Raw genomic sequence first — 144,123 nt, forward strand, 5'->3', positions numbered from 1 at the left:
TGGACACCACATTTCAGAAGCAATGTGGATAAAAGTCTACCAAACATGATCTATGAGGGAAGATTGAAAAAATGGGGTATGTTTACTTTGGAGAAGAGAAGACGGAGAGGGGACATGATAACATAACTGTGTAGAGAAGACCTAACCCTGAATCATCTAATCCTAAACCTGTTTCATCTTAGAAAGGGCGTCAGTCCACCTGATGTGTTTATCTGGCATCCAGATTCAGGTTCAATAAAATGCAAAACTTTCATTTCTTTAAAAAAGTTTTTACCCTTTATTGCAAAGACAGCCACCTGTGAATTAGTGTAGTGCTGTTCTAAACAACAGATAGGTACAAACTGTCCCATTCATCTCCAAGTATTAATTATGAAGCTAATAATGGCTATTTAGGAATCAGATTTGAAAATAACGTAGGTGTGCAATTTACATACACAGTTAACAACTCTACATGCACACTAGTTCACTGCAGGCAGAAACTACCAAAGGGCAGAAGTAGTAGTGATCCAGAAAGGACCATGCATCACTGAAACCATATTCTATCCTTTATCTCTGTTCAATGGATTACCTGGACTGGGAGTAGTATACATCTCTAACTTGAAAGCCCTAGCCCTGGGCCACATTTTAACATGTAATTGGTCCATCTCCCCGGACCGTTATTTAGTGGTTTTAGCTAAACATGTCTCAGTGAACTGTGGTTTGCCACTGAAGTGCTGGCACACTTCACTATGATGGATCTATTAGCACCAACAGTGCACATTTATGATACTTTGTAGTAACTTACTACTATAAAACTATATTCTGTAGATAAATGCTTGCATTGTTGGATCCTTAAAAATGCTTCAGATTGAGATACCAGACAAATTGAAAGCTTTTTCAGGCAGAGACAAGATTTAACACACAAAATCCAATTGCATTATGTTTATTAAGAAAAAATACTTCATATTTATATTGAAAATAGTCATTTTCTTGAACATACATAATATATAAAACCATACATATAAGTCTCAACTGCCTTCCAACTGGATTTTTTCAGTTTAAGGAAATCTTATCAAAGTATTGTAGAGGTGATTTGTGAATTTTCATGCTGTTCCATCAAGAAAAAAATAAATCAGTGCCAGGTTAATGTCAAATTTTAATTTACAGGCATAGATTAATCTCAAATACTAATTCACATACAAGAATTGAGGCACAACAAATATTCAACTATTTAAAACAAAGTGTAATATAAGTTGCTTACAATGGAAAAACACGATGTGCCCTCATTTCATTTCTATTAATATCTTACTCTGCTTAGCTTGCCTCCTTCCCTTTCATCACCTGACCTTTTACTCTCATCTATTTTCCCTGTGCCCATCCAGACATCTTCTGATGATCAAGTGACAACATTACATCAGCTTCTTTCTGGTCACAGAAACTGCTCTTAGTTCATGTAAACCAGTGCATATCACTAAGTCACATACAGGTTCCTTAAATTTATCCTCCTCTTCTCATAAGGGCTATCCTTTCTGCACAGCTACTGTGTAAAATAAAATAAATCAAAGGCAACATTATCTGCACTACTATGTTCTGTTCAATTTAATAGTATCTTGTCCAGTGTAATGGTATCCTATCCAGAGCTAATATTTTTTAATAGAGCTAATGTGACAGAAGAAGAGGAGAAGATCATTCTTTAAATACGATTCTGTTCACTAGAGATTTAATGGTGAGAAATTCAAAAGCACTCAATATTGGCCCAATTCTGCTCTCACTGACACAGGCACGCCAATACTCAGCACTTTTGAAAATCCTACCCTTGCTTGCTAGGTGCAAAATTGCTTGCTAAAACTTATTAATTCACATGTTAACAGCAATCAAGGCATTTCATACTGCTATGCAAAGTCTTTTAAAAGCTTCCTTAGTCCCTGAAAAAATACTTTGAATTCCTGCAAAATAATATAGCAGATAAAAATATTTAAATTAAAAGCTAAACCATTTCTGTGTTTATATGTTTTCACTCTATTACAGAACTCACTATCATCTCCTTTTTTTCTTTCTAAGTGCCTTCCTCTAATGTCTAATAACATTAACAAAATCAAAAATGTGTTTCCACAAAATCCTAACCGTACGATAAAGAAAAACAGATTTATTTACAGTTACATTAAAATATAATTAATTCAGGGCATGTATGCCTTTCATGTTAGTTCTTTTCAACAAGAACATTAAGATGCAGTGGTCACACTTAGTTTATTCTGTTTTGAAAGATTCTGCCAAGTCTCCTATACTTAAAACTGCAAATAGCACTGGAACTGGTAATTGCTCTCAGACTGGAAGAAACTTTTATTGGTGAAGACACTATGGGTCACTGCCTGCAAATGGATCCAGGTGGATGATTTCTGTATGGCCACAATGATCCATGCATGCGACCCAGTTGCAGGATCCGATCACAATATAATAAATACTAAACTGTTAACTAAAACGTTTTAGCCTGTCATTTAATGACAAAAGTGAAAACCTCGTTTTATCAACAATAAAGGTCCCAACACCTTAACATCTCCAGTGAGTGGTAATTCGTAAAGAAAAAAGTAGTATTACTGAGAAAGAACATGAAGATCATCACTTAGTGAATGTGCTACTATTAAACTTAGATTATCAAAGAGTAATTCCACAGTTACAGAGCAAGTTATATCTTTTCTAAACATTTGATTTTGAATTCAAACATGTAATCTTTACTTTTCAATATCAATAATTTAATCTGATAAGTCCTTATGATACTGCTTGTATAAGTTTTATATTCCTACTTAATAAAAAGCAAGGAAGACTTTCAGAACAAAGGACAACAAACTGCTTTGCTTATTGGAAAAAGGTTAGTTTTGATTATAAATTTAGTCATATGTCTGAGACATTATGTTATAACATCACTTTTTCTTACCCATCATCAAAAGCATAGAAAAAATACAACATGGAATAGGCAACCCTTATTAAAGTACAATTTTTAAAGGCTTCAGTGCACCTCTATAAAACCTAGAATATGTAACAGACAATGGGAAATGTATACTAAACCAGAATTCAGTGATTTCATTGATACTACTATGGTCTACATTATAGAAAATATATAGTACATTGTGTGTGGCTTGGTGATCAGTGTTAATGTTAGTTGTATGGCAGATCCAGGTTAGATTTCTAGTTCCAGTCTCTCATCTCCCCTTCTGCCAGGGGCTGGAAATGATTTGAAGAGCAAGCATTCAGCTATGAAAGGGAAAATGAAGTGCTTCATGTTACTATGTAGCAATCTGTGTCCAATTAAGGAGTAGCACTGACAAGTTATTAACTGACTCATCTGGTCCTCTCTGCCCAGAAAGATGGTGGCTGCCCCATCAAACTTACAGCCTAAGGAAGTTAAGATGGTGAATCCTGACTTCTGGCTCTGAAAAGAATGAAGAGGACTCCCTCCAAACAAGGTAAAAACAGTGTTTTGGGGAGAAACCTTTGAATATATTAATTCAAACATATAATCTTTACTTTTAGATATCAATAATTTAACCTGATAAGAAGTACCTCAGATATAGTATTTGAACTAGGTATAGAAAGACTTAAGAAGTTTCACCCTCTTGGCCAGAAACACCATGCCACACCAGGAAGTAACAAAGCAATGACTACAGAAGAAAAAAGATTCACTGCATTGTTGTCCAGTATAGGTTTTCCAGATATGTGCTTTGAGTCTTTTGTTTGGTGGTTGACAACCATGCCAATACGCTTGTCAAAACCTGGAAAAAGAAGCAAATAAAAGATAAATTTACAGTACTATCGTAGTTGAGAGGAAACCCACTGCCAAGACCTCAAATGTCCATGATTGCCTACAAATGTTTAGTATATGGCTGTGGAGTCAAACATATATAAAAAAGGACAATAACTAGCTAATTAGTGGTAAACTATTATTCTAAACTCACACTAATAACCTCAAAGAATGGAATCTGAATACTATACTTTTAATTACTGTGAGAAGCTTTTTTAAAAAGTAGTTACTATTTCTATTAAATCTACATATGCAGTTCTATAATAAGAAGCTAAATAATAGTGGTAATCAAGAACAATAAAACTATTCCAAGAACTGTTCTGATATGAATGATACTGTTGAACAAACAAATGGTTAGAAACAAGTACATGTATGTCAAAAAGAATTTGTTTTCAATGATAAATGATGTAAATAAAATGGTTACTCTGTCTAATGGTAAGTCTACTCCTTTTAGATGCTGAAATAGCACTCGCTAACATCTCCACTTCCAAAACAACAGTATTTACTAGCTAGCCGTATGGCTTTCCCTCCACCAGCCTAGCTGCTCTTTGTTCTACCACTATATTAGAAGTTTTAGAATTTTTTCCATTGGCTATTTCAGTGCTCTCCCTGCCACTCCACTATTTTGTGTTTCAGGAGAAGTGTACATTTCTAGAAAACTGATGTATTAAGTATTTGTGTAGGGAAGGATGAAGAAGTACCTCAAAGCAGGCCAGTACAATGTATGCCAGTATTTCTCTTTGTAGCTTTTGAAGACCTTATAATACCTCGCATGTTAAAAGTAGTGATACAAATATTCATCTTGAACTTCTGTTTTATTTTAAAGAGATGCCTGCAAACGCTCACCACAGAATTTTTTTTTAAAAAGCCTGTTTGGAAAGCAAATAGTTGGCAGTGTTGCTACCTCCCAATCTCTTACTAAACTTTGGCCAAAACCAGAATTCAGTGGTCAGAGAATGGGGGCTACAGCAGGACTTGACAAACCCTGGGCGCCAGGTTGCCATGGCACCTAGGAATTTAATTCTGGAGCCTAGTATTTCTCCCAGTGAAAAACTGGGTCCCGGGCAGGGGGAGCGGCTGCCACGCTCTGGCCAGGGCACCACTGTGTCCATGTGGCAGCAGGGCCGGGAGGAGGGAGAGCTGCAGCTGCCACGCTCCATCCACAGTGCTCTGCCGCTGGGCCCATATTGTGGGAGAGGGGTGGGGGAAAGGGTGCGGCCGGGGGGAGCACTGCAGCTGCCGTGCTCTGACCAGGGCACCCTGCCGCTGGGCCCACGTTGTAGGAGAGAGGTGGGGGGGAAGAGGCGGGGCCAGGAGGGGAGAGTGGCTGCTGTGCTCCAGCCAGGGCACCCTGCTGCTGGGTCCACTTTGTCTGGCTCCTTAATTTTTGGGTTGGCTCCTAGCTACGATGCAAATTTATCAAGCCCTGGGCTACAGAGGCACTAACTCCAAGCTGAGGTAGCTTAACTTTTACTTAACGCTTGCTACGAAAAGCCAAACCTCATGTTTATTTTCTAGATAAATTTGCCAAACCCATACCGAAGTTTCCCTGAGAAAGAGGAACAGAGAAAAAGTCACGCCACTCCCCATATAAACTTCTTTAATGAAAGCCACAATCAAAAACTAAATGAATTGCACAAAGGCCAGATTCTGCCACCATTGATCACCACAAGTAGCACCTGGCTCTACAACGAATTCCATTCAAATCAACGTGACTATTTGCAAAGTAAGGTATTACTCCTGTGGGTAAGGTGGGACAATCTGGCCCTAATTTTTACTAAGTTTGTGATAGGATAATATAAAGTAAAAGGTGAGGAAAGTATCATCATACAATATTACACGCACTTTGGTTTGACAGCAATTTAGTAGAACAAGGAAGAAAAAAGTACACAAAGCCAGTGTGCAATGCTAGAATCTGACATATTGAAGGAAGACCTGATGAGAAAATACCACCATTTTTTCCTCTATCAAAACATCTCACAACCATTTTAATAACTCTAAGAGGATAACAACCTCAGAAGATTTTTAAATAAAATTAAAAAGTGAGGAGAAGAAAGAAGAGGATAAGGATGAAGATAAATTGCCTTTCCTCCTACCTTCTTTCTGATCTCCATCTTTCTATTAACCTCCATTTGACGGTTGTAATAATCCCTCCATTCTTTCCCCATTTTCAAAAACCATCACCCCTGCCTCTCAGAGTTAAAAGAGAGCTTTTAAGTTAATCAGAAAAACAAGCAGAAAATTTCTTACCAGTGTATTGCATGGTAGCTCCCAAATATGAATCAATAATTGATCCCAGGAAACCAGCCATTGCGCCAAACACAACAAGAGGCCACTGTGGAGCAGATATGTCCAGATCACTCACAAAAACAAGTTGAGTAATGAAGTAAGCCACACCTACTAGCATACCACCAATGAGACTTGAGATTAGGCCCACTAATGTAATACCTCCATTAGTACCTAAATTAAAGCAAAACAGAGAAGAGTTATAAAACTTTTCAGAAGATGTATTAATTGGCTTTAACGGTTACCTGAGAGTGAAAGCAGAACTACCTTCTCACTCCCAGAGACTGTTATACTAGCCTTTGTTTCCCTAAAATTCCCAACAGTGGCCAACACTTTGTCTACACTGATGCTCCTACTGTTGTTACCACTGATGGAGCTACACCAGTGGAGGAGTGGTGGGAAATTTTAGAGAAAAAAGGCAAAAACAAAGCAAGTGCTGATCCTTCCAGACAGATGTAATGATCCTTCCAGACAGATGTAATGAAACTTAGCATGCAATGTTGCTGCCTCTGAAGTACCACTTTAGTAATCAGGTAACTTCAGTCTCCAAAGCTATTAATCCAAAAACTTTCACAAACAGTAAGTTAAATTAATATTAAGCAAAACTGGAAAGAAAAACAGTTTCAGTCTTACTTAGACGCTTTCACTTTAGGGGTAGAGAGGGAGGAAGATGAAGATATCCACCCAACTTGTACACCTAACTCCATTCAGCCAGAGCATTTACCATTCAAACTTGCAGAAGTAGTTCACCAAGACATATTTTGCCAAAAATATATTTAAAAGAAATTATCTAAATAAGCAACATGTTTGACACCTTACATAAAAGGAACTTAGTAAGCACGTAGGGTGAAAAAAATAATCTGAGGCAAACTATTGTCCTCCAAACGTTTAGAAGTCAATTTACAATATTAAATCACCAAGTCTCAAATGTAGGATTCTACATTTCTTTGCTTCAAGGAAACTCAATACTATGCAGTGATTTAAAAGTTAGCAATGTCATCAATTACAGGAGACAAGAAATATGAATTCCAGTCTTGTTAAGATAGCAAAGCAGGAAATGAATTGACTATTTGATTTAAAAATGCATTTTTGTAATCTCTACATTTAAAACACACATTCTGCTACTGATTAGAAATCTTATCTAGCTTGATTTTAAAAAGTTTTTCACTTCTCCTTTGTTAAAGCAAGTCAGATGACAGTTACCATCCTTTAAATTACACCTACTGTAATATGGGCACACTAATGGTAGTAAAAACAAGCAGTCCCAGAATTCTTTAAGGAGTTTATCTCACAGGGTGCTATCTAACCACAGCTATGTGAAGTTTTTTCAGAGTAATAAATTTGCCAAAAAACTCATTTTTCAGGTCACAGAAACTATTCATAAAACTATTCAAAACTATTCATAACTATTCAAAACTATTCATAACTATTCATAAATTCATAAAATCAGGTCAAATTTGGCAAACAGTTTTGAGTGAAAAAAAACTGGAATTTTTTTTAAAGATCAAAACAGTTTATTTCAAACATTTCAAAACAAAATGTTTCAACACAGTTTGTTTTGACCCTTGGTTTTGTAATTCAGCTTTTTTTAAAAACAAACAAACCAATAAATGGGTGAAAAACACCTGAGAATGAAAAACCCAAAAAGTGTTTTAGGTCAAACAAAAAGTTCAGTTTGAACCAAACCAAAAATACTTTTTCAGCCCAGGGTGGAACTGGGTGGGGGGGGGAGGAGATATATCAATTATTTGCTCAGTTCTCTCTCCTCCCACCCCCCCTCATATATTATATATAAATAAATAAAAGCTATTTTTTTTATTTACATCCCATGACAAACAAAATGTGGTAAATTCTATGTCAAAGTACTTATTGTTTCCACACAAAGCTTCATAATGCTAGCAGAATTAGATTTATCCTTTTTATGGATATTATGTTAAGGGTCCCAGAAACAAATGACAGTATTACAGACAAGAATGTGTAAATCAATAAGGTCTCACCTACTGGAACCTTTTCCCAGGTTGTTATTAACCTAGGCTCACTTTTACTCCAGACACTGCCAATTTCTGAAGCCCATGTATCACCAGCAGAGCAGGCCAAAGCTCCTAAAAGGGATAAACACATCCATGACGCAGTGTACTGCTTGGAAAAGTCTATTGGAATTTCGCCTGGTCCATTTTCTATCATATATAACAAAGCCAGCTCCGTAGGGACACCACCATTACAGAATACTTGCACCCAATTCCTCTGCCCACCTGGAGTAAAAGAATAAATAAATAAATACATTGAATATTTTTATCTGTAGCAGAGAAACTCGACATGCAGTCGCTTCACACAAGCAGCAAAAGCAAATAAAAAAATCCCCCAAACCAAAAAACCCACACAACCCAAAAACCAACATGAAAGTCTCTCAAGCCACAACCACTACTTTTAGTTTATTACTATTAAATGAACTATTAGCAAGCACCTTGCTTCTAGTCCAGGATGGGGATAGAGAGGATAAGAACACTTTACATAATGTTCTCTATTCTGTGCACTACATAACATCTTTAACTTTCAAAAGTATCAGGCAAGACACAGTATCTACTCTTTAGAAGCTGTCTGATAGAATAATTCTTAGTTTACCTTCTTTGAATTCTGAATCTAAACGCTTCTTTACATCTTCTTTCCATTTAGTAAGTTTTGAAGAAGTAACAAAAAACGTGAGCAAGGCAGTGAAGAAGCTGTAATTTGCAACAGTTAGGATAAACCCAACCACTAATCCTGAAAGGGGGGGAAAGAAGTGGGGGTGGGGGAAAAAAAAATCGAGCAAGTTACTTCACGCAATCATCTTTTCAAAACAATTAACAGGAAATTATTTTGGAGTTTCAAAAATCATCAATTACTCCTTCATGATAAGGCTACACTAAAATGACAGTGTAATTACCTAGATCATTACTGTAGTACCTGAAAACCAATTTTAAAAGAGCCAACCATTTTGACTGAAAAAAATTTGGTCGTCTTTGTTTTGATGTTTTGCTTTAACATTCATTAATATTCCACTAAGAATTTGGACAGTATACAGTTTCTGAAAGAGCCACCTGATATTACCAGGAAACAGTAACACTCATCTATGCAAGAACTAAAGAAAATTAAACACTAAGATGAGACCAAATGACATCTAAGTAAAAATCCCTGGATATACTCTGCCTGGAGTATTTTATTGTTTCTGGCAGGAAGCACACTAAGAGCTATTGTTAGGTCTCCAGCAACCACTATTTAAATACGGACCTTAAACACATCTTCTATAGCTTAGGTCTTTATTTAAAAAAAAAAAAAAAAAAAAAAAAAAAACCCTCTTTGGATCATCTAGCAAGTTGGGCATTCCCACCCATCCATTCATATCATGTCATAATAGTTGCTGCCATCTCTCCTTTCTTCTGTTCATTTTCTCTCTTGCTTTTTCTTTTTTGTCTGTTCTTATTTACTTTATGCCATTCTTCTTTTTGTCCATTTTCTTTGCTGTTTTCAAGTTGGTTTTTTTACTTTTCTTCTACTCGCTGTGTACCTCTGATTCCCACGGCCCACTCAACTGCTCTTCAGAAGCCACATTCTGCTAGTAAAAGAAGACAACTGGTGCTACCTGAGGCTCAGCTAGATGTCACTGGAGTAGAGAAGCTTGCCCTGATGGCCTGTTTCTCTGTACATGTGAGCTGCTCCTGCAGCTGGTTACATTAGGGGCTACAAAGGGAGAAGAAAATAAAGTTGATGGCTTTCAAACTGTTGCCTGCATTTTACCTGCACATGAAGTACCATATCTGCAGTGTGTGATAAGAGAGGGGGAGATTTGGGTTCCTGCTCTTTTACTCTTCTCCCTAACACTGATCCTCATTTTTGTCCCACGTCCCAGGAAGTGGTTTAGCACCTCAGCTACAAGGCTTGCATCGTAGTTTGGTAACACTGCTCTACTGTATCTGGGTGTTTCTCCATCTAGTCAAGAAAAGCCCTCTTTAAACAGGTCATTTATTTAATGTAAAGAGGAAACTCAATTTCCTTATATTTCTGGGAGGCATGGTAGGAGCACTACCCATCCTTCAGCAAAGGAAACCACAGAGAACAGTCTGGGTCTGCACCAGATAAACTGAAGAATCAAGCAGATAAGCTCCCTCCACCTCTCAGATTGGGGAATTACTTTCCAGCAGTCTCCTTCTTCATACTCCTTTTATTCTTCTGCCTATGCATGGATGGAAAGAGACTGCAATCATCAGTCTCTCCACAAAGACTCCAGAGTAAGATGGTATATGTTACCTCATGTCTCATTGCCATTATTGTGTTGGATTTTACATCTAAAACAGATTAATACATATACTGTACTGAAGCTTAAAATAATACTATATATTTAAATAAGTCTTACTGGCAATATTAACAGTGAGTTGTAGTTACACTAGCATAGATAAAACTTCTTGCATAAACAAGTAGAAATGGCACGTAACATTAAACCAACATGAAGTCATGACAGATACTGTATGCTTACATTTAGATGTTTACATTATAACAGGATTTAGAATAGGAAGTCCTTAAAAGCACACAGAAAAAGCAAAAATTATGAAAGACATTAGTTTATACATAAAATAGCTCACTTAATGTTCCCAGAAAATACATACCTCCTAAAGCTCCACTATGATCCAGGCTCTTTTTCTTAAAACCTTGTGAAGCAATCATTAATGGAACCAAAACTGAAAAAAGCCAGCGCCATGGAGAAATAGGCCGCAAAGTACCTGGGGAGTTAAAATAAGTATTAAATAAAATGTTATGGACTGGCCTTCTGAAGGACAGAAAATGGCCTACATGTCAGAACATGCTAATATGCACTTAGATTCTGAACACACAAATCAGACCTACTTTATTTTCCTCATTCCTTTTACAATTCAAAAGAGAAATATTGTTCTCTCTTTTAGAGCAGATTACTGAAATGGACCATCATAAAGTTCTTTTTCCCTTTTGTTCAGCATTCACATAAATTAATCCACATAATGAGAAAATATTCAGATTAATAAAATAAAAACTTTACTAATAAGAAAAAGAACCAAACTGCAGGGAAATGACATGATTTTTAAACTCCAAAAAGGAATTACAAACAGTGAAAATTAAAATGCAAAATGCAAAACTAACTGAAGCCTGATAATTATATCATCCATTCTACCAAAATTAATCATGATTTTACAGCAAATACATAATTGACAATAATGGATGACTGACATAACTTCAAGGAAAGACCAAATATAAAGCCTATAAAACAATTTACAAAATAATATTACTTTTATGCATAGACAACAGGACTACTTTTGAATAAATAAACTAATGCAAGGAAATCTTTCCAGTATCTTACATTCTGATAGGTTACCTAGAACTATGTGAAGAAGGTTTAACAATATATTTTAGGGTACATTATGCAATAAATACAAATGATTCTGAAAAACATTTCACCTTTAAATAAAAATTGCTTTGACAAACAATCTTGGCAATAGGGATTTACTCAAGTATCATGAAGATTGGTTAAAACAATTAAAATTAGAATTATAAATACCTAGAAGATGAACATGATGTGATAGAAATAAACCCACACGGCTCAGGTAAAAGAAATTTGTCTCTCTAAACTACTAAAATTCTGTGTGTGTGTCAACACAACAGTAGATAAAAAAGAATACATAGAAAAAACATAGTTAGGCCTTCCAAGAGTTTTTGACATAATCATGTACAAAAAGACTATTAAGGAAATGAAATATTCATGGAGTGGGAAGTAAAGTACGGTCATGGTCGTGGATTACAAATGGTCTAGAGACAAAACATGCAGTAGGAATAAATGGTCAGTTTAAACTTTTTTCATTTAACATATATGAACTTTTTATATAAGTATTAAATCTCATTCATAGCTTATATTTATCTTCAAAAAATTCATTTGTATTTGATCAACCTCTTATCATATATGTATTTATTTTGTTCAAATCCAAGAATGGTAACCCTACATTATAAAATCTACTTGATCTTAATATAATGTAATTTTTTCCACTGAAACGATCAATCATACTTTTATTTGTCCATGTCAGTAATGTTGAGGATCGGTCTTTTTTCAAAAAAGAGCTATCACACAAGTGACTGCTAAAACTAATTGTGTTACCAAGTTTCCCCACTTGAAATGCCTTTCCAACTTGACTTGAACCACTGATAACTACTCTCTGGGAACGTTTTTCCAACCAGTTATGCACCCACCTTATAGTAGCTCCATCTAGGTTGTATTTCCCTAGTTTGTTTATAAGCTCATAAAAGACAGAACCAATAACCTTACTAAAGTCAAGATATATCACATCTAACGCCTCCCCCTCATCCGCAAAGCTTGTTACCCTGTCAAAGAAAGCTATGAGGTCAGTTTGACACAATTTGTTCTGGACAAATGCATGCTGACTGTTACTTATCACCTTCTTATGTTCTAGGTGTCTGAAAACTGATTGCTTAATTATTTGCTCCATTATTTTTCTCGGTACTTGAAGTTAAGCTGATTGGTCTGTAATTCCCCTTTCAAAGTCTCCTATCAAATTTAGCACATTACATTACTACTACTCGAACTTTTGAACATAGGTTTGTTTGTGCCCCAACACAAACACTACTACAGAATATTCCATTGCTTAATTTTGCTGTTTCTTTGTTTGGGCATCAAAGTATTAATTCCAGATAACAAAAGCTATAAAGAAATTTCAAAAGTCCACTCTTCTCTTGGACAGAAGAGAAGGAAAGAAATTACTTCTAATCTAACAGATCCATTACTGTGTAACATTGTCTGATAGTACTATTACCCCATATCGTATTTTTCCTTTATGATCACTAAGATAATCTATCACTAACCAGCATCTCTCAATATGAAAAACATAAATATAATGCATTTAAGTAAATTTTTCAAAATAGTCAAATCATTGCCCATGGCAGACTAATGTTGACAAGTTAACTACCAAAATGAATCAACTTTTACCCATTCAGCTAAACATGTTTTTCTACAATGACTAGAAATACTTTATTGAAACTGAATCCATTAACAGTATGTAGTTACAGAACCCAGGATTTTCAGTCAGGATAGAACCTCTGATAAGGCTACTAGCCTACCAGCAATACACATGCAGCCTTCATATTCTCTTATTACAGTCATGTTTTGATATTAAATTGGAAGTCACAAATTCAATTTTAAAAACTGTTTAAAACAACATACATTTACAGAATATAAAAATTGAAGTATGATAGGGAATAATGTTACTAGTACAGTGTGATACTATGAAGTCATCAGTTGCAATTTCATCGTTTAGGATCAAGAGATTTGGTTTGAAAAATATTCACTGTAACCAAAATTACACAACTTCCTCTTATACGGGCAATGAATTCATTTCCAGAAAAATAAGTAAATCTGTTGACAGGGTCAGCAATTTGAAAGGACTCCTTTTCTACAAAGTTAGGCCTCTCAGTCCTCTCAAACTTGCAGTGACTCAGTACTACAAATGTTAGGCTAATGTACATCTAAGCAAAATTTCATACTTTATTTTTATAAGGCAATGCTAGTAGCTCATTTGTCATAATTTTCTCTTTATATCTCAGAAGCCAATGGATAAAATGTTTTTTTTTCAAATGCAACGTTAAAAATTATACACAGCAAAACTTGGCATTTAAGGTTTTGGGTTTCATCCCTGCAAGAACTACTGCATGGACACAGGGGTTTGCCTGAGTGACCCTCTTTGCAAGATCACAACCTTTAACATCAGTTCTTAACATGAGAAAAAAGCAATGGCTGGCCAACAGAGCTCAAAGCTCTGCAGATGCAAGGGTTCTTGCTCCCAAAGGGCTCAGGGATATTACAGAGCAGGCATATTCTGCAATGATGTAGCTAAGGCCTAGCCTGACATGAGTAATTAACACATGGAGAAAGGCCTTATTTCTTGGAGCATAAACTTAGAGAGGTAAACAGATTATTAGGCTGAAGAAAACAGGTCAGTAGGCTAAAAAGACAGAATGTCTGAGACAGCTATAGTAGAGGGAGAACACCCACGGACCCATTTTCTAACAATGGATGAGATATATTAAGAATATAAAGAGGTTGAGAGTGGACAATGCAGAGATATTATCTTGCACAGGGACTAATTCCTGCAAAGTAACCAAGCCACGTTAAAAATAGGTGATGCATTGCATAGTAAATGCAATGTAATGTGTAAATGTATATAAAAAAAGATTTTCTGTGCAACTTTAGATGTGTGGTATACCCCATACCCACCACCTAGACTTGAGTCTGATCAACTCAGCTTTGTTTTGCTGTATGCCAAGTAAAGGAAGCTAAGCAATGAAATCTGCAGTCAAACTGAGGTTTTTCTATCCCAGAGACCTGAATGAAGTTTTCTCCCAGAACTGGGCAAACTGTTCTGGATAAGCCAAGTGGAAAAGGTCTCAAAGGGAATCCCAACAAATGATGCATCTCTTACAGTATGCAAAAAGCTCCACAAGAAAGAAGTACCCCTTCTTCTCCTCTATATCAGAGAGCAATGCAAGTACTTTGGGAGACGACAGGAAGGGAGCCTTGCTGCCATGGACCTCCTATAGTACAGAGGAAAAAAGCTCCACTTGGGCATACCTAAGATGTGTAAGAAAAAGCCTAGTACTTTCCAGCATCACCCAACATGAAACTTTCTGTACAAACTTGTATGGGTACCAGGCATGCCAACTGGTTTTAAATTTACCAAGCTTCTTATATTTCTTTTGAAAAAATAAGAAAATTCCCATGTAAAAACTGTTCAGTTAAATTTGCCACAGTAAATACACTATTACTTGTAGACTTCATAAATTTTGTTAAGGACAATATAAATGCGTGGCAGTTCACTTTATACATTGCAGCCACCTTAACTCAGATTAAAAAAAAATACTTATGAATTCTTGCAACAGTATTGAAAGTCTTTGTAATTAAGCACATAATTATTGATGCATATCTTGGAAGAATCTGCATGTTGTGATTCAGCTTCAGGGTTGCAGATGGAATGTGTACAGAGACCAGACAATCACTGAAAGGGTAATAGAATATTTAGATAAAATATTCTTTAATTCTCTCCCATTACACCCATCCTGACATGCATTTTGCCTACAAGTAATAATATTGACTGAAGAAATCTTAACTGCAAATTAACAAAATATTAAGATACATTTCACTAGAGGACAGCACACCTCATTGCTTCTGGAGACTGAGCTCATTGCACACACTCCTTACCTTTCTCAATTCCACCACCACCACAAGCTCCCAGTGCCACCTTTCCATCTCCCTCCATTTTAGGAACTCCTTGCAACCCCTCCCCTTTCATGCCAGGGGCTCTGTGTTCCGCTCTCTGCCCCCTTATTAGGGTCCCTCATTCTCATTCTCTCCCTCTTCCCACAGCTCTTCTCTGTGTATTTCATCTACCACTTGTCTCTCTGCCTCCTATCTGCCACATGTGTTCTGTGCCCCTCACCCCCCATTTCTCCTACAATTATTCCTTTTCTTTTTGTCTGGGACATGAGTCATTCAAGATAACCACATTTTAAACTCTAGTGAATCAATGGGCAGAGCTGAGACGGGGGTACGACACTGGAAAGTGTTATTGGTTGACATCATCTGGTTCTTTGCTCTATAGACCATTATAGACCTCAATGAAGCTGATGGGTTGTCATCATTTACAGAGACAGGCCATCAAGTTGAGCACAGGGCTTAGCTTTACTCAGCCAAGTAGGCTGGCCATGGACTTACCATAGTACGTACTTGCTGTCATGGACACAATCCAGAAAGATAAGGAAATACAAATAAGCAGGCTCAAAATGACAATATTTGTCATCATTTTGATATATTCTTTGTAGAAGTCCTCTTGTTGGTATGACATGGGAGTTCAGAGGGCAATCACCTATGGGAGGGAAAGAGCAAAAAGTATCAGACGCACACTGCAATTAAAGAACCATTTTTGTTCAAAGCCAAGTTTGATGCAGGGGCTGTGGCTTGGGCCCCAGCACTGGCGACCATTCCTCATGTCACTCCTGAGCTAAAGGCAATTACACCCCCACCACCACATTCCTCTCCCGCCGGGAGCATCTGGAAACCAAGCCGGGAAGAGGGAGCCTCTCCCAGCGCACACACGAGGGGGGCCAAGCCCATGACACCCCCCAAAAGAGGGAGAGTCCAAAAGGGCTAAGCAGGTTTGCGACGCGACACGTCTCCCTCCCATGAGGGTGGGGGCGGTGGGTCTGCGGGCCCTTCCCCCCCCACAGGGGGTATCGAAAACAAGGGGGGTCGGCGGGTCCTTCCTCCCCCCCATGAGGGTGCTTTGGGGGCTGTAGGGCCTGCGGGCGGGCCCTTTCCACACCGGGCGGCGGCCCTGCTGCGGGGCGGGGGCGCCTCCAGGCCCGAGTCTGCGCACGGGCCACTCAGCCTCACCCTCTACAAGGCACGGCGGCGGGCTCGCTGTCTTGCCCCCGGCGGGGCCCTTGGCTGAGCCGCATGCTCCTCCCCCGCGCAATCGGACGCTCAGCACCACCAGGACACCCCCGGCTTCACGGAGACGGACGGGACGGGACGGGACGGGAGGGGGGAAGGGAAGGGAAGGGCCGCTCCGCTCCGGAGGGCCGCCGCCCAGCCGCGCATGCTCAGCCAACGGCGTTGACTGTGCTTCCTAGCCGTGCTGCGAGGGAAACACCCTCCCCCCACAGCACCGTGACAGCGGGGACTGGCCTTCCCCACTGACCCCGTGGGCCCCGGCCCCATGACAACGCGCTCTGCTCCCGCCCACCAAGTCCGTGTCCCCCCATCTCTGTGACAGCAGAGACTAATCCCCCCTCAGAGCCCGGGCCCCTGCGTGACAGTGGGGACTGACCCCCTCCCCCACCGAGCCTGTGCCCCCATGACAGCGGGACTGGACCCCCCCCCCCCCCAAACACACCAACCCCACTCCTTCCCACCCACCCCATGCCTTCCACAGCCATCAGTGACAGGCCACTGCCCCCATGAGTCTGTGCCCCCTCCACCGCTGTGACAGCAGCACTAATCTCCCCCCCAGAGCCCATACCACCCCCCTACCCATGGCAGGGACTGTTCACAGCTGGAGCTGACACCCCCGCCCCACTGAACCCATGGCCCCCACTCTCTTTGTACACCCCCCCGTCACTACTGTTCCTCTCCAATCTCCTCACTGAGGTGGTGCTTCTCCCCACTTCCACACCAAGCCAGTAGCCTCTTCCCATTTGTTACAGCTCGGGCTCTGGCTCCATCCCTTCATTGAGACTAAGACCTGGGGCTGTTTCATCCCACTCCAGCATAGAACCCCTGACCTCCTCTCCTCAGTGACAAGTAGGGCTTGTGTACCCCCCCCCCCCCCAACTAAGCATTGAGTCTGTGCCTCTATCTGTCTCTTCAGTGAGAGCTAAGATTGTGCTCCTTCACCTCTCTTGCACTGAATATATGCTCTCCCACCTCCTCAGTGAAAACTGGGGCTGGGCCCCCACAACCCCTCAACAAAAGGGGATACCTGGGGCTGTCTCCCACCCCCACACTGAGGATTGAGTCTTTGCCTCCTCCAATAACTTCCCTCAGTGAGAGCCAGTACTGTGCACCCCCCTCCTTGCAATTAATCTGTACTCTCTACTACTCCTCCATGAGATCTCCCTGCACCCTCAGATCTAGACTGTGTGCCCCCATCCTATGCAGTGACTATTGATTCTGTGCCCAACTCCTGCTCCACTTACTAAGCATCAAGTCCATGACACCACCTGCTTCATGCACTCCCACTCGGTCAGTTCTGGGGCTAGTCAGGACTGACTGAACAATTTGAAGCCAAGGATCTCTAGAATTCCTTACATGATTTATATTATGGAACAATCAATTATTAATAGGTAACAATCTCTGATTCTTAGAACAATGACAGGGTGATGGTATCAACATAAGGATTACCGCATTAAATTACAGGGGTAGTAGTGATAGCTCCAAATATCATGAGTTAGATTTTAAACTTGTTGAAACACATCAAAATTCTTCAGCACCAGAGAGAAAAAACTTTAACACTGCCTTAAAATTAGCTCCAGATGAATGCAGACCAAGCCAGTCTGGCAACTTTTCTGAGTACATGCCAGAATTGTTTAGAGGGTGCCAGACCACACAGTGAGGAAGCCAATAAAAGTTATTAAGAGGTGTGCTCTGTGACCACACATATTACATGGACTGGGATCTGGCTATGAGTGCATCCCACTCCAAGTATCAGAAACTTTGTATGTCCACAAAGCAAAGAAAGGTATGGAATTCCACAACCTTCTGTATATTCTCATTTCCCTTGGGAGATCATTCCACATAATTCTGAAGTATCATCCACAGATTCTACATTGTTATATTCATAGCACATATAATAATAGACCTCTATCCCACAAATACTGTACTTATACAGCCGAGTAACTATAAGCAAACGTGCATCAAAACCAGCTTACATAAACAGACCTAATAAGATCACAGTCCATGTCAGCAGGATACGGTTTTGTTGTATTTAATAAAGGACTGAGAAATTAGGTAAAAGCAGGAATCAAAGGTCTCCTATATACAACACTGCAAAGCAGATGTGCTAGAATAAAATTTTAAAAGTATATAATGTTATAGTCCATTTGATTTTTAGGTTACATTTTTGTTACATTCTGGTGTGGAAATTGTTTACAAATCTTATTTTTGTAATTAAAATTAGCAAGTTTTACATAATAGCTTATAATTTCCCTGAGGAGCTACATCATTTAAAACATTTTTAGCTTGAAAAAGCTGGCAGGTATCATCTATTGAATCTTCAATGCAAGTTACATCAAGTTTCATTCAGCATCTGGTGCAGTTTTTAAACAACAGTACTTACATATGCAGCTAAGATTGGGGATCCTCTTGCAATAGTTGCAGGAGCTCAGCAGTCCTTTTGTCATGGAGATTGCCAAATAATTCAGTGGCCACTTGCAGGTCTTTTATGCTTTGTCTACACTAGGGGTTTAATCCTGCAAATATTTACATGCATGCTAAATTTAATTAAAATGGATAGGACTACTCTTGTACTTAAAGTTAAGTACCAGCATAAGTGTTTACAGCACAGAAATTCTGGTATTTTTAGGGAAAATATTACCACTGACACCAGGTCAAGTGTTTCAGACAAGGCTCTGGTGGCTTTCAGCCTATTTACCACCTTATTTGGTGGTTATAAAAGCCAAGAGCCACGGGAGACTTCTCTGCACTAGAACTCACACCAATGATTGATAACACTGGTGTAGCTGAACTGGTTGTTGCGTTGGTGCCTCCTTCCCCCCCAAAAAAACTGTTGTGTAAACATAGCCTTACTTGCAAGCTGTCTGAAATAATTAGCAAACAGCTAAGATAAGATGATTGTTTTGTTTTTATCAGTTTAATTCTACAAAGAAGGCAATTGTTTAAGGGCTAGAGTCCACCCATACAAGTACTTAAAAGAACCTAAACTAGCTAATTTTAAAATAAGGCAAGATCAAGCTTATTCAGACCAGTAGCCTAATAAGCCATTGCCTAGTAGTTAGTGGCAACCAACTCACATAATTTATTCATTCCCATATGCACTTATATATTTGCAGTACTATTTGATTTTGTCTGTAAAATATTAAAGTTAGTGGTAAACTGTTCTAAGAGTAGAACACCAAAAAGCTAAGGAGAATTACTCTTAGAGCAAAATGGTATTTATTGAGCTGTGCTCACCCTGAGCATTAGAACCATGCTCTGTAAAGTCTGGATCAGCTAGCGAGAAAGGTTTCAAGGTGTAATTCTCCCTGATTATAAAGAAGGTTGGAATCACTGATTCTGTAATGATGATTGCACATATAGTCATCTTCTCTTTCTTTCAGTTTGTGAGGTGTTGGTCCACAATCTGTGGAAACCTGGTCTGCTTTACCCCAAGTGTCTTCAGCAACACAAAGTCAAAATATATGCCTGTTGGGTCCAAGATCAAGAGGTAACTTACATAAATATACATTAAACATTATGATTAAGGGTTTAAGAAAAAAGGAACCTAAAGCTAGAATCCTTTAATCATCTAAATAAGCAGCCAGATTTTCAAAAGTGCACCTTGCAGCTCCTAGTGAAGCCAACCCAAATGCTAACTTTAGGCTCCTGTTTTTTTAAATCTTGGCCTGTATTTTTATTAGCACCTGCAAAAATTATACATGAGTTTTGGATCCTGAATTTGGTACTATGTTTAGGGAAACGGGAATGTTTTAATTAAGGATTATAAGACAGTACAACAGCAGATAATATCAAGCAAACCAACAGCATTAAATAGTTGAGAACAAATGGAAACTCGTTCCTGTAGTTCCTGAACAAATAAGAGATACACCTTTACCTCTTCTATACTGTTTTGTACTATCTTGTCTTTAGACTTTCCCACTCCATAATTATTGTTCTTATTCAATACAAATTTACATGATCTTTGTTATGGGCAAAGGTTTAAATAAAATATATTAAAATGTCCACATCATCCAGATTTAAGAATATTGTTCTTCAATATCTGCTTAAATCAGTAAGAAAAATAAAGCGCCTTCCATGCTTAATACACAATGTTTAAACACTTATAACTAAATTTCTATACATTTAAGTAGCACCCATTACTCATTCAGGCTTATATGTATAATAAATTTTACATTTTAAAATAAACCACGAGCCATCTAGTGCCAAAGAAGCAACTAAACTATTTTCTTAATGGTTTGGAAAAAAAATAACGGACCTGAAAGCCTTTTCTTTCAACTTTCCTAAACAAGTGCCCCTCTGGTCTCAGCAAAATCTTGAGAAGTTTCAGCCTAAAAACTCCTCTTTTAAAAGAAGTTATATGCAGCTGAAAGCAAGAGTTTAGAACTGAAGGGCTTATCTTCAGCTACAGCACTCCAATCACAGCACTATAAAACAAAACCGGTTTTGAGTCTAGAATTTCCTACCCTGCAGTTAAATGCAATACCATAATAAGAAAAAGGAATGTGTAATGGGTAAAGGAAGTATGACGTTTGGAAATATTAGCATACTACTATACATAGTATATTAATCACAATGCATTCATTTACATTTTGGTATTTTTTTCAGACAATTTTAGAAATATTTCAGGATTTGGCTTTTCTAATGTAGGCTTCTAATATCAGAACATAAAATGTTCCCTGTCCCAGAGAGCTCTTGCAGATAGGTTTGGTTTTCTGCTTTTTCCTCCTTCCTTATGCATCTCTTTTTCTTTGCTACTTCTCAAAGTACATTCATATCCATGATATCTCTGTTTCTGAAAAGACATAGTTTGTCTCACTTTTCAGGCTCTTTCCTTAAAGCTGTAACATCATTATAAATTAGTCAGTTTTTATCTGTTTGTGGGTGTTTATACATAACAGGAGCTATATTTGTTTAATCAAGGAATAATAGGAAGAGTAGGGGGAACTGAAGACTAGTTTTTTTTAAAGTTAACAGTACACATGAATCACTGTGAAACACACCTCATTCTCACTGTCTCCCTGTGCAGAGTACAGCTCCTTGATCAGCCTGAGAATGGTGAGTTGGGGGGGGGGGGGGCAGACTATCCAAGTAGGTCTAGATTCTGGGTTCTGTGCCACCATTCTCCACAGGCAGGGGCCATGGAAGCAGATATCTTGCTCCTTAGAGTCAGCAAGGATGCTAGGATGCATCTCCTCCACACAAGCAGCTTCAAACCGGGTCCCTATGCTGCACAACTGTGTGCTGCTTTGGTCTCTGCTCACGTGATTGCCAATTGGCGTAGGAAAGTGACCTACAATGGGGGCAGAAACACAGCTGCTCTGTCCAGGAATCTGAGGCAGAGAATTGGGGAGTGCTTCCAAGGAAGTTTCCTACAGGTCACACCGGAAGATACTCGTGAAATCTCAGCATGTATTAACGTGCTTCTCAGCCCCACTGCCTAGATGCGCAAGGGAACGGGAAAGCACATGCAAACTCAGCTATTGCTGTGCATTTCTATTCCTTCAACTACCTGTATGTTTTAGCCAAGCTAAGGATCCCTGTGTCTCCAGTACGCAAGCAGAATCAGCTTTCAAACACTTACCAGAGCTCCCCTCTCCTGCATCCTGATTGTCTGAGCTGAAGGGCTGGGGCTGGCTGTAGCCTTCTGGGGTTGAGAAAAGCTCCTGACTCCCAATCTCAGCAACCGAACTGTTCCCTGGCTCTGGGTCATCCTCCATCTCCACTTCCTCATCGATGACTTCTTCGTCGGTTCAGTCCAGTATCTGGTGATCCTGCAGAGGTGTCTATGGGCGTCTTGGGGGTGGATGTGGGGTTGCCGATGACGATGGATTCCAGCTCTTTGTAGAAGTGACAGCTGATTGGCGCCGCACCAGAGCGATGGTTTGCCTCCCTGGCCTTGTAGTAACTCTGCTGCAGTTCCTTGATTTTAGCTCGGCACTGCAGCGTGTCTGGCTCATAGCCCTTCTCCACCATGGCACGAGAAATCTGGCCATAGGTATCAAAGTTCCTTTGGCTAGAGCGGAGCTGGGAGTGCACGGCAGGCTCTCCCCAAATGCTGATCATGTCCAGCAGTTCCTGTGTGCTCCAAGCGGGAGAGCGTTTGCTGCGTGAAGCTGCCATGGTCAGCTGGGAAGATGAGATGCAAGCTCTCCATGCTGACCAAGCAGGAAGTGGAATAAAAATCTCAAAACTTCCCACGAATTTCCGGAGGGAGGGATGGGTGGCTGCAGAGCAGCGGAATGCAAACAGATGTCCAGAATGGCCAGGATTGGCATTGTGGGACATTTCTGGAGGCCATTTACCGCAACAAAAACATACAGCAATGTCTGCCGCTTTGTTGCTAAAACGTTGCAAAAAGCTCTACACCTCTCATCAAGGTGGTTTTATTTTGTCACAAAACAGGGCACTTTTATTGACAGAAGGGTCATTGCAGTGTGTACACCAGGATTGTTTTGTCAACAAAAGGTGATTTTTGTCAACAAAACTCTCTAGTGTAGACCAGGCCTAAAAGTCATAAAGTGAGACTATCACATCCTCCACTGGCTGTTTTACATGGAAGTAGGCAAGCACTTAACTCAGTGTCACAAGAAATGACCTAAGCTGCCTGACTCCAAGAACGGGTACTAGTTGTCGTTCACATGCAGTGATAAATGCCTCCTGGCAGCCCAGATTTCACTGCCTAATTCAGTGAGAGGGGCATGGCTTAGGACACACCCCTCTCATTGGCATCTCCCACTGGTTAGCTGAGGCAGCTCTCTCCCTAGTATGCTGGCTTTTTGTGGATTGCATTCTAAGGCACTTTTCTCTCCCCCTTCATTGTATGGGGAGCTGAGTTGCCAAGGTCTTCCAATGATTTTCTAGGCACCTAAAAGTTAGGTGTTGCAACGTCTAAGTCCCTTTGTGGATCTGGGCCTTAAAGCTTATGACCCTAATTCAGTCCAATATCTAAGCATATTCCTGATTTCAGTACAAGCAAATAGAATTACTCACATGCTTAGTCTCTCTTCTTAACTTGATCACTGACTCACTGTAGCCTGGGGCAAAACACAGTCTCTCTATACTTTACCTACATACGTGCACAATGAGTATAATTATTCCCAACCTTTCAGTGATGTGAGATTTTTTTTTAATGTTTGTAAAGTGGTATGATATCAGTGGATGAAAGGTGAAGTAATATTTATTTTCAGGTCTTTTACTGGAATGAAACTAGTACATGCTAGTATGTAAAAAAGCAAATTTGTGTTTCCTGCTCAAAGTAGCTGTGCAGCTTGGTGTTGGATGCCTTTTAGAGATGTAGCCTTTCCTTTCATTCTCAGGGTGCTAACGTCTTTCCTCAGTTGGATGTATTTTTGGGGTTAAAATAGATGTGCTACATCTAGAAATAGTTTTCTAAATTCCAGGATAGCTTTCTGAATGCAGCTGATACCGCAAACTATCTAATTCTAATGATAGGAATCATTATTGAACATGATGTGCTTGTATCATGATGCCTACAGACAATGACTATGCAGAGGCCTGTGACTGCTGATTTGTATTTAGATGTAAACAAAAACCTTTAAAGGATTCATAACCATTAAGTTATATACATCACTAGTTTATGTGAACGCATGTTCTTATTATTACTTCCCCCTTCCTATCTTGACACAAGTGAGTGTAGCTTGTAAATTAGCCACCCGCACCCACCTAATCACCTATCTGATTTGCACAGGCAGACCCTTGCACAGAACCATGGGCCTTTGTGTAGGCACAAGGATTTATCTGCACAGGTCTTTAATAGCAGGTCTGGGGCATTAGCTTTTCATTGCAGGGACCACGTTATCTATTTCGTTATACATCATGGGGGGGCACTCCTGACTGGGGACTTTGGGGGTATAACAATATTAATAATGTTCCAGATGTAGAGTGCATGTATTTTAAATTGTTTGCTAGAGATATCATATTTGAAATAAAGGCTATATTTTCAGCTATAACGTAGCAAAGTATGCTGGACCCTTTAAGGCAGTGGTCCCCAAACTTTTTAGGGTCCACATCCCCCTCAGGAGGCAGGGTTGGGAACAGGACCGTGGGGCTGCGGTTGGAGCTGGCGGCCAAGGCTGAGGCTGGGGCCGGTACTGCGGCTGAGACCGAGCCAGGGCTGGGGCCATGGTTGGAGGTGGGCCAGGGGCCGGGAGCAGGGCCGGAAGATACACCACAGTGGGCCATGGGCAGGGCCGAGGTTGGGAGTGGGGCTGAGGGCTACAGCTGGGGGTGGTGTTGGGGTGGAGGATGTGGCTGGGGGCGGGCTGGGGTGAGGCAGGTGCGGAGTTGTTGCCGGCCAGGAGCTGAGCCAGAATCGGAGCATAGTTGGGGGCAGAGCAGGGCCAGGTGGCGCTACCTCCCTGCCCCCCCTTAGGGGCTGGCCTGGCCCCTGCTGTGCCCCTCTCCCCAGAGTTCCTCCACGCCCCACAGTTTGGAGACCTCTGCTTTAACGGAAAGTGCTGCTGCCAAGGTCATTAGAGCTCAGCCCTTTAAGGAGAGAACATGGGCAAACACAGTCCTAAGGAAGTACTAATGGGAGTCATGTAACTGTGGTAGGATTGTACACAAGACAAACCGGTGGCTCAATCTAAGGAATGATGCCTGGGAAGGACCTAGAGGCAGAACAGAGCAAAAGGCAGAAAATCCCCAAGGAGTAATGCAAGAAGGAAGTGGCATGGAAATGAGAATGGAGCATGAGGTTGAGGTGTGAGTAGACACCTGCACTCACTTAAAGGCCCAACATGGGATTTCCTATGAAAGTGGGAAAAAGTTACTCTTCTGGGGCCCTGTGCCAACTAGGCAAATGAACTGCGTCTGGGGATGGGATAAACAAGAGTTGTATCATGGGGAAGCTGAAGATATTATCATATTATCATGGGGAGGCTGAAGATTACCCCTGGGAGCAAAAGAACATAAGAGCTGCCATACTGGCTCAGACCATGGTCCATCTTGTCCAATAATCTGTCTCTGACAGTGGCCCATATTAGAGCTTCAGTGGAAGGTACATAGCAGAACAATCAAGGCGTGATCTACCTCTGTCTTCCACTCTTGGCTTCTGGCAGTCAGAGGTTTAGGATCACCCTGAGCATGGAGTTGCATCCCTGATCACCTAGTTAACAGCCATTGGTGGACCTATCCTCCATGAACTTATCCAGTTCTTTTTTGAATTCAGTTATATTTTTGGCCATCATAACATCCATGGCCTTGAGTTCCACAGGTTAGTTGTGCATTGTGTGAAAAAGTACCTCGTATTTGTATTTAAACCTGCTGCTTATTAATTTCAACATATTCAGCCAGTAAATTGGACTGAAAATGAACCACAATAAGACAGATATCGTGACTTTTAATATTGCTTCATCATCAACAGTATGGATAGAGGATTATGTTCTCACTAATGTAGAAACATTCACATACCTGGGCAGTACCATCAGCCAGCATAGTGGAACAAGTCAGGACATTTGGAACAGAATCAATAAAACCAGGACCACTTTTAGGAGCTTAAATGCAATCTGGAATTCATCAAAATATAACATCAAAACTAAACTTAAGATTTATCAGAGTTGTGTACTTTCAATACTACTTTATAGTGCAGAATGCTGGGGATGTATGATATGGCAAAGTCCACACTGTTTTTATTTCATACAACTTGCCTTAGAAAAATCCTCCGTATCTTTTGGCCAGAACAATCTCAAATCAAGATCTATTCATGCAGTGTAGCCAAGAAGATATGAGCACCATCATTACCAGAAGGCATTGTAAGTGGATTGGCCATGTGTTTTAGATGGAAGTTGATTCCATCATCAGAACAGCAATAAGATGGACACCTGAAAGCAAGTGAAAATGAGGCTGCCTGACAACAATATAGCAAAGAGCTGTGGAAGCTGAGCTGAAAAATCTGGGGCACAGCTGGAGAGCCATTGAAAGATTTGCCATAAACAGACAGGAATGGAGGAGCTTCGTTGCTGTCCTAAACGCTGCAGGCATAATGGGGGACTAACTAACTATGAATTTCTTTGGGTGATCCCTGGTTTTTGTATTGTGGGAAAGGGTAAAGAACACTTCTCTATTTACTTTTTCCACACCATTCATGATTTCATAGATTTCTATTTATAGCCCTCCTAAACTGTCTCTCTTCTAAGCTGAACAGCTCTAATCTTTTTAGTATCTCATATGAAAGCCATTCCATACCCTTGCTCATCTTTATTGCTCTTATCTCAACCTTTTCTAGTTCCACTATATTCGTTTTGAGATGAGGCAATCAGAACTTGGCACAATATTCAAAGTATGGGCACAACACAGATTTATATAGTGGCATGCTGATATTTTCTGTCTTATTTTCTATCCTTTTCCTATTAGTTCCTAACATACTGTTAGCCATTTTGACTGCTGCTGCGCATTGAGTGGAAGTTTTCAGAGAACTATCCACTGTGACTCCAACTTCTTTTTTGGATGGTAATAGTTAATTTAGAATCCATCACTGTATATGTACAGTTGGGATTTTTCTCCAATGTGCATTACTTTGCACTTATCAAGGCTGAATTTCATTTGCCATTTTGTTGCCAGTCACCCGGTTTTGTGAGATCCCTCTGTAACTTCTTGCAGTTTGCTTTGCACTTACCTATCTTGAGTAATTTTGTATCAGCTTCATACTTTGCCACTTCACTGTTCACCCACTTTTCCAGTTCATTAATGAATATATTGAACAGCACAAGTCCCGTACTCCACTGTGAAAACTGACCATTTATTCCTGCCCTTTGTTTCCTATCTTTCAACCAATTACTGCTCCATGAAAGACCCTCCCTCTTATCTCATGGCTACTTGATTTCCTTAAGAGCCTTTGTTGAGGGACCTTTCCAAAGGCTTTCTGAAAACCCAAGTACAATATATAAACTAGATCACCATTGTGCACATGGTTGTTGATTCCCTCAAAGAATTCTAATAGATTGGTGAGGCATGACTTCCCTTTACAAAAGCCATATTGACTCTTCCTCAACAAATCTTTTTTATTTATGTGCCTGATAATTCTGTTCTTTACTATAGTTTCCACCAATTTCCCTGTTTTTGAAGTTATGTTCACCTGCCTGTAATTGCCAGGATCTCCTCTGGAGCCCTTTAAAAAAATGGAATTACATTAGCTATCTTCAAGTCATCTGCTATAGAGGCTGATTTCAGTGATAGGTTATATACTACCATATGCAGTTCTGCAATTTTATATATGAGTTTCTTAAGAACTCTTGGGTGAATACCATCCGGTCCTGATAACTTACTACTGTTTAGTTTATCAGTTTGTTCTAACACCTCTTCTATTGACACATCAATATGGCAGTACGTCAGAATTGTCACCAAAAAGAATAACTGCAATGTGAATATCTCCCCCACATCCTACACAATGAAGATCGATGCAAAAATTCATTTAGCTTCTCTGCAATGGCTTTGTCTTTCTTGAGTGCTCTCTTAACACCTTTGCCATCTAGTATTCCCACTGCCTGTTGGGCAGGTTTTTTGCCTCTGATATACTAAAAAAAAAAAATTACTGTTTGTTTTTGCATTTTTAGCAAGTTGCTTCTCAAATTCATTCCTACCCTACCTCAAGAGGGGTGCTGAATTATTGAGTCCAAGAACTACTTTTTGTGTTGCACTTTTGTTTCCCGCGGAAGGAGCAGACCTGAGAGTCAAAAAGCACTACTACAGCCTATAAGCCAGTGGAAGACTTATGTGTAAGCGGGGGAATGGGCCCACCCTTGTGGGGAACTTTCCTTGCTCAGACACTACCCCGGTAGAGTTGGCTAGCAAAAGGATCTGAGTCCCTGCTTCCACTCCTTTTACCCAGAGGCCCACCTGACCTCAAGGGCTCCCCTCCCACTCTCCTGTGTGGTGGGGTCCCTGTAACTCTGACAAGGCTGAGCCCAGGATTCCTGGGGCTCAACCCCCAATCTTGCCGTGGTCACTTAGGGCAGGGGCTAGGGTGTCCCCACTCCGGGGTACTAGCTCTGCACTGGGCACTTCCCTGACCCACTGGACATTGCATACAGTGCAAAGCAATACAATTTATTACACAAATAGCAATCAAAAAATAAAATAAAAAAATAAGAGGAGAAAGGTTAAAGGAAAACACCCAACACTGCCCCCTGACACGGGGGCACCACAAACAGTGTTTCCGGGTGTAGGGAAGGTTCACAGTCTGTGGCACACATCGCAGGCCCACTGTCCAGGCCCTGGCTATGCTGCAGAGATACAGGGAGTCAGACACTTTCTCTGGCAGTAGCTACACACTCCCAGGGTCCCCCTGGTTCTCCCCAGCTGCTCACCGCCCCCAGCTCCTGCTTCACTCTGCTCAGTGCAACCGCTCTTGGCTCGGCTCCCTGGGATGTCCCTCTGGTTCTGCTGCTGTGGGTCGGGTCAGCTCAGCCCAGCTTTCTGTGTTCCCTTTCCTGCTGCCGGCTCCTTTTTCCTTGGCTCTGGTCAGCTGTGCCCAGGCATGCAGCTCCAGCTCACAGGGAGGGCTGGGCTCCTTCAGGCTCCTTCATTGGCCTGTCTGCCCTGTCAATCAGGCTGACCTGAGTTGGCCTCTTTCCACTGGCCCAGAGCTGTGTCTGTTTCAAGGTCCTGTTTCCCCCAGAGATGGTGAACCAAAAAGACCCACTAAGTTTCTGTAAGGGGCTAACAGACCCCTTACACTTACAACAGTGGGGAAACACACAGAGCTGACACTGCAGAAGCTCCTTGATTACATTCTGCTTAACTCTAGCCTTAAGGAAATAGGTTTGAGGTATTCTTCAACTGGGACTCGGTGTGATAGGGTGTGTCTCTATTGTATCAAGTATACATAGTGTGTCTAATGAGTAATTGAATCATACTGTATAAACTTGGGGGAACTGCCACCTTCCTTCTCATTGAATGGAAGGAGAATTTAGGCTTATTCCTCATTGTCGAAACAAAGTCTTTAAAAATATATGTGTGTGTGAGATTCATAGTAAAAGGTTGAGAATACAGAATGTCCTGGAGAGTGTATTCATTTAATTAGGCTTACTTTTATTCCACACACTAGCTTTGCTATTTGCTACTTGCTCCCCATCTTCCCAAATCTAGTTTCTATATTTTTTTGTCTTTGTATATATCATTAACTAAGACCACATATTTGTGATTTTCCAGGACATGTGAATTATTAACAGTCAAAACTTGATATAAAACAAACTCTCAACACTGTTAAGTCATATGATTTCCCCAATTTTATTTTGAAATTTACATTACAATCTAAATCTTTACATACTCAGTATTTCTGGGGAAGCTTTTATTCTGGCTGTTCAAGTAGTAATATTGTCTAGGTCTCAATGTCCAATCCTGTCAAGTAACCCCACAATTTGCCTTTTTGTCAAGTGGCTGTATAAATCCGTTTGTCAGAGAATCCTAGGTTTTAAGGCCAGAGGGACCACCCGATAATCTAGTCTGACCCCTGTAAATCACAGGCCACCACAACCACCACCCAGCACCTACCCCCTAAATCCAACAACTGAAATTAGACCAAGGTATTACAGCCCACAAGTGACTATTGTGTGCCACAGACAGAATAAGAGGGACTGAGGTGCACCAGTGCCCAAGGTCCCCACAGTGGCTGGGAATTGATTAAGTGAGATATAGTCAGATAATCCTGGCAAGTGACCTCACTCCATATTGCAGAGGAAGGTGAAACTTGTCCCCAAGGTCACTGACTATCTGTTCTGGTTGGAAGTTGCTGCCTAACCCCAATCAGTTAAACCCTGAGCATAGAAGCAAGAACCAGCCAGCCAAACACATAAGACAGGGAATGCTCAGTGCCACCTCAGAGCACTGTCCAACCACATCCAGTGTCCTGTCTCTAGCTGTGTCCATCTCTAATGTTTCAGTGGAAAGATACAAGAAGAATGCAATAGGGGGCAAAATCCCTTCCTGACCCCTGCAGGTGACTAGCTGAAGCCCTGAAGCCTGAGATTTTAGGAACATCCAACATGAACCAGATGGGATTGCCAGGGCTGCTGAACCCTGCCAGCCAGCATCACATGCAACCGTCATACAATTCTTCTCATAACATTTGTCCAACTCTCTGTTAAAACTAATTAAGTTACTTACCTCTACAACTCCAAGGGGGAGGCTATTTCAGAGCCTCTCTCCTCTGATGGTTAGAAACCTTCTAATTTCCAGCCTGAATTTATTCATAGTCAGTTTATAAGTATTTGTTCTTGTGCCAACATTGTCCATTATCTTAAACAGTTCTTTACCCTCCTTGGTGTTTATCCCTGATGTATTTATGGAGAACAATCATATCACCTTTCAGCCTTCAAACAGGCCAAGCAATCTCCTCTTGTAAAACAGACCCTCCATTCCCCTGATCACCCCAGTAGCTCTTCTCTGTACCTGTTGTATTTTGAATTCATCATTCTTGAGCATGGGTGACCAGACTTGTACACAGTTTTCCAAATGTGGTCTTACCTGTGCCTTGTACAATGGCATTAATACTTCTCTATCTCTACTGGAAATACCTTGCTTAATACATCCTAGGATTACATTTGCCTTTTTCACAGCTATATCACAAAGGTGGCTCCTGGTTATCTTGTGATTAACCTACATACACAGGTCCCTGTCCTCTCACTTCCATCATCCAACTGATGAGCCCCCAGCTAGTAGCAGAAATTCTTATTAGATCTTAAATGCATGACCTTGCACTTTGTACTATTACATTTCATCCCATTTCTGTTATTCCAGTCTTAAAGGACATCTAGTTCCTCTGTAATGGCCATGCTTTCCAACTTTGTATCATTAGCACACTCTTACCTTTTGTGCCAAAGTTATTAATATAAATATTAATGAAGATCTGTCTTAAAACCAATCCCTGAGGAACTCCATGAGGAACTCCCTCCAATCGGACAGTTCACCTTGTGCATCCATAATCTATAAATGCTACCACATTCTTCTCTGGAGCTCTTTTGCCTGCCATTTTGCACTCTCCCTAGCATATTATTCTTCATTTGTTCTAGATCTTCTTCAAATAGCAGGGAAATTGCCTCCTGTCCTTTGCCTGCTGCCCTTTAAAAGCACAGGCAGCAAGACTATGCTTGCAGATGAAAAGTAGCAAAAACGGAGCAATAACCACCCCCAGGGACTGTTGCTCACAGGTGATGATCTCAATCTAGTTTTACCATTCAGGCTGAGGTCAAAAGAAACAGACAGTGGCTTCTAAACTGCTCCTCTCTATAGGACTTAAAAGCCCCTTTGGGAGAGGAGAACTGGCAGCAAGCACTGCTGTATTGGGAGTCTTGGGGAGGCTTCCAGCAAAGGTAGCTGCCTTGCAGAGCTCAAACTCTGATGGCTGTGTTTACTTCCTGCTCCTACAACCTTGCAAGCCAGGAAACTTCCCCACAGAATAACCCAGCATGTGTGAAGTTACCCTCCCCCACACTTTCTGTATTCATCTGACATGTGAACTTCTGAAGCTAAGATGAAGTAAATTCAAGACTATTAAATGTTTCATAATCAATTAACATTGCCACAAAATGCAGTGCAGATGTCCTGAATACATCTGTGCAACATGTACTTTCCTGCATAATTTTGGGTTCTCTCTTCGAGTGATTGCTCATATGCATTCCAATTTAGATGTGTGCGCGCCCCGTGCACAGATTCCCGGAACCTTTTTCCCTTAGCCTGCCCGCAGGGCCAGCACAGGCGCCCCCTGGAGTGCCGCGCTCATGTCGCGGTATAAAGGGCACTGCTGGCCCCGCGGGTCCCCAGTTCCTTCTTTCCGCCTCTGACGGTTGCTGGAACTTCTGCCCTTGCTATTGCAAGCAGCAGTCCTTAGCCTTATTATTATAGTTCAAGCTTTTAGCTCTCAGTTAGTTCGTTGTTATTCAAATTCACTTGATCACCGACAGTTCAATACTGTCAATTGACCATTAGCGGTTCCTCGCTAGAGAACCATGCCGGGCTCGGCTGGTTTCAAGAGCTGTTCCATCTGCTCCAAGCAATTTGCGGTGAGTGACCCTCATGACCGCTGCCTCCGGTGCCTCGGAGAGCAGCACCGCAAAGAGAAATGTAGAATCTGCAAGTCCTTCAAGCCCCGCACCCAAAAGGAAAGGGACACCAGGCTGAAGGTCTTGCTCATGGAGTCTGCGCTCCGTCTGGCCTCAGAGCCGTCAAGATCACCGGCACTGAGCGGATGCTCGGTGCAGAGCGCACCGCCGGCACCGACAGCGGCACTGAAGCCTTCGGTGCCGAAGAAATCAAAGCGGTCCGGCACCGCCTCCATGGACTCCTCCCTGCGACCAGCGAAGCAGGGAGAAGCTCAGGAGACACCCCAGCCACGTGCTGTAGAGGTTCCTCCAGCACCGGTGTCTCCTCGCAGGGAGCCTCCTCCGACTCCTGGAAGTGGGGGAACGCCCTTGCAAGGGCCGTCGACGCCGGAGGCGTTCGTCGCGGCAAAGGCCCTCTCAGCCTTGCCTACGCCTCCGTCCCCCCCTCGGCCGAGGGGCGCAGGACTAGCGTCTCGGGGCAAACCCGCGCTGGGTAGCCCCGGTGGGTGGAGGAAACATCGCTCCCCATCCTCACCCAGACGGCCACGGAGGGTGGAGAGCGCATCCCCTCCAAGCTCCGACTCCAAGTCGTCGAGCGCCTCGGCACCGTGGCACCGGGGGCGGTCAGGAGGCACCAAGGACCGGCGCAGAAGTGTCAGCGACAACTCTGATACTACCCATAGCTCGGGCTCGAGCTCCCCGGTGCGGGGCAGGTCACGGCATCGCTCTCCGAGCAACACCTGGGCAGCACCGAGTAATGTTGACCCCGAGGCCCCTTCAGCCCCCTCAGCCCCAGCTGCAGCGGCACCGTCTCTTCCGGCACCGACTGCGGCACAGACGATGTCGGTACCGGTTACGACGCCGGCCTTGTCAGCGGCATCTCACATCCCCTTGGCGTGGTCCGCCTTAATGGGCCAGTCCACGATACCTCCAGGGCTACCGGCACTGGGGGGTGCGGTACCGCCGGCACCGATGTATCCACTGGCATCGATGTATGCAGCTCAGCCATCGGCATATGCACCATCGATGGCACCGGGGCTCCCGGCACCGCTGACTTCGGCACCGGGAAAACCAGTGCGCTCCCATTCCGCTTCAACGGCACGCAGCAGAAGGAGCCGTCACTCCTGGTCCCGTAGTGGGAAGCGACGATACAAACGGTCGGGTCGCAGACGCAGGAGGTCCACCAGTTCCTCCAGCCGATCCTCCTCAAGGAGACACCGTAGGCATCGGCACCGGTCCTACTCTTCTTCCCAGAGCCGTTCCCCACCGAAAGGTCGCAAGAGATGGTCTGGAGGCTCAAGCCACAAGAAACAATATGGGGACACCAACAGCCATCTATGTCAGGGTCAGGGTGGCAGTGGCCATATTGGGGACCTTGGACCGCTCAGCCTGGTCAGGTTGCTGAGTCGCTCCACTCTGGGGTGGTACAGCCCCTACCTCTCCTGACACAGCTGCCCCCTCAACTCCCTTCGGACAGGGAGTCAGACCCGGAGGAAGGTCCCTCCACAGGGCCTGTTCCCCCATCCTCCTCTTCATCCCCGGATGAAGGGACGTCCAGGGACCATAAGGCGCCCCTTTTTGATTTCGGGCGCACCAAGACCTCCTTAAGCGGGTAGCCTCCAATTTGGGGCTGCCGCTTAAGGAGATGTCAGAGGAAGATGACCCCCTCTTTGGCCCTTCGGGCTCCTCAGGCCCCTCTCAAGTGGCCCTCCCAGTCCATGAAAGGGTAATGAAAATTGTGAAGGCCCTGCGGCAAACACCTTCCTCTGTTCCCCCAACGTCAAAGGGAACAGAAAGGAAATACTATGTGCCGAAGGAAAACTTTGAGTTCCTGTACAATCATCCCCTCCCAGGGACTCTAGTTGTGGATGCGGCAAACCAAAGGGATCGCCAGGGGGGTCAGGGTAGTACTCCCAAGGATAAGAAGGGGAAGAAGTTAGATCTCTTCGGCCGCAAGGTTTATTCCACGGCTGCTTTACAACTAAGAGTGGCGAACCATCAGGCCCTCTTGGGAAAATATAATCAGAACCTGTGGGTATCAATGCAGCGTCTGATCTCAGTGCTTCCTGCTGATCAAGCTGCAGACCTGGCCACACTGGCACAGGAGGGGGAGACGGTGGCCCAAGCAGCCCTGCAATCCGCCAGCGATGCGGCAGACACCGCAGGCAGGGCAATGGCCTCCGCCATAGTAATGCGCCGATGTTCCTGGCTGCAGGCTTCAGGGTTGTCGGTAGAGGTCCAGCAAGCCATCCAGGATCTCCCGTTTGAGGGTTCCGCCCTTTTCTCAGAAAGGACGGATGATAAATTACATGCCCTTAAAGATTCGAGGGCTACCCTGAGGTCTTTAGGGTTATACACCCCTCAGGCATCGAGACGCCAGTCTTGTCCCCAGCCACAAAGGCAACCACCTCCCCCGCCCAGACAAGCCCCCAGGGCCGCTCAGCAGAGACGGGGGCGGGAGCGCTTCAGAGGCCCTAACTGCCGTGGTTGGCAGGGCTCAGCGGCGCGGGCGCCGCATGGCGCAAAAACCGGGAGTGGCAACGGTAACAAACGCTTTTGACAGCGATTTTCAGGGTGGCGCTCTTCCTTTTCCTCGGGAGCTTGACCCACCCTTTCAAAATAGGCTTCGGCCTTACTATCAGACTTGGGAATCAATTACTATGGACCATTGGGTCCTTGGGGTGGTCTTTAGGGGTTACGCCCTTCAGCTTACATCCCTTCCCCCGGACTCCCCTCCCATTCTATTCCCTATCGGGGATCCCGCGCATAAACAGCTGCTCATTCAGGAAGTCCATTCGCTCCTGAGCCTTGGTGTGATTGAAGAGGTCCCAGGAAGGGAAAAGGGAAAGGGATTTTATTCCAGATACTTCCTGATCCCCAAGGCCAAGGGCGGCCTAAGACCGATCCTGGACCTCCGCCGTCTGAATAGATATATCAGACATATCAAGTTCCGTATGGTATCCCTAGCCTCCATAATTCCGGCATTAGATCCAGGGGATTGGTACGCGCCCCTTAATCTAAAGGATGCCTATTTTCACATCTCCATTTTGCCGGGGCATAGGAGATTCTTGAGATTCACGATAGAAGGAGGTCACTATCAATTTGCGGCCCTCCCATTTGGCCTGTCGTCAGCCCCGAGAGTTTTCACTAAGTGTATGGCTGTAGTGGCGGCCTACTTACGCCGTAGGGGGGTTCAGATCTTCCCGTACCTGGACGACTGGCTCATTAAGGGCAGATCCAGGTCTCAAGTGCAAAACAGCCTGGAGTTGGTCTGCGCCACATGCACCAGACTGGGGCTTCTCATCAATGAGCAAAAGTCCACACTTACCCCGGTGTAGCGCATTGACTTTATTGGGGCTACGCTTGATGCTGTTCAGGCCAGAGCCTTCCTGCCATGACCGCGTTTCGAGGCAATGGGTTCCATTATCGCAGAGTTGCATAGGTCCCCCATGACGACAGCTAGGCGCTGCCTACAGCTATTGGGACATATGGCAGCCTCCACCTATGTAGTAAGGCTAGCTCGCCTCAAGCTAAGACCCTTGCAGGCCTGGTTAGCTTCGGTCTATGTTCCCTCCACACATGTACTGACAAAGGTGGTCACGATTCCCCCACAGGTGCTGTCCTCCCTTCGTTGGTGGATGAACCCGAGGGAGGTGCTCAAAGGAGTCCCATTCAGAGATCTGGCTCCGTCCGTAACCCTTATCGCGGATGCCTCGGATGTGGGATGGGGAGCCCACATCAGCGGCAATCTGGGCACCCAAGGGTTATGGTCACCGATGGAGAGATCCCTACACATCAACGTCCGCGAGCTCAGGGCAGTCCATTTGGCCTGCAAAACCTTCCTCAGATTCCTGAAGGGCAGGGCGGTACGGGTCCTCACGGACAATACGGCAGCCATGTTCTATATGAACAGGCAAGGGGGAGGGCGTTCCTCGGCCCTATGCCAGGAAGCCACGCGTCTCTGGGAATTCGCAGTGAGGCACGACTTTCATTTGTTTGCCTATCACCTCCCGGGGAACAGGAACAACGAGGCGGATCGCCTCAGTCACTCGTTCTCTCCCAGGCACGAGTGGTCGCTGCACCAGGAGGTGGCAGCTTTAATCTTCCAAGAGTGGGGAGTTCCCCAACTGGATCTGTTCGCGTCATCTTGGAACAGGAAGTGCCCCATTTACTGCTCGCTTCGAGGTCGTGAGCCGGGCTCCCTTTCCGACGCGTTCCTAGTGGAATGGGGAGGGGCCCTGATGTATGCATTTCCCCCATTCCGCTCCTCCCTCAGGTCCTTCTCAAGATCAAGAGGGACAAAGCGAATGTCATATTGATTGCCCCAGCGTGGCCGAGACAGTACTGGTACAGTACACTACTCCACCTATCTATCGCCACACCGATTACACTCCCCAGGCGAAACGACCTACTCTCCCAGGACCAGGGGCGCCTTCTGCACCCGGACCTGGACTCCCTCCATCTAATAGCCTGGAGACTCTCTGGCTGACGGAAAGTGAAAGGGCCTGTTCCTTCCAGGTCCAGCAGATTCTGCTAGGTAGCAGAAAACCCTCCACACAGGTTACATACCGAGCAAAGTGGAGGAGCTTTAAGGGTTGGGCGGAAGCCAGGGGTATCACACCAATCTGCTCGCCTATACAGGCGATTCTAGAGTACCTTCTACACCTTAAAACCCAGGGTTTAGCCTTGGCATCCCTGAAGGTACACTTGGCGGCTATTTCAGCTTTTCACCAGCCGCTGCAAGGGCGGTCGCTGTTTTCCCACCCCTGTCAGTTAGATTTTTGAAAGGGGTGGAGAGGGTGTTTCCCCAGGTTCGAGATCCAATCCCCCCCTGGGATTTAAACCTGGTCCTCACCATGTTGACAGGACCCCCCTTTGAACCCATGGCCACATGCTTCCTGCTACTCCTCTCCTGGAAGGTAACGTTCCTGATGGCCATCACTTCGGCCAGGAGGGTCTCTGAGATAAGAGCCTTAACTTCGGAGCCCCCCTGTATGGTCTTTTATAAGGATAAGGTCAGGTTGAGACCCAACCCAGCCTTCCTTCCCAAGGTGGTGTCCCAATTCCACTGTAACCAAGACATTTTCCTCCCTGTATTTTTCCCAAAACCCCATGGGTCGGAAGATGAACGAAAATGTCATTTGCTGGATGTCAGGAGGGCCCTGGCACACTACGTGGAGAGGACCAGACCCTTCCGTAAATCGTCACAGCTGTTCGTAGCAGTGGCAGACAGGATGAAGGGTTCTCCCGTCTCCACCCAGCAGATCTCTTCTTGGATCACGTCTTGCATTAAGGTGTGTTACGAGCAGGCGAAAGTGCCCTTACCAGGAACGGTGATGGCACATTCGACTAGGGCTCAAGCCTATTTGGCAGCCTTCCTAGAGAACGTGCCACTGCAGGACATTTGCAGGGCAGCCACCTGGTCATCAGTTCACACTTTCACGACCCATTATGCCATTGTCCAACAGGCTAGAGACGACGCAGCGGTTGGCAGAGCCGTATTGAGTAGAGCTGCTCGTCAGTGACTCCTACCCGCCTCCATGGGTATGGCTACTCAATCACCTAAATTGGAATGCATATGAGCAATCACTTGAAGAGAGAAAACAAGGTTACTTACCAGTAACTGTTGTTCTTCGAGATGTGTTGCTCATATCCATTCCAAACCCTCCTCCTATCCCCGCTGTCGGAGTCGGCAGAAAGAAGGGACTGGGGACCCGCGGGGCCAGCAGTGCCCTTTATACCGCGACATGAGCGCGGCACTCCAGGGGGCGCCTGTGCTGGCCCTGCAGGCAGGCTAAGGGAAAAAAGTTCCGGGAATCTGTGCATGGGGCGCGCACACACCTAAATTGGAATGGATATGAGCAACACATCTCGAAGAACAACAGTTACTGCTAAGTAACCTTGTTTTGCCCTACATAAGAGTATGTCTACATGCAATTGGAGGTGCCTGAGCACATAGCCGTACCTGAGCTAGGTTTAATCGAGCTGGCTTGGGTCCCAAAGTGGCAAAGTTTGCCCTTGATACATATTTGGCGGCTAACCAATGCTGCTGCCGATTCCCTATTATTAGTACCTAGCCTATTAAAGCTTGCACAGGTATATCTACACATACTGCAGTCACATCTCCAATTGCACTTTGGATCTATGCTTCGAATGCAGACATCAAAATTATGCACCAGAGCAGGACATTGCACAGATTTATGCAGCACATGGGATTTTTATGATTTAATTTTCTTCAGTATAAAATACTATCAGAAAAATAACTAATTTATTGCTTAGGTTAATTATATTCTAAAACATTAACTGCATTTTGCATATCTATGACACATATTAAAATGGCAAGTTCTCTGGGGCCAACAACTATAAATTAGTTTTGTTTCTTAAATGATTACAAGTTTTTGTATTTTTAAGAAGTGTAAAAATTCACAAAGAGGATGATTATTTATATGTTAAAAAAAGGTTTGGGCAGACCTTATTAGGAACAGTCAGCTGCAATCCAACCTGGGGCAGTGGTAACCCTGGAAACATTTTTCACTGTAGCAGCTGGCTAGTCTTACCTTAGGTGTTGGAGGAACATCTGCAAGCCTTGTACTATAGCTTTACCAGATTCTAGACAGCAAGGAAGCCAAGGTATGCAGAAGGGAGGGGCTGATATGCGTACTGAGATGTCCAAGATGCAGGATGATTCCTTACCTCCACCTGAGGCTTCTGAAAAGTCAAAACAGACTCAGGAGAACTTGCGGGAAGTCCAGGTGAAGTATATATCCTGAAAGCAGGATGGGCTGAAATCCTGAGAACAGGCAATGCAAAGAAGCTCACTGCTATCAGTCTAAAATGCCTGACCAGTTTGAACATTCAATTCTTTTCTGTTTCTCAGCTATGATAAATTAATTTTATTCACATTCTTTCAGTCATATGAAGTAGAACCATGCTACTGTGACTCATTGTGTTATGTGGCAGAGCAAGACGGGGGAAAGTAAGAAGCTGACAAACAGGGTGGAAGCCAACCCACTGCACTCATACCAAAATGGTGTTGATGTAATTGGTGCTTGCTGAAATGAACTTTAGGACCCTTTGCCTTCTGGTGCTGTTAAGACATTCTGTTCAGGGGCTTCCTGACCTTGTTTGAGGACACTGACTCTTTGTTTTCAAATGGAGCCTTTCAGTCTATAAGTCCCTCCTGCAAGTGAGAAACAGGCTCAAGAGAATGTAGAGTGGACTCTTCTTTTACCTTCTGCAAAGAAGCTAGTACCTGCTTCACAAATTCTGAATTGATATGAGAGGTTCTAAAACTTCCTTGAACTTGAATGCCCACAGCAAGAGCACCTAGGGCCCTACATGCACGCTTGAGGCAGCTGCCCTCATTAGTCACACTTGCATTAAAGTACCTGATGCTAGGGAAGGCCCATGCTTCCAGGAGCTAGGTTTTTAAGCTACTAACATGTCATTAGAGAGAATCACCCAGGGTAGAGCTATAGGAGAATCTCTACAAGACCTTTTGCCATGAAGGCTTGTTATTCCACAGCCATGAGCTGATAAACCTTTCATACAAAGAAATTCTGGCTTCACTGTTCAAGATTCTAGGTGAAGTACTCTAAATTCAGTCAGCCATTTTCCTTCCCTCTAGCTACAAGTACCTCCACCAAACTCTTATGGGGAACATGGGAGATGTAGCTATGGTCATTCTTAAGGACAAAAGATCTTCCAAACCTTCAGTTGGTCCAAAATGTGATGCAAAAGTAAGCCTATGTCCCTAGCACCAATACCTCTCAGTCACTGATTTAGTTAGTTCCTGGATTAGGTTTAACTGAGGTCTGTTGTGTTGAAGTGCTTCTGTGAAAATCAGGGAGAGGTAGGAGTCTCCCTGTGGAGTCATTTCTTGGTGCTCCTCCGTAGTAGATACTTATACTTGGCACTGGAGGAATTCTTCATCTTATTGAACCCCAAATAGCAGTCCGCAATGCCCTGATCCTCAGCCCGCATCTACATAAACAACTTTAATTGTCTCTAGGTAATGGGGAGCCCATGAACATTAAAAATGCTGTGGGAAGCACAGTCACTGGCTGTATTTGAACATCTAGCACAAGGAGGAGCATGTGCCACAAGTACACATTCCTTCAGCAGGAGTGCTGGCTTTTTGCACCAAGGCCGATGCTCAAGAACCAAAATGTTCTCCAGCTTTGGTGAAAGATACTGAATCCCCCAATGCAGGACCCACAAAGCTGGTAGTATGTGCTTCATGGCAGCAGCACAAAAGACCAGGAGTGATTGGATATGGATACCTGGAACCATCGTCTCCAATGCCAACTCCAGCACATAAGTTCAGGAAAGGAAAAATCACAAGCCCTCTATACAGAGCTGCGTCAAGGGGTTGCTTGCCTTCTCTTCGTCACTTGCGGAGAGACTACATCATTTGATGAGCTGAAGTCCAGTACCACCAGACATCAAGCACCCAAGTGATAGCAATTGATATCCTATATGGGTCAAGATGTTATCAACATTAATTATAAATGCCAAAAATGTGTTAATGAGCTGTGATCCTGCAGCCTGAACTGCAGGTATTTCCTTACCTCTAGAACTGGTCCCTCCAGATCAGCACTGAAGTATGCTAGTAAAGTGACACACACACTGTTGTTCCTGCTTATGCTGTATCTATTCTGTGTACAGGATTGAGTTCTCCAAGACTATCAATCTGACACTTTTCACACGTAAAGATTTTAATGTATTTCATGAGTTAAGCATGGTTTAAATTTTTATAACTTGTTTACTTTTGAAAGTTTGTTCCCTTTGTTCATAGAGTAGTATTAAAAATAAATTTATTAATACTTCACGGGTAGCCAGTTGTATAAACGTACAATTTTTCCTTCATTTGATATATACAATTCCAGCAGGAGATTCATAGTAATTCAGTTTAGCACATACACATGTCATCTCATGTTTGCTATATGACTATTTATAAGACAAGCAGAAACTACATTTCTTCAGATGAAAATTTCACATACCAGTTGAAAAGTGACATTTTTATTTGAAACTAACACAATAGTTATGAAAAACATAAGCACTTTGTCAAAATGATCATATGAGACTTAACGGTACTTTGTTACATAACGTGTTTGTGAAATGATTAATTATGCAATAAACTGAATTTCAAATAATACCTATAGTCTGCTCAAAAACAAACAAAATAAACATTTGTTTTACAAGTCTCCATGACATTTTTGGAAAAAAGATGAATAACTATTGCTTTTATTATAATATAATCTGCACCAGAACCCATCAATAAATTGAGGTGAAGACCAAGAACTTCTTTGGTAGAAGTGACTGGAGAAGATAGAGACCTATAATAAAAAGGAGATATGAACAAACATGTTTTTATTGTATCCAAAGCATACATTAGGCAATTATCACAACAAAATTAACACTTATAATTCAGTACAAAGCTCAAGTGTGTCAAAACTCTAGAAAGGTCAGGTGAACTAGCTCAGTTTCCTATTTTTATACTTTTCTTGGAGTAATATTTAGTTTCAGGGCTTATTTGTGGCAGAAGTTAAAAACTATCCCATCAAAAGGAAAAGAACCAACTTCAAGAGAGCTAGATCTAAAGCTCTGCAGATCTCAGTGGTGTCCCTTTATATGGATTTGTGCAAACCTTTGCATTATACCTTCAAGCATAATTTGTGAGTTAACTCACTTTCACCTACAGGTTTCACTTAAAGACAAGCATACTCCAGCTTCATTCAAACCCTTGACAAACCTATAGTTTCAGTTTTGTAAGAAAACAGATATCCAACAAGTGTTGCATAGTTTTGAATTTGTGTGCGAACATTTTGCACACCTCTAACCTGAATCCTCCAAGTTATGCTCCTATGAATACCAGTAAAGCAGCACACTTCAGAATTAGTTGTCAAACATTAGCAGTGCGTAATAGCCTAAAATTCTGATTTCAGTAACTGAACAATATCTGAAATTCAGGAGAACAAACCCTAATAAAATAGTAAAAAATGGAGAAAAAATGGTGCTGCTTGGGGAGCCTCAACTTAATTACTATATTTTCCATAAATGGGGAGTAAGGACAGAAAGAACAGAGATAGAAACAAACTGGTAATCAATATCAGATAAATAGGACAGAAAAGCCTGCAACACATTACATTTAATTCTGAAGTATTATTCAAGTCCCATGAATTCTGGGCCTAACTTAGATCACATCTTCCCATTTCATATGAATCCCCAGTATGATGAGGTGATCATCTCTCTGCTCAGGAAAGCAAACTTGCCACCACAACCTGCTGAAGCTGGCTTAAAGGAGTCAAAAAAGTCCTGGTTTACCATGTATAGGTTACTACATTTTCAAAATTCTAATAAATCTTATTCTAGGTATTTATAGTCAGTCACTATACTACTTGTGCTATGTCTCCCATTGGAAGTTACTATCTACACATATTTAGACTGGATAAAGGATGTGTTATAAGTGATAAAAACACATTATATTTCAAAACAAATCTAGATATGAAAAATACTTTCATTAAGTCTATGTTTAGATTTAGAGCATAAAAACACTGCTACTGGGGATCTTTGACATGCAACTAAGGCCAGCTATAACTCTCCAGAAACTCCACCCCCAAAGAAACCAAATTAAAAGCTTTCCCACCAAAATTTCAATCCTCTATAAACATTAGCCATCATCAAGTCCCATCTTCTTCAAAAAACCCATGCAAAGAGACTGAACTCCAGGGAATAGTGCAAAAAACCCAAAACAAACAACTTAAGCAGTTGGCATGCCAAGACCACAGCCTATCATTGTTTCCTTGTGCTCTTTTATCGGTCTGTATCCACCTGTGGCCTCTTCTCTTATATTTAGATTGTAAACTCATGGGGTGTGAACAGTTTTTCTGTGTATGTTTATATAAATATCTAGCACAATGGGGCCCTGGCCCATGACTGGGGCCCTTGGAGGTCTCTCAAGTTAAAAACGTATTTAATGATAAACAGCTATGTATATTCATTATATTTGTCTCCTTTTTTGACGTTACTATTAATCTGTTACTATTAATTTATCCAACTTGACAAAAGTCGTCTTTATTGGAAACTGACACCCACACATTATCTAGACTGAGATGTTATTCTACTGCTCACCAGTGACAAAGAGAAACCTTATTAAGATCTGTAAAATACTAAATTTGCCATGATTTACATATCCAGCATTTAAAATTGTGATTTGAACAAGAATTGTACCATTATTTTTAAAGTATCAATCTACCTCAAAAAGTAGGTTGAGGCCTATTTTTTTAAAATCAATTATTTTTGTGACTCAGTGTTTGAAGGAAAGAATGATACCAAGCAGAATTAAAAACAAAACTCTGCTTCCAAGCAGTACAAGTGGTTATGTGCCAAAAAAGAAAAAAGCGTAAGCACAATTACCATAGGATATTTTGAAGAGAATAAATTCCCTTCTCTGCATGTGACAACTGCCATCTTCTAATTAGTGAAAAAAGGAAAAAGGGGGGAAAACAACAAACATGCTCCCCCTCATAAAAAGCAAGATATAAATGTATTTGTATTTTGAACAAACTTAAAAAGTGAAAAAAGCTGAAGAGTAAAGGTAGGGTATACTGCTTAGCCACTTCTGAAGTACTATTTGTTATATCCTTTACTTAAAAAGTCACGTACCTTAAAAGAGGTACAGCAAAATGCCCGTAATATATACTTGTATGAAACATCTCTGAGATGGACAATACCTAAACATAAAAGAAAAAAAGTACAAGAATTCATTAAGTATACTTTAAGAGAAACTATTTCTTTTAATGCTTTATTACTTATTCGATGTACTCTCATCTAAAAACCTATGAATGATAAAAAATAATCACTTTGGGAGGAAATGGTGACTATCCCATTATAACAAACTATACATTTAGTTTTCATGACAAATCTCAAAGGGAGTTGCCTCCTTACAAATTAAGCACAAATTAAATCAATCTCTGACAAGATGCTTAAGGCAATCTGGTTGTATTTTCAGTTGATGTCCATCACTGGCAATCTTATTGCACAACCAAAGCTTTTGATACCCATGTACAAGCTCACCGGTTATATAGCGGTATTCCTTGGTACATGCACTTTGAAATTTGTTCATTTTCCCTTCTAACAATACCTCCATATCAAGAAAGCTTCTGAAATCAAACCAGTGCTGATTGAGTTGGCTGCTGGATTTGGCTTCGAATATCCAAGTCCCCCCGGTTGATATAGAGCAGCTGACAAAGACTATGAGAATTGAAAAGGTCAATCTGGTGTTCTTAAGGCTTCCTCAGCATCCACTATTCATTTCTGTGTAAGAGAGTTACTCTAACTGTGGTTCTATAGATCAACAGCTTCGTGGCAAGCCTGATGTCACAACATCCTCACAGAGGGTCCAAAACATGGCAGCAGCTGCTGCTATGGAAGTGTCCACATTATTCGAACATCCTCCAGCCCAGTTTAGGACACTGCCCAAATATTTGAAAATTGTCATCTGCTTGATGTCCCCCCTGGACAGGTTAATACTGAACTAATTGTAATCTGGAGCTGGAGACTGTGGTCAGGGATTTAATTTTATCCAGATTAACAACTAGACCAAAGTGTGCTACTTTTTGCCAAACCAGATCGGCCATCAGTTTCAGTGATTCACCAAACTGAGCCAACAAGACAATATCATTGGTGTATTTAAGATCTCAAAGTAGAATGGTGTTCAGCTCAAAGCCACAGACAGCTGCCTCCTCCTATTTATCCATCAACCAATCAATGCTGATGCTGAACTACTCATCTTTATTGCCTCCAGCCTTTGGATGTTCATTTAATGCAACTGCTTCCAGACCATAGAATAATACTGTTAATACACTGGTTTGATGTATTTTCCCTTTGGTACCACACAATGTCTCTATCAGGCCATAATTTCATCAATTTCTGTGTGGCATTTGTAGCTAAAGCCCATCTCCTTTTAACCTCATCCTTGATGGAACCATTGGCACTGATCAAACTTCCTAGGTGCATTTCAAAATGTTTTACTTGTTCTAAGACTTTACCACCAATACATTTCAATGCTGTCTATTGTCTCTTTTCCAAAATTCACCCATTCTTTTTTTTGGACTTTACCATAAAACAAAGTTGACTACACCAATTTTGTAAGGCAGTGAAAAGTATCATAATTAATTCAAATGTGACTGCCAGCTGTACAATGTCACCTGCAAAAGATGAAGAGCATAACCCTAAACAACCCAATAGCATGCCCTCCACATTGTTTAGCACTCTTAAGTCTAATTTAAGAACATGAAAAGGGACAGTGATTCCATGCCCCTTTGATTTACACCAAACTTCAACTTGAACCAGTTGCTTAGCTTTTCACCAACTCTTATGGCACTATAGTCCTTGTACATAAGATAACTTTTATAATTGCAGTTATCTGAAACTCCATATGATTTTACTACTTTCCATGCTTTCCTCCAAAGCAACTGAAATGCCTTTGTAAAATTGATGAAAACAGCAAGTATCTTTAATTCCCATTCTCATGCCTTCCCTGTCCCCCCACCCAAATAGACTGCTGGAGCACAAATATTTGATCAATGCAACTCCAACCTGGTCTGGAGCCTCACTTTCTTGCTTACTACTTCCTCTAAAACTAATCTTAATCCGTTGATGATTACTTTCATTTTCCCACGTACTGAGAATAATTTCTATAATTATTCAGATTGGCAGGATTGCCTTTCTTCAGGTTTGGTACATACTATTGCCTTTATCCAGTCACCTAGTCCCTCCTCCTGCTCCCATACTTTCTTGCATAATTTTCCTAATACTTTGATAGCACTTGTCACACTGATTTTTAGTAGCTCAGCTGTTATATTGTCTTTTGCCGCAGCTTTCCCATTTTTCAACTGCTTCGCTGCTCTTTCTGATTCTTCTGCTAGTGGGGGGCTCCGTGCTGATATCCATTCTGCCTTGCAAGCCACCCTGTTCATCTATTCTAGCATGTCTGGAATGCTTGCTCTGTCAAAATGCAACTTCCATATTTCCTACACCTCTTTGGCGTTTCTTGTTACTTCACCAGTAGCCTTTCTTACAGCTTGTGGTGTTATTAAATTGTATGAAAACACAATTAGGCTCTTTTTGTATATTGTTTTCATATTTTGTTTTCTTAACACCTCCTTTTTCCAGAACTTTTACTTGTCCAATCTTTGTGATTTCTTCTATCCCACTGTCAACACATAATAGTTCACTGTTATGCAGCTTATGGTAGGCAGCTGTAAACCTTGTTATGACAATCCACTTCGATACCAGTTTCTACTTGTTCACTGAAGTAAGTGTTCTCTTGTCCACTGCTACAGCAACCCCATCCCTATGCTTTGCTTGTCCACTTAATGTTCAGAATACAGGAAAGTATGGTTTTCGAACTGTCAACACTTCTGTACCCAGCCAACATGCTCCTATACAACAGCAAAGGAAACTTGTAATTTCCTTAAGTTCTCTGCTACTAGCTCAGTCTGGCTTAGAATGGAGAGTTCTAACCTTATAGCTCACAATATGTGTAACATATGCTCTCTCCCAATAAAATCAGGACTGTCCCAATATTTAATCCTTTGTCCCGATCGATGTACAATTGGGATGCCATTTGTCCCGATGTTCGGGACTCAGGTAAAAATTCAGTTCCTAGCTGCCACAGGGGGACCTGGAGCTCCCAGCCGCCATGGGCGGCCCCACAACTCCGAGCTGTCCACATGGGAATTCGGGGTCCCCTTACAAGTCCCCCCCATGGCGGCTGGAAGCACCAAATACCCATGCCTGTCACTCCAAAATAATAAGATAAAACTAGTTTTTAATTAATAGAATGGGTTTTTTTTCAATTTAAGTCTATAATATAGTGTTAGCGATGTTATATTGTAGTTATTGAGGTTATGTATATATGACTACTATTAAGAGCAATTTTTTTAACCATTTATATATGAAAAGGTATATCACCCTGCCTTCACATGTCCTGATATTTTACTGTTGTGATCTGGTCACCTACCCTCCTGCTAGCCTACAATGGTATAGAGGCACATCTTCCAGGCGGTAGATTGGGATAGCCCACTTTGGGGAAACCCAGGAGGGACACCCCAAATATTACAGATTAAGGTGCCATGAACCAACTGTATCTAGAAGAAGGAATTCCAATTTTAAACTATGGCAGACAGGACTCATTTAGCCTCTTTAGGCAAATCTGTCTAGGAGATGGAAAACTCTGATTTTAAATCTGAGCTGTCCAAGCTTGGAAGGCAAGCAGGTTAGGGTGGAACCTCTGAACCCTGTTCCTAGCAGGCCACTATGGCATTCCCATGAACAGGATAGGGTGGACTGGCTAAACAAGTCATTACATCCAAAACTTGTTGTTATAGAAGCAGTGCAGCAAGCCAAACTGACATAGGCCTGGATCAAAATCTATCAAGTGGAAATGGACATGGATTTTGGATAATGGCTAAACATTACAAAAATGTTGTGCCCAAATTAAAAATTAAGAAAGGAACTCAAATGCCTATGTGTTTTTGAAAAGTCCTGGATTTGAATCAACTATAGATACACATAATTTGAAGTTTAAAAAAAATCCAAACAAGGACCCACATCATTTCCTCACACAAGATGCCACAGCAAATTTCTGTTACAACCCCTCATGGAAATCGTTCTCTACACGGTCCTGCTGCCAAAATGGCAGACCACAAGGTATCCATAGGATACCAAAGCTAAATGTGCAAACGTCCTGTACCACCACGACTGTGGTCCCCAGCATTATGCTTGGCTGGGCAGCTGCAATGGCAGCTCCTGGGACAAGACAGGACACTCAGTGGAAAAGCCTCATCTTCTTTGGGAATCAACAATGAGCCAGAACAATGTACATGTACCTCCTTCCTGGCCTTGCCAGGCCACTTCTCCCCACCATGCCCAGCCTCTTCCCTATGGCCGGGCACGCACAGAGGCCTCTGTGGGGTCTCAAGTGATGGAGCTGGAGGTACTTAACAGTGAATTTCAGGGGGAGGAGGGACTCTTGGCCAGTGTTCACTAGCAGAAAATTGTCTTTTTGATTGTTAGTAATACAAAGTGGTGATTAATAAAGTAAAAACTTACCTGAATAGTGTGTGTTCCATCAAAAATGGTTCATTGCAATTACTCAGATATTCTACAAAAATAGACCAACCAAAGCACAATCCTCAATTATTTAAAAATGAAAAGATGGTTAATTCACAGAACTAGTTCTTGCATAAGGCACTCTCATTAACTGATTAAAAACTTATCACAATTAAAAGACTTGTGATGAAGTTTTCATTAGTAATAGGATGGGTATTTGCAATTGAGTAATTAAGCAGTCATAAGAACCAATTTTGTCCCGCACCACCACAAGAATATCTTAACATATTAATGAGGCTGGATTAATTTTTTGGTATTATATTCAGTATAAATTTAAATCTTGAAGTCTAGTTTTAACATTGGCAAAGCTGTTATAGATGGTCTTGCTGTTCTTGTAAAATATTTTTGAAATCTTCCAAGGGAAGGTTTCTTAAGGCATTTGGTACAATGTGCTCCAACGTAATTCCAGGCAAAATACTATTTGTTTCTAAGCTTTTGATGAGGCAAGTCATTTCTAGCCATCTTTGTGTGGCTCTACGTTCTTTTTGAATGCAGTTCTTCATTCTTCTTCTCAAGCTTGCTATCTCCTTTTCTAACTTAATTATCCTTTTCTTGGCTTCCATGGGGCTTCTGAAAGCATAACTGTGTTCAAGTAGTACTTGTCCACAGCTAATGTTTGTTTTGAAGATAGATGCCCCTTCTGGGGTGTAAACATCTTTCTTCTTTGGAAGATTTCTTGACATAGGTTTCTGTAAATAAAATGACAGGAAAGGAAATAAAAACTAAATCTATCCTGGTACTATGTAAGTTTACAAAATGCCAAACTTTAGATTAATTTAACCTGTAATTACATTTCTAGAAATTCAAGTAAGGAGTCTGGACATTTTATGTAATAGGTATCATTGCAGCACCCCTACATTCATGCTGTAATCTGTGATAAAAAACAAATGTTAGAAGGTAGCCCCTTTCAACCCCCTCTTATTTAATAAACCATGATGTTAGGGAAAGACAGGTCCTGATTATTTACATACAGTCCACAATGTGCAAGATAAGAATAAGAAGAATAATTCTTTTGGGTATGGGTAGAATGGAAAAATTAAGAAAAAAAAGCACATAAAAGTTATGCAATTTTCATAGTTCTAAAATAGTCTATTGTAGCTTTTATGTGTGAATAAACAACTGATTGCAATTAAATCTTTAAATAAATTGAGGCTGTGAAAAAGCAGTAAGCAAGAGTAACTAGGTAATGTATAAATAAATCATTCAATGCAGTTCTGATTTACTGAAAAAGAAATGAAGTCTCATTTAGCTAGATTTTAAGTTTTATTGATGCTGATGCCAAGCAACTATGACTAGGACTTACAAACAAACAAGAGAAACAAAATGAGCCAGACTACTTCCCATTTAATGATGCTATAATACCAAAACACTACACATCAGTTTTTATACTTGCAATACCACAGGCCCAGTTCGCACAACTGAAATGTTATGTTTCAGAAAGAATTAATTCTAGATTGCTTGTATTCATTTAAGGAGTCAACAAATTATCATCCTCTTTTGAAATGTAAGTAAACAAAACTGATGGCAGTTTTATATTTTGAGACACAGAAATCATGTTAGACAAGCCTTTTAAACCCAAAATTTCAGTATGCCACAGGCTGTACGCACCTTATTTCTGGGTACACATATTGAGACAATAAGAGCTTGTTCATATGGCGATTTAGTGTGCAGCAAGCTCTGGTGTAAGTATACAGCGAACTAGTCTGCTGTGCACTTACTGACCGTGTGGACCCCATTACCAGGCACTAAAAATTCCATAGCATGATTTGGCCCACTGCTATATCCACACAGCAGACTAATGCTGTAGTTTTATAGTGCAGCTTGCCACTCACTAAGTCTATGTGGACAGCCCTTAGGGTCTGACTCTTCAGAAGGTGTAGGTACTGACAATTCCAGTTGAAGTCAATGGAAACTGGGGATACCTAGCATCACTGAAAAACTGCCCCCAGGTGTCTTAAGTAGGGCACTCAGTCATTGAAGCACTTACAATTAGTGGACATTTTGAAAATGTTGACCCTTAATCTCTTTGCCTTAGCTCTTCACCTGTAAAACAGGGATAACAATACTTTCCTACATCCCCTAGAGTTGTGAAGATACCATTTATGAGGCACAAGAACACCATGGTGAGGTGTGTAATAGGAGATACATTTGAAAGGTATAAATAAAGGATGGGGCCACACAATAAGAGGAAGAATGAACAACTGCCTCATTCACAAAACAGTTATCCTGTGCACTGAATGAGGAAGATGTTCTATGGAAATAAAATAGAATGTTATCACTTAATTAAAGATTATATCATAATGCACATGCAGAGTCACAAGCTGCACAGGAACCTTAATTTTGAAATTGAATGTCTGAGTATATCATCTTTCAACCTTAATAGTTATTTTGTATGAAATTTACACTGGTTTGGTGCGCAAGGACCCCAATCAACACTAAGCCATAATTTTTTGACATTGTAATATCACAGAAGTGACATGGTCTCTGTCTGAAAGGGCTTATAGTCGAATGACAAGCAAGATGTAGAAAGTGAACAATAGGAACAAAGTGGGAGGGAGGAAACATGCAACAACAACAAGATAGTGAGCCTGTGTAACTGCACAATGTTCCCTATTTTTATTCACAATAATAGACTAACAGGTGCCATTCATTATAAATTCATTTTTCAGAACAGAACCATACTAAGGCTGCAGTAACTAGGTACATTTAAAACACAGTATTTTTATTAATTTTGAACCATCCAATTTTGCCCAAGCCAAGGCATTTTGCTCATGAACCTGAAGATCAGCTGTAATAATTATATATGAGGAACGCCTAAACCTTGAGAGAAAAAAATATTGCCAGCACCATAAGAGCTGCAATACTTTTCACAGTTTGCACATATTTAAAAAAGTGTGGACAAGCCTTCATTAGGCTTCTTCCAATTATATCTTAATTTTATTAATCTACAGATTTTTTTTAGCCAATCTTGTGATCTTTGCTCATTAGTAAAATAAAGCAGAATTTTTAGGACAGTTTAAAGAGACTGTTTTACAAAGTAACTGTTGGCTGCAGATGTATGTATGTAGATTCGTTGTCATCCGTTAAGAAAAATATTTCCACAAATGTGTGCTGCTGAAACGGTGCTGTTTGTATGAATTTGAGTATGCAGTTAGCATCCAGGGAACAATTTGTCACAGAACAGTTCCTAGCTTCAGAACTCTGATTTAAGACCTGTGCGTTCCTCTAATTTAAGCCATTCCATTTGCACTTCATGGAGAATTTCTTCAGTGTCAAAAACAAAAGGGATCTTGCAAAATAGAAAAATATCCTTTGCTTTTATATACTTCAGCAGCAACTGCAATTCTCTTTCAAAAGGCACACAGCCAAATGTGGCTGAGACAAGCTTCCTCACCCTGCAGCTTCAAATTTAAGTCAGTAAGATGATTTATAATAGCTACTATGAAACAGAGATTAAAGACATTCTTCCTCTGTTCGTTTTGGATTGTATTTCCCCTTTTGTGTATGAATTTCTCAATTTCTTTCAGAGGAAAAAAAACCAAACAAAAAACAAACAAAGAAACCACCACCAAAATAACATTTAATAAAAAACTTTTCCATTACTCCTGTACTTTACCATCTTTGTCATCAAATGCATGAGATCACATTTTGTTTTATAAACTAATGCCATTTATAGTTACTTTTCAGAGAAGCATTTCACTGTAAAGCCCAATTATTGATGAATAAACTGCTTCTTTGCTGAATGACGTAGTGATAAGTAACTTGAATAGAACATCTCAGCATCTTTTTTCATTAGTGCAAACAGCTTAGACACTGAATGCAGCATCAACTGTAATCCCAACCACATATTGCCATTTCAATCTATACTTCTCTGTTCCCTCAGCCGTGACCACAGCATCTGGTGCTATCTTTAAACTGCTAAGAAACAGCAGTTGTTTATGGTTTTCAAATGCCATGGGCAAGGACAAGTAGTTGTAGAATGTCTGTGTCATAGTGGATAAAAATAATTTTTAAAAAAATGTAAATTAAATACAGGGTTTTTTTTTTTTTTAAACCAACCTATTTAAAATTAAATTTGAAATTGACAAGCTATATTAAAGCCTACACATACTGTAATCTCATAAAATAATTTAAGTTAAATGCCAAAAAATTATTATTAAGCAGTACATGTTTGCTGCTGAAGTTTTAAAGTCATACCAACTGGCAGTAGCCACTGGCTAAGCACCTGGAACCAGCGGTTGAAGTGCTAAAACAACTTTTGACTGAAGTTGCCTCTTTTGCAAGTGCAAAAAAGAGAATATTTTCTTCAATTCAGTTTATTAAACTAGTTCAGCTCAATGTCTTGTTCACTTAGTTGAAAAAAGTAGGAAAGCTTGTTTTCCTCTTCCAATCTATGAATAAAATACTAGGAGAGAGAGTGAGATTTGCTAGTTCTAAAATCTTGAAGGACATAGTGACCAGAGACAATCAGTTCAATTCACTATTTACACAATACATTTCAATTAGTAAATCAGTTTTAAATGCAAAACATTTTAATAAACTTTTTGATATACTGTTTTGTGTTATGTATCCAGCACTTTTAAGGTCATTTTATTTAAAAATAAAAAGAACACTTAACATTCTGTTTTTGCATTTTTAATCTAAATACAGCTTTACAAATCACAAGGAAAAAAATATTCATCATCTAGTAAATAAATGCATCATTCACAATTTTCTAATACAATAAAAAAGTAGGACTTAAAAATCCAAATAAATGTAAGTTAAGCTACATCAAAGAAATGTGTATACATATAGTGTGTCCACCTGGTTAGCAAAAAAGCATCACCAAATTTAACGTGAAGGTTATATTTAGTTGGAAGTTGTTTTAATGGTCACCAACCAATGAGAATCAACCTTCCTCTAGAAAAATAACTAAAATGTATAATACAAAATAGAATTAAAATTGATCATTTAAATCAAGGTTTCCTGCTTGTTGATTTAAATCATGATTAAAATTATTTAAAATCACGGTGATATAAATCAATCTACCATGGTCTGTGCTAGTATAAATTGCAAGTGGGAGAGTTACAAAACTGCTTTCCTGGTTACAACAGTAAAGCAGGTGATGCTAAAGGACGTAAAGGAAAAAAAAAAAAAAAAAAAAAAAAGAGAGAAGGGACTGGGGCATACCAGCCAACATCCTGAATTGACAATGGAATAAACTTCTCTAGAATCACATTTCTTCAAATGTTTAAATATTTTGTATCTAGTACTTTGGGATATGTTGTATCAAATATCAATGTTAAATGACTAAACGGACCGTATCTGTGGGATGAATTTTGGGCAGCAATGCATTTATAGGTGTGTGTATGTAAAGGGACTTACTCTAGTCCATGTAAAAAAAAAAAAAAAATGCTAAAAAGTAATTTCAGATACTATTCATGTCTCCCTGTTTCCCTACCAGCATTGGTGATTTTAAAATCACATTTTTCCATTTTAAAAATACCTTTTCTTTCTCTTGTTGCTGAACGAAGGAACCAAATAAACCAGGGAAAACTGACTAACTGTACACAGGAAACTGAAATTGACTGTACAAAAAATACTGTTAATGTCTAAAGTAAACAAACTGAAACTGGGAAAAACATGTTTTTCCTCTTTCAGTTATAGCAATCATGGTTGTTATTTTTAACAACATGTATAATTTTAGACAAATGACTTGATGTGATAGTGTCCCTTAAATGGAAGGGCCGATGAGTGCGGATGACATACTACAGTATTAGGATTATAAAATAGTAACCTTTTGTTTGATTTTATTTTCTTAAAATGTATAAAAATTTCATATAGGACTATCACTTGTGTATGTTTTGTTTCTTTTAATCAAAGAAATGCAGAAGACTTCAGAGAGTGACATACATTTCATTCACCTACCCTGAGTTTTAGATGAGCGGGGAAATCAAAAATTGTAGGAACAGCATCCATTCTAAGTCGTCTAGTTTGTCCAGTTAGGTCAAAACAGGAGGATTCAAAATGCTTTGAGCAAAGAAAAGTGTGTTTGCCTGGCACAAAATTATTGCGTTTTACAAGACGTATCCATTCCTTTCTTCTCTTCGGATCCAAGGGAAATCTAAGAGAAAAAGACAGTAGAAATAATTAGATAAGATACCACTAGTATTTATACAAGAATTATTTTGAGGAAGTTCTTATGGCCTGTGTCATACAAGAGATCAGAAAATGAGATGTGGAGGATGTGGCCTACTTGGTGCAGTGGAAGTTGCTCAGTGGTTGTTGCAGTGACAGCTGGGCCAGGAACTGGAGTCAGAGTCAAGAGAGGGGTTGGAACAACCCAAGAGTACTGCTGGGAGCTAGGTCTAGCAAGGGCAGGGATGAAGCAGCCTGAGGCCTATATAGTCTGTCACCACTATCAGGTAATATAGTTCCAGAGGGGTAGCTGTGTTAGTCTGTCTACAGCAAAAACAACGAGAGTTCTGTGGCACTTTAAAGACTAACAAATTTAATATTTGCAGGCATAAGCTTCCGAGAGATTTCAGCTCTCTTCTTCAGATGCAGTAATACAGAAAATAGGTAACACAGAGGCATCTTATAGATATCCAGGTGCATTGAGAACAATGGGGGAGTCCGGTACTTAAGACCTAATGACAACCATTGAGTAGGAGGTGAGAATGGGTGAGCAAAGTAATTTACCTTCAGTAGTGAGATAGCCACTCCAAGTCTCTGTTTAAACCCAGTTTGAATGTGTCAAGTTTGCAGATCATTTCCAACTCAGCAATTTTTCTTGTTACAGGTTCCTATCCCTGCAACAAACCCTGTTGTCAGCTCTGCCCACACATCGTCTCTAATGACATCATCACTGGTCCTAACCACATCAATCACACCATAAGGGGCTCATTCACCTGCATATCCACTAATGTTATATATGCCATCATGTGCCAGCAATGCCCCTCTGCCATGTACATTGGCCAAACTGGACTATCACTACGCACAAGGATAAATGGACACAAATCAGACATAAAAAATAACAACATCCATAAACCAGTGGCAGAACACTTTAATTCCCCAGGGCATTCTGTCTCTGACCTGAAAGTTGCTGTACTTCTCCAAAAAAACTCCAAAAACAGACTTCAAAGAGAAACTGCTGAATTAGAAATGATCTGCAAACTTGACACATTCAAACTGGGTTTAAACAGAGACTTGGAGTTGCTATCTCACTACGGAAGGTAAATTACTTTGCTCACCAATTTTCACCTCCTACTCAATGGTCATTATTAGGTCTTAAGTACTGGACTCCACCTCCCCCATTGTTCTCAATGCACCTGGATATCTATAAGATGCCTCTGTGTTACCGATTTTCTGTATTACTGCATCTGAAGAAGAGAGCTGAAATCTCTCGAAAGCTTATGTCTGCAAATATTAAATTTGTTAGTCTTTAAAGTGCCACAGAACTCTCATTGTTTTTACTATCAGGTAATGATATTCCAACCCATAAAGTCATGTTGGACTAACCAAGCTGCTGTGTCTCTGATATTGGCGCTGAGAGTCACCAGACCAACTCCTGGCTTCTGAAATGGCTGAGCTGAGCACAGGAATGACTCACTGCTACATACGGTATGACTTAATGAGGGTTTGTTCAGGGATGGCTCATCACTTCATACAATGGTTGGTCTCTTCTGGCCTTGAAGTGTTTTTTTTTAAAACTATGGTTGCATATAAAAAATAATAAAGGGGGGAAAAAACCTTTGGTGAAAACCACAAACCAAATCCACTTTGGGGATTGTGAATGATATTGCAAAATAAATATAAAATAATAAAGTAAATGAACCACAAACAATCAAAAAGTCCTTCACAATTCATCTTTACAAGGAATACAAAATTACAATGTTTCCCAATGTGACTTGGCAGTCTGTGCATAGAAGTTCGCTTCCAAATACCCAAAAAGTCCAAGTGACTGAACTGAGATTTAAATACACCTGTAAAGGAGTTTTTAAAATTGGGATTGTGCCCTATTTTGCTTCTTTGATGTATAACTAATCAAAAAGGTTTAATTGTCAACTGTTTAAATGTGTGTGTTAGCACAAAAATGCCAGAATAATATCTGATCTTCCCTAGTGTGGTGAAAAGGCTTCTTGAGAGAGTCTCAGAGTTGCATACTGAGAGTCCACCCCGTGTCTGAAGAGGCGAGGTTGTTGGTACTTTAACAAAGGCATTCTTTCTCCCAGCTAGTAATTGGCCATGAGAGTTTAGAAGAGGTCAAAAGAGAAGGATGGCAGCTTTAAAAATTCCTTCTCCTCTCAACAGCTCAACTTTCATTCTGGTTAAACCCTGCCAAAACTTGTGAGCTCTTCTTGGGTAGGCATTATGCAACTAGAACAATAGCTACCCCTAACTCTGCCTCTCTGAAGGGCTCATATCTAGGGTGACCAGATAGCAAATGTGACAAATCGGGACAGGACGGGGGCAATAGGCGCTTGTATAAGACAAAGCCCCAAATACCAGGACTGTCCCTATAAAAGCGGGACATCTGGTCACCCTACTCAGTCATATCATGACTGGCTCATAACCGCGGGACTAGACTCCGGCCAAGCTGCACCGGCACCAGCCCGACGGCCGGGAAAGGGTTAAGCTATGTCTACACGGGGGGCTGGGGTGCACCCGCCACCCGATTCATCATCGCACAACATCAACCGAAGCACACACTCTTTCGCCCCGCACAGCCCGGACCTCAGTGCGCGGGGAGAGCTGGAGTTCAGCGGCAACGAGGCCGCATTGCAGCCCGGTCTCAAGGCGGCGGACGGATAGACAGACAGACAGACTGCTTAGAAAGCCGGAGACGCGAGCACAAATGCGGCTTCTCCGCTCCGGACACGGGGCAGAGCGCCGCCCCGAGCACCACTACGGAGCCGCCGCCGCGGCGAGTCAGGGCTCCCCCCCATCCCGACCCACCCCCTTGCCCCAGGCGGTACCGATGGAAGCTGACGTTGACGCTCTTGTTGTAGACGGCGGCGCACCCCGCCGCCGCGCAGCTCGTCGGCATCTCCCCTCGCTCGCAGGAGGCGCGCAGGAGGCGCACAGGGGGGGCAGGGGGGGGACTCACTCTCACGCACACTTTCCCTTTAATAAGATGGCGGTGACCCGGCTGCTCCATTCAGCTCCTTCACCAACATGGCGGGAGTCAGAGGCCGCCGCCCTTAGAGACCGTTATCCAGCCCCGCCCCGTTATAGCACGACCCAGCTTGCCGTCTCATCCCTCTCCTCTATCCCCGACGCTCCCACCGTCTCCAGTCAGAACTACAACTCCCGTGATAGAGCGCGCGGCCTCCACTTTGTGACGCAATCTACCACGACGTTTTCCTCCCTCCGGAGGTGGGGGGGGAGGGGAGATTATTAATTCTCGCGAGAGCAGGACGGCTACCGGCGATAGTGGGGGGGATCCTGACAGAGACGTGGTGGCTGGTGGAAGTTTGGGGCCGGGCCGCTCCGGAATCGAAACCGCCTGCGCCGCTGCGAGCCGCTCCCTGCCTCTCCCGAGCGCCTGGACCGGGCCCATGGCGGCAGCTGCAGCCCCTGCGGAGGCGGCGCCGCTGGAGCCAAGCAGCCTGTCCCCGAAGGAGGAGGGGGAGCTGGAGGACGGCGAGATCAGCGACGATGACAATAACGGCTCCGAGCCCGCCAGCGGCCTCATCAGCACCAGGCCCTACTCGAGGCGCAGGCCGCCTCCCGGCCTCCGCGGCGGCGCCTCCTTCTCCTCCTCCTCCTCGCGCCGCTTCCCCCGCTCGCGGCACCAGCCGCCCCCGGAGCTCGGCCACCTGCACGGCCACGGCGGCTACCGGCCCAAGGAGTCGTTCCGCTCTCACCCGCCGCCGCTACCCTCGTCGCGGATGCCTCCGGGCTCCCACTCCCACTCCGAGTCCGGCCCCAGGCTCTCGTTCTGGGAACGCAGCCACAACGCGCTGGACCGGTTCCGCTTCCGAGGCAGGCCCTACCGCGGCGGGGGCCGCTGGGGCAGGAGCCGGGGTGGGGGAGATCGGGGAGGCAACCCCCCCGGGAGGCCGCCCGGGGGCGGGGGAGGAGCTGGATTCAGCTGCAGCCAGGGCTGGAGGGAGCCCTCCCCTCGGAAGTGTATCCTTGTGCTGGACAGCGGCGGGAGCGGGAGGCCCCTTCCCACTCCTGACGTGGGGACGGGCCTAGGTGTGTTCCCCGCTGCGCTGGGTGGTTGGGGGCCGGCGGTGGGGAGGGAGAATGGCTCATGACTCAGGCCCTGTGTCTGCATAGCCTCGAACAGAACAACGCCCTGAGTATGCTCTCGCCCTTATCCGGGGGCTGCCCCTCAATGGTGTTTCCCCAGGGTGCGTGGAGAGGAGTTGGAGTGAAAATGGGTCGCTGATCCGGATAGGGGCAGTGTTAGGGTCAAACTAAGCTTTGTTAGATGCAAAGCTCAGTGTGCTGGGTTCCATGTGGCCTTGGCTTCCCCAGCCTAACAGGAGAGCTGTGAAGTGGCTCAGCCCCAGGGGAGGGAGCTTTAATTTAAGTATTTAGAATAATTATCTGAGCTGTAAAATTCTAAAATCTGTAATTTTGCCTGTTGGGCAGTGATGAATCTAGTACATCTCCCAGTTTGCTTTCAGCACAGTCAGTGCTGTAGTGCAGACCTGTGACTACTAATCTTGGATGTAGTTGTGTTTTGCTTTAACTCCGCTTTCGCTGTGAGTTGTATGTATAGAGTATATGTCAAGCCCACCGTTGTCTGATGTGGTCGTTTGTAATAGAGTCCTGTTTTCTCTAGAGCACGAAGCCATATAAGCCATGACTGTTCTTGGATGCAGTTGTGTTGATCAGATGTTAAATGGTGTTGGTCAGACAGTCGGACAATGCCTTAATGGGTCTTCCCATGACAGGAGAAATGGCAAAACCAGCAAGGAAATTTTTCTCGCTTTGAGTTGGTTAGATCTGTGTTCTTGTCTACAGTGGGAAAACCATCCATTGATGAAGGGTCAGGAATGGATGCACTGAACTGGTGTACAATGTAGCTTAATGGAAGAGTAGACAGGGATAAATTGCATCGAGTATGCTTTCAGAAATGGGTTAAAACCTGTTCTCCATGGTTTCTAATATAGCGCTGAAAACAGTTTGTCATTGTCTACTCTTACAGTTAAGTTACGTTTATCACTGGCTCAGCTGAACCACTTAGTCATGCTACTTATCAGCAATGGGTATTTTTCCTGGTAAAGCCCAGGCTTGGGGGCTTGAGTCCTGTTTAAAAGAGCCATTTTTAGCCTTAACATAAAATTACATTTGGAGTGAGGGGAGAATGTGTTAATTAAAAGCATGTTTTCGTTAACTGTGTAGTTACCATCAGAACATTACTTGAGTCTTATGAATACTTGTCTGGTGTTTTCCATCCAAGAATGTCTCTCTTGAGATAGAGAAATAAAGAAAATGTGACTTGCCCCCAGGGTCATGTATTGAGGCTCTGGTAAAGTTGGAAATAGAACATAAGTCTCTTCTAAGTGTTGCTCTAAATGCTAGAAAATGGTGACTCTTCCTGTAATTATTATTTTGTGTGGGAAGTACTGAAATGATTGTTCTATATGAGCCTGACAAAACTTACTAGCTCCAGCACAAAATTTATGTGTACATTCTTTATAATGAAGAAACTAATGATACTTTAATTTTTAAAAGAAAAATATGAGACTGTCGTAGCCTAGCATTACTAGGTTTTAGACACAACTTATTGTTAAACATTACACAGGAGGAACTAATGCCACTGCTGCTTAATGAACTGAGAGTTTAAAATATTGTTTATAGATTGTATAGGTAAAATAGAAATTGGAATCTAAATTAATTATTATCTATAATAATTAATTATTTTCTGTACTGACCACAACCTGCCTCAGTTGATATTACAACACTCTAAAATAGTGCAACTTCTTGCACTATTGTTGGTATTAGTGGAGTGAGGACTTCTGGACATGTGACTTCAGGAGCAGCTCTCACTTCCCTACTAGGAGAATTATGTGCTTGTCTACACTGCAAGTCTCCCAGCCCAGCTGGACAGACATGTTAGTGAGGCTCACACTTGCATGCTAAAAATAGCTGTGGGAATGTTGCAGCCCCAGCAAAGGCGTGGGCTAGCCACCTGAGCTCCGGGCTGAGCCACTGCTGCCACAGTGTCCATATAACCATTTTTAGTATGCTAGCGTGACTGTCTACCTGGTCTGGGAGGTTCGTGCTCAGCTTCAGGGTAGACCTACCCTTATGTGCTCTGGAGCCCTCTTTGGAATTTCCTGTGGGAAGTAGCCCTTTGAGAAGTCTGGGAATGTATGTGGGAGTCTAAATTCCTGTTATAGATAAGTACTTGAATTTTGTCTTCTGCGCTCCTCCCTTCTTTCCTAGGCATTAACTTTTAGTTCAGTGGTTAAACTTTGTAACTGATGTTCAGTCACCGTATTCTTTATTAATTCCTTATATCTTTAACCAATTCTTGATTTAGTCCTAAGTGGAGTACAGGATCTGGTCCAAGAGGCAAATATACCTGAACTGCTCAGTAACTGTGATCATAATGTAATTAAATTAAACGTCCTTTTAGGGGTAAAAATGCCAAAGAAATCTGCCACAGTAGCATTTATCTTCAAAAGGGGAACTACACAAAAATGAGGAGGCTAGTTAAATGGAAATTAAAATGAACCATGTCAAGGGGGAAATGCCTGTAGACATGGAGACTACAAGTATTTAAAAAACACTGTAACAGAGGCTTAAACTAAATAAACTTTTTTTAAATTAAAAATAAAGAGAAGCAAAAAAAATGCCCCCATCGCTAAACAACAGAGTAGAAGAGATGATCAAAAAGGCATCCTTTAAAAACGGATAGTCAGATCCTAGTGGGGAAAATAGAGTGCAGTATAAACTTTGAAGTCAAGTATAAAAGTATAATAACGGCAGGCCAAGAAATTTGAAGAGCAACACAAATTAACAGCAATTTTTTAAAGTGCCTCAGAAGCAGGAAGCCTGCCAAACAGTCACTGGGGCTGCTGGCCAATCTAGTACTAAAGGAGCACTCAAAGAAGACAAGGCTGTTGCAGAGATGCCAAATGAATTCTTGGCATCAGTCTTGACTGGAGAGGATGTCAGGGAGATCCCCACACCTGAGCCATTCTTTTTAGATGAGACATCTGAGGAATTGTCTCCGATTGAGGCATCAGTAGAAGTAGTTTTGGAACAAATTGATAAATTAAAGAATAATAAATCACCAGGACTCGGATGGTATTCACCCAAGAGTTCTGAAGAAACTCAAAAATTGAAATGGCACAAGTACTAACTGGCATGTAACCTATTATTTAAATTAGCCTCTACCAGATGACTGAAGGGTAGCTAATGTATGATTTTTAAAAAAGGCTTCAGAGGTGATCTTGATAATTACAGAGTGGTAAGCCTAACTTTAGTACCAGGCAAATTGGTGAAGCTAAGAACAGAATTGTCAGGCTCACAGATAAACACAATATGTTGTGAAATAGTTAACAGGGCTTTTGTAAAGGGAAAACATGCATCCCCATATCTATTAAAATTCTTTGAGGGTATCACAAGCATGTGGACAAGGGCGAGTGGATATAGTGTATGTGGACTTTCAGAAAGCCTTTGACGAAGTCCCACATCAAAAGCTCTTGAGCAGAGTAAGTTGTCATGGGAAGGTCGTCTCATGGATCAGAAACTGGTTAAAAGATAAGAAACAAAGGATTGGAATAAATAGCCAGTTTTCACCATAGAGAGAATGAACTGCAGGGTGCCCCAAGGATATTTGCTGGGGCTAGCGCAGTTCAATCTATCCATTAATGACCTAGAAAAGGGAGTAGGTAGTGGGGTGGCAAAATTTGCAGATAATACAAAATTTCTCAAGATGGCTTGCTCCAAAGTGGACTGTGTGGAGCTACAGAGGGATCTTACAAAACTGGATGACTGTGAAACAAAATGGCAGATGAAATTCAGTGTTGATAAATGCAAATTAAGCACATTGGAAAAAATAATCCCAACTGTACATACTAAATGATGGGGTCTAAATTAGCTGTTACCACTCAAGAAAGAGATCTTTGAATCTTCGGGTATAGTTCTCTGAAAACATCTGCGTAATGTGCAGTTATAGTCAAAACTAACAATGTTGGAAACCACTATGAAAGGGATATAAAATAAGATCGAAAATATAAATATATTTATACCACTGTATAAATCCATGCTACACCCAAATCTTGAATACTGAGTGCAGTTCTGGTTGCCCCATCTCAACAAAGATGTATTAAAATTGGAAATGGTGCAGAGAAGGGCAGCAATAATGATTAGGGGTATGGAGCAACTACCAAACTGCAAAATTAAAAAGACTGGGACTGTTCATCTTAGAAAAGAGACTACTTAAGGGGGGATATGATAGAGTTTATACCATTTATGATTTTTTAGAGAAGTGTTATTTATCCCTTCACGTAACACAAGAACTTGGGGTCACCCAATAGGCAGCAGGTTTAAAACAAAAGAAAGTACTTCACACAACACACTATCAACCTGTGTAACTCATTGCCAGAGGAGGTTGTGAAGGCCAGAAATATTAGTGGGTTCAAAAACCAATTTGGTAAGTTTGTGGAGGATAGCCCTATCAGTGGTTATTAGCCAAGGTGGTCAGGGTTGCAACCTCATGGTCTGGGAGTCCCTAATCCTCCAACTGCTAGAAGCTGGGACTGAGTGACAGGAGTTGTATCACTCGAGATTGCCATGTTCTATTCATTCCCTCTGAAACATCTGCTACTGGCCATTGTCAAAAGACAGGATATTGGGCTAGAAAGACCATTGGTCCAACCCAATATTTTCATTCTTATATTTTGTACAGATTTTTTTTACTGAAATTTCAAATCTGCAGATTAAATGGATTTGAGTCTGCAATGTGGAATCCAAAAATGAGGCTTTCTGGGTGGCGATAATTTCTAAACGGTTTCTGGTGTTTGTTTTTCATCAGTTTTTAGTTGCGGAGATGAAGGTTTCTCTAACCTGCCTGGCTCTTGTACTCAGAATGAAGGTTTTGCAGAATGTCTTGAAGGATAAGAGCTGTAGTCTGTTTATTTTTTTTCTCTGTATATTTCTATATGTCTTGCCTATCCTTAACTTAGCCCTAGATGATATTTGTGTAAACATTTTAAATTATGTTTTTAAGAATTTTTCACTGCTTTCATTCTTGAGACACATTGGGACGTTTCCCCTACCATTTTTTACCTACTCTTAAAAAACAAACAAAAACACCATCTTTTAATTCTCTATCTTAGTATTCCTCAACTTTAGGTCATCCCACATGAAATAAGAGAAATAGATATAGAATAGTTCTAAATAGCTTAAATTAAGCAGACTTTTTTTTAAAAAAGTGATACATAAAGATACTTTAAAAAAAAATCAAACTTTAGGATTGTCTGCTAATGCCCTCCAAATTACCTTTGTAAGGGTATAGTTGACACATTTTTATTTCTTAAACATTGCAAAAGTAAAAAATATCCATTTGCAAATATCCCACTTGTGGTGGTTTGGGATTCTCTGTAATACAATTCTGAAGTAGTTTGATTTCTTACTAAATATATATTTATAAGGCTTCTTCAAATCATAATAGGCACTTTTAGTATATACAATCTTAATTTTATAGTAACTATTAACAATTCATGTGTCACTATGGCAGGAAAATTAGTCTTTAATAAGATAAATTAATTTTGCATTCTCCTTTGAGAATTATTTATATAATATATTACACAACTCCTCAAGGGTGTATTTTTTTGTGTGTACTTAGAGCCTGATCCATGAAACTCCATATAAAAGTCAGAGGCAGTCTTTCCATTTACTGCTCGGGTTGTGGATCAAGCCCCTGTTACCAAGCCAGAACCCTGAAGAATGCTTTAGAAAAGCGGTGTCCATTGGGAATGCATGCAGTGTCCCTTGTGAACCAAAACTTTTGGTCCTGAGACAAAGTAGTACATTTTTGACTGTTCTGATGCCAGGTGTTGGAGTCCTTGGCTCCTTGTGGTGTACTTTTCTTAGTTGGTGTTGATTATCCGTGGCAAGTAGTTCACTTGTCAGACATGATTGCCTCAAATTTCAACTGTGCCATGGCTAGGTCTCAGCATTTTACGTATAGTTAAGCTGAGTCAAAATGAAGTTAAGGGTATTGACAGATCTGTCTATACGGATCGATTGAGCGGAAGTGAAGACCCGCTCAATCGATCCAGAAGTCGATTCAATTAAGCCACCTCCCTAAAAAGCGTAGCGCTGCATTGATGGGTATGCATTTCCTGACAGCGCGCTAAAGGGAAGTTGCTACGTCGACGGGGGTTACTCAGGCTACTGAATTTCGCCAGCAGTATAGACCAGGCCTAAGTAACTTATTCAAGAGCACATAGAGGGAGTCAGTGGCTGAGTTCATACTTCTGGCTGAGAAGTTGGACTCTCACTCATTTGCTTTGAGCATGTCTAACCAGGTGGGCCTCCTCGATATGAGCCTCCACCAGTGCAGTTCCAGTGAGCCAGAGGTGGGGGTGGAGAGAAAGGAGACTTCACAGCTCAAGGAATTGCTCAGCAAGAGTAAACAGAAGTCTCTTAAACTTTACAACTATTCTCAAATATAGGAAAATCCCACCTTTTTTGTTTAAAGTGTCCTATGAAAGAAATGTGATTAAAGGGCATTAGCAGGCAAACTCTATGTGACAGTGCGTAACTGTGATCAGTATGTTAACTTTATATTCAGTTCTTAAGACTAATTAATAAAATGTGTATTAGCTAAATTTGTCAGATGCTTGTTTCCAAAAAGCGGGAGGGTTCAATATGAAGTTATAATACATAGTTACTCCAGTGGGAGAACACATTTTAATTTGTTACTAATTGTTGCTTCATCTTCATTGATTATATTTTAACCTCTATTATGTTAATGGCAGAAATGGATTAAATTTAGTTTTCTTAATAAATAATTCAGCCAAAATTTTTGGAAGATCACCGTCCAGAAAACAGAACTACTCATCTAAAAATGAAAACTCTGTGGAAGAAAGTTTTGAGGATCTTCTTCTGAAATACAAGCAGATTCAGCTTGAGCTTGAATATATTAATAAAGATGAAAAACTGGCTCTGAATAACAGAGAAGAAACTGTGCACCAAGATGATGCTAAAATAGCAAACGCTGAGGACCAAATAGCTGTAGAAAATGTCAGTATTACAAAAGAAGCTATAAAAGAAGTGTCTCCTGAGGAGAAAAATCAGGTTATAGCCTTTCAGGCATTTGAACTGAAACCTCTCAGGCAAAAACTGTCTGCACCTGTTGAGAGGAACAGATTGAAAAAAACAAAAGATGGAACAAAACAGCTGTTGCAAAAATCTGAACTCACAGAATCCAGTCAAGGTAACTATTAAACATTTCTGTCTGCGTTAACCTGCTATTGCAAGAATCTGTGATTCTTCTAGATATTTGGGAAAGTTGTACCTCTTTGGAATTGAAACAGCTTGATAGTGTTACTAGAAACTGATTTTACATCAGAGAACTTATTTTAAATTTTGAATTTGGAAGTTGTCTTGAAGTATAACATCTTCAACATTTAGTACAGTATTTGTATTGAAGAATGATCCAAAATATAAAATAAAATCTGATAAATATTTTCACAAATTCTTCTAGCTTGAAAGTAAATAACTTGTTTGTGGAGAGAGAAGGGGAAAACAAAATTAGAATATTCTCCTTCTGCAGTTATATTTAGGTTTTCAGCCTTGTAGGTTAATGTGTGAGAATCAGAAAGTGAAACTGACCAATCAGTAGCTCTCTGTTCAGCCTTCTCCCTCTATCCACATTAACTGTAAAAAGGTAACATACAACACATATTAAAATAAATTGGATTATTGAAATCCAAACATTTTCAGTTTTAATATCCTAAAGTAACACAATTTAAAAAATAGTTTTATTACTATGGTAACATCACTGAAGGCCAAACATGGATGTCATACTTGGTGGCTCCTGGCTGTGGCAACCTATTTAAAAGGCTCTTAGTGCTCATATTATGCTATTTGGCTATGTTCTTGTTAACTGCAAGATGGTCATTTAATTTTGACAAGCCCAAAATTGAATACTGTATTTGAAATTACTATTATAACATGTTCTGACTTGTTTTCAAGTTACTTTTTTAAAAAAATTGAGAGCTGCGGCAGTCTTAAATTAAATTGAGAGCTTTTTTGTTAACAGTGTAAGTGGGGGAGTTGGAATAACTAGTTGTGATAAGAGCTGACTTACTGCTTTTGAAATGTAATTCATTTTCTTGATTTTTTTTTTTTTTTAAACTAAATTGATAGTGTGAGGCATCACGCTCACAACTGGAATCTTGGGCTTTCATTTAATAATCTTAGGTTTTCTTTCTCCTTTTTTTACTGGCTTTCTTATTGTGAAATGAATGTGTGATGGCAAAAGTGTCTCTGTTAAAGATGAAAGGGGAGGATTGAAATTTGGTGACAATCCTACTCTCCAGGGTGAGGGATTTTATCTCTAAGTGTTTCTCATAGTATCATAAATGTTATTTGTTCCTGCCAAGAAGAACTTAAGTTGTAATATAAAACAAAACACAGGGTAAAACTTCATTCAGGTAAGGAAAGGGAATGGAGATATTATTATGGTAAAGAGGTAGGAAAGATTCATTGTAAGAAGTGGGTTTGAAGGAGGGCCAGATAGAAGCCTGATGAACAAAAAGTGGGAGGCTGTTCTGAATTGTAGACACAGCACAGAAGAAAACATGAATATGAGTGAGAAGAGACAGACTAGTAAAAAAAATGTGATTAGGAAGCTTATAGGGAGTAATTAGTGGGAGCATGAGAAATATAAGACAAAGGCATTGAGAATCAAGATGATTAGCTTGAGCATGATACAGTAGGAGACAGGAAGCCAGTAAAGGGAGGAAGGAAATGAGAGAATAATGGTTAAGGAAAATGGTTTTACCTTCGGTATTTTAGCTAAACTGGGAAGGGGAAAGTGATAAGTAGGGAGACCCAAAAGATTATTACAGTAATCAAGGTGAAATGATAAAGATGTGGCTTTAATATCAGGCTGAAAGGGGAGCAGTCATATCTTTGTGATAGCGTAAGAACCCATATAATATAGGAAAAGTAAATATATATATAGAGAGAGAAATAAAACTGACAGGTCTGGGAAATAAAAATTATTTTTTTAAAAAGAACTCTTAAAAACTATAAAAATAAGAATTTAAACACAAGACGAGTTGCAGGACATAGGACTGGCAGGGATCTCCTTCTTTGAGTCCAATCCCCTGTGGTCACAGACAACACCATATAATATATATAATTAGTTCATAAACTTATCAAGCTCCATCTTAAAACTGGTTAGGTTTTGTCCCCACTAGAAGGTTGGTCCAGAACCTCACTCCTTTGATGGTTAGAAATGTTCTTGTAACTTCCAGGCTAAATTTATTCATGGCTAGTTTATACCCATTTGTTCTTGTGCCAACTTGTCCTTGTTCTTAAATAGCTCTTTTCCCTCACTGGTGTTTACCCCTGTGATGTATTTATGGAAAGCAATCATATCCCCCCTCAGCCTTTCTTTTGGTAGCTGACCACTTGCTAGTGGTAAAAATGAATGCTGTAATCTTTGGTTGCACAACTCTAATTTTTAATTCATATATAGCACCTAACCTGGTAGGAGCTAAACCCATTACATAAAAAATACTAAAAACAGACCTGTTACATAAGCCACTGTCAAATTATGCTTACATGACCAGTATCATGATTATCCTCAGCATGCCTGAGAAGGTCAAATGATGATATACAACCCAAATTAACAATCGCAATGCATGGTAATTAACTAGGTTCAAAACAGAATCTATGGTCTTTGCACCGTGCCATGAGTCTTATCAGAACTTGGATTCTGGTGGACACTCAAGGGAACACATTTTAAAAGCAAAGTGCTCAGCTAAGAACTCTGTCACTAATCTTAGTTTTATCCCAGGATCAGATAGCAAGAGCGCATCCCAAGTGATTTCAACAACTGTAAATTGATATCTGGCCGGAAGTGGGTATTTCTAAGATAAATGAGTGTATGGGCTGCATACAGTAAATGGGGATTATAAGAAAACATCCTGTATCCTAAGGTGTTTTATATCTAATGCTATTCGGAGGCCCTGACGGGTACATTATAGCTGAAGAGCTATCTTATGGCTTGTCTACATTTAAAATGCTGCAGCTGCAGCACTTTATTGTAGACAATCCCTACCCTGAGGGGAGAGCTCCCATCAGCATAGGTAATTCACCTCACCAAGAGGTGGCAGGTAGCTACTTGGACCAGAGAATTCTCTGTCAACACAGGGGGTTGAGTCAGTTTAACCGCGTTGTGGATTTTTCACACCCCAAGCAATGTAATTATACTGACCTAATTTCCCTGTGTAGACCAGGCCTTAATTCTAATCAAACAAACAAAAGTTTTAATGCTAGTTCTCACTGTCCTCCTTTTATCTCAGGAAGAGGCTCTACCTCTTCCTCTCTGTGGAATAGCCCCAGGTGCTGTTTGTAGCCCTATTCTGTTCACCCTATATTTTCACCATCTGACTGCTGATTGTTGGCTGTATGATATGAATTAGTTTTGGTCCCTCTCCTAGGGGCACGTGGTCCACTTTGTAGAAACTACTATCACCACAATTAGCACTAATTGCACTTCTTCCCACCTTGAATCCAAGGATTGGAGAGATGCTCTAAAGGTCAATGTTGAGGCATGTGGTATTAGGAAATGTACTTGTATATGTTGTATGGCTAAATAGGCTACAGTTTGGAAGTGAAAAGAACGGAAGTGCTATTAATAAATCCAATAATGTTCTCAATCTGCATCAGCTATATTTTACATGTGTCTACTGTTGCCTTTATGCTTCAGTGTTTATTACTGTTTTAATGTAAGAGTTTATAACTCAGCTATGCTATTAGCTTTCTTTATGCTAAGTGAAACTTGGTATGCAAAGTTTTAACCCAAGAAAACCAATATTGTAATCCTTTTGTGCTCCCACCCCCATGACAAATCTGTTCAGTTAATTTTTTTAATCTTTAAAGTCATTTCAGATGCTTTTACAGTGTCTTCCATGTGCTTTTGTTTAACACTTTTATGGTCTGTTGGTCTGGCTTGTGTAACAAGCCTTTGAAATATTAAAAAAAAAAAAAAAAATTGAAGGTAAAGCATAGCTGATGTCATCCTGTTTCCCTTGTTCTCGAATGTGTGCTTTTTTAAAGAAAAGCACACACAGCAAGCAGGGAGACCTCCAGTGTGAGCTATATATCATTTGTATATTTTTTTTAAATATTCTATTTTATGTTTGAGATAGTATTTGCTTTGTATTTCTACTTTTCTTGGTATTTAGGAAGAGTCTTCTGCTAGGCCTTTGGTAGCAGAGAGAAAAGTGGGTTGTCAACTTCTCTTTTCCCAGTTTGGAGTATGGGCAGGGACACGCTCTAAGAGGGTCTAATATGGAGAGAGCATCTTGGAGAATGATTCGGCTGGTTTTGTTTTTTTTTCCTCCCCATCTGATGACAATGTGACTGGTGGGCAGTTAAACATATCTGCAGAGTAGAGTTCAGTTGGTGAGTTTTACTACATACCAGGCCAGTGATAACCCTAGGAGCACTGGTTTTATAGGAGGTGGAGGGGGTGCACCAATGTTCCTCTTCAGCGTTGAGTTTTCAGCTTAATCCTACAAGTTCCTGAGCAGCTCCTGGGGTGTGCCGAACTTCTTAAATTCCAGTGGGAGCTGAAAGTGCTCAGTGCTGTGCTGAATATGGTCCATAGGCTGTTGTTGCTTCAGCTAAAGCAGCCTGTCTTCTGCAGATGCCACTTTCATCCTGTTTATCCCGTAAACAAATGGGAGACTCTTCCATAGAAGCAAAAAGAAAAACAGAGGAAAAATACATATCAACCATAAAGATGGAAAACTATTAAAAGATAAAAGATCCAATCTCTACTGTCAGGGTGTTACTTCTTAAAGCGAGACCATTCATGCTAAGTTACACTAGCACATTTTCAAAATACACATCTGCAGCAATTTCATTTTTTAATATATTCTAATGTATTTAACACCTAAATAATATTAATAAAAATACCTTGGGTTCAATTCTGCACCATGTTTTAATGCAGTTCTATTAAGTGAACTGTAGCTATGTCATGTTTATAAAAATGTGCTATTTTGTTTTAAAGGAGTGGAAGACAAAGAACAAACAGTACGAAAGCTTAGTACTTCAGATGCTGCATCTGAAAAGGTAAGAGCATTGTGGCTGAAATTATATTGTATTTTATGGCATGACTTTCTGGTTCTTTTTTGCATGTTGTAAAGTCAAGTCATGCTTTAGGAATAGGTAGCATTAATACACAAAAGACCCTGATGAAATGTGGAATGGGATTTTAAGCTTGTCTCTTTATGGAAATCTAATTGCAGTCTCTCAAAAGTTTTTTTTGGTGAAAAATGCCTTTTTGTGAATTTGGCTAATGACACATTTAATGACTTTTCAATTATGCTTCTCCCTCCCCTCCCCCCAAGAAGCTACTGGATGAGGAGGAAGAAATGTCTGAATTGCAGCTTAGACTACTTGCACTTCAGTCTGCCAGTAAGAAATGGCAGCAGAAAGAACAGCAGGTGATGAAGGAAAGCAAGGAAAAATTAACGAAGACTAAAACTGTTCAGCAAAAAGTCAAAGCCAGTACAAAACCACATTCAACCAAAAAACCCAGCACTGCAGGTAATATGCTTAACATTATTAAAATGGTTAGCAGTAGTCTTTTATCTAATCAGCTATGTAAATCTGATATTAGTATAGAATCTTTACCACTATATTGCACTCGCTAGTACCTTTCATTCTCAAAATCCTTAGGGTTTCTACAGAATGTAACCTTTGGGGACTTGTGTTGGATATCTATGGAGGCTTTTAAAGAAATGAGGTGCAAGTACATGTATATATTTTTATTTAAAGCTAAGCAAGCTTTGAGGAAACAGCAAACAAAGGCTTGGAAAAAAATGCAGCATCAAAAGGAACAAGAAAGACGTCAAAAAGAAGAGGAGCAAAGGAAACAAGAGGAGGAGGAGGAGAGAAGAAAAAGAGAAGAGGAAATCCGAAAAATTCGGGATCTTTCAAATCAAGAAGAGCAGTACAACCGGTTCATGAAGCTTGTTGGGGGGAAGAGGAGATCAAGAAGCAAGGTAATGAATTTGTAATACTGTATTATATTCAGATGTTATGTTTTGAGGTCCTTGATTGATACATACTTTCAAACACTCAGAGAAATAGCATAGTTTAGTGGTTACAATATAGAATTTGGAGCCAGAAGTTCGTATTTTAATCCCATATTTGACTGTTTTTCTTCTGTGGCTTTGGTCATGTCTCAATCTCTCTGCATAGATTTATACACCTGAAAATTAGTGACCGGTAAGTGTTATCCTCATAAGTGTTCTGAGCATAAAATGCTTGAAAGATGTTAAACACTCTGTAAATAAGTATAAATCAATTAGTAGTCAATTCTATTCTAGGAGGTGTAAAGCCAGAATACTGCTTTTCTCTAGGTTTTGCTGTGGTTATTCTGGAAATTAAAATCATTGGGGTAGCACTCCCAAAGAGTGCTCATTTTAAGATGAATCATGTTGTACTACAGAAGTGAACCAAAAATCTAGATTGCCTAACAAAGTCCTATTCTGGCAAAAAAGTGTCATTAAGTTAGAGTTGCTTAGTGTTACCCTTCCAGAATGTGGAGGATGACTAAACTTAAATAGGAAAGTCAGGAAATAGAGTTGGGTGCAAAACACTTGAAGCTGGCAGTTAGGCACGGGCGCCAGACCAAACCTGACCCTTTCCCTAACAATATTTGTGTGTCTATGTCCCCAAACCAGTTCTTTAGCCTCATTCCTCTCATTTAGGTGTAGCTGCACTGCACCAAGTAATAGTTGCAGCAAGTTGCCTGTTTTCGCTCTCTCTCAAGAGAAGTGCAGGTGCAGCTAGAGTAATCAGGGATCCCTGTGTTTTGGGCTGTTATACAAAAGGTTCCATTAGACCAGTTCCAAAGGAGTAGCCGTGTTAGTCTGTATACAGCAAAAACAACGAGAGTCCTGTAGCACCTGAAAGACTAACAAATTTCTGTGGGCATAAGCTTTCGTAGACTGCAACCCACTTCATCAGTTGCATGAGGTCAGGTGATTAGACCAGTGGTTCTCAACTTATTTACCATTGTGGGCTGCATACACAGCTCTTTGTGTGTTATCTGGGCCACACCCACTCACTATATATATTACCTGTATGGCCCTGAGGATGTCACATGGGCTGCAGGTTGAGAAGCACTGCATCAGACAGTCACAATGGCTGTTTCTGGTTTTAAAATGTAACCGAGTTTGAAAGAGTTGTAGAAACAACTGTAGAGTTTCAGGGCCACTAGAATGGCTACCATTGTCCCTGCAGAGGCTGGCAGTCTACTAAATACATCAAGAATATAGGGAGATAGAATGGGGTGAAAGGCTTCTAACACTCTCATGCATATTCTGTGCTCATCAACACTCCATATCTGCATCAGCATTCACACAATGTCATGCATCCTCTCTGCCTTCTCTCCTGAAATGAGTCTGAAATTTGTGATGAAACCAGGCATTCTCAGAAGTCTACCAAAAGCAGCAATTGAACTCATGGTCCTCGGGGGGGGCGGGGTGGAAAAAGGGAGGGTGTGCTCAGGTTCAATATTTTGTTCTTGTAAGTGAGCAAGTGAGTGATGTAGGCTGAGCTCCTCTGCATAGTTGGTTGCATGAGGCATCAGGTATACCCCTCTCATGGTGCATATGCAGATTGCTTTTCTCAGATGTGCATGTCGTATTTCTTTTTTCCCTGATGCTTTGTCTCTGGAACCATTTGACCGAATGATCCAGAATTTGTGCAACTAACTGGCTTTGAGGCTTAGCAATTTTCAAGACCACCTAAATATGCACATGGATTTTTAGCGCTCAGTGAAGGTTGAAAGCTTTGCTCAACCTTTATGATCAAGTTGCTGAGTGTTTTTAGTTTTTCTTATTCAATAATTACTCTGCTCTTTTGAAAAAGAGATTTGCTTTTCAGCAGGAACTTTGGTAATTACTCTGATGCATTGGCATGAGCAATAGAGTTTTGAAATAGAAGTTAATTATAACACAATTTCTTTCAGAAACACTTTAGTCAAGAGTGCCCAAACTTCTAGCACTGGCTCATTGTCAGGAGCTTGATTGTCTTAAGTTTATTATGGGTTTGATAATTGAATGTATTTGCTTGTTTCCTTGATAAACTTGTAGAAACTGCTGTTTTCTCGGAATGTTTTCTCAGCATTCAAAACCTGCCGTTGATCTGCTCAATCTCTGCCTGTGGTTACATAGTGAAGAAGACTCTAGTTTGACTACTCAAGCTACAGTTGATCCCCTTCTTACCTTCCTCTTTCTCTGCTGTGTACAACTTGATTGAAAAATGAGTGAGGGGGACAGACAAGTGGTGGCAGTGTTAAAAATAGCTTTTAAAAAAAAATCAAATCAATAAACAAAAATGATTTAAGACAAACTAAATTAAAGCAATTTTTTTGTGTGCTTAGTCTTCAGATACAGATTTGAGACGGTCTTTAGATAAGCAATCTAGTGATAGTGCAGGAGGGATTTATCAATACGACAACTATGATGAAGTTGCCATGGATACGGACAGTGAAACTAACTCACCAGGTAAGATTAACTTTCAATTTCTGACATGGTTAAAAAGTATAATGAAAAATGTTGCAATATTATTTTACTGACATAAGAGAGATAAAATAGACAATTTCTGCCATCTCAGAAGAGAGGTGTTCATTTTGAGGACTGAAGTTGAATGGGTAATAATGCCCAGCAGTTTGATAACTGTGCCATTTAAAATGAACTAATTCTGTCCTCTTTTTGAGAATGTGTACACTGTTGGGGCTGCAGGGTTCGATGTAGTGGAATTGATTGAGCATGCTGTGGAGACCCGTTCAATCGATCACGGAAGTGCTCTCCGGTCGACACCTTTAATCCACCTTTCCCCACGCTCCCCTCCCCCCCCTCCAAAAAAAAAAAAAGAGTAAGACTGCGTCGACTGGAGGGCGTCTCCTGTCGACTCAGCGCAGTGGGGAGACTATGGTATAGAAATGTAAGTCAGTCAATGTAATGTAGCTTACATCTCTCCCGTTGACAGCCGGCAGCAGTGTAGACCAGGCCTAAGTCTGATTCTTTTTTATGTAACTTTGTATGCTCTAGGGGCCTCTAAAGATCTTCAGGCTTCCACTTAGCCAAATGTGATTAGAAATATCAAATTTGTTTTTAGATTTACATGGAATCATGTAGAAATGGGGGTTCCCAAAATGCGATGTGCAAAAGACTATGTTGGCTACTTTCGAGAAGCCTGTCCTGCACCCAATTTTCACACAAACTTAAATGAAACTATTTCAGCTCTCCTTTTCTATCAGAAAATACAGTTAAAATTTAGAAACATTACCAATATTTCAATAACCGTCGTTTTCTCCTATCTGTTTTTATTCCATTGCTCTTCATCATCTAATTTTATTCTCATATTTTCTCTTTTTTTCCCCTCAGCCAACTTCCTTGCCCTCTGGCTTCTGTCCCCAGACTTTCTCACTAGCTGCTTCCCTTAATCATTCTGCTGCCTGGACTTCAGAAGGACCCTAGAACCTACTGTTTCCAGGCATGCAAGCTATGTGACTCCTTCATAAAGAGGCGTGGGGCCTCTGAGGCTCTGGATCTATATGTCCCAATATTGACTACTCCTTGCATTTCTTCCCTGTCTGGTGCTGAGGCCTTAGTGCATGTTGCTGCTTCTCACCACTCGTTGCTAGATCAGTTGGGATCTCTGTATTGGGGCACGTAGTTTCAGAGAGCATGCATGTGTGAGTTAAATCAAACTGGAGGACAGAGATTGGTTTCACTTACCAGCAATATTGTCTTAGAATATTTGTATTCAAATTCTAAATTTAATAAAATAAAAAGTAGAAAGAGGGCATTGAGTAGTTCTGTGTCTTTTGTGGGGATATATACACCTAATTTGATCTGCTCTCACCTACCAAAGTTGAAATGTAAATTACTATGTTGCCTGTTTTCTCACTTTGCTTTCTGGCCATGATTTGAAATGAGATTCTTGCCTATATTTTTAGTTGGTTAATTAACAAATAACATGATTTAGAGTGATGTTTGGTAACAAGCAACAATAACTTACATTTAAATTCAATAAATAAGAATGGTATCTTGCTTCGTTGCAGCCTCTTCTCCAGTGCAGCCTCCTTTCTTTGAGTGTCCGATGGGATATTTTCCTCCTCCAGCACCACCAATTTCCTTGCCTCTGCCACCTCCAGTTACGGTAAATAATTTTATTTTATTTGTCTTTTAAATTTGTCAGTTTTAATATGTATTTTTTAGTTCTGTGTCTTAAAGAAGCACTATCTTGGCCCCTACATTTTATGTTGTATTAAAATGTGAGAATTTCCTAATAACTTCTAAGAAGTCTGCATACAGTAGTTCTTCCCAGGCCCTTGTGTGGTGCCATTGTGCTTCTGTTTCTTTATGCTGATCAATTGTCCCCCCTTTGGTGGTGAGGTGACTTGGAGTAACATAGCCCTCTGACTATGCAAAAAGACCTCCCTTTCCAGAGAATCAACAAAATAGGAGTCTAAACAAAATGAAACAATTCTTCCAGTCCTTTCTGAGCTCAACTGTCTTTACCTTCTTTGCTGCTGGCGTTCCAGTCAGTCCCTTCTCTTGCATCATCACTTCCAGGTGTGTAGTTGAAGGGTAGGGCAACCCAGTCCCCATTTCCATCTTGGGCCCCATTCCCCATGCTCTATATTCAAAGGTGTCTGTCCTCTGTAGCCTTAATATTCCCCACGCAGGGACTAATACCTACTTTGGCTGTGTCATAGGCCCCTAATCCACCTAATACCCGTCTCAACTAGACTCTGGTTGCCTTCTCACCAGGAATCTGCTAGCAGCCTGCCATTCTCTGTCTCCCCCTTCTCACCGAACACTGGGAGCTTTTATATCCTTCTCTGTGCCTAGTAGGTGCTCCTCCTTGGGACTATAAAAACTCTGAATGCCTAGCCTTAAAGGGCATTATAATAGAGCCGAAGGGACAAATCCTTAAAGGGCCAGCACTTTACCAGGCCACTATTGTTTTGGCACGTATTGTCATTGCCTTCCTCCTTTTTTTGTAAATAGGAGCAATTTAACTCCAGCCTTTGACGTCACTGTCTAAATCACTGCTATTTGAATTGTAATATCAAACCATGACCTAATCGGTTTAGTTCATGTCTTTTGTGTCTTTGGAATAATTTAGCAATGAAAGGTTTAGTTAATACTATTTGGTTTTCAAATCCTGTTTTTCTTTTTGTAATGCATCTCAGACCATTCAGCCTTTGAGCCAACTTTACGTGGAGGGCATTTCTTGTGTTTCTCTTGAGCCTCCTCCACCTCTCCCACCTCTTCCACCTGAGGAACCCGAACAGCCACCCAAACCTCCATTTGCAGATGAAGAAGAAGAAGAAGAAATGCTTCTACGAGAAGAGCTACTCAAATCTCTAGCTAACAAACGAGCTTTCAAATCAGAGGTAGTTCAGTAGTTCATGAATATAGCCTTTAGATGGCAGTCTTGAGCTAACTTGAAAGGTGACCTGCAAAGTGCGGAAAATAGGATGGTTTTTTTTTTTGATGCTTTATGGATGTATAAAACTACCCATAATGAGTTTTATACTACAAATTATAGGTCTTGTCCATCTGTTTTTGCTGGAGGACTGGTGTGATTATGACCTTTCCAGGGACTAAAATTTGAACAGTTCAAGGGGATTTTATTCACTTTTAACTATTTGTTTGCTTAGTACATATTTAACAAACTCTTGGAAGGAAGTTCTTTCTGTTAAAGATTTAAACACCACATACACTGTTATTTGAAGGCTGAGAAAGCTTTTGTTTCACTTCAGCCCTCCAGCAGAAATGAGATGGACAGGCCTTAACATTTCTAATATTTCTAAGGTAAAAAACAAACAGAATTTATCCCTACCCCTCCCTGTATTTGTAATGAAAATTAAATTTAAACAGTCTATATGACCTCATAAAATAGACCACAAACATATTTCCTTTGCAGATCACCTGTAAACTAGACCAGGACCTTTTTTGCCTACTACACAAGTGGTGGTAGTAATATATCTTTGATCAGAAAATTGAAATGTGTTCTGGTGAGCTAGTCTCTCTGTTATAAAAGTTGAGAGATGGCATAGGCACTTACATGCTCATATTTTTCATTTACTTTTCATATACAGCTCTGTAACTTTTTAAAAACTTTAATATAGTGCACTGTTTTTTTTCCTGATTGGATTTTTTATTTCCTTATGTAGGAAACATCAAGTAATAGTGGTACGCCTTCACCTCCAGTTCCAAATAATTCCCAACCTGTGCCAAGAAGCAATCTATCAGCAGTCAGTATTAATACTGTATCCCAGCCTCGGGTACAGAACACGAAGTTTGTTAGAGTACCGCGACCGCCACGAGCAGTAATCACAGTAAGGAAATAACTTCAGTTTTTTTTATGTAAGACTGTATCGTGAAGTAGTCTTAACTTGTATGGTTATTTAGAAGTAAAGAATGTTCTTATGCATAAAGGCATGTTATTCCCCTTGAAAGTAACTTTGTGTAAGAGTAGTGATTAGGAATATGTGGCATACTGGACCATTCTCTTTCCCTTCATTGCAATGAAATGTTTAATTCTCTGGTACATGTAAGAATTTATGGCTTCTCCGAGATGGAAGGAGATGTAGTGGCCCTTCTTAAATAACCTTTTAAAAGGAGTTAAAGGCTTTTTCACTTTTAAGGTTGGGGTTGGGGGGAAGAGACTCCTGAGAAGATTAGACGCATGAAGTAAGCAGCAAATGTAATTTCAGATTTTTTTTAGTAGTCTAGTGCAAAATGGTATAGTCATCACTTAATTAAACATCGTTTAAATCGACTTAGGTTAAACAGTGTCAGTTACCATTCATTAGGAATTTCAGACACGGAAGAATTTTTACCCTTTCACACTTTTAGCATTCAGCACATTATAGATTCAAAACACTGTATGAGCATTTAAGGCCTGATCCAAAGTCTGTGAGAGAGAATATTTAAATACAGTTTAGTTATTTGGTTTGGTATTACCTTGCACTAAATTGAATATGGGGGGAGATTTTACAGGAAGAAGATGTATGTAGATAGAAAATTAAAAAACAAACAAAAAAAACAAAACCATTGTAACCAGCATTTTTAAGTTGGAGAAGGGAACTAATGAGGCATAAAATGACTAGCACTAAGTGGTTGAAGTAGTTTTATTCTGACAGTAGATTTATCTGGTATTTGATCATTTATCTAGTGTGGACTCTGAAGGTGTTCTTGAATCTTATGGGTTATGAGACATGGGTTCAGATCTAGTCAGCACCTGATCTGTAGTGTCCATGATCTCTCTGGAGCCCTTTGAAGTGTTTCACTGCCTTCCTGTCTTGTAAGGAGAAGGGGGGATAGTACAATCAAAAGATAGAAGAGGGCTGACTGCACTGATGTTGTTTTGGTCAAAATTTATGAGAGCTTGTCAGTCTTCTGATATAACCTCTCATGTGTATCACTCTTTGTTAGCTGTATTTACTTTAAAAAAATTTCTTAGGATATCCCACTCTTTCACATAACTTTAGAGAGGACAAGGTCATATTTTTCCCTCTCTTCTGGCAAACAGTCTTTCTATCTTCTTCCGGTGTCTGCGGCCTACTTCTAACCTATTTTCAAACAATCTGAGAGTAATTTGAGTTACAAAGAGCGCCCAGCCTTTGTGGCACATTATACTTGTGATAATCATTTGGCAGTTGCATGTGTTCTGTAAACTGTTCTTTTGGTCATTTTTTATTTAAATCTGGTCTGAATCACTTTGTCAACTATTAGGGAATTTTGAAAGAGTTCTTTGTCCTATTGTCTTGAATTTTTCCTGGGTCAGATTTAATTCAGCTGTTGTTACAGAAACACAAGAAAGAAAAATTATACTAGTTAATTGGAGATGAATGCCAGTGTTTATTAGCCTTTTTAATGCAAGATAGCTTTTATCAGCTGTGATGTTGAAGGGCAGTTTTTGGTTTGAACAAGTCCCGACAACAGTTTTTCTGTATATTCTAGTTAATGATTATTAGCTTAGTTATTTTTTACATTTATTAAAAAATGATGGATGATATGTTTGTATATGGTACAACTTTGCTCATTTTTAACAACTTTTCATTTTGCAGAGCTGTTCTAATCAAGTGTTTTGAATTTTGAATCAACATAGTGATAGAAAATTCACTCAATTTTCAGGCTCGTTAAAAGCAATCACTTATTGTGAATTGGTAGCTTAATGTGTAGAACAGGAATGTTTTTCTGTGTATTTTAAAGGAGCTGTGGCCAGACTAAGACCTCATCTACTTTTAAAACTTATTCCGGCATAGCTATGTCAGTCAGAGTATGGGGGAAAAAATACACAGCATAGCAACATAACTGTGCTGGTTTAAAACCCCCAGTGTAGATGGAGTTATGTTGACGAAGAGAGCCTCTGTTGGCATAGCTAAAGTAATTCAGGGAGGTGGTGTTCCTATATCATCAGGAAAACTCCTTTTTTGGTGTATGCTATGTCTATAGTAGGGGGACTATGTCTGCATGGTACCTCCAACTAATCTAGATTCAATGTACATGGCATAGAGACTCTGTAGTGTAGACATCACGCTAGGTACCTGCAGCGGATTGCTTGCATAGCTGCTTCTCTATCTACAACAGATGAGATAAAAATTCTCATCTCTCTGCTAGGGCTGCGTTGGAAGCACTAAAGTGTTTCAATTTGTCTTTTTTCTTTTTTTTAATTAGTCTTGCAGTATTTTGTTGTTTTTAGTATAGCCTGAGTTCCTGAAGTCAAGTGATTATGTGAGACAGTTTTCTATTTAAAAAGTAAGTTTCTAACCCTTACAGTTTCAGAGAAAAGTTCGAAAATGTGCAGTGTGTACACTGAAGGCTCAAAAAACAGAAGACTAATACAAGGAACCCAACATTTATTATTTTTAAATCAATTTAAATCATGACTTTTTTGTGTGTGCCCAACTCATAATTTTTGAATCCTTGTGGTTGGCTATGTGTTGGAACAATGCATACATGATGCTAACATTACTACTGGGGGTGATGGTGAAGGGAGAAGACAAACCACTAATTTGTTCCACTCTCCTGCAGACTTGGAAAACTTACATAAGATCACGCTTATCCTGCTGCTCCTCTCTATGGCACCTTCACAGTTGCATCAAGAGGAATAGTAGAGTGAAAGTGACAAAGTTAATGTTTTTTGCTCAGCTGCTCAAATGGGTGTTATGGCAGAAGTGATATATGTAGGAAAGTATAGGCATGATCTTTAGTTCAAGATTTTCTAGAGAAAGGGAATTTTGAGAAGCTGGGTTGGGAGGTGGGAAATGTTTACGATTCCTGAATCAGGTATGGGAATAATATCCGTTTCTTATTTGTTGCCATTATAAGCATTTGTAACATATTGAAGGGATAGGGTCAACATTACCCCATAGCTGTATAGTTTTGACTGAAATTAAACCATGCCTGTTCCGAGGTAGGGAGAGGATCATCTGGAGAATGGTGGGGTGAAGTTGCCTATAACTGTACTGGCGAAAATCTATAATTATTTTTCCACTCAGTCTTGAGTACCTACTTTGAGCATGTGGTATGGGGACTTGGAAGATCCAGTGCATAGTTCTAGCACAAACTTCCTTTGTGACTTGGTATTTTCTTTGCCTAAGTTCTCTATCTGTAAAATTGAGATACTTTCCTACTTCACATGACTGTTGTGAGAATAAATTCTTTAAATATTTCTGAGGCATGTGGAATTTCTGGTAATGGGAGCCATACACACATGTATGTAAAATACTACAACTGATCTGGAATATACTTGAAACAGTTTTGGAAAGTGTTCAATAAAGCCTACACTATACTGAATCTGATTTTATTCCTTTTGCCAGTGGGTGTAAAAATAAATACTTTGTCTCTACAGCTTCCAAAGCATAAGTCAGTAGTGGTAACACTTAATGATTCTGATGATAGCGAATCTGATGGAGAGCCATCTAACTCGACTAATAGTGTATTTGGAGGACTAGAATCCATGATCAAAGAAGCAAGAAGAACTGCAGAGGTAAATAGTATATCTATTTATAAAGTTTAATTTTAGCACTTTAATCTCAGAATTCACAGCAAACCTTCTAGCAAGGGCCTAGAGATACAGGCGTGTCTCAGAAACAGAAAAGTATTGAGTGAATTTCTGTGGTACTGTGCCTGGGTTAGTAATTTTTCGTTGTGTTACAAGGATGATGTAAACTCTCCTTTGTTTTAGTTAAAAATAACCTCAGGTAAAACTTAAAGGTGTAGTAAAATGCTTAATTGAAAAATAAAACCCAAACACAGAACTCTAAGTTGTGGCAAGTAAGAAAAGGAGCTGCTAATTGAATATATTTGGCTTTTAAAATCTTTTATTTGCTGTATAGTCTGTTAATGACTACATCTTAGAGCTTTAAACTTAAAGAAAAATGTAAGTGTTCCTTAAATATAATATGGCTTCTGAAAACACTAGCATTTAATTTTTGTGTGTGTGGGTAATATTGGCATATTTTGATTAAGCTCTCTTTTTATAACAGGCCTCAAAACCCAAAGCACCTCCAAAGTCAGAAAAAGAAAATGATCCTATGAGAACCCCAGAGGCCTTACCAGAGGATAAGAAGATTGAATATCGACTCTTAAAAGAAGAGATTGCCAGGTGCGTTGGAGTTTCAGTATAACAGCACAGCTTTGAAGAATCTGTATTTTACTTTTAAGCCAGTCCTTTTAATTTTGACAAAAAACTGTTAAACTAAAGATCAGTAGAATTAATCTGAAGTGCTTCCTTAGATTGTAAAAAAATAAATTGGCTTTTTTAGGTTCTTTTTAGTAAGATTATTCAGTATGTGAACTGCTTGGAAACTGTTATACCTACAAAAAACTTCCTCTAACATGAAATGTAGCCATATTGCTTTCTGAAAAGTGCTATCTCTTTATATGTGTTCTGGAAGTATATGCAGACAGAAGACATAATGAAGCTAGTTGGAATTGCTGGTTATCCCATGTGTTTTGTTTTTTACTATGTCTGTTTTAGTCGAGAGAAGCAGCGTTTAATTAAATCTGATCCGCTGAAGAACAATTCATCTCCTGCAAACTCTGATGGTGAAGTTGATGGGATTGGTAGAATAGCAATAGTTACAAAACAAGTTACAGAAGCAGAAGCAAAACTTAAGAAGCACAAGTAAGTTCTTCAGTATGCTGTAAACCACACTGAGCTTGTTGAGGGGGATAAAAGGTGCAAGGGTAACTTCAACACAATAGAGCCTGCAGCTTGCACCTTAAGTTGTCACTTATTGCTTTACAAAATGAGTGTGATGTTGTAATGCCACCATCATGATTTGACATGATTATATCCACATTACATGTGTAAATGACTTTATTTTCTTGTTGGTGATACTGTTGGGAATCACTTTTCAGTCCATTTATCAATTTTATGTTGTTCCACTGAAAAGGAAACTGCATTTGTTCTGTGTAGCCCAATAGTATAAAAGCCAATGAGGTAAAAGCACTTACCACCATAAATACACTGTGTCATGTTTCTTTTTAAGGAGGCCTCTGTTTAAAAAAGCTTCTAATTAAAATAGGCATTTTGGAGCCTAATATTTAATTCTTTCTCTAGGGTGTGGCACCCAGGCCTCCTCTTTCCTCTCTTCCCTCATAGTGTCATATTATTCTGTAGGCCTGCTGGACACGCTTCAGGCACCAGCAAAATAAAAAGGGGGATTAGTGTTATTTTCATTGTAATTGGTACAGTAAACTCTGAATGTTCTCCTGTACCCCTTCTTTCTTTAAACTTCCCTTCCAGGTTTTTGTCCCTGCATCCCACACTGCCACAAACTCTGGTGGTGGAGGTTGAGGGTACTCAACAGCCCTCTTTCCTGCTTTCCAATATTGTGGTTTGAAATTCTGTTCTAGGCCCCCAACTGAATTGCTCTGGATTTAGAGTCAAGTACCATTTTTTCTCTTCCCCAGCCACTCCTGCCAGGTCTAAGTGCTGCTCTTTTTGAAGCAGCAGCTTCTTGTCTTTAGCCAACCTCTGCTGCCCCAAGTCCTCATTCTGCATCTGCTTGTCCTCATCTGAGCTGTGAACCTGTCTGAGAAGGAGGCCAGGCTGCAGAAACAGGAGCAGAATTTTTGGTGCCTTTAAACATCTAAAACTAACAAGAAAATATTTTTAAGATTTGCCATTTTCTCATCTGACTACCATGTTTAAAGTGATATCATTGACTAAATCTGCACATCCAGTGTCTTTGTCTTAAATTACCCAGCTGTAACACACATGCCTACCTCATGGGATGTTATAGATGTAATGTTTGCAGAATGGTTTGAGTTAATTTAATGAAAGATGCTATAAAAGTGATTGGTTGGCTGTTGCAACAGGTTAAAAAGTTTGGGGTTCAGAGTGGTAGCCTGTAATTCTGTGCAGTCCTGGTCTTTGGAGGAATGTATTTCTTAAACCAACTTTTTAATTTTTAGGCTTCTGTTAATGAAGGATGAATCTGTTTTGAAACATCTCCTGCAGCAAGAAGCAAAGAAGAGAGAATCTGTTCGAATTGCTGAAAATAAGATTACTAAACTTGCTGAGCAACTGCAAGCAACTGAAAAGATTCTGAATGTTAATAGGGTGTTTTTGAAGAAGCTTCAGGAACAAGTAGGTTTCAGTTTCTGTCAGAGAAAATAAATGGAACAATTTTTTTTATCACTATGTACCTTTCATATTTTTGGAGTAATGTAAATTCAGTTCTTGGAAGTACGTGGCTTCGCTTGTACTGTAACATATTAATCCATTTAACATTGTCTAAATTATTGTCAAATCAGACTTTTTATTGGTAGAAATTGCACATTTTCTTGAAGTGCTAAAATGCTTTTTTCTCTTTTCAGATTCACAAAGTTCAACAACGAGTTACAGTGAAGAAAGCTCTGGCATTAAAATATGGAGAAGAGCTTGCTCGAGCAAAAGCAGTGGCAAGTAAGGAAATTGGAAAACGAAAACTAGAACAAGATCACCTTGGAGTAAGTCAATCATAAAAACTTGCACCATTCTTTAGTCAAAAAGCAATAATAAAATTGTTTTTATTTACTCCAAAAAGTTCAGTCCAGAATCTTCTTCAAATAGGAATTCAAATGGAAAAGTATTTTAAAAGGTGAACTGTGAAGAAAAATAAAGTTTTCCCTTATACATTTCCTATGTTGTAATATATAAACAGTCTCGAATTTTGTTCCGAAAGTCTTTCCTGTTGGATTTTTAGCTTAGGCTACAGCTACACTGATGGCGGCAAAGTCGCCGCTGTCAGATCGATTTCTCAGTGAAGACCTGCTCAGTCGATCCAGAAATCGACTTACTAAGACCACCTTCGCAAGTGGTGTAGTGCTGCGTCAACGGGAACGCGGTTCCCGTCAGCACAGTGCAGTGAAGACAGTGTACAGAAGAGGAGCCCAGAAGTCGACGGTAGTTATGCGAGTTTTTTGCGTAGCTTGTGTAACTCCCGTCGACTGCCGCTGAATCCCGGAGGTGAGTGTAGACAGGGTCTTAGAAGTGTTAGAGTTTCGCTTCCATTTCTTTGCTGGACAAAATTAATTGTGATGTAATAGGACTCTGACCTGAGCTATGTACGGATGGATTCCTACATCTTGGTGGCATCACTATTCAGCTCCTTCAAAGATTTTGCCCAGGCTGTCTAGCAGAGGCAAGTAAGTATGGATCTGATGTTACTAATCTGAAAAACCAGCTGAAGGAAGCATTTGGAACTAAAACAAGGCTTTGAGACAATTTGAGACAATTTTTTGTAAGTTATATTTTTCCTTTGTTTTCCCTTTTTTACATTTATTTGCTTTGCATTTTACCTTTAAACTTTGGTAACCAAATGTGTGGGTTAAAGACCTATACAGTGGTGTAGACTAATTTAATAGAAAAACCAGCAAACATTCCAGTGGAATTGTGGCAAATTATGTTGTGGTTTTCCTGCTGTTTGTTTAAATTTTCAGGCAAGAGTTTAAAATATGTACTTATAAGCTGAGTCAAATGTTTTACCCTGTTTCATTTCCCTCCTGTCAATATTTCAGTAAATGTGAAGAGATGATATTAAGGGACTTTTTTTTCTTTGTAGCCAAGCAAAATGTTGAAATTGGATCATTCCCCTGCATCAAGTCCAAAAAAACATTCAGCAGAATTGATTGCATTGGAGAAGAAACGACTACAGCAACTAGAATATGAGTATGCACTAAAGATTCAGAAACTTAAAGAAGCCCATGCACTTCAAACCAAGGAACAACCAAATATTACTCCAAATGCAGAAGAGGAGTCTGAGTTTGCATTACCTCAGCCATCACTTCATGACCTTACACAAGACAAACTGACCCTAGACAGTGAAGAAAACTATTTTGATGATGAAATTTTGTCCAATTCAAACCGAGAACGAAGGAGATCTTTCAGAGAATCCAGTTCTTTTACTAAACCCAATCTTAAGCACATGGACACCCCCAAACAAGAAATAAACAAACTTTCTAAAAAAGCAGTGGAGGAACCTGAACTTTTTCTTGGGTTGAATATTGATGAACTTAAAAAACTGTATGCTAAAGCTGACAGTTTGAAAGAGCTGCTTATAAAAAGTACTGCCATTATGACTTCTAAGGAAGAATTTTTATGTGGTCAGGTAAACTTGTGCCTCAACTCCCTTTTTTAATACTGAACGTATAATTACGTTATAGTTTGCTTTATTATGAAGACTAGGTTTTTGATGTATTATAGTTCTTTAAATGTATATTTGTTTCCTAGGAAATTTTGGTGGATATGGATATTGTTACAGCACCAAGTAAACAAACTGAAGTGAAACCATTTCCATTTGGACCATATCATAGTCCCCTTCTAGTTTTTAAATCCTACAGGTATGAAGACTATACTAACTCTGTATGGAATGTTTTAATTGCGTTCAGTGATGTCTCTTTATTTTTTCTTACAAGTTGTATAACACCAAAGACAAGTTTGGCTTAAGACTAGCTTTTGTAACCTTAGTTTGTGATTCCATTTGTTGGAAGATTTAACATTTTTAAGTTCTGTGAGGGATGTAAATCTTTTTTTTTTTTTTTTTTTTTTTTTAAGCACAACATCTAACAACTTTCTTTAACCAAAGATCTTTTAAAAAATATTTTTCTGCTTCAAACAGGAAACTTAACTCTAGAGACTTAATTTTTCCTTCATAAATTCCTTTATAGGGTCCCATTTTGGTGCAGCAAAAGATGGACCTAAATTCTGTGGCACTCCAGTTCCATAAAGTGAATTCTTTGCTAGATATAAGCAGTGCAGTCTGTACTCCTTGTATTTGTTTTAAATTAGCTTGTATATTACACTGCCCCTAAATTTACAATGTGCTGCAGATGTTTTTTATTACAGCATTGCAATAAAATGGGAAGGCAGAAGCTGAAGGATGACATTCTTATAGGAACAATTTTGCTATGTTTTTAATAAAATACAGACTATTAAATGGTGATTCCCTTACCAAACTAGAAATTGAAAAAATTGAAATGCTATCATAGTTTAACAACAAATTTGTATAAAGAGTAACCACCAAAACATATGGCTAATAAGACTCCGCTTATACTGACTTTCTGTGCACCTGTTCTGTAGTCTGTCTGATATTGAGCTTTTAGTACTTTAGCTTCTGAGGTTAGTTAATCCCCAGCAATCTGCTGTGCAGCTCTGCTTGATGCCAATTAAGTAAGTGCAAAAGCATAGGTCTCCCAGGTTTCCATTAGATCTTAACTCCAACATGTAACTCTCCCTACAGTATGTGCATTAATTCCCCATTGTACATGTATTGAAGTTCAGTGCCTGAAGGGAGAGCAGGGAATTGGAGTAGAAATATAGATATATAGTGAGAGAACTGCTTCTGTGTTGCCTTCAGTATGTCAGCTTCATTTCTACACTAGTCAGTGTTTCAGAAATAGTTACTTTTTTATTTTATTTATTTTTAAAAATGCCTTTTCTGTTTGTCTACCAGGAATTCACATAACTTTTTTTTTTCTTTAGGTTTAGCCCGTATTTTCGAACCAAGGAAAAGCTTTACCTCAGTTCAGTATCGTACAGCAATATGATTGAGCCAAAACAGTGTTTCTGCCGTTTTGATTTAACAGGCACATGTAATGATGATGATTGTCAGTGGTGAGTCCCTTTCAATCTTGTACATTTGCACCAAATCTTTATTGCAGAAGTTACTGCCACCAAGAGACCAAAATAGACATGTCTGATTCTTAACGCGGTCTGTCTGCATGATGTGCTACAGCCTTCCATTCTGAATCTTGTCTATTATTAAATGCTTGCTTGTGGAAGTTCACTTGGCAGGAAGGAAATCAGTGTGCTAACCCCAGCCCTGGAGGGAGATCTCTTCTGTCTAAACTTGGAAAAACAAAGAGCAGTTGAGTTTTTTGAGGATTTTGTTCACTATTACATCTGAGATTCTGTGGAGTGTCCTTTTAGGTTCTTTTGTATCCAGGTGGGAACCATCTTGTATCATAATTACTTTTATAAGTGCTTTTATCCACTGATATAACAGTGGATGCTGAAACGTAGTATTTAGCCCACTATAAATAAATTATATTCTGTTACCAACATATCTGTAGCATGGTGTACTATGCAATTATGTAATAAAAGATCCTGTTGTAATGCAAGAGACCAGTCTAAAACTGCTAGGAAAATCTTGACTCTAAATTTATTTTGCTTGTGATATATAATGTTAAGCTTTGGAAGAACTACATTAAAATCTATATAATTTGAGGCCTCATCGCTAAATAGTGTTATCCGTTGTATTAACAACGGCCTGTTCGCTTAGAATTTCACTGGACAGCTGTCAGTTGCCTACCATGCAGCTTGATCCATTGGAACCTGCCAAATGATGTGGTTGATCTGACTTTTAAAAATAAATAAATAAAATGAGTAGAGAACTGATTCACTCACTGGCTCTGGATATATAATCTGTAACGAAGAGCAACTAGATTATTTCTGTGAGGAACTCCCCTACCAGTACACAAGGGTATGAGACACCCAGCTCCTGTTCTCTTTTGGAGGAATGTCATATGAACAAACCTGGCTGTTTTATGTTAGGCTTGTTCTCCTTTTTACTAGAAGTAATGCACAGCCATTCCTTGTGCCATGTGATGAAACTAAACCTATGATGTCTAAACTGGTCTAGACAAACATGCACTGAAATAACAAAATCAGTTTAAGTGGCACCTTTTGTTGCTTCAGTGCAAGTGTGTATTTTGAAGTGTGGTCCATGCATAGGCTTGCACTGATATAACAAAAGGTGTGAATTGAAAGCAGTTTAGTTTTTTTATTGTAAGTTTGTATTTAGGCAAAAGCATACTTGTTCACTAGTAGAAATTTCAGGGCATCTTACACATTGTGCTTCATAGACATCTTTTCATTATTTTTTTTTTTTTCGTTTCTCTCCTATAGTGTGGTTTAACTAATTCTTGCTGATTGTGGCCCTGATATTTACTGTGGTAATGTTTTGTTGTCTGAGAATCCTTTTTTAATCTTAACTTTTTTCTTTTTTTAGGCAGCACATGAAAGACTGCACTCTTAACCGAAAGCAACTGTTTCAGGACATTCTTGCTTACAACTTAGCTTTGATTGGTTGTTCAGAGAAAAGTACTGATGAGGAAATCAGCATTGCAACAGGTCTTTACGTTTCTTCTTTCTACTGAGTGTAAAACTAGGCAACTTGTTTTTCAAAGAATGGCTTTTATTTTCATTAGAGTTCTAGAATTAAAGAATCATTATTGTCTTTCTAGTGGTCATTGTATACATTGTAAAATGTTACTGTATAGAAAGACTCAAGATGGCTTTCCACTTATCACTTCCTAGTAAATTTCTCAGTAGTAGACAGTAACTCCTGCATTCTTTATTCAGGAAAAACGCTCTCTAATTTCACTGGGCATTTCACTCAAATAAGAAATGAAGAGACAAGATCTCATGGAGGGGAGAAACCCTTTCTTACCTTCCTTTTTTCATGCTTACATATGTAACTTAATGGGGTATTGTGCTTATTAATGGAACTTGGTAGAGCCAGGCATAATGCGACTAGGCACCAGGAAAGTTTCCTCCACAGTCCAGACATGTAATCCTACTCTAATCTATTCACAGGCTAGATTAAATGGTAATTATTTCTTGCCAAGGTGTACGTATCCTCTTGAGACCTAGGCTGAGACAGCCAAACTCTTCTTCACTAGAGATCAGTCCTATTTAAGCCCAGATATCTAGAGAGAAAACTGTAACTTTGCCACTTACCCATCCAACTCTAACCTGTTTAAAATATTCTAAATATTCATGTTTTTAAACTTAATAATGGTATATTAGTGTACACATCTTTGAAATTGAAAAATAAAGCAAGAGTTCTGTATATTACATGAATTAACTCTTTTGATACTTCTGTTTCACCCCTTCAAAAAGCCTGAGATAAACGGTTGGTTTTAAAAAGTATTGTATGATCTATATCATTCTGTTACTAAGAAACTGTTGTGCCAGATGCCATTTTTTATCTATATATAGTTTTTGGAGAATAATGTCTTGTGGAATTATGTAAATTTGAGGGCTGGACTAGGGTTCAGTAGAGAAAATGATTTCTTACCTTTTTTAGGTTCATAATGTTTATCTGTATTTTTTTACTGCCACCATGTTGGATTTGTTATGAATGAATTTTAAAAATCTAATGTATTTTTCATCATATAGGATAACTATATTTCATTCATTTTGGATAGTGGCTATGTACTGTTCAGTTTCATTTGTCCAATTCTCTTAAGCAAATGCAAAGGGAAGAGCTTAAATCAGGGTTTAAAGTCAGGGGAAAGTCGTAATGTTCTATGTTACTTTCCCCTCCCACAGAGCCTACTGCCTCTTTCCAATCTTTGAGGAGTATTGGGATGAAAGTAACAAAAGAAAGTCAGACTGGAAAAAATCAGATAGAATTTACTGTTAGTGAGATCTAATTAGCTGTAGCAGTGGTTTAGAAAGCATGTGGTGGAAACCCCCTTTTTAGAAGGATATTTACATGTAAACTAGACCAAAGCATTAGAAAATGTGCTTCAGGAATAATATTGGGGGTCGATAAAACGGTCTAATATATTTTTTCAAATTCCTGACTTCTATATCCAGTCACACTAGATAAGCATATTAGCTTGAAATGATCAGCAGTGAAATAATCTCAGCAGAAAGCTTAATTATCTCTTATGTTTTAATATTTCACAAATGGTACACATTTATTTATAACTACATCTAGTTAAGCTATTAACTTGGTCTCATTATAGAAAAATATGTCGAAAAGCTTTTTGGTGTAAACAGAGATCGAATGTCGGTAGATCAGATGGCTGTTCTTCTTGTTAGCAATATCAATGAGAGTAAAGGTCACAGTAAGTAACTTTTTGATATTTTTTAATAAAACATAAGAATATGTTGTATTATGGTGTTAATCATGTAGTACATAGGAGCTTGACAAATTCTTACAATAGCATTGTTTACTAATACTAATGTTTAATAGTAGTGTTTACTGCCACTCTAAGTTTATTGCACTGAGACATGGTTATGGTCTTCTGTCTTTAAACTTCTTGTGTTATAGGGTGTACATTTCAAAAGTGACTTGTGCACTCAGGAACATTAATGAAAGTTAATGGAATATGTACTTCTTGTGTCACTTAATGCCTCTGACAATTTTACCTAAAATGACTGACTTTGAACAAAAATACATTTGGTTTGTGGTTGGAAAAGCAAACAATAGTTTCTATTCTTCTGGTTGGTTATAGCACCTCCGTTTACAACTTGGAAAGACAAAAGGAAATGGAGACCTAAGTACTGGAGAAAACCTGTTTTAGATAGTAGCAGCAGTGAGGAGGAACAGTCCCTGGGACCTATTAAATATGGTAAGGCAAAATTGTGATGTGCGTTAGAAATAACTAATACTGGAAGAAAAAAGTTGCAAGCACTTATTCAGATAAAAAGCATGCATTTGCTTCAGCATTTGACCCCTTTATGTACCCCACACACAAACTTCTCAACTACCTGCTCTACATTTGTCTGTTCTTTGTTTTAGATGATTGACTCTATGTATATTCATTTTTAAAATACATAATTAAAGGTGTAGTGGGAGCTCTTATTCCCTTCTCATGCAAGGAACTTGCTGGAATGTTCTGGAACATCTAAGGTTGGAACATGTTTAGTGGGATACAATTCTAGAACTAGCTTATAGTGCTTCAGGATGTCAAAAATCTTAAAGGGCTTTCCCATGTGATTTGTGCAGATGGCATAAACCCCAACAGAGCGAATCTTGTAAGAAGGATCTTCAGCGGTGTTTAATTTGTAATGAAAGAGTGCTGGGGCTCAAGCAATTTTTTTTACTTTCATAACTGATGCGACAAGCCCAGAAGTGCCAGGACTAAGAACTGCCAAGCCTAAAGGTGCTGTGGCTTAGCCCTGGCACAAATTAAGCACTGATCTTTAGAGAATCAGACTTGCTTTCTGATTAACTTTCTCCTATGAGCTCTACGTCATTCTTAGTGCTGCCCTATAAATTGTCCCTATCCAGTGTGATCCTGCAAAAGCAGCCTTCTACCACTTTTCTTTTCCTGCTTCCACATTTGAAGTAAAGCCAGTTTTCTGTGCCATAGTTATCACTTCTCTCTTTCCTGCTTTAAGGAGAGAGTAGCTTTACCTTTCTTTAAATGTGGTGGGTGGCTATTGTATTTGAAAGATATTGACAATGAAAGATATCATCTGTTTGATGATTTCCCTCATCTTAAATATACGATTAGTAAAGTCAAGTTCCACTGTAAGGTAATCTCCATGCTGAAGAGAGACACTTTATTCTTGCAGCCCATCCTGTAGAACACAAAACAAATGTTCCAGCTCTGGATGCTGTTGTGACTCCAGATGATGTGAGATATTTCACAAATGAGACTGATGACATTTCTAACCTGGAGGCGAGTGTGCTTGAAAACCCCTGTGATGTACAGCTTTGGATTAAACTTGCATACAAGTACTTGAGTCAAAATGAAGGGTAGGTTCTTATCTATATGCAAACAACTCTGTTGCCCTTTTATGTTTTTGTTTGAGTCTTTTCACCTGTGCTACTGTAATCAGGTTTCCTTCCTGGTGTCAAAGAACCCTTTGTTTCTTTGACAAAGCCACAAATACCTTACTATTTAAAAGCAGTTAGAAAAAACTTCAGATTAGATCTTTTGCTGTACACAGTCCAGTGCATGAGTAATAAATTATATTTACACTTCAGCTCCCGACAGGTTTTATTTCAGAGTGGAAGTAGTTGAAATGAGAACTAGTAAAGGAATAATTGCTTTTAAAAAAAATGTACAGCTTGTAAGATTACAGTGGAATAAATGTGTCCAATTCTGTGCATTTTTACATCAAAGTATCAAAGGGAAAGACTGAATTTAAATCTGCCTTTAGAATGCTTGGGATGGCATTCTAAAGCAACTTATACTCAAGATTCCTTAAGATGACCCACTAGAGCAGTGGTCCCCGAACATTTTACATTGTGCCCCATAGATTGTGTGTTTAAAAAAAAAAAAAAAAGGCCTGAGATTGGAAGCAGTGCAGAGTTTGAGACAGAGCAGTGCTAGGTGGTGCTCCCTCCTGGGCCACCTCTCCCCCTGTGGGGGCTGGCCTCGGCCATGCTGCATCCCCCCGAACGTTCCTCCACATCCCTCTAGGGAGGCATGCCCCACAGTTTGGGGACCTCTGCACTAAAGTAAGAACTGCCAGCTGTTTTGCAGTTTTTAATCCATGTAGAGTATGTGGGTGAAAGGCAACCTAACTACAATGGATTTCCCATATTGTAATTTTCTTGCCTTTTGGAATTCTTAGTTAACTAGGTTTTTCTGTTTTCCTTTACTCAGAGTTTTTATATATATATATATATATATATATATATATATATATATATATATATATATATATATATATATATATAAAGCATCCCAGTAGCAACTTGGTCATTATAGTTGAGTAGGCTGTTTCATGCTAAGTTTCTTAAATTGTTAACTATTCTGGAATGGGATTGTCTCTTCATGTGTGTTTGTACGAACCATAGCAAAAGAGACTCCTCATTCTGACTCAGGCCTCTGGGTACTGCTGCATTCTAAATATTTAATAAGCTTCCCTTTTCAGGAGGTTTTTCAGAAATATATATCCTTCATGATGAAATTTTCTGTCTAAATGCGAATTATTTTGGAAATCATGGGCAAAACTTAGTTCTCAATTCTTTGCCATCAGCACATGAACATACTTTTTCCTCCACGCTTGAGTTCAAAAATGAAGGTTTTTCATTTACAATTTTAAATTTGGTATGTGTGTAATCTTCAGTGAGGAACTTATGCCTTATCAATTTGGGAGCCAGCAACGGCTTGTAATGAAGTGAAAATGACATCATGTGTAATACTCAATGTGCCAAATCAAGTATGCAGTGTAATTATCCAGGTATGTGCAAGCCTGCACATGTATAGATGTATATTTCAATGGTTAAACATTCAAATAGCCTGTATGTTCCAGTGCATGAACATTTGGAATTTTACATATTTCCTTGAAAAATAGACTGGAAACAGTGCAAAAAAAGTTAATTTAAACAAATCAAGAAATTTAGTCTTCAAAAATTTACCTTCAGATAACTACAACTACAGTTCAACCCTCTTCCTCCCACCTCCTGCATTGAGGCTTTGTATTATGTATACTTTGGTGTAACCTAACAGTTCACTGAGTTCAATAAAAACACATCCCAGTAGTGGAGTTACTACTGTTGGCATCAGTGGTTCCCAAACCTTTTGGCTTGAGGACTACAGATATCATTTTTACTACCCTGAAGGGCCACCAGTCTCCGCCACCAGTCGTCATCGTCTCCTCTCCCTCCATCCCCCAGCAGGATTGAAGGAGTTCAGTGAGGAGGCTCTCCTGTCCCCCTGGTTGTAGCAGGGAAGCCACATGTGTCTGTAGTCCCGTGTGCTCCACCTGGGTCCCTAGGCAGTGGCTCCCTTCTGCAGATGGGGATGGGAGATCAGTGCTTCCCTCCCTCTGGCTCCTGCAGGGACCCAAGCGCCTAGGGACCCAGGCAGAGCGCTTTGCTGTGCTCCCTGTTAAAGCCAGGGGCTGGTGAGTGCTGATCTCCAGTCCCCTTAGCTGCAGCAAGGAGCCTGCACTGGTCCTTTAGCCCCACGGCAACGCACTCCGCCTGGGTCTGTAGGTAGCAGCTCCCTTCTGCAGCTAGTAGGAGGGAAGTGGCGGGCCACTTTGAAAGCCCCCATCGGCCACAGGTTGGGAATCAATCCAATCATAACTTGGAGTTTCGTTACCTTGTTAATGCTAAGATTGAGAATTTTAACAATGTTTTGTGACTGTAAGTACAATATGAACATTGGATTCAAAGATGATTTAAATGAAGAAGTACAGTGATCCACAGCCTCTGTATCAGAGCTTGCCAAACTATGAAAGGTTCATGGGGAAGTCATGAGCATTTGGGGAAAAAAATTTAATCTGTATGCCTTTTAATTTATTTTATTTTCTGATTGACTCTTAAATGAGGCTTAAAAAACCACCTGCATCTTATCTGTTGGTCTAGAACTTAGCTGCTCCTGTTTTCAGGACTGGGAGCTTCTGCCCTCTGCTCTTGCAGGGGGCCTTTAGTGGATGGACTCCCTGCTGGGGAAGGCATTGAGCAGGAAAACTCTCTGCTGAAAGCCTCCTGTTGGAGTAGAGGGCAACAAGACTTCCAGTGCCAAGAGCAACAGTACTTACAGATAACGGAAGGGGAGTGAAGGAGAGAGAGGTGCATCTTTTTATAATGAATTGACTTTTACCAAAGTCTAAGCCTACATGTAGCAAACATTCAGCTGAAGGAGGTAATAATTTAGATCAACTTAAACAGAAAAGAGAGGAAAAATAGTTACATTGTTTGGATTTTCATGTCTCAATATAACTGGAAAGTGCATAGCCACTGTGTCATTTGTTCTCCAGTGCTAGTAAATGAAAGCATCAGGCCAAGGAAACTAAACACGAGCAGCAATTTTTTTTCCCCCATCATGAAAGAAGAATGAATTAAAGTGGCAAAAATAGTCACTGCTAAAGAAGCAACTGTTCCTCAGAAAGCCTTTGAAGCTTCTTATGTTGTGGCCATGTGAATTGCAAAATACAAACAAGCAAAAACCATTAGCGAGACCTTTATATTTCCGGCAGAAACAGATGTGTATAGAATTATGATTGGGGGAGCAAGCAGCCATGGCCCTGAAAACCATTCCTGTGTCAAGTACTGTCCATTGACTCATTAATGACCTTGCTGAAAATGCCTGGGAGCAGTTGATAGAACAAATTAAGAGGCAGTATTTTGCATAGCTGCTTGATGAATCCACAGTCATAGACAACTTGTCTCAGCTTGTGTTATGTGAGATTGCCAAAGTAGGTACAATACGTTGAAGTACCTTTGTTTTGCAAAGAAATCCTCACCTGAACAAGTGAGGAAGTACTGAAGATTTTGGATAACTTCTTAGTGGATGAATGTCTTAACTGGGCTGCATGTGTGGGGCTATGCACTGATGGAACCACAGCTATTACCAGAAAGAACAGTGTGGTTACAGTGTGAGTAAAGAAAGTGGCAGAAACAGCAATTAGGAAACTGCAAGATTCTTCTCCAAGCTTTTTAATAAAATCCCTGGTAGTGCTGCTTCTATTTGCTTCCAGTTATCTCTGTGATTCTGGGTTTTCAGGAATGATTTCTGTGAAAACTAAACATAGAAATCATATAAACTTGGATAAATACTTATGTCTGGTGGCTGACTGACAGCAAAGATTGCACAGCTATGCAGTTCGAAACAGGCCCATTCTTCTCACTAAAATCTCAGGCTGTGTCCTAACAGGCAAAAAATCCGTATGTTCAAATTATAGTTCTAAAAACCCAGATTGGGTTAGATAATTAAACAAACTTTATGTAGTTGAATAAAGTTGCAGAACTGTCCAATTCTAGTGCCCCTCTTGAATCTGGTGTCCTGAGTTGGTTGGTTTTGTTTTGTTTTTTTAAATCAGGGGTATCTGGTGGTTGGGAGCCCCGCAAGTTTTTAAGTATCTGTAAGGGAACTGCAGTACTAAGTTTGGGAACCATGGCTAGTTAACAAGGTTGCATAGGTAACTTGCTAGGGCCGGAAAGCTCTACCAAATTTTCTTATACATGTCTGTGGAATTTTAATCAGAAATTGCTTAGTTACTTTGTAGAGTACTCTAAATGTACCCCGCAGTCTTCAAAAACATGGACACAAGATGTTTTGAGGGCTGCAAAGGAAGGAATATCAGTTGGAAGGATGGAACTTCCTTTTCTGAAACCAGTCTCATGATGATCTTGCTGTTAGTAGGTTCACAGGCCCCTTATGACTTGTGAATTTAAATCCATTAGCTGATTTGCAGTGTTGTTGATTAGTTGAGATACACAATAGAAAGTCTGTTTGCATATGAGTAATTTCGGAGGTTTGTACACATAATGAAAAGCACACACAAGCTGTTTTAATTTTATTTTGAATCTCATGCATGAACATTTGGAATGCATATACACAGTCATTTAGGTCCGTATAAAATAATTGCTAAACACATTCTTCCCACAAATGAATAAATGTGGCTGACCTGAGAATCTTTCTATAGCTTTATGGAAGTTATTTTGTGTTTATAAACTGAGACCCAAGTATGCAGTCCATCACTTGATTGGCAGTTCTGCCCAAAACTGTATTTGAATTACTTAACTGTGGTGAGTAGTTAATTACCCCCAAAGGTGGGGGGAAGTTGCAGCTTAAAACTGGTTAAGTGTAAATGAGTGAAATAACATGACGTACATTCCAGTCTGCAATAAAGAGTAATAGCCTGCGTGTGCTGCATATAAAAGATAAAATCTTGCCAAAAAGTGAAATCCAGCTTCTTGCTTTATTTAACCTTTAAAATGTTTCTACTTTTTTCGTTAACTTCTTTCTGAGTCAATGGGTGACTCTCTTAAATTTCACCCAACAATTATAGTAGGATACCAGAGGCCATGGTTAACCATGTCCTGCTAACTGTCATCTTCCAGGGAGCTGATAATCATGTCCTTTTGTAGAATATGTTATGATAGTATGCAGTTCATATAAATACAAAAAAAGTAATCTTTGTTGCTCTGTTTCATAATGGCAAGAAGCATTTAAAACACTTCTTTTAAAAATTCTAATTTCTGCTAATTAGACACACCTCCTTCTGAAATGATCCATTTCCATATTCCATCTCAAATGAGCTCTAAAAGTTACTAAGTCCACACTTCACTTTAAGAAAATATTGAGATGTAATGTATTGGCCCAATTTTTTCCTTCGTAGATCATCCTCTGAATGCTTGGATTCTGCTTTAAATGTTCTGGCTCGAGCATTAGAAAACAACAAAGAGAACCCTGAAATATGGTGTCATTACCTTAAGCTATTTTCAAAAAGAGGAACCAAGGAAGAAGTGCAGGAGATGTGCGAGACAGCAGTAGAGTATGCACCTACTTACCAAATCTGGTGGACGGTAAGAAACAAAATAATATGATATACTTCAAGCACTTATATATAATATAGTGCAAAATATACTGATGCTGTAGGTAAGCAGTGAATTTTAGTGTGCAACAGGGAGAGGGTATCTTTTTCCTGTGCTAACCAAGTTTAGTATCTTAACTTTTAAAAAGATCTAATGATAAAAAGCAAGAAAATTCACAGTGAAGTTTAAAGTGCTTCCTTAGCAGGCTCCAATTCCTATTGCCCTTGATTTGATGATCAAATTCATCTAAAGCAAGGTATTGCATTCCCTAGTTTCAAAGCATTTTAAAAGTTAAACCTCAATTTAACTTGAAATTCTTTGCCTTTCGTGAATATTAATCTTCAATAACATTCGAATGGAGTGTTTTTATTTCATTAAGGTAATATCTAACACAGTAAATAAAAAGTACAAATCATCACGTTTGAGCCCTAACAATTTGCTAGTAGTTGTTCATGTGAATAAAATAGAGGTGATTCTTACGGCTTTCAGCCTTAGTACCTGTACCAAAGTTTTTTCCCTAATAATAAATTATTTGTATGAAATATTTCTGTCTAGTTTTTGAACCTGGAAAGCTCTTTTGATGGAAAGGACTATGTATGTGGGAGAATGCTACAGTTCCTAATGGAAACTACCGAGGGTGAAGAAAATTCTGATCTCCTGTCCTTTCAGCTGCTGGAGACCCTGCTGTACAGAGTTCATCTAAGCATGTTTACAGGACGACATCAAAATGCTCTTGCTCTACTTCAGGTGACTATCAAGTTACACGCATTTAACCTCTTTTATACTGGACGCTTAAATAGTAATTATGGTTATAATTTTTTCATTTAAGTGCCCAAACAATTGCCTTTTTCCTCTTCTTTCTTGTGGTGCCTAGAATTTTAGTAGCTCCAATTCCAGAAAAGCTGTCCCATTTATCTGCAGAAAAGTGATAAATCTGGAGGGATACTTTTGTGCATGTGTCAGTAAGGCAGATTTGTTTTACCACAACATCTGATAACTTTTTAAAACTTTCAAAAAGTTTTTGAGGAGAATTCCATCTTGATTGCATGAATGGTTTCTAAAAGGCTGTCAAAAAAGTTTATTGAATTTTTATCTTACAACTTGGAACACATATTGCAAACCAGTAACATTGATTGTTTGTGAGCTTGTGCAGTGTATCTAGTTGTTATCCTAACTTTTAAATAGTCCAAGGCTCTTTCAAGCCAATCTAATGATGGTGATTTCATATAATCAATTTTTACAAAAATTATTTTAAATACTGTGTTTAATATTTGAACCATTGTAAAATTTTGGGTACTTCTTGAACTTCTTGGGGTGGGGGAATTATTTATTTGTCCTTTGTGCTCTGTCCTTTACATCCTTTGAAAACAAAATCATATGCAGGTATGTTGTTTTCTTTTCACTTTCATAAGCAGTAGAGTATTTTAGTGGTCCTTTTCCATGGCTGCAAACATCACAGCAATGACAGGTAGCTTTACTATTTGTCCGTGAAATATAGAAAGAAGTCCTAAAATACTAGTTCTAATCATGACCTGCTAGCAGTTGGAAGTGAGAAACAAAACTTTAATGTTTGCTCCTAGTAAAAGGGAGCTCTAATAGGTGCACACTTCTGTGTTTCTTGCTTACCAGCATGTGGATTTTCTTAGTTGTATGGGTTTTTAAAATTGGTTTTGTTAATGCTTTTTCCTAACTTATCAGTTTAATTAGGTAAGTGTCTTATGCCTTGAGGTTGATCTGCTCTAAAAATGATTCTAAACATGGTGTTGTAGGGCTCTGTTTGTTGTGTCATTGATTCCAGAGCATGTGTACTCCATTCACAAATACAGATTTTTGTCTAACTGCCAGTCCTCACAAACTTTATTTCTGATACGCCAGTCATACTTGACTATTTTCAGTCTTGCATATCAGCAGATCCTGAAGGCGTACTACTGCCTCAGTGACATCTGTGCAACTCAGTCTTCAGGTAAATAGATAATACAAAATACATGCAAGGAGAGGATATGCTGAGTAACCATTTTTGTATGGTTACATTTCTGAGTAAGACAGGTCCTTGTCGTCGTCATCCTCTAAGCCTGCAGTATTACGCTATTCCGTGTTATATATGGGTCCAAGAGTAAGGGTCATATCACATATTTGCCTATGTGTATTTGGGCTCTTTGCATGAGTAAAGAGGCTAGGAGTTGGTTCCAGGTCTATCTTTGGGATGCCTTTCTGTCATGAGAGCCTTTAAGAATATAGAAACTTCACATTTCTTCATTGTTTCTGTCTTTTTTCAGATCTCAGAATATACTGCTCTCATATATAGAGCATAACAGTCAAAAATATAATCCTGTTGATCTTTTTACCTTTACAGAATGCTTTAAAATCAGCTAATGAAAAGATAATAGCAGAACGTCTTACCATAAGTGACCGTTGCTTGGCTTGGCTAGCTTATATACATCTAATAGAATTCAGTGTTCTCCCTGTCAAGTTTTATGATCCTGCTAATGCCAACCCTTCGAGGATAATGAACAAAGAGTCATTTTTAATACCATGGCAAACAGTTCAAGATGTGAAGACCAATCCTGATATGTTGTTAGCTGTGTTTGAAGGTAAGTTTTTTAGAAGAACAAATTATTCAGTACACAACTTTGCTTCTGCATTGCTTTTCTCCTCATTCAAATGGACAATGCTTCTCATCTGTGGAACTCAGGATGGGAAGAAAAAGGTTTAGACTCTGACTTTTACACTACTTACTCATTAATGGTATAAATTATTGCCATATGAAGGGGAGACACTAGCTTTTGTCTTTCTGGGGGACAGATCCTCTGGAGTTGGCAAGACTTGCCTCTAACAACTTGCTAGAAATTCTCCTCTCCTTAGGAATCATCATGCTCCCAAATAAGTCTTCCTATGATGAAGTCAGGGCTACAGGCAGGGATTTAGAGAGTGAAACCAGACTCAGAGCCCTATGGACTAGTAGATCCAGGGTTGATGGCTCACCCTTGGAAGTTCTGGAAAAGCTGTCGATAGCTAGGCTTGAAAGGATTTGTTTTTTATTGGTAAATATCTTTAAACTTGATTTCACCGTACACACACAGCCTTGCAAAAATGTTTCCATTGATGATGATCAAAATTTCCAGATAGGTGAACTAATAGAATGCTGCTTGAGAACTCATTGGAGTCTGATTTAAGGATATTTACTTTGTATATTTTGACATGTGATGTTGATAATTTGTTTAATGGTTAAAGCTTTAACTTTTTGAATCTCAACATCTACTATCATTAAATAATTCTGACCCTCCCATAATTTCCCATAACTGTGAAAATTTAAATGGATAAAAATTGAAAAAAGTGCTTAAATCATAATTTTGCACAACTGTGAAAATTTAATTAAAAATTCCATTAAAATAAACGGATATTATCCATCAAAATATTTTTTTTTAAATTGAATGCTACCAAGTCAAGGCTACCTGTAGTATGTCTTGGACTTGGTGCTTGAAGGTCTTCTCTGCAGTTGTGATGGAAATGGGAGGTGGGATAGAGGGAGCCCATTAGAATGATGCTGCACCAGAGGGGTTTGACCCTCAATGCTTTAGCAATGCATCAGCTTATGAGAGGGGGGAGCAATGCTAAAAGTTGAAATGAAGTCACTGCTGCACAAAAACTGAACTAAAGAGAAAGGTTATAAAACAAAGTGGTTGGGAGAAATTGAACCACCCACTTGTGCTGCTGCTGATTTTCTGGTACCTGAAGAGAAGGGTGGGACTTAATCCTGGTGCCTCCACCAACAACATGACACTCATCTGAATTCCAAGGTGAGAGGCATTTCCAGAAAATTATTAAGTAAGAAAGTTTTCATTCTTGAATTACATATTAACTATCTGAAAACAATTTTTCCGAAGGTCACATGTTTCCTTTCCCTAATTCAGAGGTAAAACTCAATTTAAAGATAAGTGTTGTATAGATTTATGTAGTACTTAACCTGTTTAAATCTGTGTTAAGCTTTCATTCTTTTTTTAGATGCAGTACAAACATGTACTGATGAAAATCTTGGAGCTGATGAAAGAATAGCTATCTGCCTTCCACTCTACAGAAACATGATCACTTTGCAGCAGCTACTGGAAAGGTAAGAATAGTTGCCAGACAGAACACTTGTATAAGAACGTTCAGCTCAACATTTTTTGTTTTTTAAACTTTTAACTGTTTGTTTAAGGTGGGAGGCTGCTATAGAACTGTGTACCTCATTGCTGGAGTTATGCCCTGTCAACTGTCAGTTGCTGGAAGCACTGGTTACTTTATACTTGCGGATGGAACAGAATAACAAAGCCTGTGCTGTGTGGCTTACAGCATTTAAGAAGAATCCTCAAAATGCACAGGTTTTTTATCATATGTGCAAATTCCTCATCTCCCAGGTAAAAAAAAAAAACAAAAAAAAACCCTCATTGGTTTTGTGGCTTATGTATTCTTTAAAATGTGTACCTTGCGATGTATAGTTAGCAACAATATTTAACACTCTTGTAATATTTCCAATCTTCAAAGCACTTAACAAAATGTATTTTGCAAAACCCCTATGATATGTCATCCTCATTTTATAGCTAGGGAAATAGGAACAGGGAAATTGAGTGACTTGTGCAAGGGAATAGGAAGAATTGATGTGAGAATTGGGTTCAGAACTTGAGTTACTCCCAGTCTGTGTCCAGACCACATCCTTGTGCAAGAAGAGTAGAGGATGTCAGAATATAAACACGTTAGTGCGTTATCTCCTCTCTCTCTGCTACCTGCCCTTTTACATAATTTAATTACATTGCCCCTTGAAAGATTCAATGGAAAGTACTCCTTTAAGGAAATGGTGTAATGTGTGTTTTAACTTACATGCTGTGGATTGAGAGAAATCTTATCTAATGTCTAATTTACTTTTAAAACAGAAAAGGGCAGACAGTATTCCTCCAATGTTGCAAGAATTTGTCGCAGCTTTCTTTGAGAATGTATGTCAGGAACACAATCCCATGGATCTGTTACGGTAGGCTTGGAAAAGGCATTATTTAGTTCATACTGGTATGAGAGTGTCTAAATTGACCAAAAAAATTAACTGTTTGGTGTCATAATACAATACATTGTAAAGTATCTGATTTTATTAAATTGCAAAACTATCAACAGGACTCCTTCCCACAAAAGCAAGACAATATAGAGTGGTTAGAACTCCATTTTTAACTTGCTATGTTGCCTAAGTTTTACAGTACATTAGATCATGCATTGTTCCAAAGTTTGCACACTCCTTATTTGACCATATCATATCTACTGATTTAAACTGAGCAGTGCAAGGCACTTGACAATTAAATGAGTCTAAAGTTTCTTTTAACATTTGCTGGTGGTTTCATTTCCTTAATTTTTGAGATGAGGAATAGAAATGTTGAATATTTAGGCCAATTTTTTAAAGCTGCATGCCTGAAATTACACTCCTGAACCTATATTTAGTTATCTGCATAAGGCCCCAATCCAATTATGCGTGTAACTTTAAGCACGGGAATAGCTTCATCAAAACCAAATATACTTGAATTTCACTTTTATATAGTGTCAGCTTAATGGTGGTAATGCAATTTTATTTTTTCCACAAGCTGATCAAAGTTAGACAATTTTCAGCTGTAAAGAATTGATGTATTTATAATGTGAAAAAGGAAATGTATATCTGCATTGAGGACAGATGTAAGGAAGCTCAGTGTTCAGTTTTTATATAGTCTAGTATCTTTCTTGGATACTAGACTATATAAAATGTTTTTAAAAAAAGTGTTTTGGATTTGATAAGCTTAAGTAACACTTTTAGAAAACTGATGATAGATGCGTCTTATCTATTTTGAATGTGAGATGTTAACTGTATTTCTAAAGAAAATCAGTAAATGTCTGGCCAGGATTATTTCTATATAGAGAAGTAATTCATATTCAAGTATGTGCATATTTTTGTTTTAGGTATCTCTTGAATTTTCCAATGCCGATTGAATTTACATCACCTTTGTACAAAGGAAATCTTACAGATGATATTTTAAACCAGCAAATCCCATGTTTGTGGCAAATCTACTGGTGAGAATTTTTATAGCCTCTCTGAGAAATGAACACTGGGTGTGAGTAAACAATGGATTTTCTAATTTGTTTAGAGTACATTTTATTTACTTCAAGTGTATTACTGGTGAATGATCAATCCACCGTTCCTTCTAGATGCTTCCCTGGCTGCTGCAGAACAGAGACAGTTTTATGGAGCTGCAAATTATGTTATCATAGGCTCACCCTTGGGAAAAATTCCAGAGTGTTGTCCCTGCTGAGCCAGGACAGTGGCAGTGGCTTATCTCTATCAAAATGGCCAATATTTGCTTTTTTAATTTTTTTTCTTCATTTCATTTTCTTCTCTCAGATATCTCAACTTCTTGTTCTAGGTTTTTCCCATTTCTCTCTTTTCCTTGCTTAATTCTTCAGCACTCTTCTTTCCTTACTCTCATTGGCCCAAACTTTCTACACTAAAAACACACATGCTTCAAAAATTGGCATTTTCCGGAGATGGATCTGTTCACATCAAACGAAAACACCAAGGTGATGGTTTTCTCCAAGAAGAGAGTGAGGTAAAGGTGACAGATCCCAGTCATGCACTTATGATCTACTTTGATTTGTCTACTGGTCATAATAACGTGCAAAAGAAAGAACAGTGTGTCAGGGTACAACTAATATGCACCAGGATTCAATATATCATGAAGTTTATTCAGGACAACTCATCTCTTTTGGCACTGGGGATAAGCATACTGAAGGTCCATCCAGCACTTATGACTAACTTGCTTTCTGGACAATGAGCTCAATCTTGCTTTCCAAATGTACGTTTTTAACTTTTTGAATCATAAAAACAATCTCTGCCTGCCAAAATTAGGAAACAACCATTTTAGAAACCTTGTACGTCAGGTAGTCACAGACCATCTATTCATATGATTCTGTATCTTATTTCCTATCCACGATTGATGTTTCTGAGAATAATAATTTCAGCAAGAAGAATCATTGAGCTTCATCAGCCTTCTTGATAAAGTTGAGTAGTACAGCATCTTTAGCGATGCCCTTCTGAGCAGTGAAGAGAAATCTTCAAAGGGATGGATGAACTTAGGAAGTCATCAGATGTCTCCTTTTCAGGTGCACAGCACAAATGGTTGCAAAGTTAACCTTTGCCAAGTGGATTGCTGTATTATACAATCACACAAAGTGGAAATACCAAAACCAGAAAGGATTAAGGAGCAACAAAATTTACTTTGAAAGAGCATGTGATTTTGTGTCTACTGACTTGGTCCTCTGTTCACACTTTCTTCAAGTACTATACCCAGGGCCTTTGTTATCCACTGTGCTGCCTTTGACATGATCATTCTCCAGACTGAGGCACAGGGCTTATTTAGCTATCTAGCTACACTTCATTTCTATACTCTTGTTCTTTTTCAGTTCCTGGGTGCATTTTTCTCATAACCTACTTAGCCAAAGACTTCTCCTTTGCAAGCTACTAGCTAAACCCTTAAGAATAGGTTGGTGGATAAGTGTTGGGCAGAAATGTCTCTTATTTGTTAATCTTTATGCGTGGAAAAGTTGTAGCCATCCAGGACCAGAAGAATAACATAAAAGGTTTTCTTTTTCTTCTTGTTTTTTTTTGTTTGTTTGTTTGTTTTTTGTTTTTTTTTGTTTTTTGGCGGGGAGAGAGGGGGGAGGAAGGGATGTCAATATATTTGCTTTTTACCATTTCCCCTCCTCCCCAGTGTTATTTCTGAACCTTCAGTATTTTAACTAGCAATCAGTCTGATATTCTCAACTGTACGTTTAATTATACCTTTGGAATTTATTGTTCTGGAGCTTTCCAGAGGGAAGCTCTGGCCACCTGTCTCCAGTCTGCAGCAGTCAGAGAGCACTCTTAGGTAAGGATAGTAAGGATTGGCCAAAAGGTACTTTTCAAGAGTAGAAATGAACAGGTAAGAGAAACTTTTAATCTTTATTTAAATGGGATGTTGCATTATAAATACCTATTTAGTTTACAAATTATTATTCATTACCTGCTGAGTGATATTAGTCATTTAATAAATTATTACTGATTAAAATTCAAATTGGGCTCATTTTTGCAGAATTAATGATTTCACTTCTACCTTTCTGAAATGTTAAACTCTGTACTGTCCTTCTCTCCTTTACTTAATTTACAAGAAAAGAGCAAACCCACAAAGGCATAATGTTGTTCTTTAACTTTTAAAACAAACAGTTTATGCCAATCTCTTCATGCAAGTCTTGGTGAAGCACTGGATGCTTATGAAGCAGCTCTAGGGGCAGTGATGCAACAGGAAACAGTGCAGCACATTTGGATGGAGTAAGTTTAAATAAGGGGGGAAGTGACCTAATTTCACAGTTGTAAAACTAAGGTCTTTGGGAATGTCAATGTGGCTTTCTTTTGTTTTTTTTGTTTTTTTTTGTTTTGTTTTTTTTGCAGTTATCTTGTTTTTCTCAATAGCAAAGTTGTTGGATCCAACAATAAAGTTCAAGAATTCAAGCTTTTTACTGATCTAGTGAACAGATGTCTAGTTACAGTCCCTAGCCGATACCCTATTCCTTTTAGCACTGCTGATTACTGGACCAACTATGAGTTTCATAATAAGGTAAGAATTTTTCAATAACCAATTATATGTGAAAATTTGTATTTCTAATGATCTTTTAGCAAATGCTCTTAACTAATTTATTGCATTAGAGCACCCGAAGCTTATATTTTCTCTTAACATTTCCAAGTTTCTAAAAATGTGAATTTAGGGAGGAGAGTGAATAAGCAGTGAACAAGGGAGCCTGTTTGGAGCATAGAGGGCATAAAGACAAATTGAAGCAATTATTTGGAGGAGTGGAAGGAGAAGGAAGAGATTAGCGTAGATATACTGTTGGTAATAAGATTATATGCATTCTTAGAGGCGAAGTTGAACTGGAATGAAATGCAGTGAGACATTAAAAAAAATGAAGAGGATGTTGCTCTCCTCCAGCATGACAGCAGTATCACATCAGCAATGAAACTTTTTAATAAATTGGAGAGATGAGAACAGGATAAGACTGAAGAGAAAGTTATAGTAGTTAAGGCAAGATTTGATTACGGGTGTGTGTGTGTTAGCAGAGAGGAAAAGAGAGCTTTGTTTTTTTTTGTTTTGGTCATGAGAGGAAGGAGGGACTTCATGGTGTGCTGTAGAAAAAGATGGGGGCTGTAACAGTGGGAGATGGGAAGGGTATTGGAGTTGTGACTTGGTTTTTAAGAGGGTGGCTCAGCAGGATTAGGAGGTATTGGAGTGTGTGAGACATGGCAACAAGACATCCAGGTTGGGATGTCTGAGAAATGGTTGCAGGTGAATGAATGTGACGAGGTAGTTTTGGGAATGATCTACATAGAGGTGGTATTTAAAACTCATGGGAGTGGATAAAGTCCACATATAAAAATCTTAAAGGATGGTAGCAAGAAAGGAGAGAGTAAGAGTCCCTGAAGTATGCTTAAGGAATGCTCCGCAAGCTAGAAGAACCAGGAGCACTCGGAGTGCAATTCTACCAAAATAACTCTTTGAAATGCTTTCTTCAGAACTGTTTCAGGACAGAACAAGTGATGTACCATTTTAGGGCATATGTGTCTGGGATGTGAAAGTATAAGGAATTTTTGTCTGAATACTACTATATACTAATGTATTACTTACTATCTAGTAATTAAACAATTCCATGCCATCTCCTTCCCTGTTCAGTAAGATTTCATATGTTTACTTCCACTTTTAACTGTTTCCAAATGCTGTTATTTTATTGTACCAAATCCGTGGCTGGTGTAAATTGATATAGTTCACTGACTTCAACAGAGCTATGCCAAATTTCACCAGCTAAGTATATGACCTTATTGTTTGTTTGTAGAGCACCCTATGCCATTGCTGTGAAGGACATTGTATAAATAGCAGTTTTAAACAGTTTGCTCAGTTATGATGGAGGATGCTAAATTTGAATGGAAATCCTGCTGGATGGGTTTGAGTGGCTTTTAAATTGGGAAGAGTATAGTGTTATACATCCATGGTAACATTTTCAAGTGTCAGAGTAACACAGCTGCTTTTGAAAATTTTACCCATCAAGCTTAAGTGGAAAGAATATTCATCTTGAGCATAGCTATTTGAGTTTTATTAACTTTTTATGGTAGTAATTGTGACTTTGCTAATCTGAGGACCAAATTTTTTCTGGAGGCAGGGGAAAGCTTCAGTGTAATGGAGTTGAGATTTTGTCCAGTTTAATTTTTACATTTCTATGCAAAATATAGTAATTGTTTCTCTCAAAAAATCAGTTACAGTTAAGATGAAGGTTTATGCTCCAATGATTATATTGTTCTCATCAAAATTACAGGTAACTAGAATTCATACCCTTTAAATTGGATTCACTTTTATATTTCAAATTTTACAGGTAATTTTCTTTTATTTGAGCTGTGTTCCAAAGTCTCAACATTCCAAAGCCTTGGAACGGTTTTGCTCTTCCATGCCTACCAATCCTGGACTTGCACTGAGGTAGGAAAATAAAAATAAAGATGCATATTGCTAACAATCTTGTATTTCTGAAGACAAGTTTGCACTGTTACAGTTGGGTATTCAAAGTATTAAAAATAACCAAGACGTGGTTAAAGCTCTTTGTATAAGAGTCTGGCAAGAGCAAAGGTTCAGGTTCAATATATCCATGTGTCTGTCAGAATACGAGTAAAACTCCTCTTAAAAAAAGGGCTTGATATAAACATCTTTTAATTTAATACAAGAGAGGGAATAAAGACAAGTGCTGTAGTGACCAGTAAATATAGGTGTTTGAAAAGGCAGCAAGTTAATAAACTTTGCAAGCACTCTTTTGCTGCCCTGTGATGAAGGAACACCCTTGCATTTTGGCATCTTACCAGTCTCTTCCTGATGCCTGACAGAATTCTGTTCCATCCGCAGAAGGGCTAAAAAGTGACTTACAGGAGTAATTGGTAGCTTTCATATTGCTATCTGGGGTGTGTGGACAGAAGGCTAGAAGCTGCAGATGCTTTTGAGTTGGGGGTGAGTTGAGAAAAACTTAAGAAAAGTTACGTTTTTTTATTAAGACATACGAACACAATCTGTTCAAAATGTTGCTTCAACAGAAGACAAAATATGTAGGTAGACTAGAGTGATAGGGCTAGTGTGAGCCTTAACTTTACATTCGTTCAGATTTTTTTTATAAAGACAAATTCTTAATTTGTTTTTAATGTTCTCTTTCCCATTTATAAGCCTTTTCAACAGATGGGAGTGATTCATATTTATGAAATGTTTCAAAATGCATATTCAGACTGGGAATAGCTCTAAAGAAGGCATTATTATTTGTCACGTACAACTATAACTCAAACGGTCAGCTGAAAAATCCCAGAGCTCTCCCTTTTCTTTGTTATGGACCAATGGCATGAAATCTTTTAATACTTTTTTAAATGACACACAAGATTAAATGGCTGGATTTTTTTTAAACCAAGAAATAAATTCCTTACCAAAACCAATTTATAATGGTACTGCTAGGATGCACTTGTTAGAAATGTTTGTTACCTAGATAGAACTTGTATCTTCTGCTAGTAGTGTCAGTATTTACAGACTGGATAGAGAGAGATCTGATTTCATGCTGTTAGTTTCTAAACATGTGAACATATAAAACTGTAGCTGCCATTTGCAACTCTTTAACACGCCACCCTTCTTGGAGATGTATAGCTACATCACACATGCCAAATACTAGATCTTTGACCTCTGACCTTATAGTGCACCAAGAGTATGCCTTATGTATCTCTGACCCCACACTTTGCTCTGATTCCCTGAATGTTTGCCTCCAATAACGTTTTTCAGCTTACCTAAAAATTGTGCTCATGGTGGTGTCACTGTGCACATAAGCACATCATACTTAGATCAACATGATTGTATCTTTAAAAAAATGTTTTTATTCCTTATGATAAGAACTGTACTTATTTCCCTTGAATGTTCTTTACAGGCTGCTTCAACAACTTTGGGAAGAGAACAATGTTCAGATACTGAAACTGCAAGCCAAGATGTTTACATATAATATCCCAACATGCCTGGCCATCTGGAAAATGTAATGCAACAATCATAAACCTGTTTTCATAGATATTACTTTTGTTTATAAGGTTTGCATCACAAAGGTAAATCTGAAATGTCCTTCAAATTGGTTTTATACTGGAAGGCTTTTTTTCATTATTTTAGACTTTCAGCAGTTGGTTAAAACAGGCAAAGGTACTGGTGCTTTTAAGGTAAAATGAGTCATTTAGTTTCCATGTAAAAAAAACATATAGGCAATTGTTTGGATAAATATGGAAAATGTATTTACAAACTGCTGTTTAATGATTAAATTATTGACTTCTGTCTCCTCCTCCTCTCTACCCTCCCGTTTATATATCACAATAGCAATAATCTCCATTATCCAGTGATGCTCAACTGATCATTTTCTTCAGTGTTTGTTCATAATGGGGAACCAATGAAATGTCTTGCTCATGTAAGGTTGTTTTAAAAAATGGCTACTTTTTTTTTTCCCCTCCTTTTCCACTATAGATTATCATCATTGGAAGTTAGTCTGTTACTTTCAGGGTGTTTAATCCCATCCCACAATCCGTATTCTGCCAATAATGGCATTTAATTCTATTCAGGGATAAATTATTTTTGTGTATTTCTTTTTCTCAGAGCCATTGCTGCCGAATGCTCTCTAAAGGGACAGAGAGAGGTAAGTCAACATTGCAACCGATTGTTTTAACAAAGAAAGTTCTATGAAACTGTCTGTATACCTGCCTGCACACAGAGCATAGGTCATCTTTATAAAATTTAAGATTTTGGGGTAGTTGAAATGTTCTGAGCATAAACCAAAAACAGATACTTTAAATACAAGGAATCTTTCTGGCAGCTCATTTTGCAGAATGAAGCATTTCAGCAATACTAATGCGTGCATCACAATGTGCTATGTATGTGTTCATTTATGCTCAAAATAATATAGTAAGAGCTGAGTGAGTAGCAATACTTCTAACAACGTTGGAAAGAAAAGCAGAGTGTTCTAGCAGTGGCACCTAATCTTACGTTGCTTAAAATTTTTCCATTATCAATAAAATGAAAATTCTTTCAGTCTTTTTTGAAGAATTCTAACACCCTCCATCATTTGCAGTGGGACTTCGAATTGGCAGAGGTATAGTTCTGGTGTCAGGGAGGTGTCTTTCCTGGTCGCTTGAAATTCTGTTCAGATTAGGCAGTGAAGCTGGTCAAATTAGTCATTAGCTGTATTTCACACAGCACACATTTCTTTTTAGAAGAACACTAACTAGAGGGTCACATGCTTCATGGCTTCTGTAGGCCAAGCTCGCTGCATGCACTAGGGACTCCCTACAACACTCTTCAGTGACCTCCTCCTCAACATTCCAGGATTTCTGTGTGGGGTCCCCTCTTATCCTCCTGCCAGGGTTTGTGTGCCCCCCACTTTTTTTTTTCTGGCTGGGAGAGTCATTCAGGATGTCAACATATTCCACTCTGTTGGGAGAATGGCCACACCTAAGATGGGGGGGGATTGTTATGTTGAAAGGTGTTAAGTCTGCCTTCAACTAGTTCTTTGATCTATATACAGTTTAAGGTATGTCTATACTATAATTAAAAACCCATGACTGACCCATGACAGCTGACGGGAGGCTTGGGCTAAGGGGCTGTTTAATAGCAGTGTAGACATTTGGGCTTGGGATGGGAGCCTGGGCTCTAGGACCCTAGAAGATGGGAGGGTCCCCAGAGCGAGCCCAAATGTCTATACTACAATTAGAGCCCCTTAGTCCAAGCCCTGTGAGCCAGAGTCAGCTGGCATGAGCTAGCTGTGGGTGTCTAATTGCAGTGTAGACATACCCATATAGACTGGGTTGAAACAGAAGCCAGGAGGTCTGTGTCCCTGCACTTACCCATTTTTGATTTTCAATATTCTGTGAAGTTTGGAAATGAATGCCACATCTGATCAAAACACATAGAAACATACTGAGAAATGTCATCAAGTTGAGTGTAGAATCGCTGTACGCTTGGTGAAAAAGACTTTAATAGTCCAATAGCACTGCTCATACACCTTCCCCAGCATCTCATTACAGCAGCTCTCAAACAGAATGGAACTTCCAGATGGGACACAGACAGAATTGATCCTGTTCTAGTTGCTGTTGCCCCCATCAAAGCACACTTTGGCCATGGAAAGGTGCACTGTGTTAGAGGACAAAGAAACAATGAGTTCTAGATTTACTGTTTCTTCTAACTGGTGTTAATTCTGCACCCTTCGGAGCCTTTTATTGAGCAAGAGCTTACACGTTACACAAACTGGGACTAGAACTCAGATCTCTAATGTGGCAGACTGAGATTCAGCCACTTAGCAAGATTGGCACTCTTTCTGAGAGACAAATATTCCTCCTTGGGTATGCTGTCTGTAAAATGGAACTGCTTCTGCATACGTAACACAATGTTTTATTGTGTTGTGTCATGGTCCTAGTAGCTTGTCCTTCTGCTTCCAGCTAGCGTGTTGGTATTTCTTTAGCTGAAGTTGGGTCTATGCTGCCTTGCCAAGGGTTTGGGGTTCAGAATGCATGGCATGGGGATTGTTAATTGCACATACTAGAGTTTTGGTTTTGCCTCTTTTTTTTTTTTTTTTTTTTTTTTTAAATACTGGGAAATACATATGAAAAACCTATGTTAAATAGTTATTTTGGCTATAAAGTAAAGCAATTGAAAGTAAGAAATACCAGAATTGCTCAGCAACCTTAATTCTAGCCTCCTTCCATACTTTATGATGCAGTCTTTAATGGCATGGTCATAGCCTATCTTTTTTCCCACAGGACCTGGTCTCATTCAGTGTACAAGATGGACTGTACTCAGGGCGTGAAGCAAGTTTGCACAGTGAAATGAGACTGTAGGACTCCTGCCTTATTCACACTAGAAGTTCAGAGAGAGATATGTGGAAAATGAGGCAGGGTTCTGCAGGAAGGGCAAGGATATGTTTGGAGTTAAAACAGCTCAATGCCACTTAGTTGAATGCTCTGTCCCACCTTTGCTTCTGCAACCAGTTTCTAATTTGTCCAACATCCCATAGATCAGAAATCATCACTAATTATTCCTTTCTGGTTGCTCAGCTTGAGACATCTGGGGCCTGAATTTCAGAAATGATGAGCATTTGTAACTGCAACTGAGATCAGTGAGACCTGTGATTACTCAACTGGCAGTAAAACAGAATAGTCTAGAGGAATATGAGCACAAGGTTGGGAATTGGGAAGTTCTGATTCTGGTTTTGTCACTGATTCCCTCTAGCATGTTACTTAGACAGATAAAGAATCCCTACCTGTAAAATTGGAATAATGCTTACTCATCTGCCTCCCAGAGGTGTTGAGGATTAATGACTGTGCAGTGTTTTGAACAGAAAGTGCAGTCAAAAGGCAACATTGTATCAAGAAATAGATCAGGTGTCTCAGTTTGAGGCTCAGTCACTCACACCCCAAATGGGTAGGGACTTTCATAAACTTTGCCTTAATCTCCCTGTTCCTCCATTTCCTATCTATAAAATTGGAATATTAATACTCTGTGTTACAGGGGAGTTTGCGAAAGTAAATGTATTAATATTTGAGACAGAGAATACAATGATGAATGCCATACACAAGCCCTGGAGGCAGTTAATTTTTTATTCCGTGCAGAATTTGGATGGTATGTAATAAGCAAGACATGGGGCCACACATTGAATGATGAGGAGAAAAGGATATTGAACATCTGCTTCATTCCCTGAGCATCATGCCTCCTGTGCAATGACAGAAGCAAGGGTTTTATGGAAAAAAATAGTATGTGATCATGTAATTAATCATACTAATGTGTACACCCAAGAGTCAGAATTAAAGCATAGGCAGGCTTAAAGTTGGCATTTCCTAACTTGAGTGCTTGAGTTTACAACCTACATTTTCTTATAAGATTGGTTATTGTATGCAGAAATCTTTTTGCAACAGTTCTATGTGATTTAAATGTTTGTATTATTTTCTGAATACACTAAGTGGCATTAACTTGTATTTGTTTTTTATTTTACAGGTCCATCATTTATATCAGAGAGCCTTTCAGAAGTTACCTCTATGTGCAACGCTGTGGAAAGATGTAATGTTTTCTCCTTATGTTTCAGTTTGAGGTTTCATATAAATTTTCTGCATATCCCATATCCATAGATGTGGTGATGCTCAAGCTCTGGCTAAATCTTATATCTGCTTCCCCATCTCTTACAGCAACTCTTGTTTGAAGCATCAGGAGGAGGTAAAACTGATAACCTGAGAAAACTAGTTTCCAAGTGCCAAGAGGTTGGAGTCAGCCTAGATGAGCTTTTAAATTTAAACACTTACAGAACAGAAAGCAAGAATCACTGAACGCTGGGTGCAGTCAGTCCTAAGTCCTATTAAATGCCAAAATCATTTGAATGATTCTTCAGGCTGATCCATGCCTAAGCTCTGTGTAAGGCAGATGAGCTTTGCTGAGCATATCAAGTCTCCAATCTGCTTTCCTTGAACCTGGAAACAATTAATATGACCCTCCTCTCTGGATAATTGAACTCCCTGTTTGGCCTGCTTCTGGGCCCTGCCAGAATCTCATAACATCATGTACGTAAGTATAGTTAATCAAAATGACAGACTTATTTTTTTGTTTTGTTTTCCTTTTATTTTCCTTTTTCTTTATCTTGTGCTGTTCCTGATTCACTTGACACTCTCGCTGATGCCTGAGAGATCTGTGTTTGGGGTTAAGTACTGGACTGTGTTTACAGTAAAAAGCAAGCAGTCCACTTTAGTTTTTTCCTTTTTTAAACCTTTTTGAGATTTTTTTCATTACAGGATTTAAACAAAAGCAGCCGCTCTTAAGAAAAGCGTAACTGCCGGGGCCACAAGTATGCTTCTTGCACTTGAAGGCTCTAAGAGGGTTGTTTACTGCCCTTTCTGCATTCTGGACTCATGGCAGAGACTATTAAACTTGAAGATTAAAGAAACTATTGCAAATGCCAGTGCATCAGAAAAAGAGTGGTCAATTATTATGTGCAATTTTTTTGTAAAGAAATTTTAATTTATAATAAAGTTTAACAGTTTAAAAGAACAGTTAATATTGAACTGTTTTGTATTAAGATACTACTCTGTAGTATTACAGTTGTTTATACAAAGATATTTTGAATATAAGTTAACTTTTAAGAAAGCTGTTGTCTTTATTTGTTCTCTATTAATCACAAATATGAAAATGGGATTGAGATAGTCGCAGTTATTGTGGCTGGGAAATATTTTTCATGTCCACAAAAGGTCTTTCCTCCTTCTGCCAAAGATACAAACACCATGTCTTGTTTTGATGGTCACCACTGACAGCACCTACTCCAGTACTGGAAAGTACAAGATACTGCTTCATAGAAACCAACATTTCTTTTATTCCATAATTCTACCCTTTAATTAGATGGAGAAAGGGACCTCAGACATACACTACAGCATGGGATATTTCTGCCAATCCAGTGAACTGACAAGTATTTGCTGGAACTGGTTGGTCACATGGTACTAGTTCACTCCCATGTTCCAAATCAAATGACACAGTTCAATACTATTAACTTTCCATATAAATAATTTTGTACAGGTGTTCCAGAGATGATGTGATCACAAATGGGAGGGTAAATAGTTCTCAGATTTGGAAATAAGCGGGGGAGATGGTTCATGACGTCAGTTGATTAAAAATCATTTCTTCTTGAAGTTTGTGACTCTTGGGAGTTCCAAGGTAATTTTCCCTTAAGTGGATAAAAAACTGGTCCTACACCAGGGCAACAGGGATATATTCTGTTCTTCCACATTCATTCATACTTACATGTCTGATTTGTAGAAACAAGTAAAGCTTCAAATAATTGTCCATTCTAAAAGACTGATTACACTTATTGATTGGTAAGCCAGCATCAGAAAAAGATGTAACAATAAATCCAAGCTCTATTTTCGTTAGTTTGAGCACATTGTCTATTTAGTTTTGAATGAATCAGATGTAGACCACACAGTAGAAAATTTAAATACAATCAGTGTTTTGTTCTGTTCAATATCTCAAACGCCTCAGTATGCTAACATTTTTAGCATGTGCTACATAAGCATTTTTCCAAAATGTATTTAAAACGTCCTTAATGAATGATAGCACCCATGGCATTTTTATGTATGCCCTATTTCAGGGAAACATGAAACATTTGTATCAATATGATTCACCACAGTAACTCTACTTTCTTTAACCTTATTAAAAATAGGGTTCATTACTATAAAGGTTACAGCTTTTGGACTGAGTGCTTATGTTCTTAGGCATGGCAGATACTTATTATCAGTGTTTTGTTACCCTTTTGATCTCGCTTTTCTGTGCTTGTGTAGCAGAAAGCTATTTGGCTCACTCTTATTCCAAAGAAACTCAAGTTTTAAATCTTTCTCAGGAAATGATGTACTCTGCCTTAAAGGTTTCTTCATATAGCTGAAGATAGTAAACTTTAAGTAGCATTACCCAGCTCTCTTCTGGTGATCTGTATTGCTTTAATTTATAGTGCTGGTGTATAAACTACATTTTGATCCAATTCTAGTTGGCTGAACTTGTAACTTTAATTTTAATGAGAATTACTTAGAGGAACAGTGACAAGGAAGATGGATACTCTGTAGAGCAGCACAAGTTCATGTGAATTTTCTCTTGCCATGCTCAAAGAAAAATCCATTAGGTAGTGTTGGAAAATTTCTCGTGCCCTTGAAGGCATCAGTGTTTTCATTAGAACTTGAAATTCTAATGTCTTGTCCTGTTATATACATTAGTGGGTGAAATAAAAAGTACCGTTTAAACAATAGTACTTCTAAGATCTAGTATTAACTGATTTTAATAGTGCATCAAAGAAGAAAATGAAGTATTTAATCTTTGTAAGGGAAAGAGGGAACGGTTGGTTAACTCCATAAAAGGACATCCTCTCAGCAACATCTCCAATCCTCCTGAGATCCTGAGGACTTGTTTTACTATAAGAGGCGGTTTTAAAACTCAGCTATTTCAAATCATGTGTGTATATAACTGAATCATGCGGGAAAACCAAACCACACAAAAACACAACTTTTTTTTTTATAGAAGCAATTTAAATTAAAGTGGTCTAGTGTGTGTCCTGCTTCTTACAACAGAGTATGGCTTTACTGACTATGCTATAGTTTATAAGGTATGTTCAAATAGTTTGTACTGGAGAAGTGCTAATACTGTTAAATGCAGTGTATGCTGTGATTTCAGTACTACAGAAGGGTTAGAGATTTTATAGTGATGGTTAGCCATTTATGATGTGGCTAAACCTGCTCACTACCGTTACTTCTCTAGCAGGAACTTTAAACATGATTCTAGCCAACATTGTTTTATCTCTGGTGTAAACAGGGTCTAAATAGGTACATACTACCTCTGCAGAGAGTGAGGTCTCCTAACTACAATGAATGGTCAAATGAATTAGAGAAACTTAAATTTTACTTTAACAGGAGGTTGTATTGCTTAAAAAACTGTCTGCTGTTGCCAGTTATAAAAGTTGTTTTTTGAACTACACTAGCATTTCCTATGAAAGAATGTATTAGTCTGCCACCACCATGAGAACTGCTTTTTTTCCTACCTAAAATAGATACACCAGTCACTGAAGACAACCTTCATTTCAGCCTCCTTTCTCTCCAAAAGGCTCCTTTTTTTTATTGAAGACTTATGTGAAGAGAGAGAAAATGTTTCAGGTGTGGGGGTGGCATGATGCCTAACAGACTCCTTATGCTAGTCAGTCTTCCCTGTGCTGTACAGAGGGCTCCCAGCCTGGCTCAACAAGAGTTAGGTTCTTTGCCACCTGATGAAGGTGGAGTTTAGGCCTGTAACACACCAAAGAAACCAAGGGTGGGGATTGGAGGGTTCTTTAGATCACACTATCTAAATCTCACTACCTAGATTGCTCTCTGGCCTTTGGAGGGGAAGAAGAGGCCAAGGCTACCTCCTAACTAGAGTTTGAGTGTATTTACACAGCTGCTCCTGACACAGTTTGTGTGCCATTAGATAATATCACACCTCTTTTAATCTGTTCCAGCCTAGCATGCTGGCTGATTTCCCCAGGTTTAGGGAACAATCTCAACAATCAACAATCTCAGCCATAGGGGGCAGCCTCTTAACTCCTTTTCCCAAAGCAGGCCAGGATTCCCTGGATGGGCCTGACTTTATCATGAATGCTTTGCTAACGTTGGTAAAGCAGACAATTTATGGAGCACTTTACAAAATATAGCGTGACATGTTCCCTGTCTCAAGAGGTTACTATTTGGGATAAGATAAAGAACAAGTGCAGCATTTGCTGATGTCGGAGTAGGCGGGGGACAAATAGAGGAAGACCATCTCTGGTAGAAGGAGCAGTGTAAACAACATTGGGAAACTCAGTGAAAGGAGACAAAACAGTGTGAGAGCTGTTGGAGGTGCGTAGAAAAGATTGGAGAACATCTGTTGTGAAAGAGGGAAGACTTGTATTCAATCTGGAGAAGGAGGAAGTGAAGGAGTGTAAGGGGGATGAGGGTGTGTGTGGGATGGGGCAAGATGCTGATTTGGACAAAGTAAAAAGCAGAGCATTACAATAACTAAGGTAAGTCTGGCTTTAACAGTGGGCGCCTCTGGTTCCTGTAGTAAGCATAGGAGGCCTTAAGAGGCTTATGGCTGCTTCCTCTCCTTCAATCTCATCCCCATCCCTGTATGAGTTGCATACTGCCCTTTTCATATAAGATCTTTTTTTTCAGGAGGATGGGAAGAGGGGTCTCTTGACTCCACATGGCCTTGCTCAGACACCTCCCCCACCCTTAACAGGACAAAACATGGTTGTCAGGGCCTCACAAGCTTTTTGAGGCCTGCATTAGGTTAAGGAACCTTATTAAGTTTGGGTCCTCAATGAGCCCATGGCCCAGGAGAGTGATAGCCACCAGTTAGCCTTCTAAGACACAGTGGGGGCTGTTAAGTGTCGCTGAGTGTTTTGCCTTCATGTAGGCCTACAGGAATGGAACAAAGGGAAACTTGATTGCCCCATGCCTCTTGTTAGTCCCTCCTACAGATCTCAGGTGTGCACAAAAAGGGCTACCTTTCTGCAGCCCAGCATCACAATTCTGAGACTGGTTTTTCCTTGCCTCTGCAGTTGTGGAGGTGGTTCGGTGTTGCAGCATAACCTGGGCTGGACACATCCCATTATCTGCTTCCCACCACAATTTTTTCCCTCGTGGCAGCAATTGGTGGTGGTGTGTTTGGCTCCTTTCCTGTGCCAGATATATTTTTGTTTGTGTTGTTTCCTTCTCTTCCCATCCTGGATGGGGTAAGTGGTGGCATGCTGGTTTTAGCCATCCAGATCTGCTGCTGCAGTGCCCTCATGTCTGGGACTCCTCCACCTGCCCCCTGCCTAGGCAATGACAGAGCTATCATGCAAGCACTGGGCTAAATCAAAGTGGTATTCTGTGAGGCAGCATTTACAGGCTCTACAGGAGGCAAATTATGCCCTGCCTGTTCACAGCTTTATGACCATTGCCTTGCCAAGGTATGGAGCGAAGAAGACACATCTAAAGGAGAAAAGACTAAAAAAATGGCTGCAAGAGATCCTTCCTCCTCCACCGTGGCCACAGCCATGCAGAGATTCTGCAAAAGAGGCGAAAAGAGTTTAAAAAAAAAAAAAAAAAGACAGGAAACACACAAGGGAAAGAAAAAAATATTAAGAGGGGTAAGAAAAATTTGTCCTTAGACTCCACACCTCTAGGGTGAGTGATGAGCTTTCTAATTCAGGCCCTGAGCAGAACAAAGACAAAAGAGCAGCAAAGGTAGGTTTTTGGTTTTGTTTTTTTCCTCCTGACACCTTTGATACTGTGGAGAAAAATGGCATCTACCATAGAACTCCATCCAGATGGGGTCTTAGATGAGAAACCTCAGAGAAAATGCCTTACAAGTTAGATCCGACCCTTGACTGGGAAGGGATGGGACTACCCTGACGAAAGTGTATAAGCACCCGCATAAGATGCAAGAGCCAAAAAATGCCATCACAGAAATTCCAAAGGTGGATGCTGTGGTGGGGTCATTAGCAAAGGGCATGATAATCTTATCAGAAAGGGCTTTCTCAAAGATTTTGAAGCTTCCTCAGCCAGTCTGTGTCCTTCATTACTAGCTCCTTTACATGAGTCTCAATGTCCTGGTTGGATGACCATAAGGCCCTGGATGACGGACCATCCTGACCTCCAGGGCTACCCTTTAGAAAATAGCCCTAGTATCAGCCTTTGTTATAGATGCCTCAATGGACATGATGAGATTCTCAGCAAGGGCAATGACATTCAGCTTAGCAGCCGGGCACTGCATCTACCTGTGCCCTTGCTTGGCATAGCTTGGTTGCCAACTCCAAACCCTGTGCTAATCAAAATTCAGAGGCTCTCTCCTGTTTGGAGAATCTGATAAGATAGTGGCAGATTTCCTCAAGAAGGGACTAGTAGGCTCTGTTTAGAGACAGGAAGGATTGCTTTGGTTTGGGTGCATGACTAACAACAGGCAGAAACATTATATTTCTCCATCCTCACCACAGAAGTACCAAAGGAAAGCAGACCAGTGTGTCAGGGGAAAATCCTAGATGTGTGGATCAGGCAGCAAAACCAGCAGTGGCAGCAACCTCTAAGAGCTCGCTTATGACAAGGATGGGCTGTACCTCCAGCCTGATTTAGCTGATTTGAATGCAGAAGGCAGAATATCCCACTTCTCAGAATAATGGTCACTATTGACCATGGACAAGTGAGTGAAAGAAGTAGAATCATAAAAATGTAGAGCTGGAAGGGACCTTGAAAAGTCATCTAGTCCAGTCCCTTGTGCTGAGGCAGGACCAACTATACCTTGACCATACCTGAGAGGTGTTTCTCTAAGCTCTTCTTAACAATCTCTATTGATAGAGATTCCACAACCTCCCTGAGTAACCTATTCCAGTACTTAATCTTTCAAATTATAAGGATAATTTTCCTAATACCTAACCTAAATCTCCCTTGCTGCAGATTAAACCCATTATTTCTTGTCCTACCTTCAGTGAAGATGGAGAACAATTGCTTCCTATCCTCTCTGTAACAATACTTGACATATGAGCTGCTGTTAGTTCCCCCCCTCAGTCTTTTTTTTTCTGAAAACTAAACATGCCCAAGTTTGTTAAGGTGAGGTTTTCTAAATCTTTTAACATTCTTCTTGCTCTTCACTGGATTCTCTCCAATTTGTCCATATCTTTCCTAAAGTGTGGGACCCAAAACTGGACACGCTACTGCAGCTAAGGCCTTGCTCATGCCAAACAGAGCATAACAATTGGCTTCTCTATTTTACATATGATGCTCCTGTTAATATACCCCAGAATAATATTAGCCTTTTTGCTACTGCATCATATTGTTGGTTCATATTCAATTTGTGATCTGCTATATGACTGCCTACCTAGTTATTTTTCTTTTCTAACTACAGTAGTTTGTACTTCTTTTCATTGAATTTCATGTTGTTGAATTCAGACCAATTCTCCAGTTTATCAAGGTCTTTTTTAATTTTAATCCTGCCTCCAAAGTGCTTGCAATCCCTCCCTGCTCATTGTCATTTGCAAATTTTATGATCATACTCTTCACTCATTCAAATCTTTAATGAAAATATTTGAATACTACCAGACCCAGGACAAGCCTGGGGGGGATCCCAATAGATACATCTTCCCAGTTTGACAATAAGCCATTGACAACTACTCTTTGAGTTTTTCAACCAGTTAGAATCATAGAATATTGGAGTTGGAAGGGACCTCAGGAGGTCATCTATTCCAACCTCCTGCTCAAAGCAGGACTAACCTCAGCTAAATCATCCCAACTAGGGCTTTGTCAAGCCGCAGCTTAAAACCTCTAAAGATGGAAATTCCACCACCTCCCTAGGTAACCCATTCCAGTGCTTCACCACCCCCCTAGCGAAAAACATTTTCCTAATATCCAACCTAGACCTCCCCCTCTGCAACTTGTGACCATTGCTCCTTGTTCTGTCATCTACTATCATTGAGAACAGCCTAATTCCATCCTCCCTGGAACCCCCTTTCAGGTAGGTAAAGGCTGCTATCAAATCCCTCCTCATTCTTTTCTTTTGCAGACTAAACAAACCTTAGTTCCCTCAGCCTTCCCTCATAAGTCTTGTACTCCAGTCTCGTAATCATTTTCATTGCCCTCCGCTGGACTCTCTCCAACTTGTACACAGCCTTTTTGTAGTGGGGGGCCCAAAACCAGACACAGTACTCCAAATGTGGCCTCATCAATGCCGAATAGAGGGGAATAATCACTTCCCTCGATCTGCTGGCATTGCTCCTACTAATGCAGCTCAATATACTATTAGCCTTGGCAACCAGGGCACACTGTTGACTCATATCCATCTTCTTATCCACTGTAACTCCCAGGTCCTTTTCTGCAGAACTGCTGCCTAGCTTGTCGGTCCCCAGTCTATAGCTGTGCATGGGATTCTTCCATCCTAAGTGCAGGACTCTGCACTTGTCCTTGTTGAACCTCATCAGATTTCTTTTGGCCCAATCCTCCAATTTGTCTAGGTCACTCTGTATCCTATCCCTACCTTCCAAGGTATCTACCACTCCCCCAGCTTAGTGTCATCTGCAAACTTGTTGAGGGTGCAATCTACCCCATCCTCCAGATCATTAATGAAAATGTTGAACAAAACCGGCCCCAGGACCGACTGCTAGGGCACTCCACTTGTGACTGGCTGCCAGCTAGACATTGAGCCATTGCTCACTACCCGTTGAGCCCGATGATCTAGACAGCTCTCTATCCATTTTATAGTCGATCCAACCCATACTTCTTTAACTTGCTGATAAGAATACTGTGGGAGATTGTATCAAAAACTTTGCTAAAGTCAAGGTATATCATGTCCACCACTTTCCCCACATCCACAGAGCCAGTCACCTCTTCATAGAAGGCAATCAGGTTGGCCAGGCATGACTTGCCCTTGGTGAATCCATGTTGACTGTTCCTGATCACCTTCCATTTTAAGGCACTTGGAAGAGAGGATTTCTTGAGGACCTGCTCCATGATTTTTCCAGGCATAGAGGTGAGGCTGACTGGTCTGTAGGTCCCTGGATCCTCTTTCTTTTCTTTCTTCAAGATGGGCACTATGTTTGCCTTTCTCCAGTCATCAGGGACCTCCCCCAATTGCCACGAGCTTCCAAAGATAATAGCTAATGGATCTGAAATCACAGCAGCCAACTCCCTCAGCAGCCTTGGATACATTGCATCTGGCCCCATGGACTTATGTATGTCCAGTCTTTCTGAATAGTTCTGAACCTGTTCCTTCAGCACTGAGGGATGTTCACCACCTCCCCATTCTGTGCTGCCCAGTGCAGTAGTCTGGGAGCTGACCTTGTCTGTGAATACAGAGGCAAAAAAGACATTGAGTACCTCAGATTTCTCCGCATCCTCTGTCTTTAGGTTGCCTCCCCCATTCTGTAAGGGGCCCACACTTTCTCTAATTTTCCTCTTGTTGATAACATACCTGTAGAAACCCTTCTTGTTCTCCTTCATGTCCCTTGCTAGCTGCAACTCCAATTGCTCTTTGGCCTTCCTGATTTCATTCTTGCATATTCGAGCAGTATTTTTATAATCCTCCCTAGTCATCTGACCAAGCTTCCACTTCTTGTTATGCACACACCTTATAGTAATTTAATCTAGACCACATTTCCCTAGTCTGCTTATGAGAATGTAATGTGGGACTGCGTCAGAAGCCTTGCTAAAATCTAGATATGTCTACACCTCCTCCCCTATCCGCTAGGCCATAACCCTGTCAAATAAGGAAATAAAGGTGGTTTGGCATGATCTGTTCTTGACAAATCCATGTTGGCTATTATTTATCAATTTATTATCCTCTAGGTGCTTGCAGATTGGTTGCTTGATAATTTGTTCAGGTATCTTTCCAGGAATAGAAGTTAGGCTGACAGAGCTATGATTCCCTGGGTCCTCTTTGTTCCCCCTTTTAAAGATAGGTACTATTTTTACACTTCTCTAGTCCTCTGGAACCTCACCTTCTTTCATGAGTTCTCAAAGATAATTGCTAATGGTTTTGAGTATACTTCATTTAATTCCTTGCATATTTCAGGGTGAATTTTGTCAAATCTTGCCAACTTGAATATATCTAACTTATCTAAATATTCTTTATCATGTTCTTTCCTTATTCTGTCTTGCATTTCTTCCCCATTGTTGTTAATATTAATTGTGTTAAACATCTGGTCACAATTAACCTTTTTAATGAAGACTGAAGCAAAATAGGCATTAAATGCCTCCACCTTCCTGGTGTTGTCTGTTAACTTCATCCCTGCTAAGCAGTGGACCTACACTTGCCTTTGTCTTTCTCTTGCTCCTAATCTATTTATAGAACATCTGTTTATTGCCTTCTATGTCCCCTGCTAGGTGTAATTCATTTTGTGCCTTAGCCTTTCTGATTTTGTCCTTACATATTTTGTCCCTTGCATATTCTTTTGTACTCATCTTTTTCATGTTTCCATTTTTGGCAAGATTCCCTTTTGATTTTCAGGTCACTAAAGAGCTCTTAATGGAGCCATATTGGTTTCTTGATATTCCTATCTTACCTTTGTATCAGGATAGTTTGCTGTTGTACCTTCAATATTGTCTATGTGAGAGACTGCCAGCTCCCCTGAACTCCTTTTTCCTTAGATATTCTTCCTACGGAACTTTACCTAGCAATTCTCTGAGTTTGTTAAAGACTGCTTTTTTGAAGTCCCATGTCCTTATTCATCTGCTGTCACTCCTTCCTTTCCTTAAAATCATGAAATCTGTCATTTCATGAGCACTTTCACCCAAGTAGTGAGTTTCAATTACTCCCTTGAACTAAGGGCCCTCCTCCCCATTCCATATTCATCCAATCGCCCACCTTGAGCAACCCTATCAAACGCAAGCTAGTGCTGAATGAGATCTCTCACCTCCTGGATAGAGAAGCCTTAAGAACCCTTTTTATGAGGGAATCAAACTCCATATTCTTTCTTGTCTGAAAGCCTCATTATCCCATGGGGATTTCCTTGCCCCAGTGGACCTAGCAGATTCTTATCTACATATTCCCATACATCTATGTCATCATCATCTACTTATATTTGCATACGGCATGGTCCACTGCCAGTACAAAACACCTGCTCTTTGGCCCTTCAGCAGCTCCCAGAATTTTTACAATATTTTGATCAGACCCCTCAACCAAAGAAACAATTCACAGTGTCACAACGCAGACACGAGTTGCTTCAAGCACACAGGTTTATAGAAAAAACTTCCCTATGCTGAAAGTATGGCTGGTGATGAGCTACGTAACTGACTAGGAGGACTAGATCAGGCAGAGCAGGAATTCAAACCCCAGCCTTTGAGCTGTTGGCTATTTTGGGTGAGTGGGTGGGTTTCTCTCTGCTTTTCTGAAAAAAATGTCAAAAGGTCTCAGCTTTGTTCTGATGTAGAACAAAAACAATTGTCAAAACCTTGCCATTTTTCAGGAAATGGACTTCTTGTTTTCCAGCCATTCCTATTGATCAGGCTCCCTAATAGCTGGCTTATACTTTGTTGTCTATATTGGCGAGAAGTAACATTTGTTAACTGACTAAAGTAAACACCTTACTGTCCAAGGTTAGCAAAGCCGATATTTCAGTAGCAAGCTCCTGCCTTAGTTTTCTAAACACCAGTAGTCTGTATTTAACTATTTGAGGGTACCAAGCCCTCTGGCCTTACTATTGTGCATCAGAACATGACCAGCTTGCCAGCCACACTAGGTAACTGCATGAAACGAATGTTCCTGGTATGATATACAGCAGTGAAATTGTTTCTCTGAAAGACTTCGTAACTGACTCCTCTGTATTGGTGCTGGAAGGCCATGCCTTCCCTAGCAACTGTTTTAGATAGGACAACTTTCCCTGCTCTGTGGTGTGACAGGAGTTGGGGGTGGCTAGGGCTAGGAACTGGGAAGTTGCCAGAGCTAGGGATCTAAGGAAAAAAGCAGGATTCTTGGGGAGCAGAGCAAGCCAATCAGCTGGCTGTCCACAGCTAAATTGGACTTGAAGACCAATTTGGTCATCTGGAGTGGGCTAGAAAGGGGACAACAGCTGAACCTAGGGGCTGGCCTGGTTGAAGGGAGCAGATTGGCTAGCCTGGAAAGGAGAGAAGTAGACGATCTAGCCTTTTCGTTATTTAGTTCTACGTAATGGAGACCTGACACCATTGTAAAGTCTGACCAGCTTTGCTGGACACAATGGCTATCTCATAGGGCTATGTAAATGCATTGCCACTGATTTACTGAAATTCTCATGTCACTTTTTTGTGCTGAAAGGTCAGGTAAGTTTCCAAGTCTGGATTCAATTGAACTGAATGTAAGCACACTTGTTTTGGTGGTAGTTTGTCTGCGTGGCACAACAGTGTATTAGTCGTGTTATTTTTGTAATGAGAATGACTAGGCGTATCTCTTCCTTTAAATAGTACTTCAATTCTAGACAACAAACATTGCAGAAAAAATCGAACACCTCAGATTTTCTGTGCCAGGGGATTTCTGTTGTCCCAGGTGAAAGGATAAGCCAGCCGGCATTTTGCTATCTTTAAGATAACTTGACTAAAGTTACCCAAGTTCAAAATTTGGTTCTAAGGAGTTGTAGACTTTAACTGCTACTTTTTACTTACATCATATAATAAATTCATATAATGAAATGTGTTGCTGCTGTAAGTCATTTTAATTATCTTACCTGAGTGCCTGGTGTAATAAAGAGGCATGTGTCTTGTATCTGAAAATGAGTCTTGTTAAGTTGCTGGCAATGAATTATCTGTGAGACTGTTTGCTTTCAGTTAAAGGGAGCATAAAACCTAATCTTGAAGTTTTCAGTACTGCACCTGGAGGCCTGGCAGGAGTAACTGCATTGTGGCCCTGCCAAAGAGTTGGCTCAGTACCAGCTAAATGTGGACTTATGGTAAAGACAGTAAGGAGGGGTGCCTCCTGCAGCAGGTGCCAAAGAGTAGCAAAAACCACAACACTGTTTCTTGGGTGAATTGCTCAGCTTCAGGGTGCATAAGCTGAGCAAATTGCTACATTTCTCAAAACTTAGTTTAAAGAATTATCATTCCACACCTGCTCCCCCTCCTGCAAAGGATAAACTAGGTGAAGGCCACCACATCTCTGAGGAAGGCAGTCTGTACGCTTTGGGATGGTGTTCCCTATAGACTCTTAGGTAGTATCCTATGCCTCTGGCATGTATCACAAGTTTGTCATTCCTTCAGGTTCTTTCCCCATCCTTCCTGCAGTCAGGTTGACATAATTTGACTAATGAGAAAGCTGGGTGCGTGGACACTTGTGTAATATTCAAGAGGAAGTCCCAAGGAAATAGTTTCTTTCCCTGGAATAGACCAGGAGTTTGCATAGGATGGGAGAGGCAGCAGGGTTGGTCTGACATATTTTAGAGGAAGTGAGTTAGTTAGGTGGGGAGCCCTACTTTCTTCAATCCCTTCTTCACTTCCTCCACCAGAAGCTTCCTGCAGCCTACCTGCCCTTGCTGTGAGCTCTCACCACTCCTGCTAATGAAGCTTCTCTGCCATCCTGCTCTCTAGGAAGTTCTCATTGAGATTCCTCTTCTAGTTTAAAAAAAACCCCAAAAATGTTAGTGCAGCCTTCATCATCCCGTGTGATTTGGCTACAGCAAGAATGTCATGGGCAAAGGGCCACCACCAGCACCCATATTGTTCACATGTCTGTAGGGGCAGCTCTGTAAGACAGAGGCTCCTTATCTTAGTGGCTCCAGTCAGGGTAACTGGGTAGAGGAGATGAGAAGTCTTCAGCAGCTGCTGAATTCCTCTGCGAGACAGAGAAATATGCTTTTAAAGGCACAGTAGCAACAATCTGTGCTACTGCAGGGACAAGGCTGTAGCCACTTGGGCCTGGTTGGGGTAGGGTCAGCGAACCAGACCACGTAGCTGGACACAGGAGGTGGGGCTGTAGACCGAGAGAGCTATTCAACCCACAACGAGATCTTGCCAGCACATTCTTTGTCAGAATAGCTCCCACAGCAGGGAAAAGCTAGGGCTTTTAATCCATATGTGGATTATGGCCTTAAGTCACATATATTAGGTTTGGGACAGCTTTTTATAACTGCTTTAGTGTAGCAGAGCACTCTGTGTGCCCCTCAAGGGGCCAGGGATGACAAACTAGTGCATAGGCAGAGTTTGACTGCTTAATTTGGGGGGGCAACGGGTAGCAGCAGCTCCCACATAGCATAATGTGACCTGCCAGAGAAAATGGGGGTGGGGAATCGCACCTCTTCATCAGGATTATTCTCGGGCAGCAACGTGGAGGCAGCCGCCACCTCTGGGAGCCTGTAGAGCGGTAGCGGTGGGGGCTGCCGGGTCTGGAGACGGAAGCAGCTGCGCAAAGTGTGGAGCATGGAGCTGGACCGGCTCTGTCCCCCGCTCCGCCAACAGGACCGGGCCCACCATCCGCAGCAGCCTCCCCCCCCGCTTCCACTCCCCTCCTAAGGGTCCACCACCCCCAATACCTGCTCAGGGCTGCTCGTGTGAGGCGCCAAGGTCCCCACCACCACCCGCCCCCCGGTCGCAGCCCGATGCCCCTCACCCAGCAGGGGGAGACGGCTCCATCATCATAAGTTTGGGGGGGCCTTGCCCCCCATGCCTCCCCCAAACTCCGCCCATGAGCTAGTGTGGTTTTTTCCTCATTTTTTCCCCCATTTGGTAGCCTGCCAAGGAGCATCTCTAATGGAGTTCTTGTCTGCCAATGCATTTCAGTTCCCATCCTCCACCCAAGCTGTGGTGTCAACGCATACAACAAACATTGCACTAAAGATCATCTCTGGTACTGAAGGTGGCCCCCCTCCCCTTAATTATCACTAAGGTTCTGGGTATAACTTTGCTCAACCTTTGGTTAAAGGCCACACCATTGAGGCTTTTAAGTGATTGATTATTTTCCCTGTTTATCTAAAACCAAAAGTTTTAAGATTGGGTTATTGAGAGTCTTATAGTATGAGTGTCAGATGGTAGCTGAAGTTCTTCCCTTGAATTATATATATTCTGTAATTCCTTCGGGATACTCCGAAGTAGGCAACTGGATGAAAGGCCTGTCTAGCTCACCGGAGTCAGGAGGCTCCATAAAATCAAACATAGACCCCGGCAAAATAAATTCTTTCTAAGGAGAGGTGTAATTATTTCCTCCAGCCACTTGTCTTTCAGCTTGATAGAAAGACCCATTCACAGTCATTAAAACATTTTTCAACCCTGCAGATAGCTTTCAGCACCAGCAAAATGATGTAAAATCTTCGGCTGAAATGCCAGAGACTTTTGTGGCAAACTTTGAAAGCAGTGAAAAACCAAACACTGCCTATAGGTATGCAAATGTTTACTCAGTCCTACAAAGGGTATCCATTTCCCATTTTATATAAGCCAGCAGAAATGCTGTTCTAGGGTCTGACTATTTTTCCCATTTGGTACAAGGGCAAGGGTGTCAGGCTATTGTGGTAGGGAGAAGGTACAAGACAGTGCTCATGCAGCATGCTCACACTAGCTCTACCAGTACAGTGGCCTTGGCAGTAATACTAGAACAACCTGTGCCAATGTTTTTCTAGTTGTAAAACACAATTGTAGTCTGATCAAAAAGCTGACAAACATGGGGGAGGGGAGAGAAAGGACGGGGGAATGGGACAATTATAAGTAGCATAACTTTAGATAGGTAATTACCTTACAAGAGCAGGAAAATGACCACTGGAATTAATCCAAAATGTAAAACAGCCAACATATTTGTTTGCAGTTATCACATGAGTGAGGCAATGACTATAAAATTCAAACGGACACATAAAACTCATGTTCACATCCCTTATTCAAAAGCCTTTTCTAAGAGCGCTACATTCAGTAGTTTTGAAGGCCTTGTGCCAGGGTTTATCAGATCAACTGAGATCAAAGTGTAGGTTAGATTATTGTATTTGTACATCTTTCTGTCTTTTTCAGCCAATCAGATTAAATCTTCCAGAGGCTTTACTTTGTGAACTAAAGTAGTGAAAACGTTTATTGCAGGTTGGTCTATTCTGACCAATTGGAAAGAGGGGTGGAGTACGCAGAGTGAGAGCGGGTCAGATTCTGATCTAAATCACATCGGTGTAAATCCAAAGCAATTCCATTGAATTCAGTGAATGTGCAGTAAAGTTTCTCTGGGTTTACAACAATGTAACTGAGATCAGAATGTGTGCACCTGTTTTTGGTTTGTGGATTGAGCATGGGACTTGGAGTCAGTAAACCTAGATTCTATTCCCAAGACTCCGGCTGACTTGCTATGTGACCTTATACAAATGAGTTTTAGCCTCTCTGTGTTAACCCATTGGAAACATAGGCATGATAATATGTACTCACCACAGCAAAATGCTTTGAGGTCTATGGGTGAAACATGCTATATAAGTGCTATATAAGTGCTAAGTGTTGTTATATACAATATATTAGCCTTCCTGAGACCAGACTCTCTTACCTCCCATTTCAAGCAAACTGTCACCTCTTTTGCTCCAGGGGCTCTGCAACGATGCCAGCTGTCAAATTAAACTTCAGTCTTTTCAGGACTGTATTGATCAAAGAGGAAATGCCTGAGGACAAGGTGTTTACCTAGTGAACTATCTATTTTTCCATGCAGCTAAGAGAAACTTTGGTGGAAATAGCAGCTCGTCCTCACCAAGTACCAGGTTCAACAGAGCACTTAAACATGTGCTTATCTTTAAGCATAGGCTTAAGGCCTATTTAATTGAATGGATCATGAGCATGTGCTTGTGTTTTATTGAATAGGGATGGTTTGCTGAGTTGGGGCCCAGAAAGGAAAGCCAAAATGGTTCATAATAGCATTAAACTAAAGAATGGAGGGCTAGGTAGTGGCGGCTCATGACTGGTCAAATAATGACTTCGTCCAGCCCGTCTAATTGACCATGAACTTAGAATTACCTCTCTGGATTTCAAAAGCATTACCATTGCAATATCAATACAAGGTAAGAATTCTAAGTTTCTAGTCGGATGTCTGGTAATACTCTCTCACAAGTGCCGTCTTATGTCTGTCATATGTCATGCAAATTCTGTTTCTGGTCAGATTACACCCCAAAAGTCCCCCATGGGCAAATTTTCTCTTAATGATAAGCCCTCTCCCCACCAAAAAAAAAAAAAAACCCTAAAAAAACAAAACAAAACAAAACAAAAAAATCCCACATTCCCTTTCACTTATGATAGGGTCTGTAAACTACTTTTGTAAAAGTCTCATTCCATGTAAAAAGTTCTTTATTAATTCTTGAAGTTGTTGTTGAATTTTTAGAAAGGGTCCTTCTTCCAGATTCCATTGATCACTGGTTAGGATCACCATTGGCTGGGCTAAACTCTTGAGTCATAAATGGGAAACTTTTAAATTTCTTCCTTATGACAAAGGCATTCAGGATGGAAAACCTGAATGACATGAAAGCAGAAGTTTGCCAGGGAGCTAATGGGGTGAACTAGAGCTGAACAATCTTTTTCTAATTATCCTAATAAAGCTGCATTATCAGGCATTCTCAGTGTTCCACTGGAAAAGAAAGTTATGTTAATAGAAAACAATGATATTTGATCTTCCATACGTCAAAGCACTTTTATGCTGCTGCTCTCGTTATGAAAGCTTCTTGGTGTAAAAATGTTGATTTGTGGACAATGTGTCTATTTTTACTTATATGCCTTTTAACAAAATCCTCTCTAGTGTATTATTTTATGAGGTACTGTGTTTGACAAGAAATGCTTCATTCTTCCACAAATCATCAGCTTTTTAAACTTTACTGTTCATTTCTATCTAGAAATACCAGAGATTCTATTGGGGGGAAAAGGGATCTTTGAAATGGAAATACATAGTGGCTGAAATTCATGCAGTTCAGAAGGCCACTGCAAAGCCCTCTGTACCACTTTACCCCTTATGTGATGTAGGGTGAAGAGCCTTTCACATGCTTTTTGCAGTGGGATGAATTTCGCCCAGTGTGAATTCTATGTCTTCTTCTTGTCTTTTAATTAGGATCTGTTGTTTCTTGTTTTATACTTAGATTGTAAGCTCTCTGGGCTCTGGGACTTTCTGTCCTGTGTTTGTACAGCAAGTAGTACAACAGGTCCTGGAATAGTGAAATCCTTTAAAAATTGGAAGTCAAATCCTAATGAGGAAAATAGAAACTCTGGCAAGTCAAGTGTAAAAAATAAAAATATAATTACGGAGGTCAAAAAAGAACTTGAAGAGCAATTAGCAAAAGACACAAAAACTAACAATATTTTTTTTAAAAGTACAGTAGAAGCAGGAAGCCTACCAAATAATCAGTGGGGCCACTGGATGATTGAGGGGCTAAAGAAGCAGTCAAGGAAGACAAGGCTGTAGCAGAGAAGCTGAATCAATTCTTTTAATCAATCTTTATTACAGAGATGTGTGGGAGATTCCCACACGTGAGCCATTCTTTTTAGATGACAACTCTGAGGAACTATCCCAGATTGAGATGCCAAGAAACAAGGTTAGGAACAAACTGATAAGTTAAACAGTAATAAGTCACCAGGACCAGATGGTATTCACTCGAGTTCTGAAGGAACTCAAATAAGAAATTGTAGAATTACTAACTTTGGTATGTAACCTATCACTTAAATCAGTCCTTGCACCAGATGACTAGAGGATAGCTAATGTAACACTGATTTTTTAAAAAGTCTCCAGGGGTGATTCTGGCAATTCCAGTCCAGTAAGCCTAACTTCAGTACTAGGCAATTGGTTGTCAGCCTAGTTTCAAATGTGCCTAGCTTTGGTACTTCCCTTGGAGAACTGTTTCACAGCCTAACAGATCTCATTATCAGAAAGTGAGTCTGCTATTTAGACTGAATTGGCCATGGGTTAATTTCATCCCACTGCTCCTGTCCTATAGTATCTCCTTGCTGTTTACACCCTTAAAACATTTGTAGATGGTTATTGTGTTCCCTCTTAGTCCATTGCTGATACATATTTACTACGTTTAATGTTTCTTTGCAAGTTAGTCCCTCTAAACTCCTGATCCTTCTTGTTGCTGTTTGCTGAACTTCCACTGATTTGATGCTAACTTTCAGATAACGAGGTGTCCCAAAATGAGTCACAAAAGAGACATATAGCAATGGACAATTATCACCCAACTATCGAAGTTCCTATATGGTAGCCAACACTATAGAACATCCCAGATCCACCATGTAACACTATGTATGTAACCTCAAAATTGCAAAGGCCTTTTCCCCCCTCCCCAATACTTTATTGCATTGTGAATGTATATCTAACTTGTTGTCTTCACTATCACTTTTACCTCTTTCAGCATTACTGTTTCCAGGTTTCTCCATTCAACGGAGTATCTTTGCTTTGCATTACTTTTCCCTCAGATGCATTTGTTTGCATTTTTCCCAAAATAATCTCATTGTGTTATGTTCTGGTGATATCTGTAACTTTGCTACATCCTTTTGCACATCATTCCCTAGTTGGTATCCTTTGTGAATTTCAACAATGTGCTGCTTATCCCTCTCTTCAAATAATGAATGAAAATTTTAAATAAGATGGGATGTAACCTGTAACTTGCAATATTCCCTTAAATACCTCCCCCAGTTGGCATTTTAATATGGCTAAATGTAAATGTATACATGTAAGAACAAAGAATGTAGGCCATACTTACAGGATAGGGGACTGTATCCCGGGAAGCAGTGACTCTGAGAAAGAATTGGGGATCATGGTGGATAATCAGCTCCCGGTAGCAAAAAGAACTAATGGGATCCTCGGATTCAAAAACAGGAGATTCTCATGTAGGGAATAGAAAAGTTATTTTACCTCTGTATTCGGCACAGTGCTGGAATACTGTGTCCAGGTCTGTGTCCACAATTCAAAAAGGATATTAATAAATTAGAGAGAATTCCGTGAACAGAGAATGATTAAAGTGATAGACTCAAGGAGCTCAATCTGTTTAGTTTAACAAAGAGAAGGTTAAGGACTGACTTGGTCACAGTCTGTAAGTTCAGAGAATCATAGAAGATTAGGGTTGGAAGAGACCTCAGGAGGTCACATAGTCCTGCTCAAAGCAGGACTAACCCCAATGAGTTCCTAGATGGGGAACAAATATTTGATAATGGACTGTTCAGTCTAGCAGAGAAAGGTATAATATGGTCCAATGATTGGAAGTTGAAGCTAGACAAATTCAGACTGGAACTCAGGTGTAAATTTTTAACAGTGAGGGTAATTGACCATTGGAACAATATACCAGGGGTTGTGGTGAATTCTACATCACTTGCAATTTTTTAATCAAGATTGGATGTTTTTCTAAAAGATCTGCTCTAGGTATTATTTTGGGGAAGTTCTATGGCCTGTGTTATACGGAAGGTCAGACTAGATAATGACAATGGTCCCTTCTAGTCTTGGAATCTATTAATTTGATAGGATGCTGTTCATGGACCCTTTTTATGTCCTTTAGCCAGTTTTCAATCTATGTGATGGTTGTTATCCAGTCTGATTAAGTTCTGAAAGTTTGATTTTATGAGCTATTGCATCAAATGATTTACTAAATGCCAATGTGACAGAGTGCTGGGCAGCAACCGCTTAGCCAGCCCTCTGTCACACCAGCCCTAACTGAGCGGGGTAAATTGGCTAGGAACACCTGCACCTGATTGATGCAGGGGAAACAGCTGTCTGCCTAATTAGCCAGAGTCTATAAACAGACCCAGGTGAAGGAAGTAGAGGGAGGAGAAGCCAGGGAGTAGAAGCTCTATTTTCCTGGCTGTGGATGCTCCCAAGGCAGTTAGCCAAGCTGAATGTGATAAGAAGGTGGTGGGACTGCACACTGTAAATAAACTGCACTGGATGGCTAAGCACGAGGGTCTTGGAGTCATTTGTGACAAAGAGGGTGGCCAAAGCGGAGGGGTGGCAGCAGAGAACCCTTACAGCCAATAATATAAGTACTGCATTCCTCTCACCCACTACTTTGTAATTCTATCAAAAAACAAGAAAAGAATCAAGTTTCTCTAGTATAACTTTATAAGTTAATGATGATTACTGTTAATGGTTCTGTTATCCTCCTAGCTGTGGAGTGATTTCCTCTTATATCTCTATTATCTGCCACATTATTTTACTGGCATAGACATGAGACTTATGGAAACATAATTTCTGGGATCATGTTTGTTTCCCTCTCTATAAAGACTGGGACCACATTTGCTTTTCAAACCTCTTCCTGAGATCTGTGTGAGGAGGGAAGCTTCTGTGGGTGGATCTCACTCTGTTTGCAGAAGGAGGTCAACTTTCTCTACAGCACCATCTATCATGCCTGGAGCCCCATGGAAAGCCCTCTTTGGAGATGTGGATTCAAAGCTGTGTAAGGAATGGGCCAGTGGAAGAGCGGGACACTGTAAAAACACACTATTCCATCTCCCCCTATCCCCCTGAACTACTTGCAACCAGCAGAAAATGAATGCAGTCTAAGCATATAGAATGGGAAAGTCAATGGGACTTATTCTTTTAAATCACTTAGGGGCTTTTGAAGATCCCAGCGGCAAATTCCAAAAGCAAAAATGGCTGTTGGGTGCCTAACTCCTACTGGCCTCCAATGGGAGTTAGGTGCCTAACTGCCATTTATGTCTTTGGAAATATCTCCCATACCCATAGCACCTGATCTCTGTTACCTGTTTCCCCTTCTTCTCTTCGTCCCTTCTATTGCAAGAAATAGATCCAGGATGGCTTCTCCCTGATTGGATTCTCTACTCTGAAACATTTAATTGTATCCTGTGTAACTTTAGAACATCTGATCGTCTGATCCATGTTTGACTGTATTTTGTAACCAATAGAGATCTGGGTAGCTAAGGGGGGTTTAAATACGTATCCTATCTTTTCAAATGCCTCAAGGGTTGCTTCAGGAATATTTTCTGTTCACTCTTCTTCAGGTTGGTAGTCTGTAACAAATGCACACTGCCAGATTTTCCAATTGGTTTCCTTTATTTGCACTCTTAATTCAAATATTTTCCCTGTTACATTCCCTATTGCTGAACAGTAGCTCACAGGTATTATTTATGACATGTAACATCACCTTCTCTTCTCTGTTTGTATTTTATACATTGCACTTATCAATATTAACATTCCAATTATGAGAATCATCCCAGCAGGTTTCAGTTGTGCTTATTAGATCATAGTCTCCATCACTTAATACCACCCTCAGTTCTTGCTTGTTTCCCATACTTATGTTTGTAGGCTCTTCTCAGCTTTCATCCTATGTCAGAATAACTCTCATCTTCTTTGTTTTATGTTGGAAGGATATGCTGGATATTTGTATTATGGATTTTCCCATTCTCCTCCTTTCTACCAAATTTAAATTGTAACATTACTGTTTATTATTGCCCTTTCCTCTTAGAGTATCTACCACTGTTACTCTTCCTGTAATATAGTGGTTTGACACCTGATACACCCTGGTTAATTTACTTTTATTTATATCGCCTTCAAAGGTACTAGTAAAACAAATCGTTGAATACATCAGAGCCAAGATTTTCAAAGCCTGGCTTCTAAAGTTATGCTACTAAGTCTGTATTTAGGCATCTACATAAGTGGCATGATTTTCAATAGTACTGAACAATCCTGTATCCACTGAAGTCACTGCTGCATTGTCACTAAAGGTATTTATCTCCAAAGTTGTTCATTTGAAGCACAAACTGAATTTGAAGAGCAAGTGCGAGAGAAAACTTGAGTGAAGTGCATAAGGCTGAAGTGAGCCCCATCTGTTTATACTGCTCTCATTTTCCTTTGCTGGCGTAATGGACACTGAGGCAAAATGTAATGACAGAATTAATGTATTAAGCTCTCTCTTTATCCCAGAGCACAGACACTCAGAACTGAAAGCAAACTTCGGTTTGTGATTTTTGTTACATCAGTACAGCTGCTTTTCTTCTGCTTTGGGTAAATTATCTTCAAGGATGTTGCATTATTTGTTAGCAGATGCTACCTTTAATATGAAGAAGGAAATGAACCTGGTTCTGCTGTACTTCTGACCAGCCTTCTGTTCTTGATGACATACTGATTAACATGAAGGGGAAAAGACCTGGCCCCAGGTATTCGGACAGAGAGTAAAGGGACACGCAGATAATTAACTTCTCTGTTGGAACACTGGGGCCTTAATCCCAGTGTGATGATTGGTTGGCTAGTCATTACTACTCTCAGGCTGAAGGTCTAAACAACAACAAAACAGCATCACCCGCAGAAACAAGAAGATAATTCTGTAAGGAATGGGTTACACTTCTAGTATTCTATTCTATTCTATTTGCTGCATTGAATTACACTGAAGCATGGTGATTAAGACTCCAATCCTGGAACTGACTCTGCATAGGGGACCTCTATTAGCTGCTCTGTTTGAGCATAGGGATCTGCCCACAGGGAATAAATTGCAAGATCAGAGCCTAAAAACTAAGCCATCTATGGTATCATTTATATTGCTATGTTGAGGGTCTGGTGAAACCCTGTTGAAGCTGGTGGGTGTAACAGCTGCCCTTCATTCAGGATAAATGTAAAAAAACCCAAATAGCTGAAACAATAGAAGCCACCACCATGCAAAACACAAGGTACATTCAAGTCTGGTCAGGAATTTCAGTGATGTGGGCAGAGGGTTTCATAGGGCTCTAAGTGCAAATGGAGGGGGCTGGGTATTATTGGATGGAGCTACGTATGTGAGAGAGAAGCAGCAAAAACACCCCAGAATCACACAAAGAAGGCAGCAAGGAAGCAACAGAGAAAACCAGAGAAGCACTTGTAATGTGACCCTGAGGCGGGGTGGGGGGGAAGAAGAGAGAACTTTTGAGCAGAGTGCAGGCTGAAAAGAGGCTTGAATCTGTGAGCAAAGAAACTGTCTCTTGCTGTTTGCTTCCTGTTGTGGATAGGGGAACCATCCCGCTCCACCTCAGTGCCGAGCACTGTGTCGGTGCAGAGCGCCCAGCCAGCACTGGATTCTCGTCAACCTGGCACTGATCCGGGGAGTGGCATTGCCGGTCGCCATCGTCTCACTCCCCGATGCCGAAACAGCGTTCGCAGAGCACCAGGGCACTGGTCTCCCTCCCTGTGGCACCTCATCACAGCAAGGGAGCCAGCCACTGCCCCCATGGTCGTAAGGCAGTGAGTCTTTTTCCTCAGGGGAGGATAGACCAGTTACCACCTGCTCTGGGCAGCACCATCTGCCAAAGGCACAGAAACAAGGTCCCTGCCCTTCAGCTCCTGGTTGGCCTCAGGGCCAGTGCCGCCGACACATTGGCTGTATTGGAGCCCCGGATGGTTTCCGGTGGCCCCATGACCGTACTCTTACAGGTCCTCTGGCAGACAATCTGCGCTGGCAGCCCTGGAGGGTGCTCACGATTCGGCGTCAGAGGAGGATTCTGACCCCCAAGAGGGGACATCTGTGTCAGCTCCCCGGCAACAGGAGGAGATGCCGCCACCTCCTGTGCCAGCACAATCATCGTCATCCCCAGACGAAGTGGTCACGACAGGGCTGTCTGTCCCACTGGATGATTTTCGGGCCCACCAAGGGCTCCTTAAAAGGGTGGCCTAAAATTTAGGCTTGGAGGCAGAGGAGCTCAAAGAGACCAGGTGCCAGCCTGAGTTGCCCTTCCAGTACACGAATGGGTGCTTAGGGTGGTTAAAGCCTTGTGGCCGATGCTGTCGTCCTTGCAGCTGACTTCAAAAAGGGTGGAAAAAAAGTGCTACGTTCCCACCAGGGGTTCCAAGTTCACTCACCCTTCCCTGGGTTCCCTGGTAGTGGCGGCTGCCAATGAGCGAGACAGGCAAGGTCAGCCTAGCTTGGCTCTCAAGAATAAGGACAACAAGAAACTTATTTCCTATTTGCGAGCCTGCAATTTCGTATTGCTAACCAACAAGTGCTGCTGGGCAGGTACAATTACAGCCTTTGGGACTCCCTCAAGCGCTTTGGGGAGACCCTGCCACAGGAGCAGGCGCCTGAATTTGCCACCATCTTAGGGGAAGGGAGAACGGTGGCCAGAGCCATTCTGCAAGCAGCCTCGGATGCGGCAGACTCGGCAGGGAAGTCCATGGCCTCCGCTATCTTCATGCACCAGTGCTCATGGCTGCTGTCCTCCAGTCTGTCCCAAGAGGTACAAAAGTCCATGCAGAACCTTTCCTTCGATGGGAACACTCTGTTTTCAGATCAGACCCACGCTAAGCTCCACGGTCTGAAGGACTCAAGGGCCATGCTGCGCTCCTTGAGCCTTTATACTCCTCAGGCCTCGAGGCGGCAGTTCTGTCCCAGCAGCAGCAGCAGCAGCCAAGGTACCAGGCCCCATGCTATGGCTCCTATAGAAGGATAGAGATGGGTTTTCGGAGACGCCAGCCAACTGGGGCCTCTGCATCAGCTACCCAACTGGGGCCTTCCAGGCGCTCGAGCAGTCAGCACCAGTCCTTTTGAAGGTGCACCTGAGGACGGCGTTCTGGTCTCAGAGTAGGATCCTCCCTCCTGTCCATTCCTCAACTGCTTCGCCCCACTTCCTAGCCAAATGGGCCAGAATAACATCGGACCGTTGGGTCCCTGGCATCATTTCTTCCCCCTCTCCTCACAACCCTTCCTCCCTGTCCCGCTTCAGGGACCCCCTCTCAAGAGTAGCTTCTTGTTCAAGAGCTGGGGAGTCTTTTCAGGCTGGGGGCTATAGTGGACATTCTGCCAGACAGGAAGGGGAAAGGATTTTACCCCCGGTACTTCCTCAGCCCCAAGGCGAAAGGGGGTCTCAGGCCCATTCTAAACCTGCGTCATCTCAACAAATAGCTCAAGAGGCTGAAGTTCCGCATGGTCTTCCTAACCTCAATTATCCCTTCCTTGGATCCAGGAGACTGGTATGCCACCCTTGACCTAAAGGATGCGTACTTCCACATCGCAATCTTCCCTGGTCACAGGCATTTTCTCCAGTTCGTGGGGGCTAGTTCCTATTACCAGTTTATGGCCTTACCCTTTGGTCTGTCTTCTGTCCTGAGGGAGTTTACAAAGTGCATGACAGTGGTGGCCACACACCTAAGGTGCCAGGGCGTACAAATATATCCATATCTGGACGACTGGCTGATCAGGTCCGGAGCAGCCTAGATCTCGTGTGCATCACCTGCTGCGTGTGGGCCTATTAATAAATGAACAAAAGTCAACATTGATGCCTGTGCAGTGGATAGAGTTTATTGGAGTGGTTCTCGACTCCATGCAGGCCAGGGCTTTCCTGCCTCAGCCTCATTTCGAAAACATGTCTGGCCTCATTGCGTGCCTTCGCGCGTATCCCCTTACAAGAGACAGGTCTTGCTTGCAGCTGTTGGGCCATATGGTGGCATGCAAAGTTCATTGTAAAGTTCGCACTCCTAAGGCTCAGGCCGTTCCAAACATGGCTGGCTTCACCATATGCTCTGAGCAGACACTTTCTGGACTGAGTGATCACAATATCGCTCCACATCCTGTCCTCAGTGGGCTGGTGGCAAGACCCCCCCCGCTCAGTGATGCAGGGTCTGCCGTTCAAGGAGCTAGCTCCCTTGATCACTTTGGTGTCAGATACTTCAGACTTGGGGTGGGGGGCCCATATCAGCTCCAACCACAGCACTCAGGGGATTTGGTCTCACGAAGAGCGGAAGATGCACATAAATGTAAGAAAGCTCAGGGCGATATGCCTAGCTTGCGAGGTGTTCCTTCCCTTCATCTCAGGGAAGGTAGCGCAGGTTCTAACGGACAATACTGCCGCAATGTACTATATCAACAGGCAAGACGGGACTCTCTCACCAGCCCTTTGCTGGGAAGCAGTGTGTCCGTGGAACCTTGCAGTGAGTCACAACTTTCACCTCATAGCCTCCCACCTCCCGGGCATCAAGAATGCCATGGCAGACCACCTCATCAGGTCTTTCTTACCCTCCTTCCTCCCCCCCGCACGAGTGATCATGTCATCTCAGGGCAGCTTGTATGATCTTCCAGAGGTGGGGTCCTCCCCAAGTGGACCTGTTTGCATCCAAATGGAACAAGAAGTGGCACCAGTTCCGCTCGATTTGCGGGCTCGACGAGAGATCTCTGGCCGATGCCTTTCTCTTCTATAAGGATAAGGTCCAGTTGTGGCCTCACCGTGCCTTCTCACCCAAGGTAGTGTCTCAATTTCAAAACAACCAGGATTTATTTCTTCCAGTGTTCTTTCCCAAACCACATGGCTCAGAAGAAGAACGGAGATGGCACACACTTGATGTTAGGAGTGCAACTTTTCCTTGTGGTGGCGGATAGGATGAAAGACTTGCCTGTCTCCTTCCCATGAATTTCCTCTTGGATAACTTCCTGCATCAAATTTTGTTACGAACAGACGAATGTGCCTTTGCTGGGGATTGTCACAGCCCATTCCACCAGAGCGTAGGCTTCCTTGGTGGCTTTTCTGGCACAGATTCCCGTGCAGGACATCTGTAGGGCCGCTACCTGGTCATCGGTGCACATCTTCATGTCCCACTACGCCTGTGTTCAACGGGCACGGGACGATGCCAGCTTCGGCAGAGCGGTGCTACGAACAGCTCATCTGTGAACTCCAGGCCCACCTCCAAGGTACTGCTTGTGAGTCACCTAGAATGGACTCAACATGAGCAAACACTCAGAGAAGAAAAGATGGTCACTTACCTTGTAACTGTTGTTCTTTGAGATGTGTTGCTCATGTCCATTCCATTATCTGCTCCCTGTCCCCGCTCTCGGAGTTGACGGCAGGAAGGAACTGAGGAGGGCGTAGGGCTGGTGGTGCCTGATATACCGTGACATGGGTGCAGGACTCCAAGAGGTGCCAGACCTGGCCCTACGGATATTGCTAAGGGAAAAAAATTCCAGTAACCATGCATGGAGGTGCGCACATACCTAGAATAGAACGGACATGAGCAATAAATTCCGAAGAACAACAGTTACAAAGTAAGTCACTGTCTTTTACTCCCATGCAAAATCCTAGTGTCTCTCCTATGTGGAAGGAACTGTTCACTCAGGTGTAAGCCTTTGTAGGTTTAAGGCATGGGACAGTTCCATGTGAGATATAACAACATTTTGAAGTCAACTGATTGTGTTCTTGCAGAGTAAGGTAACTTAAGAAGCACACATGCACCCCCAGCTCTTTTGTTTGGGTTGGTTTGCTGTGCTCTATGGGTACATCTACACTGCAGCTGCAGGTATAATTTCTAGCTCAGGTAGATGTACATGTGCTAGCATTGATCAAGCTAGTGTCCTGAGAACAGCTGTGTAGCCACATGGCACGTGCAGCAGCACAGGCTAGCTACCTGAGTACGTACCTAGGGTCTTAGATGGGCTTGTATTCAGGTAGCTAGCCTGTGCCACCAGGTCTGCTATTTTTAGTGCACTAACGCAATCAAAGCTAGTGTGTGTATATCTTCCCAAACTTGAAACTACACCTCCCAGCTGCCATGTAGACATATGCTCAGATATGTTCTCACCATTCCTCTTCCAACCCAGCAGAGGGCATGAGCTCTTGGTGTCCTCTGCCTCTTTAGGTGCTTGCTTGCAGACTGATGGTTAAGTGCCAGGAGAAGAGTGGTGAAAGCCGCCTTTGGTTCTAGACCGGTGCATTGAGCGGACTGATGCTCACCCGGGGGTTGCTCAGTCATATGAGACTTTACAAAGGTGGTGCAAGGAAAGAGGCAACAGGCAGGCCATATCAGAGCAGAGAACACTGGATTACTCACAGGCCACAGCTTAAGTAAGTGAAACTTCTGCTTTTATTAGTGAAACCTCCCCAGTCACTTTGTGTAACTCATTTGGTAGATCAGAGAGTTTCTTTTCTAGAGAAAAAGGTCATTTAATAAAGTGGAAACTCTACAGATTGTTGCAGGGAAATCTATGGACAGTCTTGAGAAGGCTGTTTAGATGCAAGGGACCCAATTAAAAACTCTACAAGCAGCTGTCAAAACAATGATTACAGATAAATTATGAGTCCAGAGGAAAACTGAGAAGTTTGAAACTCTAAGAGTCATGAGAATTCCTAAAAAGGTTAGAGAAGCTCCTCAGAACATGTATCCAAATATTTTGTGAAAGTCTTAATATTCACAGATGGACATTTTTTCCCTTGTTAACAAAGGCATATTTTTTGCTTGACAAGTGGAAAGTGTTGCCACCTGTGAAACGATTATATGGGGTTGTTAAGTGGACTCTTAGTCTGTGACTGAGATTTTTAGAAATTCTGGCTGCAGGCCAGCTCTCAAGAGGAATACTCTTAACGTTTGTTTTTTCCTGTGACCGAGATTGGATCCTTAGATTATTTTGACAATGCCACAACAAATTGTTTTATGGGGGAAAAGTGCTCATGTTTCCTCGATCTCTGGAGCCACTGAAGTGAAGACTGTGATTCTCGTTATGTGAACAAGATGTTCTTGATGTTGATACTATGTTTTCTCCCATGTATGCTTCCATCTGTTGGGTACATGGGAATGCTTCGATTTTATTTATTTTTTTAACAGTT

General features: G+C 40.6%; 3 protein-coding genes across 5 annotated transcripts; 1 reads left to right on the forward strand and 2 right to left on the reverse strand.

The window, feature by feature from the left end:
* Positions 1 to 906: 906 nt before the first annotated feature.
* Positions 907 to 16,664, reverse strand: TMEM19 (transmembrane protein 19). 2 transcript variants are annotated; one of them, XM_067564021.1, is made up of 7 exons: positions 16,518 to 16,664; positions 15,840 to 15,990; positions 10,702 to 10,815; positions 8,684 to 8,821; positions 8,059 to 8,163; positions 6,026 to 6,235; positions 907 to 3,746 (listed from the first exon to the last, which is right to left on the reverse strand). In XM_067564021.1, the coding sequence occupies exons 2-7, from the start codon at positions 15,967 to 15,969 to the stop codon at positions 3,583 to 3,585; spliced, it is 861 nt and encodes a 286-aa protein (XP_067420122.1). In that variant the 5' UTR covers positions 15,970 to 15,990; positions 16,518 to 16,664; the 3' UTR covers positions 907 to 3,582. The 2 variants fall into 2 exon arrangements, with proteins under 2 accessions (XP_067420122.1, XP_067420121.1); XM_067564020.1 differs by having other exon boundaries at positions 8,059 to 8,313.
* Positions 16,665 to 41,437: 24,773 nt separating this feature from the next.
* Positions 41,438 to 57,905, reverse strand: THAP2 (THAP domain containing 2). Of its 2 annotated transcripts, XR_010922827.1 has the most exons (5): positions 57,775 to 57,905; positions 54,725 to 54,920; positions 48,758 to 49,506; positions 44,306 to 44,373; positions 41,438 to 41,976 (listed from the first exon to the last, which is right to left on the reverse strand). XR_010922827.1 is itself a non-coding variant. In XM_067564024.1 (3 exons), exons 1-3 carry the CDS (start codon positions 57,843 to 57,845, stop codon positions 49,129 to 49,131), a joined length of 645 nt encoding a protein of 214 aa, XP_067420125.1. In that variant the 5' UTR covers positions 57,846 to 57,905; the 3' UTR covers positions 48,478 to 49,128. The 2 variants fall into 2 exon arrangements, 1 of the variants encoding a protein (XP_067420125.1); XM_067564024.1 differs by lacking the exons at positions 41,438 to 41,976; positions 44,306 to 44,373 and having other exon boundaries at positions 48,478 to 49,506.
* Positions 57,906 to 57,924: 19 nt separating this feature from the next.
* Positions 57,925 to 115,807, forward strand: ZFC3H1 (zinc finger C3H1-type containing). Its single transcript, XM_067564022.1, is given in 38 exon segments — positions 57,925 to 58,091; positions 58,093 to 58,128; positions 58,130 to 58,211; positions 58,214 to 58,930; positions 65,793 to 66,212; positions 71,031 to 71,092; positions 71,371 to 71,569; positions 71,801 to 72,027; positions 74,418 to 74,541; positions 76,104 to 76,201; positions 77,241 to 77,444; positions 78,228 to 78,392; positions 81,914 to 82,051; positions 82,551 to 82,669; positions 83,045 to 83,191; positions 84,487 to 84,661; positions 84,892 to 85,023; positions 86,118 to 86,663; positions 86,786 to 86,895; positions 88,037 to 88,168; positions 89,565 to 89,686; positions 91,312 to 91,413; positions 91,804 to 91,920; positions 92,870 to 93,053; positions 98,381 to 98,567; positions 99,132 to 99,323; positions 100,930 to 101,167; positions 102,579 to 102,684; positions 102,772 to 102,970; positions 103,484 to 103,578; positions 104,523 to 104,633; positions 106,819 to 106,923; positions 107,044 to 107,209; positions 109,011 to 109,111; positions 110,580 to 110,681; positions 111,284 to 111,323; positions 114,671 to 114,733; positions 114,859 to 115,807. Coding segments are annotated over 38 exon segments (6,360 nt in total). The 5' UTR covers positions 57,925 to 57,932; the 3' UTR covers positions 114,997 to 115,807.
* The last annotated feature ends 28,316 nt before the right edge of the window (positions 115,808 to 144,123 follow it).

This window comes from Emydura macquarii, unplaced genomic scaffold, assembly GCF_026122565.2.
Source record: "Emydura macquarii macquarii isolate MOO-44397 ecotype Brisbane River unplaced genomic scaffold, CSIRO-AGI_Emac_v2 contig_2636, whole genome shotgun sequence".
Lineage (NCBI taxonomy): Eukaryota > Metazoa > Chordata > Testudines > Chelidae > Emydura > Emydura macquarii.

What these genes read in the sequence shown, in the direction of transcription:
- TMEM19 (XM_067564020.1), bottom strand. Translation starts at nt 15,969, where the DNA reads ATGTCATACCAACAAGAGGACTTCTACAAAGAATATATCAAAATGATG. An exon ending in GACAGCAAGTACGTACTATG is followed by an intron (nt 10,816 to 15,839) that starts GTAAGTCCATGG and finishes TTAACTCCCCAG; the next exon opens with GTACTTTGCGGCCTATTTCT. An exon ending in AGCTACCATGCAATACACTG is followed by an intron (nt 3,747 to 6,025) that starts GTAAGAAATTTT and finishes TTCTTTTTCCAG; the next exon opens with GTTTTGACAAGCGTATTGGC.
- THAP2 (XM_067564024.1), bottom strand. Translation starts at nt 57,845, where the DNA reads ATGCCGACGAGCTGCGCGGCGGCGGGGTGCGCCGCCGTCTACAACAAG. An exon ending in GTCAACGTCAGCTTCCATCG is followed by an intron (nt 54,921 to 57,774) that starts GTACCGCCTGGG and finishes TTTTTCTCTTAG; the next exon opens with ATTTCCCTTGGATCCGAAGA. An exon ending in CCGCTCATCTAAAACTCAGG is followed by an intron (nt 49,507 to 54,724) that starts GTAGGTGAATGA and finishes TTTTATTTACAG; the next exon opens with AAACCTATGTCAAGAAATCT.